Below are 144,179 nucleotides of genomic sequence, written 5' to 3'. Positions count from 1 at the left end.
AGAACCGCCAACAATAAATTAGTGGTACAATTATGATATATTTAATTGTTAGCAAATGATATACTCTAAACCCTAAGCCCTAAACCCTAACCCCTAAACACTAAATCCTAAACCCTAGTTTTATATATTGTTTCCTTGTCAGGTATACACAGTAGTGCTAGTAGTCATGTGTCACTCAAGATGGCAATGGGGAATTCCCCGTCGGGGATTAGGTTACCATCGCCGTCCCCGCGAGGCCCCGTCCCCGTCCCCGTAAACAATCGCAGGGGACGATCCTCTACCATCCCCGTCCCCGCGTGGGGAATTTATCCCCACGGGGTTTCCATCCCCGTTAGAAAAATGAAGTTGAGGACAAAAGCAGATCTACGACATCAAAATGGACGTCAATTGAGCGAAAAATAGATGTCAATCGAGAAAGATTTCAATATTTCTCATGTGCTGATTGCCAAGAAACATTACTAGCTTCCTTCTCACAAAATCTAAACAAAGAAAGCACAAATAAACAAGAACACATAAGTCTTCGGTGCGAAACTATCTTGAATAAAATTTCCACCCCAACAAGACTTCACGCCGCACTCAAGACATGTCGTGCATGTGACTCCAGCTCCAAGCATGTCACGTCAGATCCTTGAGCTCGAACATACATCTCTCAATCTGTGTTGGCATGCAGATGCTGCAGGAAGAAGTACTTTGTGGGGGTAGCGATTTGCAAGAGGAAGCGTGATGTGTGGCTTGGAGTCAGCAGATGTGCGAACGCGGGAGTGAGTGAGATGCGTCGCGTCACACGGAAGATAGAAGAAGTGTGGCGTGTTCCTCGGCTGCTCAGCTATCTTGGCGGCGGCGGCAGCCGGTGGGTGAGAATGGGGAAGGGAGTAGAAACTTGGCTTGGCTACTTAGGTTTTTCTTGTCTTTTATATGTGACTCTTCTACTGGGCTTTCCTGGGCCAGGAATGAGCGGGCTGCCTGCGAGCCTGTGAGTGCGCGCAAGCGGGGATGCGGGGAAACGGGTACGGGGATAGCACAACCGTACCCGCCCCTGCCAGACCCGACGGGGGACGTTTCTTCCCGATTTTATTCCCCGTGGGGATAAATTTCTCTCCATCCCCATCCCCTAATGGAGGAATTCCCCGCGGGGAATCGGGGATCGGGTCCCCATTGCCATCTTTATGTGTCACATATTTCTGCAGAAATGGCCGATCCGAGAGAACACAAAGAGGAAATGATGAACCTGATCTGCGGTCCCACTGAAGAAGTTTATCACGATGATCGCGAAGGCGGTGAGAACCCTAAGGGCATCGATGACTGCTCTCAGTATTTGGTCGACCCGAATGAGCAAGACAATGCTAGCCAGCAGGTGTGTAATATGACAGTCTCCTTTGTTTTTACAGATATAATTCGAAATAATATCTTGTATTAAATTGTCTTGTTTCTTTCTACATAGCCCTCTGGCTCGACGACAACCACGGGGACCAGCCGGAGAGTACGTGGCCCAAAGAAGCCTATGGAGGGCCGGTTAGTAATATGAGAATTCGAGGAAGCATCAGGCAAGCCACTTGGACCCCATTCAAGGGCCTTTGTCTACCACTTAGGGTACCTTGTCCTGGATAGGATCCCGATCAGTGTTCGTGAATGGAAGGAGAACCAGAAACACCTAGAAATCAGTTATGTCTCTAGACGTGACAAGGAGCTACTCTGGGGTGATGTCTTGCAACATTTCACACTGGAGACAAACGATGACCCCAATGTTCTAGGGCCCGAGATTGGTCTATGAAGAAGATGGCCCCAATGTTCCAGGGCTATAAGAAGCGTCTATATCAAGACTACATCAAGAAAAACATGACTCCAGATTTCAACTCTCCGAACTATGCGAAGCTACGGCCGTTTTGAGACGACTTTGTACGGTCCAAGATGTCCGAAGAGGCTCAGGAACAGGTGAGAAAGAACCAAGAGAATGCCCGACGCAAGACCTACCACCATACGATGGGATCAGGTGGCTACCAAACCGCCGTTCCTAAGTGGGAAAAGGCCGAAAAGAGTTAATCGACAGGGGGTTCGTGCCCGAATCCCTCGAGTGGCCTGAGCGCGCGAAGCACTGGTTTTTCGCTCATGGAGGCTCACTGGACCTTGAGACCAGAAAGGTCGTGTATGGGGAACGCATCCAAGCTGTTGCGGAAAGATTCCATCAAGCCCGCTCCATCGCTCAAATTGGAGAATGGCAGCCGAATAGAGATAAAGATGAGTAGACATTCGCCCTAGGGAACCCTAAGCACGGTGGACGGACAAAAGGCTATGACACCGTGTCGTGGGAACATGCCTTCCCTGCTGGTAGGGAAACTTATAGAAGCCGCCAGAAAAAGAAGGAAGAGGACAGGGAACATATACGCAGATTGGAGGAAGGACTCATAAAGACCCAAGAAGTGGCTCAACGGGCCCTTGAGCGGGAGCAAGCGCTGAAGTCCACAATGGATGAGAAAATCCAAAAGGCCATGGAGGAAGCTGTAACTTCCCGCCTCCAAAGCTTGTCACAGCCACCGGCCGCCAACATTAGCCCTTGCTCAGCTCATCTAAAGAGTAGTTGTGCTTCTACGGAGGCGCCTGCGAGGCAAGTTGATGACGTAGGGCTGCGATTCCCGGTGGATGACGTCACCGCTCTGTTGACGTCTTGTGAGCTCCATATTCCGGAGGGCGATGGCACAGTAAAGGTGGCTACCGGTGTCGTATCTCCTATCGACCCCACTAAGACACCAAGGATCCACTCTGTCCTAATACCAGCCGGATATGCTTGTGTCTCGGTGGATAGAGTGGTCAGATGCCGTGAAAATGTGCCTCTCGATATCGAAGGCGGTGATGGAGAGAAGACACTTGGTGAAGCGGAGAAGACATTCATATGTTGGAGAAAACGGTACATCATTATTCCTGGGGTGCCGCCGCCACAACCGAACCCTAGCAGGTGCGGATTATTGTGGACGCTACTGCTTTTTCTATAATTATGTTCTGTATCAAATTACATTGAGTCATGTATACATATACCTTATTTGTTTTTCTTCAAATCCAGGGCCTCCCCCCACCAAAGTCCGTCTGTCCATTCACCGCATGACCATAGTGCCGTGGGACACGACGACGACGACGTACAAGAGAAGGCCACATCCCCACCACCGGCCACCGCATCTCCTCCACGAACCAATCCAACGCCGCTCGCGGCCGAATCTCCTCCACAACAGCAAGCTCCACCTGCGCCGCTGCCTCCGCCAATGCCGACAACGGCCGCCGCCTCATCGGCACCGGCTGGTGCTGCATCGAGGAGGAAGAGGTCGTCCGCCGAGACACAGAGATCACTCCAACCACCTGCGGCAAAGAGGAAAGCTTTGAACACGAGGATCCCGAAGACGACCAAGCTTTCATATGAGAAGACCGATGAGGAAGTGCTTGCTGCAAGCAAAGCAGAAGTCAAAGCATTCTTTGAAACATGCTAAGCTAATAGAAAAGCAGAGCAAGAGCCGCCATACCTAATGTATCCTCGTTCAAAGCTACGTCAAGTGGTGCAGAAAATTACAGACGCGAACCGTGCTGCGAGTAAACAACCAGGGTCAACAATATCAGACTACGACCGTACTGTCCTAAAGAAAATCAAGGCAGACAAAAGAAAAGTCCAGCAAAAAGTTGCACAGCTCGGTGAACAAGCGCAACAATCAGTTCAGCCACTAGTGGTTGTGAATGTGTACGGTTCAAACGCCAACTTGCTGGCAATGACTATACCTCTAATGTGGACTTAGATGAACTCGGGAATTGGATGGAAGAAACTGAGCTGCCCCTAGAAGCACTTCTAGGGCGTACCGATGCGCCAATCCACGGAGGTGTCGATGACTATCAGAGTCGGTACATTTACAGCAGGAGTATGTGCCACCCTGAGAAGGTACGAGGACTTGGTACGCAAATATACAAGCTGCACGAGTACTACTTGAGAGTCAGCTCAAAACATAAGGAAGAAGAATTGATTGCCGTCCGAGTCCGCGACCGACACAACTTCCGTGGAGATGACGTCATATGGATAGATTTTAGTGAAGTACACCAACTTCTCCATATGAATTCTCTCGACAAATCTCTCATGAGCTGCTACTGTCTGTAAGTGATTCTTCCTTTTAATCATTAATCCCATTATAGCATATGTATGTATTCGTAATAACTACGCTCACGATGTGCAGACACATGACGAGAGAACAAAGATTGAAAAAAGACAATCGAACTGGTTTCATCGATCCATATGTCGTGTACAAGGACACTATCCATTGAATCTGAAGCCTAAGGAAATGGAGAAGAACCTCGGGAGGTTTATAACCAAAGACATACGGAGAAGATACTCTTCCCTTACAATATGGGGTAAGTGTTGTGTTATATCATGTCTTAGTTAATCCGGCATTAAGATATACATATATAAGTTGACTCTAAACAAATGCAGAGATCATTGGATACTCATTGAGATTAAGATCACGGAACAAAAAATACATATGTGGGACTCAATGAAAAAAGACCTGGCACTCTATCAAAACATAATAGACATGATCCAGAGGTAAGTATATATCATACTTTAAATATCGATGCGTGCTCCTTTACTTTATTATGCTAGCTATACCTAATCAACGACCGTCTTATTGGGCAGGGCTTGGGCTTAGCTACAACAAAAATATCGTACGGATCTGAATGTGTCACTTCCTCCTTCTGTTCTACACCCTTGGGTGCCCACACAGCCGTTTGGAACGAATCTATGTGATACTATGTTTGTGAATTTATGCGGTGCACCCTATTTAAACCTGCTCAAAGTGTTCTAAAAGTAAGTAACATGCATGTGTATACAGTAAATTCATATCTTATTTATTTGTTGGAACTAAATAGATTTTATGTATATTAATATCTTTTTTAACTAATGCAAATGGAAGGAGTAGAATATGAAAGATAAAGTGTTCGAGTACACATTACTCCTTGGAGTACAGGAGATGATCGCCGGATTTATCAACGATCATGTCATTCCGGAAGACGGCGAGTTCCACCTATACCCGCAGGGCTTCAAGCCCATTCCAAACAAGGACGAACACTTGTATGAGCTTTAAGTGGGTGGGTAAACATTATGTAATCATTAATCGGTAGCAGCACACTTGATTATTACTTGTACATAATATTATTATTGTAAATGTAATGTGTATGTACGTATGTGTATAGCTATATAATATATATAGATATATATATTATACGGATAATATATATATGTAGTTTCATACTTTATTTGTGTGCAAATGACGCTCTTGTATAGGTGCAACGTATACGGATAATAGCGGCGTATACGAATAAATTGGAGAACATATACAATTGAAAACCAAAATCAATAAAGAAATGAAAAGGAAAAAGAAAAAGAAAAAGAAAAAACCCTTTAGTCCCGGTTGGTAATACCAACCGGGACTAAAAGGGGTGGCCAGGGGTGGCGCCACGTCACTGCCTGGCGCCCCCTGTAGTCCCGGTTGGTATTACCAACCGGGACTAAATGTCTCCCGGGCCGTTGAGCCGGGACTAAAGGTGGAACTTTTAGTCCCGATCCTTTAGTCCCGGCTCGCCATCCGGGACTACAAGTGGTTTTCGAGCGGCCGGTCCTGTACTAGTGCTACTATGTAAGATGCGCAGTCATTCCAAGATGTTCTGGTGCATTGTGTTTAAAAGCGATCATTGCATGCGACCTTGTCTCTATTTGAGTCCTCAACCAATGCAAAAACGTCGCCTGATTGCAGTACGAGCACTTTGGCACAACATCACGGAGTTTGGATTAATTCCTTGATATCTGGAATCCAACTCCTGACACCTTAGAAAACGGCTCGGAGGGAGTATTGTTAATTTAGGAGGAATAGTTAGGAAAAAAAAAGACCTAGGTAGGCTGGTAGCGCTGCAATAGCGGTTACTATAGCGATAATATATGATCCAGGTACTAAGTAGAGTTGGTAACGCTACAATAGAGGTCACTATAGCGGTAGTGACCATATATCGCTACCGCTGCAAAGTAGCAGACCAAAGATAACATGTTGGAACTTAGTGGCCGCTATAGCATAGTATCCACAAATTGCAAGCCACTATTGCTATTGTTAGACTGCTATTTCACTATGCCGATGATTCAAGTGATGATATCAACAGTTTTAATGGTAATAAAAGTGTTAAGATTGTAATCTTGACGCTCATAGAACTTAATGATAATTTGTCTTCACATGCCTTCTTTATACCTTATTATTTCTTTATATGCTTCCATTTGATTTCATGTCATTAAATTTAATAATTAACTAAAAACTTATAATTATTAATGAAAATATGATATTAGTATTGACATATCCTAAAAAAGGATAAATTATTTTTAACGTCGTCTCGCTATTGGACACATATCGTTCATATACCACCTACTATGTGCGATCCAATACATATAGACACTAATCTCCTTCAAAAGCCGCTACCCGCTATTTATAGCTTGACTATGATTTTCTTATACATTGAATGCATGCGTATAGACACATACTCACAAATCCACGATAGATGCCCATGATTATTCTATGGGACCGTTTTTTTTTCATGTTTCCGACCCCTCCCATATATATATTGTTTTTCTCCTTAGTTTCTGTTTTCGTATTAGGCTTTGCTCCATAGCAACATATCATATACAACCCAGCTTCGTGTGCAACCTATGCAACCACCAATTGAGTCCACAGGATCTAGATCTAACGTCTAAGTTTTTTTTTATTTAAACCCCTCTACCTGTGGGTTTAAATCTAACGCATGTGTATCCAGATGGGAGGGTTTAAGTGAAAAAAAACCTCAGACGTTAGATCTAGATCCTGTGGTATTAATTAGTGGTTGCATAGGTTGCACACGAAACTGGATTGCACAGGATACGTTCTTGTTCCATACGTATCTATGCGATCCAATTTCTTTTTTTCTTTTGAACAATCATGTTTTTTCAACCTTGTTTCTTTTTTTAGAAACCCCGACCCATTTCTTTTTTGTTGTGAGTTGTGACATTGTTTCTTTTTATTCTCTGCTCGGTCCAATGAGTGTTCCGGATTAGTTTTTTCTATGCTCCTATGGTTTGTCATTTTTTCTCATAATCATTAAAAATAAATAATAAATACAGTATTATGAGCCTTTCAACCATTGACCTTTTCACCACCAAGTTGTTGAGGCAATTTTGATTAGAAACAAAACTTTTTTTATTTAAATCTGGATCAAAACTGAGATTATAAAATCACAAAACATAGAAGCTGCTTGGCATCACGAACAACCGGATCCTGGTTGGCTGCTGAATAGACAAACTTGATCCCTATTCCAATGTTGTCACCAACGTTGAACCGTGCAAGCTAGTGTTGCGAACAAAGAGGAAAAAGTGAGTGAAGGTGTGGTGCATGGTTGGGGAGAGAGAGAAGTGGGGTAGGGGGGAGTGAAAGATAATGGGTGGGCTAGATGAGCAGGAGAGATATTCTGTAGCTAGCTAGGGTTTGTGATATGAGCTAAGCCAATTTTCAATTTACTAAGTTGATGTTTTTATGAGACCCATCTCTAGAAATCTATTTTCAAAGGCAAAGCTTGATCTTGGACTTCTAGCGAGGCAGCAGAAATTAACAACCATCTCTAAAAATATATTCAGTTGTCTCAAAAAACAATTTTGAATTGTACTCCCCTTATTATTTTTTATCTATCGCTATGAGAAGTGTATTGGTCAAACTTTTTTAAATTTAACTAGGTCTGTAGAAAATATTAGAAAAATTTACATGTGTCTTTAAGTTTATTATAAAAATAGATTCAGCGCTCTATCTAAGAACTAATTATATATCATAAATATTAATTAATATTTTTTTGTATATATTTGGTTAAAGTTTAATGTTTGACTTTTTATGAAGTGGGAACGATGTATAAAAAGGGACCGAGGATGTATATACGAGATTATTCATCATTTTTATAGTGTACCAGATTGTTTGGCGCGCAACGATACGTGCATCACACTTACCAAAGCATCACATAGTCGTGCCTCTCCACTTATGCCACAGGATGGGTTATTTCCTTGCATTGTGTTTCCTCTTCAACTTATGCCACTGTGCTTCCTCGGATCTTTTCTTTGAAACAAACATCCTTTGCAGCCTAGAGACCAATGAAAAATGTCGCAATACTTTTGCTAGAACCTTCTTCCTCTCAGGATCTTTCCATCTTGATGCCCCACAAGCTGGACAACTATCCTTTTTTATTGTCCTTTCTAAATAGCACACAATTGTTGGGGCATACATGAATTGATTCATAACCAAGTCCCAACTCACGTAACATTTTCTTTGCTTCGTCATATGATTTTGGAATAGTATTGAACTGTGGGAAAGCTTCTGACAAGATCTTCATAAATGCAGAAAATGCTGAGTTAGTGATCCTATAGTATGACTTCACATGAAGCATCTTGATTACAAATGTGAACCTTGTAAAATTCATACAACCAGGATATAGCTCACGCTTGGCATCTTCAATCATTTGTTTGAAATGTGATGCAACACTCCCATTTCCATCTTCAGGTCTAGCCTCATTTCTATGCTGTTCAGACCTGACGAGTTCCCCTAACATCTCCTCAAGTCCACAATCATCATTATTGTGCTCAGGTACAAAAGAATCAACATTTGCATCCTCAACTACTGCTAGTTCCTCCAAAACATGAATATTTCTGTCCTCTCCATGATCTATCCACCTGGTATATGTGCTGGACATGCCATTGAGCAGTAGGTGCCTCTCCACTTCATCTTGCTCTAAAGATTTATAGTTCAGACAACTTTGACATGGGCACAAAATCTTCTCAGACTCAAAGAACCTCTCTTTGACAAAGTTCATAAAAGACCGGACACCACAAAAATACTGAGAGGTAAACAGAGCTCCATGAATCCAACGTCTGTCCATCTATATAAAAATTGCAGAAAATAAATAAATCAATCTAATCTAGAATTACAGCCACTATATTAACTAATAGAGTACAACAATAATTTAAACTGGGTATCCAAATCCATACTTATCGAAATCAGTTAAGGCAAGATCTCTAAAGGTGGGTGGTGATGGATCCCGGAGCCGCTGCTGCGGCTGCTCTTCCGTGTCCCCTTCACCGTGGCCACCGCGCCACCACTGACAGCAACTGGGACGACGGCACGAATAGGAGCAGCCGGCGCGGATAAGGACCACACGGCCCGCGCGGATAGCGGCGACTCGCGAGGAAAGGGGCGGGCTGTGCGTACTGGCCGGCGAGGAAAAGGGCGGCGTGCGGCCGGCGAGGACAAGGGCGGCGGGCGCCCGACACAGATAGGTTCACGGACGCGGTCGTGGTCTGGAGACCTGGACAGGGTCATGGTCCTCAAATAAACTAAAAGGACTACAATTTTTCTATAAATAAATGAATAGATCAATAATATACAAAAACAATTAAGTACCCCAGTGGTTAGGTGCTTGCAGGTCTGTGGTTCAATTCCCCACTACGTTGGCACATTTTACTCACTCCTGCCACTCACTAGGACACTAGGAACCATGTGGATGCTCACATCATCATGACACATTGGATGTTGGATCTATGACCTTCCAATGAGTCTGTCATGGATGAACAAAATGATTCGTGACATCCAGTTGTGACGATAATTTAACAGATCGTCATATATTCATCACCTTGGATTTGAACAGTCACGGATGTATAAATTTTATGATGATTTGTTAGAAGGTCACGATAAAATCGTCACGTATACCCAAATTTTTTATAGTGCGTGCATCACACTTACTAAAGCATCACATAGTCGTGCACCTGGTCAACCGGCGACTGAACCATAGTCATACATGTATACCCATGTGCCAATTCAAGCCAAATCGACAAGAAAGCAAGGTGCCTCATGAATGCCACGAAAGCGCAGCTGCCATGTCATCATGCCGGTAACATAGCTCGATCAGCACTATTTTGCTATTCTAGTAGCAAGTAGCAACCATACAAGGTAACATATATAGTAGGAAATTCTGGTGTGTAGTAGAGATCATTTGAAAGAAAAACTCACGTCTCAACTATTGCAGATTCTGGTTCACACTACTACATAAACGAACTTCCGTGACGTTGCTACTGTTCACTCTGTGGCGGACATTATTTTTGCCCGCTGCTATAAATCGTGCGATTTACCACAGCGGGCACTTTTAATTAACCGCGACGGACACTTTTGCCCGCTGCGGTAAATCGATTTACCACAGCGGGCATCATAATATGTCCGTCACGGAAAATATGCTCGCTGCGGTAAATCGATTTACCGCAGCGGACATCTTAGTATGTCTGTTTTCCGTAACGGACATATTAAGATGCCCGCTGCGGTAAATCGATTTACCGCAGCGGGCAACCTATCATGTCCGTCACAGTAAATTTGGAAACCCAAATATATAAGGTCTCTACCTGCTGCTGCTAGCGGTGATTATTCAATTTAGTGCCTCACGACCTGCTGCTGGCGGTGGTGGTGGCGGCCCCGCTGTTCCTGGGCGACGGCGGCGAGGCGCTGACGGAGGTCGTGGCGGAGCTGCTGAGCCCCGTGGGTCTGCTCCTCCTCCCCGTCTTCGGCAGGTTCCCCGACGCCGTCCACCGCGTGGGAGGCTCCCCCGTTGGCGTCGGCGCGTCGCCTTCATGCTCCTCCTCATCCTCGCCTTGCTCTACTACCACTCCTTGCTCTGTCCACCTCCTCGGGCGGCGCGGACGGAGCACGGCGGCACAGCGGCGCGGATGGAGCCCGGATCCACGGCGGGAAAGGCGCCAAGACATGGATCCCCCTTTGTGTCGACATGAGGTACGCCACTGCTCCTCCTCTTCCTCCCGTCTCCCTCTCTTTTTTCACTCATCTCACTGTTCTTCCTTTTCTCTTTCCAGATCCGGTGAAGGAGCCGCCACGAGCCAGATTTGAGAAGGTGGATTAGAGTAGATCCATGGACGACGACCGCGACAACCCTGGACCGGCGGCGCTAGGGTTTCCCTGGCGGCGACGGCAGTAACAGCCTGGATGGGCTCGTCGGGACCCTGGATGGGCTCGGCAGGCCTGTCTAGGTTTTTTTTTGTTTTTTTAAATCATTAACCGCGACGGGCAACATAAGGTGCCCGCTGCGGTTAATGGGATTAACCACAGCGGACACCTTATGTTGCCCGCTGCGGTAAATCCATTTTTCGTAGTGGGCACAGGCGCCCGCCACGGTGAGGCCACGATTAACCGTGACCTTTCATTCGTGGCGGACGCCAATGCCCGCTGCGGTAAACGTAAAGTGCCCGTCACGGTTAAACAGTTGTGTAGTAGTGTCAGAATACTTGAAAAAAAATGATGCTGGGTCATAGAACTTAAACAAAGAATATCTTGACTAGTGAAACACAAATGGGTATAGTACGATATGGTGAATATTGACCTATGAAAGAAAGCATTAGCACACCGTTACAATTGCTCGGATCATTTGCTCAACTGTCTGCACATTGCACTCAAACCACTATTAATAATCTTCATGATCCAGATGAGCTCTGGCTAGTTTCTTCAGAGCACTTACAATGCAGACTCTATCATAGAGTCTAAAGTTATTTATTACCTCGAACAATATGGATTTAGAGTCTAAATAAGACTTGGAGTCTTATTTTTTCTACCTCTTTCTTCAATAAATATGCTGCCACATCAGTAAAATACCATAAATAATATGTAATTAATTGTCTTAGACTCTGTGATAGAGTCTTGCATTGTGAGTGCCATCACCATAAAGCAGATCTCCAATCATACATAGAGTGTAAAGGAATGACTCATATATACCATTTGTATGGTTATGATAGTAACATTTTGGGCGAGAGAAGCCCAAGTATTGAATCTTGGAGGCATTAAAATGATAGGCAACCACTCGAAAACGCTGAGCCATAAAGACAACTTCCTTGAAAGGATGAAACCCAATAATATCAAGACCCCTGGTAATAGTATTCTTTGCCTTCAAGGTGATTAGCAGTAAATGTATCATCATTGTCGGAGTCCCACTCGTAGCTCTCCTGGATACTAGTCTTATCTTCTTCTACAGTCCAATATCCATCTTCTTCTACAGTCCAAGATCCATCTGGCTGTCTAGCATTGTGATGAGGGAGTGATGCTACATAATGAGCATAGTACCCAACCTCAACTTCATACTTCAGAACCCACTCCATCTGACCGCATGATTCATTGAGCGTCCAAATCTTTAGTTGACGATGATCATCATCAACTATTCCAAAGCATATATCCTTCTGTAATTTCCCCAAATATGGTTTGCCGTACTCAACATTTGTTGGCGCTACAATTATTTGATACTCACTATTTGAGAATGAAAGCCTGTAAAAAAATAAGGTAAAATTACCATAACTATATGATGCGCATTTGTTTGAATGATGTACTGATGTTAAATGCATCTACAACTATTTAAGTAGTATCAAATAACTGGCTACATTCTTGGGCCTAGCTGCAGCGTGACGAGACAGCCAAAGACATACTCTCTACGATAAGCAAGAAATTGGAAGTAATTGCTTTAGAGATTTCCAATAAATGATGGAAACATTTGTATTGTTTGAACTAGCGTCCTAGTCGATTTGTAGACTTTGGCTTTCTCTATTTATTTTCTCCAAACTTTGTAATAATTGGCTGTGTACATCCATGGATGTAGAGGCCGGATACTTTATATCCATTATCTAAAAAAATAACTAAAAATATGTAACTATAATATTTGTTGTACTGATGTTAAATGCACGTGAATATAAAATATTTTGGTACTAATTGTATGGTACCGAATGTACGATGTGGTTATGTACACATATGAAAGACATGAAAAGGGCATAGGTCTAACTTACATATAACTAAAAATAGGGAAAATTATATTTTTATTGTATTATATAGGATCTAAAAAAGGTATAATAAAAACTGAGTGGCACGTGCATTATTATTATCTTATTATATTATAGGAAGTATATGTATCTTTTCTATATCTTTTTTATTATTTAATTAATTTTTTCCTACCATGCCAAACTTATCTGCCAACAACAAACCAACCTATATCTATATCTATTCTATACTTATACCTAATACGTAATAATATTAATTAAATTATAGTGTTTCTACTGTCTTTCTCTCTTCCGCATGCCCGTACAAATTAGCATGGGCAAGAGTCTGATTTAAAGACAAGCATTTGCTTGGTCCTTTCCGCCTCACCACACATGTCTATATGAGTTAAAATTTCAAAGACATGGAGTCCCATCCCAAGATAAATTATAACTGATTATATTAAATAATCTTAGAGCAGCGCGCACGTAGCACTACGGAGTACAATTTCGGAATGAATTAAAACTCATGAGATGTCACTTGGAATGCATGACACAATATTTGAATTACAATTTTTTTTTTTTCGAGATCACGACTTCATGTGTTTTTCATTAAAAAGAAGAGCCGAAAGAAACGGCAGGTAACCGATACAATGAGTTCGCAAGTAATCCAAGGATTACCATTGAAACCCAGAACACAAACAAAAGCAAGAAACATGAGGGGGGATCCTCCACCTAACAACCCCAACAGCTAAGCCAAAAACAAGAAAAACAGCTCAACACCTAGGTAGCCAGCAGTGTTCGGAGCCGCAACAGAAAGGACAACTGACGGTCATGCATCCGTCCCCACCTCTTCAACCTCAACGACCAACCCAGCCGGAGACGCGTCCTCAGTGGCAAAGCGAACCAACCGAAGGCCAAGCATCCGTCTCCACTTCAGCAACCTCGACGACCAACCCAGCCGGAGACGCGTCCTCAGTGGCAAAGCAACCATCCGACGGTCAAGCATCCGTCCCCACCTCAGCAACCTCAACGACCCAACTGCCGGAGATGCATCCTTGGTGGCAAAGCAACGCACCTCGGCGGCAAAGCATCCGCCGGAAACACCTCGGTGGCAAAGCATCCACCGAAAAGAGCACAACTGCAGCTACAACAAACACTAGCCAGCAAACCTGAGTGGAGAGCAGCATGAAGCACGAAAAGGCTCGGCACGACGCCCGAGGGACCATGCGGGCAGCAGGCCACGCGTAAAAAGAACTTCGACGGCAACGTCTTCAAGAAGGGAAGCGACGCGGGGAGCGCCGCCGTTGCCGGCCCATACGGGCGAGGCGCCCTAGTTCCTTGCAACCATCAACCCCAGAAGGGACGAGCGCCGTCGGCCGAGGAGTGGTACGCAACGACATATGCCTCCAACGAGGAAAACGACGCCCCGAAGGTGTCGCCATAGTCGGCCAGAAGGCACGGCTTTCGCCTAGCGCCGCCCACTCGTGCACAGACCGCTCCAAAACGCCGACCACGCCGCCATGACGCCGAAGGCGAACCGCTCGAACAGCTGCCCACATCACCACGATGCAGGGAGCGCACGAGGCGAGCCGGCCGCCGTAGCCGTCCGCCGCCGAGCAGATGACCACCGCAGCCGTGGAGGGAGTGCCGAAGCCTTAGCAGCCGCCTCGAACGAGCCCAACCGTCCTGCGCCCCACCCCGACCACACCGGAGCCCAGATGGACGCCAGGCAGGCCGGCCAACGGAGAGAACGGGGAGGAGTCGCGCCAGATCAGAGGCCGGAGGCCCAGATCCGGCCGTCCCACAAGCCGCCGACGCCGGGGACAGGACGGGCAGGCCGGCCGACGGAGGAGAACGGTGGGGGTGGCAGCAGCAGCAGAAAAGGGGGGCCGGGGGCCCAGATCCGGCCGTCCCCCGGCCCAGGCCGCTGACGCCCACCACCACGGAGGCCACGCCGACGCCCCTCGGCGACGCGCGTCGCGGCCAGCGTCAGCGCGGGGAGACGGCCACCGCCGCAGACCCCAAGGCCGCCGGACGCGGACTCCAAGGCCGCCGGAGGGCAAGGGGGCCAGGGGCCCAGATCCGGCAGACCCCCGGCCCAGGCCACCGGCGCCCGCCCCGATGTAGACCTCGCCGCCGCGCGACAAGACGGCGCCGCCGCAGGCCCCTAGGCCATCTGGGGAGGGGGAAGAAGGGGAGGGGGGAGAGGAGCGTGGGGGAGGAGGGGGGGAGGGAGGAGCAGGTGCGGGCGGGCCGCCGCCGCCGCCAGGAGGGCGGCGACGGCGGCCGGAGCGTCGCGGCGGGGGTTGGGAGCCGGGGCGGGGGTTGCTCGCACACTAATGTTGATAAGCGACTTCTTTGCTTTGCTTGGCCTCTGGGTTGAATTACAATTCTCTAAACCCCAAATCATCCTAGTGACTGTCTAATAAAATAGACGTTCCGTTGCAATGCATATAAATTTTGTTTGCTAGTACGCTATAAGAACAAAATAATTGGCATCCCAACCGAGGTATATTATTGTACAGTAACATTTATATAAAGTAGACTTGAAAAAGATAGACAAAGCGCATCAATGAAGCTTCTAACAATAAAATAAAAGTACATAATAATAATGCTCCATGAATATTGTGCTGTCGACACTAAAACAACCTGAAAAAAAGGATATAAATGCATACATACCTTGTTACAAACGAACCATGACAATGCACATAGAGCGATCCATGATGGTAGTAGACGGCATATCGTCTACGTGGCCCATAAATCGTAGGTTCCTCTCGATCCAATCGCATTTTCTCGACTGTCCCTGCCGGCATGCCTTCCCGAACAAAAGCCCTCTCCTCCCAGTGTCCAGTCCTCGACGAGAATACGTGAAGCATCCATGGTGTTGGTTGGCCATTCCATCAAGCGCCATGGGTCGAGATCACGTTCCTGCAGGTCCTCATCCACAGACGGCGGCGATTGCTGAAACTCCTCGTCGTGGTACGACGTCTCTGTCTCTGCCCCACCACTCGATGTCGCAGAGGAGGAGGCCGTTGCAGTGGTCCATGACCGACCACCAGTCGCTGCCGGTCGTTGGGCAAGAAGCTGAGCATGCCATCTACTCTGGGGATCGTCGACGACGGGCAGGGACAGGCCAGGTGGTGCGGCCGGTCGTGGTCGACGTAGTTTAGGAAGACGCCTCGCACGGAGTGCGGTAGAAGATGCCGGAGCAGCAGCGCGCGGGCGTCCACGATGTCGCGCCACGCCTTGCAGACGCACCGAGCCACGGCGAGGCTCCGCGACGGCAAGCGGCGGAAGACGCCGGCGAGGGCGTCGTCCGGCAGTGCCGCGACTCCTGTCGCCATCTAATGGGTTCGTGGGTGGCGTGCGATGGGACGGCGCTAATTTGTTGCATGATGACGCATACCTGTGGATATAGTTTTCCAAACGAGCGGCCCAGCACGGCATGGCACAGGCACGGGCACGACAAGCACGGCGACACACCGTGCCGTGTCTGATAGTGCTAGCGTGCCGAAGCAACGGCCCATGCACGGTACTATCTGGCAACAGCCGTGCCGTGCCGTGCCACCAGGCACGATGGCACGCCAGTGCTCGTGCCAGCCCAGACATTAAACCAATTTGACAATTGACAAATGACAATACACACAAACAATAAGCAAATATTCATGATCTGATCCCAGAAGTAATAATTAAGGTATGTTAAAGCTAAATTGGATACGAAGACACAATATTTATTAACATCAAATGATTAAATTGGGAGCTTGTGTAATAGCTGCCTCATTAAAAATCTACCTAGGTAAAACTCATCTTTGTAAGATAAAACCCTAGGTAGGAAAAAAGTACAGCCAAGCTCCCTAATAGTTCAATGTTCTTATTCTTACATCATTCATCACAGTTTCACAGTCCAAAGTTGTCATATCACAGACCCAAAGCTCTAGCAGAAAGTAAATACTAAGGTAGATGAACTAGTGAACTAATCCTTCAAGCTTCAAGCTTCAAGCTCCCAAGTCCCAGCCTCTCGGGATCCCAGCTGTCCACCTGATTAAGAACAACACTGTTAGAACTAGTTAGCAACGGTAAAAGAAGAACAAAGAAGCACTAGTTAGCACTAAGCAATTACCTTGGCAGCTGACGGCTGGAGCACTAATCAAGATAGAGATTTTCAAATTCATCTTCAAGCTCCTTGTCCTCCACATTGTGTTGCAGCCTTTGCCTCTGCCAACTCCCAGTCCTTGATGCATGTTAGCCACTCCACCGTCTCCGACTTAAGCCTCCTCCACCGCTCTTCGATGATCCTGCCAATCATACTAAACATAGATTCTAAAGATATTGTAGAAACATGAACAGTTAAGATGTCTTTAGCCATAATGGACAGCACAGGATATGTCAGTTTGTGCTCATGCCACCATCTTAAGATGTCAAACTCATCATGCAGCTGCTTAACAGTGTCACAGTCCAAGTATGAGACAAGTTCAGAAGTATTAGCAGCAGCTGTAGAAGTAGCAGCATGCAGCAAAGCAGTAGCAGATGTATCTCTAGACAAATTAAGACTAGAATGGAGAAGTGAACTGCCCCCACCAGAGGAACTGGAATCATCATCATAGATTTCATCCCAAGCAAACTTTTTCTTACCAGAGAGGTTTTTAGGGACAGTCCTCCTCAACCTAACATCTCCAAACTTCTCCTCATACTTGTTATACACATCAGTGAGCCTAGCTCTAGTTCGAACCTGGTAAGCATTATAATCTGTGCTGGTAAGGTTCATCAACCTCCTAAGCACTTTTGCAAAACCTCTCATCTTAGCTCTAGCGTCTACGATGAATGCAAAAGAATACAACAAAGGTATGTCTCTCCAGTACTTATTATACTTATCTATCATAGGTTGAATCACAAGTCTGATGTGGCTATCATTAGCATAATGGTGCAAGTGTATAGCAATCCTAACAAGATAATGAATCATAAGAGGTGATGTAGGATAGTAAACACTAGACGATGCATCTGTAGCATCATAGAACAATTCAAGAAATTTCAAAACTTTTTCAGCAACAGCCCAATGTTCATCAGTAAGCAACAAACCATCTTAAGTTCTAGGATAATTAGCATGAATGAAAGTAGTGAAAGGCTCTTTATGAGGTAATAAATGCTTAAGCATCAAATATGTAGAGTTCCACCTTATGTCCATGTCCAATTGAAACTTTCTAGGCCTGAGGCCAGATGCAATGCACAATCTTTTATATGCAGCAATTCTCACATTAGATGAGTTCATGAAAGATATAGCAGTTCTAAATACTCCAATCAAAGGCTTAAGAACATTAAGTGCCTGTTTAACAATCAGATTAGTAATGTGACATGCACAGCGCTGATGCAAGAATAGAACTAATAGCACTATCATTCAATGCACTTTCATTTGGATCTTCTGGAGGAACCTGAATACCAAGATAATGAGACAGTATAGGTCTAAGATTAAGCATGGCAGAACAATTAGATGAAGCATTATCTAAAGTAACATAAAACACTTTTTGAAGCACACCATACTCAGAAAGAACAGATGCAACTCTGTCTGCAATGTTTTGTCCAGAATGCTTACAATCAATAAGAATAAGACCAAGCGCCCTCTTCTCTATTTGCCAATCAGGGTTAATGTAATGAGCAACAACACTAAGATAGTCTTCTTTAGCTTTTCCAGACCATATATCAGAGGTAAGGCACACACAGTTAACAGCATCAGAAGAAAGCAACTCTATCAGCTTAGCTTTTCTTTCAGTAAAGAGTTTGGCCAAGTCCCTAGTTGTGGTTTGTGTAGAGAGCAACAAACTTAGGGTTATGAGCATTTTTAATATATTCCCCAAATGCAGCATACTCACAAAAACTAATAGGAACATCTACTCTAGCAAGCAGTCGATAGAGTTCAGTACGAGCACGAGCAGGACAGTAATCCCAATTACGCATAGAACCATCAGGATTAAAAGAGATCTGAGACTGACTATAACCCCTAATTTTCTCATGCCTCTTAGGACATTTGTCTCTGTGACGACGAAGATGGCCAGTGCCTATAGCAGATCTACCAGCGTACTACGTATTGCAGTGGAGGCAGACAACGCCATACCTGATCTGCTTACCTTTGGGGCCAGGTTTGAAGAGCTTCTTGAAATCAAGCCAGACATCAGAAGTGGAGGGGCGTGATACCTAATAGTCCTGGTCCTGGTCGGCGTTGTTCTCACCTCCTTGTTCTTCATCTTCTCCATCAGCAAGGTTGACCGGATCCTCTGCTCTGCCTCCAGCTCTAGCTTCTGGACCGAAGAGCTCTTCCAATTCTTCGTCGCGCATGGCGTCGTCTTCTTCGGTTCCAGGGAGGTCGCGCATCCTCTCTTGCTCTTCATAAACAGCAGTAGCACTAGCTTCTTCAGAGACAGAGAGGGGCCTGGATGGCCCTAGCCTCGAGCGGCTATCAAAAACAAAAAAACGAAACAAAAAGAGAGATTAGCAGAAGAATGAAGGAATAGCAGAAGAAGAACAAGCTAGGACCTAGGGTTAGGGTTTAGAGTTTACCTCACCAACACCGATTGAGGTGGAGAAGTCTCGGCTGCGACTCCGAATTGCAACGGATCGGCAAATCTAGAGCGAGAAGAAGAATTCACAGATTTGGAGTGGAGAGAGACTGAGAGAGGAAGAAGAAGTCACGGGGTGGTCGGGACTCGCCGACTTAGGAGCTTACCTGGTCCTTCGGAGCTCCGACATCTGTGAGGCCCGGGCCCGTGCCTCTGCCGCTGCCGGCGGGTGAAACACAGCGGTGGGAGGGACGCCGGTGATCCGGCGTCGCATTGAGCCCTGGTTCTCCCCTCCATTCCCCTTCGCCATAGCTTACGAACGGAGAACCAGAGAGGCAGAGAGAGAGACTCAAAGAGGAGAGGAGAGAGGACGAGAAGACTCACGTCGCGGCGGCTGGGGTGAAATGAATTAGGGTTGGGGGATGAGAGGGGAGTGTGGCCGGCGACACCTTTTATATGGCCCTCCAACCGCCTTTGATCCAACGACTGTAGTTCGTTAGGGTTACAGATCGGACGGCTGGTATTACACGACCCGTGCCGCTAGCGGGCCAGGCTTCTTTCCGTGCCGTGCCTTGTGCCGGCCCATGGGCTGGATTCTCGGCCTAGGCACGGCCCATTGGCATGCCGTGCTAGGCACACGCACGGTGCAAGCGTGCCTGGGCCATGCTTGGACCGTGTTTTCTCGGGTCGTGCCCGTTCTGGCCCAGTGGGCCTGGCCCGTCTAGAAAACTATACCTGTGGATCCAAGTGAAAACTGATAGGCCAACCGTGGGCGTCAAGTTTGTACTACTATTTTCCCAATAAGGCCCTACTTTTATCTTGAAGTAATGCTGCCCCAGCCCAACAAAAAATATCAAAAATCAAAATTACAGTACTTGTGTGATCATTCTTAGCTTCAGTATAAAGTTACTGTTAGATGCACAACAGAGGATCGCATTTTTTGCTAAATTAATGTTTTACCCTTCGACTATCATGATACTGACTATATTTCTTCTCAGTGCGTTCTTTCTTTTTTTCGAGAGAAAGGGGATTATATTAAAATTTAGCATAGTACATCCCCCTAAATAACCTAAAATAAAGAACTACATAATATTCTATTTAAATTCTACCATTGTCTTGCTCTCCAAATGGCTTTCTCTCAAACGTCAGAACCAAATGTAGTCCTTATGCTGAATCTAACAACCAACCCCAAAATTTTAGACATATCACAAGATTCAACACTTCAACCAACCCAAACGCATCTGAATTGATAAAAAAATATCGTCAGTTGCATCGTCAGGTACAATATAGACTGTGGATACATCACCTCTAAACCTTGATTTACTCCCCGCGACCATTGATGAAGAGATTGATGACCTATACTATCCATCCTCGTTAGGAGCGGCCAAAAGCATCCCTTCCCTTGTAGAAAAATGCCATAAATTGGCTTTCTATCAATGAAATTCATCTGCAACGACAATCTCATCATGACAGTCACTAAAGTCATCGTAGGAAACAAGATCCTAACCAAAAATCATCTGATTTTGTCGAAATATTTTTTTGGACCGTTGACAACAAAAATTGACCATTTTGTGAAGTTATCAAAATATGGAACGGACACCAGCATTGCGTTCCTCTCATCAAGATGATCAAAAAACATATATGGAATGTCTAATTCGGAGTCCGGATGAAGAAGTTATGCCCTCGAGAAGATGCTCCGGAAGTTCTGACTCATGTCGGGAGTTCTAACTCACTTCAGGAGTTGCGACAAACGTCGGAAGTTCCAACCCGACTTCCGACTCGACTTCCGGTAGACCTAATAACTGTTTGGATCTGACCTTCGGGATTTCGATCCAAATTGTTCCAAACTGATGAGAAACTTGGAAAATAAGACTTGGAGAGGTTTTCTACTAGGATAAGACCATCCCTCCCTATATATATGAGAGGATCATGGCCGATTAAGTTTCCATCTATCCAATCGACATATAAATAAATCAATCTACTATTTTACCCCCTTTTCTCCTCTCCTCCAACCTCCATGCTATTCATCCATTGATCTGACGACCAAGGATAGCGCTCTAGGCTTGCTGGCCGACCTAGTGCAACCCGCCGACGTCTTTGCCTTGATGGGGTCTCTCCCGGACGAGAGCTTTGACGGTTTCTTTGCTAGTTTGCCTAAAAACTAGCCGGTTCTTCGTCATGCAAGTACACTGGTTATTCTTTGGTGGTTTTCTTGTAAACCTCTCTGTTCTTCACCGTGAAAGAGTGAGATCCTCGCTGCGTTCTTCGGTCCATAGCGGTCCGGGCGTCCAATGCCCTTTCTGGTGTGTGATTTAGACCACATCCGACGTCAACACACTTTTTGGCGACTCTGCTAGGGAATGTGAAGCGACAAATCAAGTTTCCATCTTCTAGCGACATGGGGAACGATGGTGCAGCAAGTGATGGGGGCGACAAGACGAAGGTCCCTCATGATGCTAACATGGTTTTCCCTCAGTCTATGGACGAGCTTCCCGATGAGTTGCGGTGGAAGCCGCAGGCCAAGCTCGATGCTAATATCTAGGCTTTCTTGGAGAGCTCCACCAAGGATTGGCGTGACAAGGTCACGCAGTTCTGAGATCCTACCTATGGTGATGATGCTACCGCTGCTACAACTACAGACACTAAGGTAAACCCTACCGATAAACCTAGATATGATGAAGATCCTTATCCCACACATGCCAATTATGCTACTATGATGAATGATCATAAGAAAGTAATTCATAATAATCTTTTTGCTGCAATAAATATGATCATGACTCGTTTTGATAAGTTAGAAGGGAAAACAACCGATGGCAATGCATCGGGTGTTGATTCTTCTTCTAAACAACCTGAATTTGGCATGCCTTTGAATTTTTATGAAAACCAGAATTTATATGCAGCAGCAAACAAAGGTAAATCGGCCTCTTCGGCCCTTGAAGCCGATAGGGCCGGTTTAGCTAGTAGTGCTCCATCTAATCAAATGGTTATCTATAATTAAAATTTCACCCAAAACACTTGAACTGATCAAAGGGCAATAGCAAGTCGAACTTTAGCGGGGCAAAATGTTCTCCCCAACCTGCCGAAGTCACCAAGTCAAATTCCTATTCTTGATGAAAGACCTAATGCACTTATTGCTCCTACTACCAAATTCAATGATTCTTTGAATCGGTTTAAGGAAGATTTGTCTAGATCACTTGAAGAAAGTTTAGGTGTTCAAATCAAGCCCAGTAGGACTACATACCGCAAGCCATATCCTTCACACTTTGATTTTATGAAAGCACCAGATGGGTGGAAGGTTCCTTATTTTAATAAATTTAGTGGTGATGATAGTAAATCTACCATGGAGCATATAAGCATGTTTCTTGCACAGTTGGGTGAAGCTAGTGCTTATGACTTTATGCAAGTTCGTAATTTTCGATTATCTCTTACTGGCATAGCTTTTGCATGGTTTACTACATTGCCATCTTGTTCTGTCGGTTCATGGGCTGAATTAGAAGAAAAAATTTCATAGTCATTTTTATACTGGTACCCAGGAGACTAGATTATCACATCTTGCATCAATTTGTCAAGGGCATGATGAGTCCGTTCTTGATTTTGTTAAATGATTCAGAGAGATTAAGAACCGATGTTTTCATTTAATGATTTCTGAAAGAGATTTAATTGACTTATGCTTTGTGTTGACAGTCGATAACGTCAATATTTATTAGAACTCTAGACACAAGGGAACACATGAAACTACATTAGTCTAGGGTTTAATCTGACAATTTCCATCAGTTTTGCATATTCCGTATTTTCTAGGGTTTATTTCATAGAGAGCTGAAAAGAGAGATTCTAGTCCATATTTACCACGAAATTCATCCGCGCCGGAAAACATTACGAGAAGACTCAGAAAGGGTCTAGAAGACACCCGAAGGAACGAGAGCCGCGGAGGAGGAAAGGTGGGGAGGGCCGGCCCCACCCTGGGGCCGGTCAGCGCCCTACTTTGCCTGATGCCCGCCGCCTTCTGGAGTCTTCCTCCCATGCATCCTTGGAAGCCAAGCAAAGTATCTCTTCATCGATTTTAAGTCGGTTTGATCCGACGGTGCACACAAGATGAAGACGCGGATCGCTGATGTGGCGGTTCCTTGCCCCCTACTCCACCTCGGCCTATATAATGACACCCAAGGCTCCCCCAAGAGGCATTCTACACCCCGATGCTTCATATTCTCTACATAATTAGGGTTAGGGTCCCTCTAGTTGTTCTAGTTCTAGTTCGTCTAGATCGAGTTCATCTAGATGTAGCAATTAGGATAGACTAGTTCTTCTAGATCTAGTCTTGTTTATAGATTAGAGAGATTAAGTAGAGGAGTAGAGATTCTGGAGGAGTTCTGGCCTGTTGGTGCTTCTTCGTGGTTGTATTCGTCTGGATTCAGTTCCCTCGCCCGAAGCTTTGTTCTGAGGTACTTTTGTACTTACCCTTCTGGTTTAAGCAAGCAACTTGTTCTTATTCATTCTTTGGTTCACAACATATATTGAGTGCTTTGATCTTGATCGTAACTTGGTTGAAGTAGTATTTCGTAGTGTAGGCATGGTGCCTAGGGGTTTACTTGTGAATGTCCCCTGATCAGCCGGACAGTGGTAGTTCGCGTAGGTGACAGCTGTGTTGATTCCTCTGTAGTCCACTTCCCGTTGATAGGATTGATAGGCTTATAGGTGCCTGATAGGGGATTACTCTGATTCTTCCTCTATTCGGGTTACTTGCCCAATAAGGCGGTATTATACAAAGTTTACTAGAGTTGGAACCAGAGTGCATTAGTTATTTCCTTTTTCTTGATATGATCTAGCCTAATTGTGGGGTTAAGTCTATATACTATGTCATCATCACAAATGTTCCCTATGGATTCAATATTTAAAACCTCCAGGTAAAATGTGATAATGGTATGATATTTGTGTGCTTGCGGATAATCCTACTTAAATCTGTTTAAATGGAGTGCAGTTAATTTATACCAACAAGCATTTTTGGCGTCGTTGCTGAGGAATGGTTTGCTGATTTTGACTTAGTTTAGCTTAATATTGTATTATACTTTTAACTTTTTTCTGTTTTTATCCTTAGAGGATGCTTTTAATTATATTGCTATTTATCTTTATGGCATGTGCAAAAGCTTAAAGCATAAATCTTATCATAATATCTATAAGCTATGCCCATGTCTACATAATATAATAAACCCTTCTCAAATATATCATGGGATCATTAATCCTGACCTTGGTTTGCTAGGCCCCATGTTTATTCAACATTTGGGTCTTACCAAGAGTTACAAGGAATCCCTTGATTTATCTTCTCGAGAGTTCTTTCTTATCTTTTAGAAAGCAAGAGTTTATCCTCAAAAGAGTTGCTCTGGCTATTTCTGAACTCCCCAAAAGAAGAAAAGTATTTATTATCCAAACTAAAAACAGAAGTCTTGATAGCTAAAATACAATCATTTCATTCCTAAGATTTAGCTATCAATCCTAAACCTTTAAAATTCCACTTCAATGATTTAGACTTCCAATTAGCTAAGATGCTCCTAAATCAATGCATATCAGATCTTTTTAAGATTATCTTGGAAAAAGCATCATCAACTTCCTTTCCTTCCTAAAAAGACATTGAGAAAAATTCAAGGATGGCATGCCAAGTGATGCCATAGAAGGAGAGCCAAGCCACTTAGAAATAAATTCTATCTTCTCCCCTTCTATGCCCATATTAAATGTCTTTGAACCCATCTCTAAACCCATCCTTGACCCCAATAAATCTTTTTATGCTCCTTCTACTAAGCTTCATAATGACCCTAGAAATCTATAAAGACATCCTAAGAATAGGAGTCATGAAAATTATAGGAATACCCAAGAAGAGCAACGATAATGGCAGGAATGTGTAGAACATACTAGAAATACATATGCTGTTGTCAAAGAATGGATGGAAGAAGATGAAGTTTTAGCACTAGCATCTAAACTTGGTCTAAATTCAAACGTTAAGCTTAAATCAATTTCTTTAATAAACATAACTCACCCAAGTTTTGAAGAAAGCTTTAGACGAGACCAACCTTAGGGACATCGATTCATGGGAAATTCTAGAAAATAAAATATCTAATAAATGTCATAGGCATGAAATAACAGAGGCAAACTTATTGCCTATAGACAACCATGAAGAGACACCCTTGGAGTTTGAAAAGGGAGATCATATTGTCGAGCATGTGAATTATTTCATTAAACACCCTATCAGACCCATGCTCATATGAGAAATCTCCTGGATCAATTAGTCTCTAATATTATCACACATGAGATCCTCAACCCCCTTATTCTACCTATTAATAAAATCATTTTGAGGGTGGTTGTAGACACATATGTTTACCATAAATATTGTAGATCTTGTTGTGGTGAATGATACACTTAGAGTAGTGTTGGAAGGAAAACCACTTCGCCAAACCACATCTTAAAGGTTTCCCAAGGACAAGCTTAGTGTCCTAAAATAAGCACTATTTAGACCATGACATGAGTGTTCTTCTACTGTGCTACCCTTGTTAATTGAGCATAGAATTATAATTATGAAAGTATTCCTTCGAGTATTCTTGTCACTAACCATCCAGGATTAGAGCAATAAGGTCAAAGGAGTAACAAATGCAAGGTATGTCCAACCAATCACTATGCAACATTGAATTACTTTCACCCAATCTTCATTTTTGGAAAAGTCAAGCTTGAGGGATATGCTTTCATAGATACATCTCTTGCAATGTTGCTATACTATCTTGGTTGTCCCTACTTTTAAGATATGCTCAATTTGCAGAACAATAATCATGCTCTTTCATCACTGTTTGAGTAAATATCTATAATGCTTTCATGTTACCTTTGTTTGCTATAGTATCCTTATGGTTTGGAGAATTTTCATACACCTTTTGAATTAGGCATGGTGCTTAGTTTAAACTGTTTTCTTGAGTCATAATTAGACGAGGTGTTTAGTTTGATTCTTGAACTAAGAGGTGTGTTGATTTTTACTTTCAAAGGCTTTTTGATTAAGCGTGGTGCTTAGGTTAAAATGCCTTCCTAAATCAAATTAGACGTAGTGTCTAGGTTGATTTTTGAGCCGATAGTATGTTGTAGTAGATATTGGAATATTTTATTAGACTCACCCCTGCAAGAAAACTTCCAAATTCAAATTAGGAAAGTCCTGAGATGTACTCACACTGGAGATGAAGAGATACAATAATTTTGCACAAGGAAGCTACAACTCACTCGTAGCCAAGAAGAAAGAAGGATTGATGAGAGAAGAGCATGCAACGTTCTGCACTCTCACCTCTGAGGTCGAGAAGGAAGGCCAACTCTCCTAGCTAGTCCAACCGAGTCCTTCCTCATCGCTTCACACACTGGTTTGCAATCTCTAAATTCACTATTGCTTTATTTCTATATGTTTGAATTTATTCATAATTCCTATATTTCAGATTTAAAACATAAGATGGGAAAATAAATTCAAATCCTTAGAAAAAAGTAATTGTGAATAATAAATGCGCTATGCTAAGTATGCTCAAGAAAATTCCTTTTTATAGCATAGAAAGTGACCCTTAGCTATGTTACAACAATGCCTTTGTCATTACTTATATATCCCTTTGGGTATGTGTTGTCCACTAATCTGTTGCAGGCATAATAATGACTGGAGTGAAAAGAGTCAACAGATTAAAGAGCAAAAGATGGCAAAAGAATGAATGCAACAAAGGAGACAATATGTCTATGAATAACTCAAGATGCTAGAGGAAGGACCACCAGTCATTTACCCTTCATCAGTTAGTGCCATCACGCTCTAATAATGAAGGTAATATTCTAAGGTAAGTGGTCACTCTCTTCTCTTGATCTGGTGTGCACATAAATTAAAACACAAGCATGTTAGAGTTACAACTTAAATTGATCAACTTAGTTAACTCAACATGATTTATCTTTTAAGATTGTTTATGACACCATCCTCTTAATCTCAGTCTTAACCAAACAAGTCAAAACATTATATTCAATCTTGAAAAGATGATAGTCATACTCATGGGAAAACTTATATAGAGATAGACAATCCTTCCATTAGTTAAGCAATTTCATTCTTTTCTTTCATGTGAACTTAAATGCAACATTAAACGCTTAATCTTTTGATCTTACCACTCATAAATAAATAAATCATGTAACACAACTTTATCTTGTTTAATGTGCCTAAGGATGGAGAAAAATAAATAAAAAAATAGATTTGGTTCTGTTAGTGTTTTTCCACCAGCAGAGCCCATGCACTTGATCTCTACCTTAGTTTTGCAAACAGGACAACACATCAAGCAAAGTTATTAATTCTACAAGTGAAAGTTCTATGAGCATGCACACTGAGCAAGATGTTGCCAGCTACCTTTAAAGCTCTACTTCAACGTGCTGGCCAAATCAAAGAACAAAGTTACATTACCATTGTAACACCTCCGTGTTAAGCCTGCATATTGTATATACTTAATTAACTTTAAACCTTCATTAAGCATGGCATAAGCATCATCAAGCATTACCCCTAAATGCATCATCTTTTTGTGTGTTGCATTTGTTTTAATTTAATTAATTGCTTGAGTATTGCTTGTTAACTAATTGTCTTGCAAACATTGGTCAAGTTTGGATCCATGTGCCTAGTCTTTCAAAATGATTTAACAAAAATTCATTGCAAAAGATCTGGGGCATTTTTTTTTGGAGCAACAGAAAATATAAAAAAAGGAATGAAATTCCTTTTATGCCCTAGATTCAGAATAAATTTGTAGTTCAAAAATTATTTAGATTTTGGAGTGGAGACCTAAATGAAAGTTGTTCAGTTTGAAATTCTCTACAACTTTTATTTTGGGCACTTTTCTTGAAAAAGCTTCTAAAGTTGCCAAATAATTGCATTTGAGTCGGATTCAAAAAAAATTCAAAAAAAAAGAGAAAAGAGACCCGCGCGAACCGGCAGGCCGAATTTGGCCCACACCGGCCCATCGCCCGCGTCCGCGTCCGTGCGCCCGCACGCGCCGCGCGCGTCGTGGCCGACCGGCCACAGGCTGGGAGCGCCACGCGCTCGCCGTCGCCTGGCCGCCGTGCCGCGTGGCCGGCGATGCCTGGCGAGCGGGCCCCTCCACGGCCGTCTACACCCGAATTGGGACGCGCCTCGTCCCATTTCACTCCCGCACTCGCTCGGCCACGCTTGCTCGCTCTCCCTCGCTCTCGCCGCGTCCGCAGCTGCAGCGCGCACCGCCACCGCGACGCCGCCGTCGCCGCTGTGCTCGGCCGCGCCCGCGCCCGCTCGAGCCTCGCCTGCGCACGCTCGAGCTTCGCCACCTCTTGCGCCACCCATCCGTTCGTTGTCCGCCGCTGCCATCGCCGGTAAGAAGGCCAATTTGGCCGATTCTTCCGCACCGCCATGGGCGGGACTCCGCGAGCTCGCGTGCCGCCGCGTCTCCGCCTCCCTGCTCCCTCTCTTTCTCTCTCCACTCGCGCACCGGGGCCGCTAGACCTCGAATCGAGGGTTCCCGCGCTCAATCGTAGCAATGCGCGCGCGTCGGCCACCGCGTAGTGCTCGTCGGAGCTCTTCCCCGCCGCCGTGCCGCCATGCACGCAGCCGAGAACCTCCAGCGCCCGACGCGCACACCAAACCGCAGGGCTCGGTCCGCCTCGGCCTGGCTAGGGAAGGGGGTCCCGGGCCGAGGGGCTCGGCCTGGCCGCAGCAACTGCCTGCTGGGCCGGCCCAGGCGCTAGGGTTTCAGCCCTTTTTCTTTTATTTGATTTTCAGAAAAATGTTTTGATCAAGTTTGATTTTGTATCTAGAGCAAATGGGGTCCAAATTTGATGAAATTTATTTTGATATACTTCTACTGAGTAGATCTGTCATGGAAAAATATGAGATGTATTTTGGTGAATATTTGCTGTGTAGATTTATTTAAATGCTTGAATAGCCGAAATCTGAGTAAATGCATGGTAAAAAGATTATTGCTCTGAAAAATGTGATTCTTGTTTTGATAGACTCTATAGTAATGTAGTTGCTGGAAAAAAAATAAATGGAATGCAGTTATTGTACAAAATATTGGAATATGATTTAATGACATTTTTGGGCTGATTCTTGTATGATTTTTAATAAATAAAATATGTGGAATTATGCCTTGATAATTTTTACTAACTTCTCTTGTGCTAAGTAGTATTAGGTAAAAATATGAAATCTGCTGTTTGCCACTTTTCACTGTACAAAGTTATTAAATGTGCTTGTCTGACCAGTAGCTTCATCTTTTTGTGTAGGCTGCTGTACTTAGCAAAATGTGATGAAAAACTTATCATGGCTCTGTTATAGCATAAAGTAGCTCCTGTAATTTTTGTAGAATTTTCTGAACTGTCTAGACAGAGGTCACAGTTCAAGCCTATTTATTCACATGAAATGATAAGTAATAGGATTAAAACGATTTAATGGTTTTATAGCCATTCTTGTGCATTTTCGATTATGGGATGCTTGCTGGTTCCTTGTTGAGCATCATAGCTGAAATGTGGTGCTGGTAATGAATAGTAGTTTTTCTCGTATTTTTGCGTTTGTGTGTGTGCCTAGCCACACCACTCTTCTTAGTGCACTTCTCTAAGTGTTTAGAGAAGAAGTATGCACTTACTCCGTAAATGAGTTAGGTTGTTAGTAGAAAAGAAATATGCACCTTTTCTGTCAAAAGATCTATTACTCATCTTCATTCATGATCATCGTACTTTGTGCATCCATGATACTTATGCACGTGCATTGCATCATACAGGTTCGCAGGAGGACCTCCCGTATTCGGAGATAGAGGAGAACCTTCAGGGGGAGCCCCAGCCGGAGGTCTCACAAGAAGAAAGCGAAGAGGAACTTCCGGAGTGCCCAGACCACCGCGCGTCTGACTTTGTGCAAGGCAAGCACCGGAGCATTTACTTACCTATGCTTTCTAACAGTCTAATTATGCTTTATGATTGTTGCATTAGGTATAGGAGTTGTGTGATACCGTTGTTGCATTATATCCTTGCTTTACCATTGATTATCCTACCTTGATATACCCTGCTAGTCTAGGGCGAGTTTATGCTTAGCCTGCTTAGACGGTAGAAGTCGGGTGATTTCCTATCATCCGCGAGATAGGTGGTTACTTATGATTGATGGAAAAGCTTATGTTGGATATCATCTGGTTAATGGCTATGGTTGATAAATGGAGACCGGACGGAGTCTTGTGGGGTTGTTGGACCATAGTGATTCCGTCTGTGTCGATTAAGGACCGTACCGTTGTTGTACCCCAAGTCATGTTGAACGCATGCCTCATGTTTAGCTGGCCTGATAAGTCGTCCCGACCGCGAAGCCCAACACTATCCGGGCCGGTTCTCGATCCGTTCGCACCGTATTGGAGATGGATGGGGGACCATGGGGGCGCGAAGAGTAAGTCCGAGGTCTAGCATGGCTGGCTAAGGCAGTCGGGCGGTCCCCGGGTACGGTGGTTCTATGCGAGTCCGCGTGCTTGTCTTCCAGGATACGTGCCATGGTGATCTGTAGCTCACTTTAGCGGGTGAGTGTGGTTTGCATAAGGAATACCCCTGAGCTCAGTAGTAATCGATTCGAATCGCCATCGTTCCTGGACAGTGAACACTTGACTTGAGCTGCACCATCGTAGTAATGATTATGGAATGTGGTTAATGATGATGATGGGATAAGCTGATGAATATGATTATGGATACTACTTGTTGCTCATCATAATTAATACTATAATAATGCTTAGTACAGGTGCTCACTTAGTATAAATAGGAATGATTAAGCTGAGCTATTAATTAAATGCTACTACTGCTTTTTCGCAAAAAGAGTCAAGCTAATCCCTGATAAAGCCAGTCATCCTCCTTGGAGTCTTTCTTTTGAAGTTAGTCGGGTAAGTCTAGTTGAGTACCTTCTCGTACTCAGGGTTTTTTCCCGCTTGTTGTTTGTGCAGACGGGCATACCTACCACGGGTATTGCGAGACCTGTCTTTTCCCAGTGGACTAGAAGACCTTGGGCAAGGTTAATCTTAATACCCTCTCCCAACTGCTTTTGATGGATGCACTCTGGACCGGCACTGTATAAATCTTAAAGGTGTGAGTTGGGTTGAGCTTTTAAAACTAATTTGTTTCCGCTATTTGGACTTGAGGAACTTGGTTTGTAATAACTTTATTTCCGCACTCTGATGTTGTTGAACTGTTTGCGAAATGTTGTAACATGCGAATGGTGACGCTAAACTTGTACGATCTTGGTTGATGATGTTTGGTTTGAAATCCTTTGAGATTTCCGGACTACCGGGTTTATAACGGCTTAAGTGTGACAATTGCTTGCTTAGCAAGTGTTGTTTCACTTATGTTTTTATAAATTGGTCGGTTCTGTGACAACCATCACTAGAGGTATGCAACCATCAAGACCTCCATCTCTCAAGATGAAGAGATACACAAGAGTGGAAGAAGAAGACTTGTCGGTAAAACTATAAATTTTATATTCTTGCCATAAGGTAATATGGTAGTTATCTAATCAATTAGTATTCCTGTTTACATTAATAATTTCACTTTAATATTTTCATATGCATAAATATAAAAAAATAATAAAATAAAATAAATCTTTATTACTCTTTTACTGCATCATAAACTATTAAAAGCCCCACAAGAATAAATTTATGGTAACCCTGTAGGAATATTTACTGTGGTGACATAAAGAATAATAATAATAATAATAGCTTCTGTATTTACTTTCTTGCATTATGAAAAGCCTAAGCCCCATAAGAATAAATATTCTCTGTGGAGGCATAAAAATACATAAAAATACAGTTATATATATATATATATATATCATGCATACATATTTAATTTCTACATAATTAAACTAGAAAATCCTAAAAAAAAGGGGAATCCTGCTAGAATCTGTCAATTCAAATCAACTCAAAGAACAATCAATCACGTGGCTGACCGCTAATCTATTATTAAAGTCGAGCCTCGAGTTTTGGTTTTTTTTTGGAGTAATTATGCAGCAACAACATTATGACAAGGAGAAAGTCTATTTGTGGCACCCACCTGGAGCGCTGCCCGTTAGCTCACTCTAAAGATCATCAACACCAATTATTGCAAACATCTAGCTTGGGGGAGGAGCATCCCTAGTTATCAGGTAATTATACCTAGGCGATTATCGAGTCTATTTTATATAGTTATAAAATACCAAAAATATATGAGCACATAAAGGTTCACAAAAGTATCATAAGAAAATATAAAAATACCAAAAAAATACATGGGTGCATGAAGGTTCATATCTTTAGAGTCTTTTGAGTCCAATAGAAATGAATAAAAACCAAACAAAATACTTATCTATATATTAAGGTGTAATCATAGAGTGTGTCTACAGTCAGTCTAGTTTAGAATCAAATAAAAATTAGAAAATATTAAAGTTTTGTCTTGGAGATGATGAATAGTTGCTCTACAGTAATTTCTTTCAAGTGATTAGTTTTTAACCATGAATTCTCCTGAGTTTTAGACATGACCACTTTAAGAGTTTACTCTGAACCTAAAATTTGTGGAGGCATATGTTTAAGTTGAGTCTAGGTAATTGATCGATATTATACATGAAGGTCTAAGCTGTTATTTATATTATTCCTAGCATTACTAAGTTCTAGAGATTTATTTTCAAAAACCCAAAATCTAACATGATGAGCTCTTGTATGATAAAGTTTAAATTCCTACCAAAGCCATATATGATACATTTAGAGTTAGGAAAACCTTTGCACATTCATACTGCTTGCTTTATATTGAGTTTAGTCAACCTTTGGAGTATACCTTATGAGAGTCTTGTCATGTTTTTAAAATTAAGATCACTTACTCACTCCACCCACATATGCATTACTCCTAATCCGGGATGTAAGCGCAGTCATTTCCACTTTCATCTAGATCCACCTTAAAAAATGTTTTCTCCGAGTAAACACCCAAAAATATACCCTATAGGACAGCCCCCATTTAATTGCTCTAAGTTCTTATCATTATCTCTCCAATTATTTATATTCAAAGGATGCATGTGGCTATGCAAAAGTATTTAAAAAAAGAAAAGGAAAAAAAGGGGAGTAAAAGATGGCAAGTGTCCCAGCAATTAAAACAATGGGTACATCGATGCCCGCCTCCTACAGTAATGAAAAAATAATGAGAAAGAGAGAATAAAGATAGCCCATGGTTTTCCTGTGAAAAGTTCTAAGGAGGGAGTAATTTTCAAAGAGCAAAAGTAGAAATAGGACTAGCCACTAAATACTATATAAACAACTATCCACCATATTCCATACACATACACATCTTGATTTGATTGTATGCCTCGTTTCTCTGTGGATCCATTGTTTGACTTTACAATATATGAAATGCAAGTATGCTCATCCTTGTTATTGCCACTCCTATAAGCTCCACTATATATACTCTTAGTTGTAGGAAGGCATAACCTCATTAATACCTTAGTGAGATCCATAAATACTATATAATAAGAGACTTGAGGGTGTCATACAATCATGCTCTGAGCTTTATTTCAAAAACTTGCAAAACTCCAGAATATTGGTACTGTGAAGAATTTGAGACATAGTGCTTCACTTGATTGTTCTATCTTTTGATTACTCAAGACTTATGCAAAAGCTGTAAAGCTCCATGGTTAAAGGTAAAATGGGTATGTTTGAAAGTTAGACCAGAGGAAAATTTATGTTTAAAAGCAAGTGTACTTAAAATAAATAAAGTATTGTAGCAAATCCTGATCCAAGTTTATTAATTAGGCTTGGGTTATTTGCCATGGGACTGGCAAAAGGTAAGCTTGGGGGAATTGTTTACGGTCGATAACATCAATATTTATTAGAACTTTAGACACAAGGGAACACATGAAAATACATTAGTCTAGGGTTTCAACTGACAATTTCCACGAGTTTTGCATATTCTGTATTTTTTAGGGTTTATTTCACAGAGAGCTAAAAAGAGGGATTCTAGTGCATATTTACCACGAAACTCATCCGCACCAGAAAACATCACGAGAAGACTCAGGAAGGGTCTAGAAGACACCCGAAGGAACGAGAGCCGCGGAGGAGGAAACATGGGGCCGGGCCGGCCGGCCAGCCCCACCCTGGGGTCGGTCGGCGCCCTACTTTGTTCGATGTCTGCCGCTTTCTGGAGTCTTCCTCCCACGCATCCTTGGAAGCCAAGCAAAGTATCCCTCCGTCGATTTTGATCTGACGGTGCACACAAGATGAAGACGTGGATCGCTGATGTGGCAGTTCCTTGCCCCCTACTCCACCTTGGCCTATATAATGACGCCCAAGACTCCCCCAAGAGGCATTCTACACCCCGGTGCTTCATATTCTCTACATAATTAGGGTTAGGGTCCCTCTAGTTGTACTAGTTCTAGTTCATCTAGATGTAGCAATTAGGAGAGACTAGTTCTTCTAGATCTAGTCTTGTTTAGAGATTAGAGAGATTAAGTAGAGGAGTAGAGATTCTGGAGGAGTTCTGGCCTGTCGGTGCTTCTTCGTGGTTGTATTCGTCTAGATTCAGTTCCCTCGCCCGGAGCTGCGTTCTGAGGTACTTTTGTACTTACCCTTCTGATTTAAGTAAGCAACTTATTCTTATTCATTCTTTGGCTCACAACTTATATTGAGTGCTTTGATCTTGATCTTAACTTGGTTGAAGTAGTATTTCATAGTGTAGGCGTGGTGCCTAGGCTAGGTTTACTTGTGAATGTCTCCTGATTAGTCGGATAGTGGTAGTTCGTGTAGGAGACAGCTCGTTGATTCCTCTATAGTCCACTTCCCGTTGATAGGATTGATAGGCTTATAGGTGCCTGGTAGGGGATTACTCTGATTCTTCCCCTATTCGGGTTACTTGCCTGATAAGACGGTATTATACAAAGTTTACAGGAGTCGAAACCAGAGTACATTAGTTATTTCCTTTTTCTTGATATGATCTAGCCTAATTTTAGGGTTAAGTCTATATACTATGTCATCATCACAACTGTTCCATGTGGATTCGATATTTAAAACCTCCGGGTAAAATGTGACATTGGTATGATATCTGTGCACTTGCGGATAATCCTACTTAAATCTATTTAAATAGAGTGCAGTTAATTTATACCAACACTTTGCTGGCTTACGTTCAAGGATTAGGGATAAACTTGAGCATTATAAATTTGTGAATGTTAACCAATTATTGCAAAGGGCCGTTTCAGCTGAATCGCGCCTTAAGGAGTCTCGTGATGCTTATAAATCTAATCGTCATAATGTGCATGTTATTGATGACGTTGCTGATTTTTCTAATGATGAGAATAGAGAAGTTTTCCCTACTAAAATTAAATGGCCAGCAGAGAATAAGATGGTTACTTGCCCATCTCTCAAACCGATTCATAAGAATCGGGGTGACGAGATAAAATTTACTTTTGGTTCTTCTAAATGTGACCGAATCTTTGATGAATTATTAAAATTCGATTATATTAGAATTAATTATACATTGCCTTTAGCTGTTGTGTTAAAGAGAAAAGCTTATTGTAAATTTCATAACTCTTTTTCTCATGCTACTAATGACAATCGGCCCTTAATGAGGGACAATTGAGTCTTTTTGACATGCAAGTTGATAATGTCCCTTTTCCAATGCATATAATTGAAGCAGGACCACCCGCTATTTTGATCTGTCTAGAGCAAGCCGATACAACTCAAGGCAAGAATGTGTTAATGGGCGAACCACGTGTAGCACCGAATGTTGAAATAAATTCGAGGCGCAATGTGGTGCTTGAGAAAGATGATCAAGGCAAGAACAAGTTGAAGGTTACCGCTGGATCGACGCAATAACTAAGAAGACAACAATGGTATGAAATAGTGGTAGCACAACAAAGGCTGGTTCGACCGACTGGAGCAGTTGGCCAGGCTAACTCCACACCATAGTAGAATCAATCAGCTCAGCTGACTCAAACACCTCAGCTAAGTCAGCTGAGCCGTCTGCCCTGGTCGGCTTAGCCGACTCTCTCAGTTCTTGCAGCTCTGGTTCCTTAGGTGTTCAGGTTCCATGCACATTCATTCCACGTAGGCCAAAGATTGGTACTTGGAAGACTAATGAGAAAAAGAACAATGGGGAGCTTGTGGTGAGACCACCATGTACTTTTGACAGACTTATGGCCAAGTATAAAAAAGATAAGGCCGATTCTGAAAATCGGCCATTAAAAAAGAGAATCTACTCTGCCCAAGTGAGAAGATGAGAAGACCAAGCAGTTGGTGGTCATGCAACCAGTAGCTCCAGCTCAGAGGGCTGCTCCACGCATGTCTCGTTGGGGTCCCTCGGTTCTACTTCCAGTCACACCACAGTGGGGTCCCTATGGAGTTTGGGTGCCATATCCTCTAATGGTGCCTATGCATAATGATAAGACCATACCAGGACAATCAACATTCAAGCATCCACTCAAGGTGAAAGCTAAACATAATTTCAAATCATTTAGGTTTCCACATTCAAGGCTACTACTTGGTTTATATGATTATAGATTCAAACACCTTGCTATCATGGAACAAGAAGATTGCGATGTTATCACAACATTACAAACCGATGTCCTAGCACAACTCTTTGGATCAGAAGAGTTAGAGTCGAGGACGACTCCTTTTCAAGAAGGGGAGGATGATATGACCATGCCAGCAAGCAAGATGTCACAAGCTCCAAGTCAAGCTACAACCACTCAAGTTTTACCTACACCGACACCAGCCCAAGTCATCGATGGACAGGTTACACGTAGTCGTGCAAAGAAGCTACAACAAGAGGTCCACGCGCTACTTTGTGACATTCATTTTCACATTAATGAGAATTATATACTACCTAAGTGTTCTACCTTGATTGTACTCAGGTATATAGAAGAAGAGAAGGATGAATCGGACCCTGAAGAACGAACCAGTGCAAGTCCTAGAAGACACGTCAAAAACGGACCAGTGGAAGTCAAAAACGGACCAGTGGAAGTCAAAAACGGACCAGTGCAAAGAAATCTTCATAACTTTTTAATTACAAAAGCTATGAAGGCCCATGAGGACTTGTTGGAAAGTTTGTCGAGTCTACTTTCCAATGAATCTAGTGGCGACCAGTTTTGATACTCCATATTGCCTGCAGACCAGAATTAGTACAGACTGCTCAGAAGGTCAACAGTTTGCTGTGACAGAATGTTGGTACAACTTGCCGTGCAAAACTGTAACAATCTACAATGTTTCAAGGTACATGGCATACATTTCTCGAAAGCTCTTCGAGTCTAGTTTCACACCCAAGAAACTGTTCGTCATTTGGACTTCCCAATAAAAAGTTATGGTCAGTTTATTGAAAACTGCTCTGGAGGCCAACAGTTACGCGAAGCCAGTTCGGGAATCCATTCCGAGGGGTCCTTTCACATTGCCTTCACCCAGAAACTCTATTTCATTTTCATACCTATCTAGGAGGGTTGTTCCTAGTATAAATATCCCCTACCTCTAAGCTATCAGCAACCTTTGATCATTTGATAAACTACATGATATTGCAGCCGCGCTGCTGAGTGCCTTAATCAACCTTTGTTCTTCCTTGTTCTTCATGGACTTGTGAAGTGAATCCTCTGGGTTTCCCTACTTCGTGCTCTACGGCTTCCGTTCGGCTGCGCCGTATTGTGTGGATTAGTTCCGGATTGTGGTTCTGCGGTCGTTCGGAGATCGAGTCGAAGTCTTCGTGGTTTCGGTGCCTCTCTCCCCGTCGCTTGGTCGCATCCAACCTTTGTCAGGTATAAAGCTATTTACCCGCTGTTCGCAGCAAGTTATCCTTGTTCTTTTGATCTACTGTCGTGAAGATCGGGCCACCCTCGTACCGATTCCATATCGGTAACCTATCACATAATCAACAAAGATGGGAAAAGCCTGCTGGTTCAGTTTCAAGACCCTCCGTCTTTAGCTGATTGAACAATGGTCAATTGAGCTTTAGCGGTGCCAATCAAAGCCAGGTTGTTCCATCTAAGACTATAGCTCCACAAGGCTCTAGTAAGTCACTACAACAAGTGTATGTGTTCCTAAGAAGATTAAAGTTCCTGTTGTTTCTTCATCAAGAGTTGGACGTCAATCAACTATCACAATTGGCTCTATGGAAGCTCCTGTCATTGGTCATGATGAGACGATTGCAATTGAAGAGATCCCAAAAAACAAGCAAGATAGGGCTTCTAAAGAAGTTGTTGGGATTGAGGAGATGAATTGCGCCAAAGGGAAATCCAAGTATCACCAACCCGTATGGTGCCCTCGTGGGTTGAATAAGACTCAATGGCATAAGTTGCCGCGTGCTAGGCATAAGCAACCGAAGAAGGAGATGCTTGCCAAGGAAGAGGGTGAAGGTCTCAACTCCAAACACGTAAAAATCCCTTCAGGAGGTTAGGTTGCTGCTATTGCTATTGCTCAATCAGTTCGACCGACTCCTGAGTCGGTTGAGCTGACTGCCCTTACTAATGCTGCTCTAGAAGCCCCAGAGTCGGCTAAGGCAACTTTAGAGTTGGCTAAGCCGACTTTCACTAGCACAGGTGCCTCTGAGGTGTCCTCTGATGATTTTGCTTCTACTATTGTTGCTCTAGTTGGCATCGAGGTTCTTGAGGTTCCTGATGAGGAGATGATTGACTATGAAGCCACCCTAGAAAGAGGGGAAGTCAATGTGGTTGTTTTGTCCGCCGATTAATACATCGTCGAGGATAATTCAGCTGCAGTGGTATTCAATTTCCTAGTACAAGATGCTACATTTAAGAAACCAGAACATCCTATCAATCATCTCAAGCCTTTGCATGTGAAGGGCCATATCAATGGCACGCTGGTTCATAACATGTTGGTGGACAATGGGGCAATTGTGAATGTTATGCCATATTCGCTTTACAAGAAGCTTGGTGGCACTGATGAGGAGCTGGTCAGGGCCAACATGACAATCACTGGTGTTGGTGGAGGTGCTCCTATTCCAGCCAGAGGGATTGCCAACATGAAGCTTACTACTGGAATCAAGACTCTAGCCACAACATTCTTCGTTGGAGATGTGCAAGGTAGCTACAACTTAATACTAGGGCGTGACTGGATTCATGCTAATTGTTGTGTACCATCTAGCTTGCACCAATTTCTCATCTAGTGGGTGGAGGATGTTGTTGAGATTGTGTATTCAAATTCATCGGCTGATGTAGCTACAACTGATGCTGCTATGCCCGAGGGGCATGATGGTATTAGTTGCTTGTCTGATAGAGATCTTTCTAACTTTGAGTTTATTAGTGTTACTAGACAAGGTGCTTTTATTCTGGTATCTTTGAAGCCAATTGACAATCAGCTCAATATTATCATGTAATTGTTTATCAATGGATACAAATATTGAATGGTTGAAACATCATGTTAATCAGTATCGAGCTACTAAGACCGATGTCTGTGAAGCGATTAATGACTTTGATGAGCTCGATAAGTTGGGCCAAGGATTTACGTTGGCCAACCCTTTAGAACAAGTTGACATTGGGGATGGTTCTGTCCCTCGGCCGACGTTTATAAATCAAAACTTGGAAGCCGATTACAAAGTTGATTTAATCGCGCTTCTTAAGGAGTATGTTGATTGTTTTGTTTGGAATTAAATAGAGATGCCTAGATTGAGCTGAGAGCTTGTTGAACATAGGCTCCCTATGAAGGATGGATTTAGGCCTTACAAGCAACACCCCCGCCGATTTAATTCCACAATTTATGATCAGGATAAGGAAGAGATTAATCGGCTCTTGCAAGCGGGGTTTATTCGACCATGCAGATATGCAGAGTGGGTCTCTAATATTGTGCCTGTTGAGAAGAAAGATTCTGGGAAGATCAGAGTTTGAATTGATTTTAGAGATCTAAATAGAGCTACTCCGAAAGATGAGTATCCTATGCCTATAGCCGATATGCTTATCAATGATGCTTTAGGACACTGGGTTATTAGCTTCCTTGATGGTAATGTCGATTATAATTAGATTTTCATGGCTAAAAAAGATATGTCAAAGATGGCTTTCATATGTCCTGGATTTGTTGGTCTCTTTGAGTGGGTTGTGATGACATTTGGGCTGATGAATGCAGGTGCTACTTATCAAAGAGCTATGAATTTAATTTTCCATGATCTAATTGGGGTGATTATGAAGGTATACATTGATGATATTGTTATTAAATCGTCAGCCTATAAATCTCATTTGGCTGATTTGCATCTTGCTTTTGAGAGGATGCGCCGCTATGGACTGAAGATGAATCACTCAAATGTGCTTTTGGAGTATCGGTTGGAAAATTCTTAGGTTTTATTATTCATGGTAAAGGCATAGAGATTGATCCCAAGAGGATAGAGAAAATCAAGGGAGTTTAGGCACCTACATGCAAGAAGGAGGTGAAAAAATTCTTGGGAAAGGTGAACTACTTGAGGAGATTCATTGCCAACTTGTCTGGGAAGATTATTCCTTTTACCCCCATATTGAAGGTGAAGGATGAATTTGAATTCACTTGGGGGGCAAAAATAACAAGAAGCATTTGAAAAGATAAAGGAATATCTGTCGACACCACCAGTTCTTTGTGCACCAAAAAGAGGAGTTCCTTTCAAATTATATATTGCTGCTGAAGATAAGATAATTGGGGCTGTTTTGACTCAAGAAGATGAAGGTAAAGAATATGTAGTTGCTTATCTTGGTCATCATCTTCTTGATCCTGAGATAAGGTATGCCCATATAGAGAAATTGTGCTTATCACTGTACTATGCTTGTTCTAAGATGAGACACTATCTTTTGTCTAGTACATGTGTTGTTGCTTGCCAGGCTGATGTGATAAAACACATGTTATATCGGCCAATTCTTTGTAGAAGGATAGGCAAATGGGCGTATGCACTAATTGAGTATGACTTGGCTTTTAAACCATTGAAAACTTTGAAAGGTCAAGTTCTTGCTGATTTTATTATTGAGCATGGTATTGATTTAAATGATGAGATCAATTACCTTACTTTTACTCCCTGGAAATTATACTTTGATGGATCGGTTTGCAAAGATGGCCAAGGTGTTGGTATTGTTCTTATTTCCCCTAGTGGTGCTGAATTTGAGATGTCAAACCGATTGAGTTTTCATTGCACTAATAATCAGACCAAATATAAAGCTTTGTTATTCGAACTGATTATGTTGCGGTCAATGGGAGTAAAGCATGTTGTGGCTTATGGTGATTCCTTGTTGGTAGTACAACAAGTTGCTGGTGAATTTCAATGTTTAGAAGGATCACTAAGAGCTTGTCTTAATGCTTGCCTTGACATCATTGGTTCTTTTGCCAAATTTCAAATTCGGCATATCTCAAGGCATGAAAATCAGAAGGCCAACATGCTAGCTCAACAAGCATCTGGCTATGATGTCGGTGGGCGTAATTTTCATGTTCAAGAAAAGCCGATGTATGAAAATTTAGAATTTTCCCATGTAGGCACAAACAAGTAGGCTAAGATGATTACTCCAGTTGGCTTAGCCGACTTTCCCTCTGCAGCAATCCAGTCAACTAAGCCGACTAGCCTAGTTGGCTCAACTGACTCGTTTATGGCCAACCTGACTAATCTGCCTGAGAAGCTATCAAATCTGCCTGACAAAACTTCTAGTGATGTTGGGGCCGATTTATGTAATTGGAGGACTCCCTTATTGACATATTTGAGTAATTCAAGTGCTAAAGTTGATAAGAGTGCTCAGCAGAGTGCTTTCAAATATGTGTTCCATAACAATGAATTATATCGGAGAACTGTTGAAGATTTGTTGTTGAAGTGCTTGGATTTTGATCAAGTAAGAGTGGCTATGGGAGAAGTCCATGAAGGTATTTTTGGTACACATCAATCGGCCCCTAAGATGAAGTGGTTATTGAGAAGGGCTACCTTTATTGGCCCACTATGATGGCCGATTGTTTTCGATACTACAAGGGTTTTGAAGAGTGCCAAAGGTTTGGAAATATTCAGCTTGTGTCTGCTGCTATGCATCATCCTATCATCAAGCCATGGCCTTTTCCTGGTTGGGGGCTAGACTTCATTAGCCAAATTCATCCCCCATCTTCCAAGGGACACCGTTTTGTTTTAGTTGCTATAGATTATTTCACTAAGTGGACCGAGGTAGTTCCTTTGAAGAATATAACACACAAGGAGGTTATTGAGTTCATTACTAAGCATATCATTCATAGATTTAGCATCCCTCAAACATTAACGACAGATCTAGGGACATCATTTATGTCCAAGGAGGTGAGGTAATTTGCCGAATTATATAAAATCAAATTTCTCAAATCATCTCCATACTATGCTCAAGCTAACGGCCAGGCTGAGTCTAGTAACAAGACTTTGATTAAGCTTATTAAAAAGAAGATTGAGGAAAATCCTAGAAGGTGGCATGAAGTTTGTCTGAAGCGCTATGAGCACATCACATTTCAAGGCATGGTGCCACAAAGGTTACTCCTTTTGAGTTAGTATATGGTCAAGAGACCGTGTCACCCGTCGAAGTAAAGTTGGAGGCATACAGGCTTGCTAAAAAAATGATTTGTCACTAGTTGTGTATCATGATCTAATGATGGATAATATCGACGAGGTGACTCATGTAAGATTGAAAGCTCTCAAGGAGATAGAAAAAGACAAAGCTCGAGTTGCTAAGGCATACAACAAAAAAAGTCAAGAGCAAATCCTTCCAAGTAGGAGAGTTAGTGTGGAAAACCATACTCCCTATTGGGTCGAAGAGTAATAAGTTTGGCAAGTGGTCACCAAATTGGGAAGGTCCTTATAAAGTAATCAAAGTCATACATGGTAATTCTTATATGCTAGAGACATTGCAAGGTGAATATCTCAAAGTAGCATTCAACAGGAGATACTTGAAAAAGTATCTTCCAAGTGTTTGGCAAGAAGCCTAAGTGCTTTCCAAACAATGGCTGATACATGTATCACCCTTAGAACAAAAATAGGCGATGTATACATCGCCCTTAGTCATTGAACAACCGATGAGATGGGTATTGTTGTTGTTTAGTTTTGTTTGCTTAAGTGTTTTCAGGTTCATGTATCATTCACTTGAAAATAGGGAGGCATATGTTGACAACCAAAATTGTTCATTTTGTGAAGTTGTCAAAATGTGGAATGGACTCTAGCATTGCGTTCCTCTCATCGAGACGATTAAAAAACATATATGGAACGTCTAATTTGGAGTCCGGATGAAGAAGTTATGCCCTTGAGAAGATGCTCCATTGTTGGAAGTTCCGACCCGAGTCGAGAGTTCCGACACACATCGGGAGTTCTGACTCACGTCGAGAGTTCTACCTCACGTCAGGAGTTCTGAGAAACATCAGAAGTTCTAACCCGACTTCTGACTCAACTTCCGGTAGACCTAATAATTGTCGGATCTTAGGACCTTCGGGATTCCCATCCGAACTGTTCCAAACTCGTGAGAAACTTGGAAAATAAGACTTGGAGAGGTTCCCTACTAGGATAAGACCGCCTCCCTCTATATATATGAGAGGATCATGGTCGATTGAGTTCCCATCTATCCAATCGACATACAAACAAATCAATCTACTCCTTTACCCCCTTTTCTCCTCTCCTCCAACCTCCATGTTGTTCATCCCATGATCTGACGACCAAGGATGGTGCCCTAGGCTTGCTGATCGACCTAGGGCAACCCGCTGACTTCCTTGCCGTGACGGGGTCCCTCCCGGGCGAGAGCTTCGACGGTTTCTTTGCTAGTTTGCCTGAAAACTAGCCGGTTCTTCGTCACGCGAGTACATTGGTTATCCTTTGGTGGTTTGCTTTTAAACCTCTCCGTTCTTCACCGCGAAAGAGTGAGATCCTCGTTGCTTTCTTCGGTCCATAGCGGCCCTGGCATCCAATGCCCTTTCTGGTGTGTGATTTGGACCACATCCGACGTCAATAGACTAAAACACTAAGGAACTAGATATGAAATCGTGGAAAAAAAGGATGTGTTCCCTCCCTTTCTTGTCCCCTGCAGATGCACCAGAGAGAAAAAAGGAGAGCAGCCCTTGGTGCGCTAGGGCGATAGTGGTAGCGAGCGAAGAGTTGTGGCAAGCGGCGTCTTGGTGGTGGCGGCGACTACATTAGGGAAATAGGAAGGTGCTATAAAGACACAAATAGATATGCTCAGTGTGTTTTTCCTTTCACTTGTCTTTAGATGTTTAGAAGCTTGTGAAGATTGTTGGTGCTGCCAAGCACCTACCCATAAAGCTTATGTTCTTCGGCGCCCGTAGCCAGCAAAGGACACATTGAGTGTGTAGCGTGGAGCGCCTATCACTTTCATGTCATGGAGAACAACAACAATAGCCATCGCATGATGGCTTCATGGCGCCAACAGGCTACTGCACTGCTAGAGCCACCAGAGGGCATGGTGCGTCAAATAAAGGGATGGCCTTGGAAGATGTGGATCTGACTCGTCACTGAGCATCTAGAAGCGGAGCAAAGCTTGGAGAAGAGAGGGAGGGGGAATGAAGGGTGAAGTGTGTTGTGGATGACTGTCTCGTTGAACGCCATCACTCGCCGGCGAGCGGCGGTGGTGACCGGATGGGTTGTTGCATGAAGGGACACCTTTTGGCGGCGTGGTCGGTCACCCCCAGTTGCCCAGAGAAGGCAATGCGGGGTCTCGCGGAGCGGACCATGAGGTTTGATTGAGGGCATCTTTCTATTGAAGACGGATATAGAGAAAAACAAGTTTAATTTATTTTTCGAACGTCCGAGACCTCCGACGCGGCCGAAGACCAAGCCAAAAGAATCCCGCCCGATGCCCCGACCAAAGGCACAAAATCATACTGGAAAGAAATACAAGTTTAATTTATAAATTGATCATACTGTTGTCTCACAACTGTTTCTTTATTACATGTAAAAATGACTGATTGGACTTTATAAAATTTTGAAATACAAAAAGATGTCTTAATTTGATTAATAACCTATTATGTCATTGAGATAATCAAATTTCACTATATAATGTGCTTTGTCCTTCAATTTAGTACTTCTTTTGGCAATGTTGTGAAATTTTCCATCATGATTTATCCCCGTATGATCATCTTATTATTACGTTGAAATTTTTTTTGGCTCCTGGGCAGCACACTGACACAGACCTAGTTTACACATATCACAGCAATCATCCATTTTATTCCGCCTATGAGCAGCAATCCACAGTAGTCCATGTCTCCATGATAGTGCAAGAATCCGGCAAATGCATGAGTTGATATTAGAGTGGATTGTTAAGTATCCAGCGGGTGAACATGGCAAAACACCTCTCCGGCTCATACTCCGGCGCCGTATGCCCACCACCCTGCAATTCCAATGCAAATCCATTCCAGTTGGTGACAAGATACCTGATTAACATAAAGATGACATCAACAAACCAAATGTGCATGCTCGAGAAAGTACTTTGATTGTCGCGAACGTCATGTTGTTGGAGTAACTTATCGTGAACCTGAACAAAGCAAGAACAGAGATGCATGAATAAAGAATCATCCGCGACGAACAGAGAGGAAAATTGAAGGTTTGCCAACAATCAGACAATAACTATCTAAGAGGCTGAAGAGGGCAGGAGGAAGACTGATTAAATACCCACCCGGCGGCTTGGCCACCGAGATGCCATGCCCTCCAGTCGTCGACGATGGGGAAGTTGAGCGACCTGACCCAGGCCTGGGTGCCCAGGTGTGGCACCAGCAGGTCATGGTCGCCGCTGCAACCAGCAAACCAACCCATAAAGCCATACATATGCCATTCAATTCAACATCCATGTCGTCAGGAGATCGACAGATTTATCAGAAAATTGCATGGATACCTGTATACCAGGGCGCGGTAGCCTCTGGACGTCAGGTTCCGGTGGTACTTGATGGAACTCTTGAGGTCTTTCGTGTAAGGCAGATCTCCATCGTGGCACCTCACCCACTCGTCCACTGTTCCCTGATCAGTAATCGGTTCTGGGTTACAATTGATTCTTCTCATTATTGCTGACAACAACGATGTTACTACTTACTAACACTGAACTGAAATGACGAAATCAACAATTGTACTCACCTTCTTGATCCCAAGAGCTTCTCGAGTGCGTTTATCGTTTGCCCAGAAATACGACAGGTAGTAGCGGTAAGTCTGCATATGTGTACGCGCAGAACACAGAGTGAATGGACGAAAGATATAAAGTTAGTTAGTTATATACAGATTAAGATTAGTCATTTTTAGTAGTATAGCATAGCACTGAGCAGAGGTGCTTTATCTGTGGATGTGGACTCACGAGGCAGCCAAATGGAGGACGAGCTGGCGGATGATTCAGCATCCCTCTTCCCATCTCCGCCCTCAAGATCCTTCTATTATCTGAGCCGTCCATTCTGCTCACAACATTTGGTGCAGGAGATGCGTAGACGCACCTGTCCAGTAAAATGTGGGCATGCTGAACTTCATCGATGAGCTGCATCAAGGCATTGTAACCATCAGTAAGTCAGGCACAAGCAACAACCATGTATAGCTTCTTCTTCTTCTTTTTTTGCGAAACCATGTATAGCCAAATTGAAGCTCACATACAACGTATTTGCAGGTACTAGCTACCACACATTTAGAAGAAGCTTACATTGTTGAAAGTATACAGAGCCTGAGCACACAGCGTATTTGCAGGATTAGTGTAGTCCTCTCCTTGGCAATGCCCCAATATCGTCTAAAGGCAAATAGTAGCAGAACATAGCGTTAGCGAAAGAATTGCAGATGGGAGTGGAAGAACTAAATGATCTTAGTTAGTACCTCATACAATTGAGCTGATATAATACCAACTCCATGAGCATAGGGCACTCTAGAAGTAGTATCAATACTTTCGCCTGTGGCTGCGTTACCAACCAGATAGCCCTAAGAGGATGTAGAACACGAAAGAACATGTATATCATCAGGCTAAGTCACCGACTAGAACAATTAATTGCATGGTATTTTCTTTGGCTATAGACTAACTAATATCCCCTATCAATATAACATCTTCTATTTTGGAGAAAATTGTATGATGGGCATACCTTCAGATTAGGAAAGGGCCTCCTTCCAGCCTCAATACCTGAAGAGGATCATCAGTGCACGAATCACCTCAAAGACCCACAACAATAGCCGTATATGATGGAGAATGGCAAACTGAACTGGTTGTTACTTTTCTATAGCAAACAGATCAATCAATACCTTCTGAAATCATCTGCCCAATGAATGGTACAATTTTCCCAGCATAGGAGTCTCCACCAATGTAGAAAGGATTCGCAAGGTACTCGGGATGATCATCGAACCACTGGGAACCAATGAAATATACATTAACAAACAGCATACATAAACATTAAAAGATTCCCAGCTAACTCCATACTAACGGGGTCTTTTAACCTCTTTAATCCTCTGTGATCCCTACCAAATTAACAAAGTCTAAGACTTGTTCAGCTAATGCACAACGCAAGGGAATTGGATATCCCCAATCCCCTTGGATTGGGTCCTCCTTCGATTCCCTTGAATTGGAAATTAACCGAACAAATGGGAAGCGATTTATTTAGCATGCACCTTGATTAAGAAGTCACGTAGCTGCTGTGTGGACGAGATGTCTCCGACATCGTATCCTTTAGGATCTCTGGAAAAGGAAAATCCAGCTCCAACTGGTGAATCGACAAAGAGGATATGTGACACCTGCATGCAGAGTGAGTGATTTAACAATCAACTGCTGCTACTCTCAGTTAGACTGAAACCTGAGCAAGTACCTAGCTAGCAACTGGAAGACATGTACTTGATTCACCACCAGCTATATACCCTGCTTAACCAGTTAAATACTTCTCAAGTTTTTGCTAACAGTTTTCATCAGTATCACCATTTGAAGAGTGCTTTCCATCTTTTATCACCGGACTAGTCAATATAAACACCTAGTCCATACCACTAACACAGACATGTAGTCATCATGTATCCGATGACCGATCCCATATTTTGATTTCACCGAGTAAGAATGCCACATGTATAGGATCAAATGATACAAATGTAATCGCAAAAAAAGATATAGAAATGTAGATAGTCAGATAAGACTTGATCCATATAATATTTGTTGTGAATATTTCTTTGATACTGAGTAGAAATAACAAGAAAACACGACAATTAGAATTAACTATTTAGTCTGACAATTTGTCTTTAAAATGAAGTCAAATATTTTGAACCACATTGAAATAATCTTTTCAAGAACTATTTGGATTAGAAATTGGCATGAATTTTAATAAAATCCTTTTAGTATTTTTAGTAAATCCAAAACTTTTAAATAAAAGTTCTGTTCATATGAAATTCTATATATTATTAAGATTTATTTTTATTTTCAAGTAATATCTTAGTTAATTAAAATTTTAAGTTTTATATATTTTAATTCATCAAAATATTTTTGAAGTAATTATAATTTTATATTATCCTTATTTTTATTTGTTGGAATAAAATAAGTTTAAATTTTAAAAAGAGTTCAAATCTAAAACTAATAATGATTTTAGAAAAAACAAGTAACTTTTGGTATTATAAAGATGTAACTCTATACTAAAATGGGCCAAAAACTAGTATGGGCCGCAATAAAATTGGGCTAAAAAACTGTTTGGATATCATATCTGACCAACTACATTTTATCCAATAAAAAATTGAGAAATTTAACAAATATGTGAAATAATTATAATATGCAGTAGTACATACAAACACTCTAAAAGCTCGTCTATAATTATAATTAAGCCCACTATTAGTACATGAATCATTTTCAGAGGTCGATGTTTTGTAAAGTCTCAGTCTTGTCAATTTAGGGGCCTAGAGCAAAGCGCGAAAGATAGGCAAATCATTCTTACCGAATAAGTTATACATCTTATCTTAAAAAAAATTCTAACATTTACTGGTGTAGAGTTCACAATAAAACTAGAAATTATTAATGAATGTATGTTTTCTTTTTTTTAAAAGAGGCAGAAGCTCTGCTGTCAATTAAGATGAAAGAAATTTACGAAAAATATTTCATACTAGATTAAATTCAACACTATAATAAAAATAAGTGCTAGTAAATTACCAAGTTGAGAACTAGAGAAAAATAATTATTTGCTGCCCTAGTACACCTAAATCCCTGATAAAAAAATCCTTGTATTCTAAAAAAAAGATTTGGGAAGCAAATTAAATCTTGATGTGAGACCCCTAGTACCGTGTCTCCCAGAGAACATAATGACAGAGAGTGGTCTGGGCAACACCGCTGCACTACGCAGTCTTTTGCTATGTTTTTTTAATCAACATTTTGTGATCTTATATTTCAGTCCCTAAATGATATCAAATGAAAAAAGTCAAGCTCTACAATTTTGATTATATGGTGTGACCATCAAGATAGTTTGAAAATTTTAAAAAATTAAATCTCACAAACTAAGAATTTTGAAACAAATATTAGAGACTTTAAATGTTTTTAAATAAAAAACTTATCAACTCCAAAGTTGTAGATTGTGTTGAGAAGTACAACTTTGATATAGATTATATCAATATCGAATGTCGTTTGAAATATCTAAACTTTAAATTTAGAAATGAGTAAAGTCCACCACCGATCTCTAAACTTGTATTGTCGTGTCATTCCGGTCCCTAAACTCGTAAATCGATCGTTTAGTACGTCCTCGGACTTGTTCGTCTATGCCATCTCGGTCCCTAAACTTGTCCAGTTGTGTCATCCCGATCTCTAAACTTAGAAATCACTCATTTAGGTCCTCAAATTTGTTCATTTGTATCATCCTAGTCCCTAAACTTGTTTTGAGTCTCATTTGGATCTAAAAATTCTATATCAAAAAATAATTTATAACTTTCTATATGAACTCGAATAAAGACAAACTTTATATCAAAGTTGTAGCCCTCAGTGCAATCTACAAATTTGTAGTTGAAAAGTTTTTTATTTGAAGTCATTTAGTATCACAAAATTTAAATTTAAAATTTTAAAATCTACAAACTTACAAAAATATTTTGGAATCCTAAATGATTTTAATTTTAAAACTTTTTAACTACAAAGTTGTAGATCGCATTGCTGGCTACAATTTTGATGCAAAGTTTATCTTCATCTGAATTCATATGAAAAAAGTTATGAGTTATTTTTTAATATAGTGTTTTTTTATTCATCCTGTTTTGACCCACATGAGACTTAGAAAACAAGTTCAGGGATCGAGATGATACAGCTGAACAAGTTTGAGGACTTATATGAGAGATTTCTAAGTTTAGGGACCATGATGATATAACTGAACAAGTTTAGGTATCTAAACGGTCGTTTTACAAGTTTAGGGACCAGAATGATACACCCGAACAAGTTTAGGGACCGGTGATGGACTTTATTCTTTAGAAATCTTATAACGTAAAATGAATATTTAGAAATCTGAATGACTTTAAATTAAAAAATTGTTGAGAACTACAATTTTTATGTAGACCGTGTCAACTGAAATTTCAAAGTCTGATAGCTTAAAACAATTTTTTGGTACTCTAAACAACTCCAAATAAAAAATTATCAACTACAAAGTTATATACCGCTTTGATCTCTACAATTCTAATATAAATTTTGTCTTCATTTGTATTCATATGAAAAAAGTCATAATTGTTTAGACAACTATTTTTAGAGGCGGAGCGTTAGAATGTCCGTTTGTGTTCATTGATTTCTAGAGGCAAAACTCCATCTTTGTTAATCGATTAAAAAAGACGTCCTACCGCTTCTCTTAATAGAGACAGACATCTTAGAATATCTGCCTCAAAAAATGATTAACAAAGATGGAGTTTTGCCTATAGCCCACCTAACTATTTATATAGGCGGCTCCACAAAATCACAAATGTCGGCCTATTAATTAGGACATGTCTTCTAAAATCCTTCCGTAATATTGAGTGAAGCTTCCCTACCACTATGCTGCAAAAGTCACATGTTATATTAACCATATAATGCTATCTATTCTCTATGAACTTAAAATATTTGAACTGAACATTTTCCCCTAACGATTTTAGTCAAGAAATTTCAACGACAAAGTTTTAGATTTCATCAAGCACTACAATTTTAAGATATGATGTGTCTCTATCCAAGGCTGGTGCTCGTATTTTCTATATGTATTTAGGATCAAATGTGTTATTCTTTCGATGGTACGCGATAAACCCTTAACAGTAAGATGTTTGAGATGATTTTGTAAACCTTAAGATATGCGTCTCAAATTTTCTAACGTATTTCATAGTATTATCTAGTAATGTTTTGTACTTCCTCCATCCTAAATTATAAATCATTCTAAGAATCTTAGAGAGTTAAAGTATCTCAAGTTTGACCAAAACTATAAAAAGAATTGTAAAGATTTATGTCATCAAATAGATATACTGCAAAAATATAATTAATAATAAATATTATTATCTTATTATATAATTTGGTAAAAATTAGGATGCTTTGACTCTCAAATTTTTTTGAAGTTACTTATAATTAGAATGGAGTACAATTCTATTATCTTGAGAATATTAATAAATATATATGACAAAAAATTGTAATACTATTCTCTTAACATAAATAAAAATCTTAAATTTATACTAGTAAAAAAATTGTTGACACATGTTAAGGGGGCCATTGCCCCTGCCAGCCCCCAGGCTCCGCCACTGTAACCTAGACACCTAGTCACTCAATCAATCATTTATTTAGGCCTTGTTTAGTTCACTCAAAAACTAAAAAGTTTTCAAGATTCCCTGTCATATCGAATCTTTCGGTACATGCATGAAGCATTAAATATAGACGAAAATAAAAACTAATTGCACAGTTTAACTGTAAATTGTGAGACGAATAATTTGATCCTAGTTAGTCCATGATTGGACAATATTTAACACAAACAAACGAAAGTACTACAATAGCGAAATCCAAAAAATTTTCAAATCTAAACAAGGCCTCGATATGAATGAAAAGCTAAGAGGTTGGACGGCGATGGACCACCAGAAATAGCTGAGTGGGTCTAGTAGTCGATAGAAAAAGCAAAAGGATAGGGTGACATATCGTTGCAACTAGGCCTTGTTTAGATCAAAATTTTTAGATTTTGACACTGTAGTATTTTTGTTTTTATTTGATAAATATTATCTAATCATAAAGTAACTAGTTTTAGAAAATCCGTCTTGTGATTTATAGATAAACTATATAATTAGTTTTGTTTGATTTATATTTAATGTATAAGATTCGATGTGACAGGAAATCTTGAAAAGTTTTTGGTTTTTTAGTGTAAACTAAACCAGGCCTTACTATGAGGTTCAGGATATGCATGTACGTCGACGTCACACGTGAAATAAATTAAGCTGTCGCTTAATGTGTGTCAAACAAAAGATGAGGAAAAAAAAATAGGGTTGCGTATCGTATATATCTTTCGGGAGAACTGTAGAAAGCCAAGAGAGATTTACCTTTGACCACGAGTTTTGGTTGTACCGCAGGCGCGGCAGCGTGCCGTTGTAGGGCTCCACGACGAATCTGATGGGACCTGCGAGAGAAAGAGAGAGGCCAGCATACTCAAAGTGCAAATCAAAATCGGTCACTGCAACTGCATGCATATGCATCATCCATATACATACCAATCTCGTAGGCGAGGCCGCTGAAGACGGAGCAGCGGTCGCCGCCGGTGAGCCAGAAGAGGAAAGGGGCGTCGCCGGACTCGGACTCGGACTCGGACCGGACGAAGTAGTAGAAGAGCTCGACGCCGGCGTCCTCGTCCACCTCCACGTACCTTTAAATTCAGTTTCCAGTTTCAGAGCAACCGCAATTAATTAATTAATTAAAATCCTATCAAATGTGCCGTGAGCTACCAGGACGATGAAGAAGAAGAAGAAGAACAACACTACTAGTAGAAGAAAGAACAAAGAAGGTAGGCACGCACCCTGTTTCGAGGTGGAAGGGGAGGTCGCCGTCGAAGCCAGGCAAGCTGGTGACCACGCGCCCGGCGGCGGAGGAGATGGAGGCGGCGAAGGCGGCGACCACCAGGAAGCAGAGGCATCCAAGCGGGTGCAGGAGGCGGCGTGGCCGTGCCGCCGTCGTCATCTGGTAGACGTACTTGCAGCTGAGTTACAGTTGCCGTCGCAGATGGGTGCAACGTACAACGATGGCTCGACTGGATGGACAAACTAGTAGCTATATTTGTAACGATGGCAACGACACCACAGCAGACAGAGCAACAAGAAAGAAAGAAAGAAAAAAATGGGTGTGTTCGTGTGGTTGGTGTGAGTGACAAAGACGGGAGGTGGACCGGCACCGCGCAACAGGGCGCCAGCCTTATTGTACTACTATACATTTTTTTAGGTAATAATAATAATAATAATAATAATAATAATAATAATAATAATAATAATAATAATAATAATAATAATAATAATAATAATAATAATAATAATAATAATAATCTCTCCTCCTTCTGTATTATATAGTAACAAATATGTTTGTTTGTTGTAACGAGAGAAAAAAAACTAACAGATATGCATAGAAAACAAGAATGAAAAATTCTACTCACTTGTTTCTAAATTATAAGATGGTTTGGCTTTTCTACGTACGTTAGAGCATCTTAGAAGTTTAGTATAGTTTATTTACTAAACTAATTAACTTAGCAAGTTAACAAGAAAAAATAGCTAGATTTTATCATTCTCCTACAGTTTTTTTTTAAAAATAACTTTTTAAAAACTAAAGTAGGGCCAACATTTAATTAATTTTGGATTTAATGTGGTGTTCAAAATAGCTGAGGTTGGATCTACTCGCGCGGCACCGCACCGACGCGTGCACCGATCGGATGCCAACCAGTTTGGATGGGCCAGCTGCCGTAGGACAGCCCGGGCGGCAAGGGTCTCTCAGGCAGCTCCATGCCGGCCTGGACGGCCAGGCGGTGAGCACACATGCATGCATCAGGCCATGCACACGTGAAATGCAGAGACCAATAAACACCGGCGGAGGGCAGGCACTGAAGGGCGGCAGCGATACAGCTCTCAAGTGCAGTGCAGATGTATCATGGAAACCGATTGGATGGGGAGTTGTTCAGTTCGCAAAAACTGTTGAAAGATGACACTGTAGCACTTTCGTTTTTATTTGACAAACATTGTCCGATTATGGAGTAACTAGACTTAAAAGATTCGTCTCGCGATTTATAGATGAACTGTGCAATTAGTTTGTGTTTTCATGTATATTTAATGCACCATGCATGTGTCGCAAGATTCGATATGACGGGGAATCTTGAAAATTTTTGGAAACTAAACAAGGCCCAACTTCTTCTCAACGACGCAAACTTACGAGAGTTAGACGTACGGATGCTTCATCTCTCTAGCTAGGAGGATTCCCCGCGCGTTGCTGCGGGTATGAAGGGGGAATATAAATATGACCTCACTGTAGTCTATTAAGTCATCTATATATAGTTTTAGTAGTCAGTTTTAAAAGAGGAAGAGAGGAGATCAAGTGATAGAATAATTGCTAGCAGTACGCATGCATGGTCATGTGTAGGTAGCTATATCCACTACCGAAACCATTTGTGAGTGGGCACTTAATTGCATGCAGCAGCAGAAGAAGTGGATGATGATGTGGCGCAAAGAGGTGCAAGAAAATTAGCTTAGTGGGGTTTATCTTTATAGGATATATAGATTAAGATCATGTTTGGTAAGGTTTTCATATATGGGTTTTAAGCCTCTTCATTTGAGTTTATCTACTGAATCTACTCATTGTCATTCAATAGTATTTTTCTCTCATATAATAAATCAGCAAATAGTATTTTTCTCTCATATAATAAATCAGCAAATAATATTTTTCAGACAAGTGAACAGACTTTAGTCTTTATCTTTAATTCGCCGGTATAGCGGAACCGTATATATGAGGGGTGGTTTGGGAGAGCATGTAAAAATCCAGCAATGGGAAATCGAGATGCATCAATGCCCGCCGTTCCAATCCAATAAAATAAAATTTTCTTTTGTCTTCAAATGTCGTGCGAAAGAATTCAAAGGAAATGGTTAAATTATTATTGGCTAGATTGAATCTTTTATAATTTTTTATGGGCATCGCCTTGATACGTTGCCACCCATAAAGTTGAAATGGACATTTGATGTTAAAATATTAGACAAATTCAGCAGCAATTTAATCTAGAAAATTAAAATGATAATTATATTGGTGACATCAAAAATGTGCTTGTGTGTTATATACATGAACGTCATGTAGACAAGACTAACCAACGAAAATCTAACACAAGACCTTGTTGGAAAGATGAGTATAGCATTGTACCCAGCGGCACCAGAGCCGGTTGCGCTAGTTGACATAGCACCTATCGGAGTAGTCGTCCCGCTCGATGCCGTGCAGGAGTGTTGCAGTGCAGATCAACCCGATGGCGTGCGTCGCCACCAGGAAGAAGAGGATGATGCGAGTAGTCGTGCCGGCAACAACACTCCCCAAAAACGTGATTGCCGCCCTTCACCCGTGCAGATGAAACCGAAGATGGCAAGCGTTCCGGAGGCTTACTCTTCCAGAACTTGTGCGCGCAAGTACCAAAACGGGGAAAGCTTTTGGGACAACAGAACTTTGGTTGTGTGTGCAAGCGGCTATCTCTCTCAAAGAATAGATGACCATGGTATATTTATATCATAGCCAGGGAAGATGAGCGGACGCAGGAAATCAAGAGACAATGCATGAGACGTCATGAAATAAACATTCAAGAGGAGAAACTCCCATCATTATGAACGGATAAACGCTCACAAGAGAAACTCATGCCATCGTAAATGAATAAATCCAGTAACTCATGTCATTAGAATTGGAAACTCCTGAAACTCCATTTTTCATCAGGTGTTAAAGAGAAGAAACTCCTGCTTTTACTCTTCTTAAGTGGCAAAATAAACATCACATATAATATGGTGTTAAACCATCACACGCACATTATTTATACAACCCTTAGAATTATTTGATATATTAAACATTTCATGGGTAAACCCACAATATATCTAACAATCCCCACCAAATTCTAGGGACACGTATTAAATAATATTAAGTCCACAGTTCTTTGATATACCAGAGTTTCGGTGGAGACTGTTAAGTTGAACATCCACCTAGAATAAGGGTTACACACATTCACAACTGAACAATGGACTATGCCTTGAATTGATAGTTTTGTGCGAAATGTGTTTGACCAAAACTCTTAACTGGTACTAGGCTGTAAGAAGCATCCCCTCTGTTTGAAGTATATAAGTCATACTTCCTAGCTTTTCATGAGCATCTAGAGATTACCCATATCTCATAGACTGTGACTAGCAGCCCTCATATAGGTGTGTTCTTTCTAGAATATTCTGTACACTACTACACAATGAGGCATTGGTCGATGGCCAAAATGGCCAAAAATCTCGGCCTTTTTGCGGCCCGAGGTTAAAGACCCCTTTAGCACCGGCCAGCGCCACGAGCCGAGGCAAAGCCTTTAGCACCGGTTTGGCACGCAAACCGGTGCTAAAGGGTCACTCTTTAGCACCGATTTTTGCCCTGAACCGGTGCTAAAGGTCCGGTTTATAGGCCGGATCCCTCCTCCTCTCTGCCCATTTGAAACCGAGAGCACCATTCACCATTGTTGTTCTTGGAGCTTCTTCTTCCTTGTTCTTCATTTTGTTCTTCATCTCCGACGCCCATCGTTGATCTTGTTCGACTCCGTCATCGTTTCTTCGTGTTTGGAGGTGACTAACTTTTGTCTTTCTTGTCTTTTTCATGTTGTTTTTGGCTTGTGATGTTCCCATTATTTTTAGCTCAAATCCACTTTGTTATTTTGAATCATTCACATAAATTAGTATCCATATATATATATATATATCATATTTTATGGTTGACCTAGTATTAATGTATTTTGCAAGAATGAATTATAGTATCTTTTTATGATCTTAGAAAGTAGGATAGTTCAAATTAATTGGTTTGTTAATATCACTTGATTTATTTTTATTACTACATAATGTCCATTGTATAATTTAGAAGATTTGTTGAAGTAACTAGACAAATAAAGGATATTATTAGGTTCTTCTTTAATCATACATGTTTACTAGTAAATGTGAAATTTATAATTGTTTAAAAATTGAGTATGGATAGTAGATGGCAACCGTGACCGGGTCTTCGGTCTCTCAACGGGTTCAAAAGCGATACCGGCCGGAACTCCCTCTCATTACTTGTGGCAAGTGTGGGCAGAAGATTGTGATGGAGTACAAAGTGTCGAAAGAGGGAGTAAACAAGGGTCGTATATTCTACAAGTGTCCGGATCGTAATGTGAGTTATTTCCAGACATTTGCTTATATATGTGCATATTTTTTTAAATGATATTAATTAAACTTTTGATTCTCTCTTTTAATTTCAGTGGGACGGTACCGGCGGATGTACAGGTTGGTACTGGGAGGAAGAATACATTGAACACATTAAGAAATCTTTTGCACAGGTGGTTGAGGCTGAAGGTGGTGAGGCAGTGAGCCGACTAAAGGAGTTCAATGATGTTGATCAAGCGAATGATCTATCTATTATAGTTTGGATCGGACGCGAACTAATTATGTTGTTTAAGTGCATTTTAGTTTTGGTTTTTTTAGTGCTGGTTGCGATTGTATTTGTTGTAGCCAAGCTTTCCTAAATTAATCAACTATGTATCTTAGACATGTTGTGCGATAAGATGAGAAACTATATGTGTGCATGGTTTTCATAATACATATGTTATATTTAATGCAGATGATAACACGTAATTGGATGTATAATGCCGATCGGCGCTCCAAAGAGTTCATTAATGGCGTGCACTATTTCTTAAGTGTGGCCGAGACAAATAAGAGGGACGGTTTCATGTGCCGTGTGCAAGAATTTAATGGACTATTCTAACTCAAGAACTCTTCATTCACACTTATTAAAGTCTAGTTTCGTACCAAACTATATTTGTTGGACCAAACATGGAGAAAGCGGGATTATAATGGATGAAGGTGAAGAAGAAAAAGAAGAATTGGACCATGCCAATATTATTGCTCAGTACGGTGGCTTCAATGATGTTGCAATGGGGGGAGATAATGAAGAAGAGGTAACGGTAGAAGATGATCGGGGCGATGATACTTTTGGTGATGCCATCCGTGATGCACAAAGAGAATGTGAAAGTGATAAAGAGAAAGCCAAGTTCGAGCGCATGCTAGAGGACCATAGGAAATCGCTATATCCCACCGCTGAAGAGGGGCAAAAAAGCTGGGTGCCACACTGAAATTGCTGCAATGGAAGACAAAGAATGGTACATCTGACAAGGCATTTGGGCAGTTATTGAAGATCATAAAAAAGATGCTTCTGAAAGGCAACGAATTGCCCACCACTACGTATGAAGCAAAACAGGTTGTCTACCCTTTGGGATTAGAAATCTAGAAGATACACGCATGTCCTAATGACTGCATCCTCTACCGTGGGGAGGAATACGAGAATTTGGATGCATGTCCAGTATGTAAGGCATCACGATATAAGATTAGACGAGATGATACTGGCGATGTTGAGGGTGAAGAACGTCATAGGAAGAAAATTCCTGCCAAGGTTATGTGGTATGCTCCTATAATACCACGATTAAAACGTCTGTTCTGAAATAAGGACAATGCAAAGATGTTGCGGTGGCATAAAGAAGACCGTAAGATAGACAATATGCTGAGACACCCTACCGATGGATCCCAGTGGAGAGCGATAGACAGAGAATTCCCAGATTTTGCAGATGATGCTAGAAACTTGCGGTTCGCCTTAAGTACAGATGGTATGAATCCTTTCGGTGAGCAGAGCAGTAGTCACAGCACTTGGCCAGTTGCTCTATGTATCTACAACCTTCCTCCATGGCTATGCATGAAGCGGAAGTTTATTATGATGCCGGTGTTTATCCAAGGACCGAAGCAACCTGGCAATGACATAGATGTCTACCTAAGGCCATTAGTTGAGGAACTTCAACTTTTATGGAGCAAACCAAGAGTTCGCGTGTGGGATGAGTACAAACAAGAGCACTTTGACCTGCGAGCATTGCTGTTTGTAACAATCAATGATTGGTCAGCTCTAAGTTATCTTTCAGCCCAGTCAAACAAGGGATATAATGCATGCACACATTGTTATGAAAACCTTGACTGTGTATTTTTGAAAAAATGTCGAAAGGTCGTGTACCTTGGCCACCATTGGTTTCTTCCTGTGAACCACCCAGTACGAAAGAAAGGCAAACATTTTAAAGGCAAGGCAGACCACCGGACCAAACCACTCAATCGAACCGGGGATGATGTATTCGAAATGGTCAAGGATATAAAAGTGGTATTTGGAAAGGGACAAGGCAGCGAACCTATTCCCAAGGATGCTAAGGGACACGTTCCCATGTGGAAGAAGAAATCCATATTTTGGGAGCTACCTTACTGGAATGTCCTAGAGGTTCGCAACGCGATCGACGTGATGCATCTGACAAAGAATCTTTGTGTCAACTTGCTCGGATTCATGGGTGTCTACGGGAAGTCTAAGGATTCACTTGAAGCACGACAAGACTTGCAGCGCATGAAAGAACGAGACAACCTGCATCCAGAAAAGATAGATGATGGACGTCATTACTTAAGCCCTGCTAGCTACACTCTGAGCAAAGAAGAGAAGGAAAGCATGTTTGAATGTCTTAGCAGCATCAAGGTCCCATCTGGATTCTCCTCCAATATCAAGGGAATAATTAATGTGCCAGAGAAGAAATTCCTGAACTTGAAGTCCCACGACTGTCACGTTCTAATGACGTAATTGCTGCCGGTGGTTTTAAGAGGAATTTTACCTCCACACGTACGTCTAGCCACCGTAAAGCTATGTGCATTCCTCAATGCAATTTCTCAGAAGGCAATCAATCCAGAGAAACTAGCTACTCTGCGAAATGATGTCGTTCAATGTCTCATCAGCTTTGAGTTGGTGTTCCCTCCATCCTTCTTCGATATCATGACACACCTCCTAGTTCATCTGATCAAAGAGATTCGTATTTTCGGTCCTGTGTTCCTACACAACATATTCCCCTCCGAGAGATTCATGGGTGTCCTAAAGAAATATGTCCATAGTCGTTCCCGGCCAGAAGGAAGCATTGCCAAGGGCTACGGAATAGAGGAGGTCATAGAGTTCTGTGTTGACTTTATTCCAGACCTTGACCCAATTGGCATTCCTGAATCTCGACACGAGGGTAGACTCAGCGGAAAGGGAACACTTGGGAAGAAAACATATATTGGTACGGGAGACGATTACTTCAATAAAGCACACTACACAGTTCTCCAGAACTCCTCATTGGTGGAACCATATGTTGAGGTACACAAAGATTTCCTACGGTCCCAGTGGCCCGGGAAGAATGAAGCTTGGATAATGCATCAGCACATGGAAACTTTTGGCGATTGGTTGCGCAAAAAATGTCAAGGTGATGAAAACATTGATGAGCAGCTTTATTTGTTGGCCAGACAACCATCATGACATGTCCTCACGTACAAAGGGTACGAGATAAATGGTAACACATTTTACACAGTTGGCCAAGATAAAAGGAGCACCAACCAAAATAGTGGTGTACGCGTGGATGCCACGGATCTAAATGGGAACAGACAAACATATTATGGACGCATAGAAGACATATGGGAACTAGTCTATGCAGCTAATTTTAAAGTTCCTTTGTTCCGGTGCCAATGGGTGAAGATGACCGTAGGTGGGGTAACAGTCGACAAGGAGTATGGGATGACAACCGTGGACCTTAACAATAGTGGGTTCAAAGACGAACCATTCATCCTTGCTGCAGACGTGAGTCAGGTGTTCTATGTCAATGATATGTCGACGAAACCAAAGAGAGGAAAAAATGATGACCACTCAATCATCAATGAGCCAAAGGGCCACATTGTCCTTTCTGGGAAAAGAAACATTGTCGGAATTGAGGACAAGTCAGACATGTCAGACGATTATGAAAGGGATGATCGAATTCCGCCCTTCATAGTCAACAAAGACCCAAGCATTCTGTTAAACAATGAGGATACTCCATGGTTCGGCAGGATCATAACCAAGGGTCATACGTCAAGAAGTTCACTGTTGTGTCGGCTTGACTATGTATGAAACTATATTTGAGAATTGTGAATTTTGATGAGTGTAACAAACTTTGTATTCATGACTTTTCTAATTGGGACCATCTAGAGTTCGGTCAAAGGGTGTTTTTGTAAAAACCAATGCTTTGACTTTGGTCAAACTTGATCAAATGGCCCATTTGATGACTTCAAATGAAAAAATTTTAACTACAAAGTTGTTATACATCATCAAGATCTACATTTTATATATTGTCCATTTTTTCATTTGGATAAATTTGAGCCAATCCTAATCACATTTCTATAAAATCCAAGACGGGTTTTGGTCAAACTTGGTCAAATGACAAACTAAATTACTTAAAATGAAAAATTTTTGAATACCAAGTTGTTAGATATCATCAAGATCTAAATTTTTTATATACCCAATTTTTCCATTTGAGAAAGTTTAAGTTAACAATACCCACCAATTCTTGAATCTCACACAAACTATATGAAACTATATGTGTCAATTGTGGATTTTCAACTACACCTTCCCAAAACTTTGTCAAATAAAAAAATGGTCTATATATGAAATGTAGATTTTGATGAGTGGAACAATATTGGTATTCATGACTTTTTCATTCGAGACCATCTAGGGTTCCGAAACCGCTGCGTGGCTATGAATTCTCTGAAAATTTAAAATTCAGCGTTTCAAACTTTTCCAAAAGAAAAGTTGACCATTAGACAAAATGTAGAACTTGATGAGTGTAACAAACTTTGTATTTATGACTTTTCCATTTGGGACAATCTAGGGTTTGGTCAAACGGTGTGTTCATCAAGATATATATTTTTATATGATAAATAGATTTTTTATTTGATGAAAACAATACCCTACTAGCATTCCGAGTAACAAATAACAAAAATAAAAAGTTTAACGTCAATATGATGTGAAAATAGATTTCCAGTTGATTGGATATAGTTTTTGTAAATTTGTTGGAATAATATATTTTTGCATTAACAAAATACTAAACATTTCTTACAAAATCATTGCAAATTAGAAAAATATAGTAAGATATTTAAGGTTAAATTTTTTTATGTGTACATCAAAAAAAATTATAATATATGTCACTGTTTAAAAAATATTATGCAAAATATTTAATTTATTATACAATTTATAATATAAACTGTATATATAAACAATTGAAAAACCCTAAACCAAAAAACAGGGCCTTTAGCACCGGCCCATAGTGGGAACCTGTGCTAAAGGGCTCTAAAAATTTCAGGAGCCCGCCCTAGCGCGCGTGGGTCCCTTTAGCACCGGTCTGTGGCTGGAACCGGTGCTAAAGGGACCGCCCCTATATAAGCCACAGGCGCCCTGGATCTGGGCAGTTGCCTTCGTCTTCATATTCGTTGAGCCGAGAGCTCCGCCGCCGCCATCAAGCGCCACCCGTTCGTCGCCCCAGCACCGCCGTTCGTCTCCAGCGCCACCGCCGCCATCACCAGCGCCGCCCGTTCGTCTCCCCAGCGCCGTCGTTCGTCTCCAGCGCCGCCGTAGCGGCTATCTCCACCAGCCGGCCGCCACTGGCCATCTCCTTCAACGAACTCCGACCGCCGCGATCCTACGTATATTCATCGATCTATATATATATATGTATGAATGCCAACAGTTTGTATATATAGACCAAAATTATATATATGAATTGTATCATTATTTTATACTAACAGTTTATATACTATTATTTTGTATTGTTATGTATATATATGCACTTATATTATTCTTGTATCATTTTGTAGTATTAATTTTTTTAGTATATTATTCTAGGTGCAAGTGTATTACTTGGTTTAAAACATATACTATTATTGTTTATACTACTATTCTAGTATTATTTTTTAGTATTATTTTTTAGTATATTATTCTAGTATATTACTTGGCTTAAAAGACTTTTTAGTATATTATTCTAGTATATTATGAATTGTAGTGTTTTGAATTGTTATGAAATATATTGTGCTAGTATATTATTCTAGTGTTATTGTCCGTATTATTTTATTTAGTATTATTTTTTAGTTTGGAGCACTCTAGCACTTATATAATTCTTGTATCATTTTGTAGTATTAATTTTTTAGTACATTATTCTAGGTGCAAGTGTATTACTTGGCTTAAAACATATACTATTATTGTTTATACTATTATTCTAGTATTATTTGCATGTATTATTTTTTAGTATATTATTCTAGTATATTACTTGGCTTAAAAGACTTTTTAGTATATTATTCTAGTATAATTTTTTAGTTTGGAGCACTCTAGCACTTATATTATTCTAGTGTATATATATATATATATATATATATACATATATGGTTGCAGACATAGAAATGGCCGACCGTCCTCACGATGATCCTGAATATATGGAAGATGCCATTCAAAATATGATCGACGACGGTAGTCAGTACTTTATTGATTACCACGAGATCATGCAAGGCAATCCGACTGAGCAACAAGAGGGCAATGCCCCTGAGCAACAAGAGGGCAATGCGCCTGAGCAACAACTTGTCGTGCAACAAGAAGAAAATACTGTCGATGTATGTAAATGTAAACATATATAATTAATGCATCTCTTACATTAGGTTTTAGACTTACTTGGTTATTAATTTAGTATTTTTGTTTCTATATCTACGTGTAGCCTTCTGGATCGACCTCTACAGGGAGAAGCGTACCTCCACGAGGGCCAAAGAAGCCGTTGGAGGGCCGCTATGTAATCTCTGAGTTTGAGATAGCTACAGGCAGACCACTTGGTGAAAATGCAAATAAATATGTTAGTCACTGTGGATATCTTGTGAGAGATCAAATACCGATTAGTGCTCGCGAATGGAGAGAGAAGCGAGGTGCTCCTGGGATCAGTTTTGTCTCTGATCGTGACAAGGAGTTAGTTTGGAAAGCCGTCACAGACGTTTTCACCTTCGACACCAACGATGAAGAGTTGAAGGTGCGAATTTATGACTGGACTATGAAGAAGATGGCAGTACTGTTCCAGAATTGGAAGAAGACTTTGTACAATAAATTTGTCAAGAAAAACGAGACTCCAAATTTCAACCTCAAGCAATTTGTAAAGCTGAGGGCCTTCTGGAATGACTTCGTGCAGTACAAAACATCAGAAGAGGGCGAGGAACGAGCCATTAGAAACAAAGAGAATGCAAGTAAAAAGACATACCATCATCATATGAGATCAGGTGGTTATAAGAGTGCTGTTCCCAAGTGGGACTGAATGGAACAGGAGATGCTTGCTAGGGGGGTTACACCCGAGACAATAGCAAAGAATTGGAGCGAGCGCTCCAAGCATTGGTTCTACGGTCATGGGGGAAGCGTGGACCCAGACACCAGGGCGCTAGTTTGGAGCCAAGAAATCTCTAGAGCACTAGAGAGACTAGTCCGTGCACAAGAGGCGGTTCAGTCTGGTGAGTTCAGGCCTAACAGGGAGAAGGATGAACTCACCTATGCGCTTGAAAATCCTGAGCACGGTGGGCGTACGAGAGGCTATGGGGCAGTTCCGTAGCTACAATCATTCCAAGCCGATCAAGATACCTACAAAAGCCGCCAGAGAAAGAAGGATGAGGAGGCAGAGCGGATCCGCCGCCTGGAAGCTTTTGTTCTGCAGTCAGAAGAGCGCGAGAAAGCTTGTGAAGAATGGATGCAGGCGGAGATTCAAAGGCAAGTGCAAGCAGCACTTAGTCAAATGACGAAAGGGCAAGGTACATCATAGCCTGAGGTCAACGTTAGCCCCCCAGGCCAGTTGAAAAGCAGCTGCGCATCCATGGAAGTACCAACCATTCAGGATGACACGAAGCTACACTTTCCCGTGGATGATGTCACAGAGGCTTTTACTACCTGTGAGCTGCATGTACCAGATGGGAATGCAACAAAAAAGGTGGCTATCGCTGTTGTCAACCCTATCGACCGAACGAGAACTCCAAGAATCCATAATCGACCAGTACCTGGTGGATATGCTAGCGTCTCAATTGATAGGGTTGAGAAAGGTTGTGGCAATGTGCCTCTAGACATAGAAGGGGGAGACGGAGAGAGGACCTTAGGTGAAGCTGAGAAGACATTTATTTGTTGGCACAAGCGCTTCATAATTATTCCTCAACATAGGTTTGTATGTGATTTTACTTATTATATTATTTATTATGTATTGAAATTAAAAAAAAAGTTTGCTCACAAAACTTGTAATTGTTTTCTTTGCAGGGACTCCTCCAACCTAAGTCCAGTTCTCTCCCCAGCGCATCATAGTGCTGCGGGCGGTGACAATGCTGGATCTCCTCCAACACCTGTGGCGGCCACACCGACCCCGCCACCGCCTCCACCACGGTCTCCACCTCCTCCACCGAGGTCTCCAACTCCTCCACCGCGTTCTCCAACACCAAAAAGATCGGCCCCACCACCTCCACCGCCTGCACCGCCTGCACCGCCCTCTCCAAAGAGTGCACGGTCGGTCCCCTCGCCTCCAAAGCGAGGTAGTCAGAAGCGGTCTACCCAAGAACGACCGAAGTCATCGGTCCCACCTCCAAAGAAGGCTGCCTCAGCAAAGAGAGCTAAGACACCAGAAAAATTATCTTATGAAAAGAGTGAAGAGGAGGTAATTGCTGCATCCAAAGCTGAGGTGAAACAATTTTTTGATAAATTGAAGGAGGATAGAAAAAAGCGGCTAAAACCAGAAAAGTCGTACTTCTATGTAAAGCCATCGGAACTGAGGTAGAAGGTGGCGGACCAGCAAAAGAAGCAACGCGAAGCTCAGAAAAAGCCAGCACTTTCGGACTATGAGCGGTCTCTGGTCAAGTCTTCACAGCCTAGAAAGAGAGTAGGAAAGGGGGTCCCACAGCTCGGAGAATTATCAAAACCGGTGCCCCCTTTGATTGTGCCAAATCAATACGGCTCAAATGAAGACTTGATGCCAAAGAAATCCTTAGCGTTGTCTGAGCTAGACTCGCTTGAGCGTTACTTTGGACAGAGCGGTTTAAATTTGGAAGAAATTGCCACCATTCTTGGATGCCAAACATTTGAAAAAGCTAAGGTAGTTGATCAATGGAGGGCAAGATATGAACTGGGCAGGAGTCTATTCGACCCTCAGCGTTTACATGAGCTCGGCATACAAATGTTTGCAATAAACAAATGGTGCATTGAGGCATCTAAAAGGGGAGAGAATTGGATTTCTGTTCGTATTAGACACATCACTACTTCCGTGGAGATGACCTCATATACGTGTAGTTCGAAGAATTGCACCAATTATGTCACCTTGACGCTCTCGACAAATCTCTTGTCAGCTGCTTTTGTCTGTAAGTATTTTTTTCTTTTTATTATACTTCTAACTTCTTTAATTACATGTATATAATCCTTACACACTTAGGATTTGTATGTATATATGCAGGCACCAAATGAGAGAGCTCAGAATGAGAAATGACAATAGTATTGGGTTCGTTGACCCTTATATTGTTTTCAAAGCTCCGCAGGCAGTGTGGACAGCAGCTCATGAGACAGAAGTCTGCACCAATCTTATGAGGTTCTTTGTGAACCAAAAAGAAAAACAAAAAATACTCTTCCCCTTCATTTTCGAGTGAGTTATATAGTTATTAAGTGCATACATATTTTATTTTAATAATTATTACTCGAGACAAGTTTTATATAGTTATATATAGGCCTGACTATATATATGTGTGTAAACAGCTTTCATTGGATACTCATGGTCATTGAAATTCCCAAGAACCAGTTGATAATCTTTGACTCAATGAGAAAACCACAAGAAAATTATCAACAAATGGTAAACATTATTCAAAGGTACGTAATGTCGATCTTAGCTAGAAGAATATCATAATATGACTCTGTAATTATTAGTTCACGATTCACAATGGCTGTGTGTAGGGTTTGGGAAAGATTTATTGACCGTGAACATCTCAGTGGATGTAAAGCGCCGCTTAACATAATACGTCCACAAGTAAGTTCTACTAGCTAGCAAACTTTAGCTAACTTTTAGCCTTCTTATTGTCGTGGTCGTGAATATTTTATATATATATCGGACAGTGGTGTTTAAGACAAGAAGGGGGGAACAATCTATGTGCATATTACGTGTGCAAATTCATGATGGCACAAGTCAATCAAACACCCACAGAGACGCTCAGAGTACGTTACATGTCTCTTTTCATTATCTCCTGAATTATATTGAATAACTTAGATAACTAATACCTTTTTATCGAGGGTATCAGTAAGGGGTATCCCAACTGATGTACATAATGAGATTACCCGTACGCAAGTCGAGGCCCCCAACTCGACGCTCTACCCAATCACTCGTATAATCATCGACGACCGCAGCCTCGAAGACGGAAAGGGCATCGAGCGAACCAGGAGGCGTCGAGCGCAAGGACGCCGCCCGTCGCCTGACACGCGCACGGGAACCAGGGCATTTAATGTGCCTGTCGCGTTCTCACCTAACACGCCAGTCACGGGAAGCGTGATAGGGAACAGGCACCCGTCCCGTCGTTCTCTTTTTAGCCTTCGCCACCAAATAGCCTAGAGCGTGTCAGGACGCGGGAAGCAGGGATGGAACGTCTAATCAGGACCCCCTCGAGGCGTCCAAGGTCAGCGCTCCGGACGGCAGGGTGTTACATGGCGTCCGACCCTCGACCAGACGTGTTTCCTTCTAGGGAAAGGGTTAGGCGTCGACTGACAACTCTGCAACCACCCCGACGTATCCGCCGCTATATCGTACAGGCATGCAACCAGTGAACCAGTCCAAGATGGCGTATAGAGCAGGATACCTGGGCATGCGTAATCATCATCAAGCTACCAGGACAGGATGGCTCGAGACCACGCCGGTACGGAGGCCTCGAGTAGGTCCGCGCGCCATGCCTCTATCGACCCCTACTCTGACGCCTATACTTGTACCCTAGGCTTCTCCTTGGAACTATAAAAGGGGAGCCCAGGAGCAAACACAGAACAACAACCACGCAACACTACACTCATACACAATAGAACTTCCACATTCCACCTCACTCCATACCACGCTTGTATTCACCCCTGTACAAGCACTTAGGTGCAAAATAATATAAACTCTCCCCCCGCTGGATGTAGGGCCTTCCCTTGCCTGAACCAGGATAAATCCTTGTGTTTTTTTGCATTACCATCTGGGAAAGGGAAGCACGCATACAAATTTACTCGTTGGTGTGACCCCCCGTGGGGAAAACACCGACAGTTGGCGCGCCAGGTAGGGGTCCTGCGTGTTTTTTTTCATCGATTTTCCATTCTTTTCCAGATGGCCACTCTTTCTTCACCAATCCCGAGACGTCCTCACCACTACGCCTCCCCACCCAAGAAGAGGCGTGGACAGCACCACCATCGCCCTTCTGCCTCACCGGCAGTCCGTGCCAGGCAGGAGACGGCACGAGAGCCGATAGCCCCGTGCACCACGGGCACGACGGCTCAGCACCGCGAGGATCGCACGACGACGGGAGGTTACGCGCCCCGCGCACTCTCCCCCACCGCCAGGCTACTTCCACATAGGTCGTTCGTCTCAAGAAGAGCCTTGCCGTTCGGTTTGGACAATGCCGCAGCATCGCTCGCCAGAGCGATATGCCCAAACGCCCAGACGTACGTGGAGAGACCAATGGTCCTCCCACGCGACCCTGGAGCATAGCGACCGATGTCCGAACTACCAGACTTCTCCTAGGTACGAGGCCTCCGCCGCTTAGGCCCTGGGCGGTACACGATTACCTCCCTCCGACAGCGACTGCTGGAGGAAGGACACGGATGTTTCTACGCCGCCGAGCCGGACTCCGGCTCGGAATCCGACACCCACGACCCTACCAGGGAGTGCTATCATATCGACAGGGCGGTAGAAACTACCGACAAAACGCAGGATGCTGTCGCTGGCGGTCGAGCCCCCGCAGCAAGGGAAGACCCCAGGACACGTGGGAACGACGGACAGGTCGACCCACCACCACAAGAAGACAGAGCCTCGCAACTTTCGCAGCTGCGAGAGCTCAAGGCTAAGATTGACGAGGATCGTGAGCGCCTTGTTCTGCTCGAGCAGATCCTTGAGCAGGACTTGCCTTACCTGCCTGGCGGAAGTGTCCGCAGAAGGGCTCGAGAGGTGCACCGACAAATTGTCGGAGACGCAGAGCCTGAGCAGCCCGTCAGCCGTTGCCCTCGAGCAGGCCAGAACGTTGTGGCGGCAACAATGCTGCTAAGAAACATGCCAGAACCGTCGAACTCCCAAGCTCGACGCATCTGAGACGAGGTGCAGACATTGCTCCAGGTGGCGGCAGTTCAGCAAGCTGAAAGCTCGGCTTCTCGGCTTCTCGGGGGCTTGTGGCCACCATGTTGCTCCTCGGACCCTCGTGGGGAATGCCTTCTGACAAGGCTTCTACTGGCCAACGGCCATAGCTGACGCCATCAAGCTCGTACACTCGTGCCATGGGTGCCAATTCTACGCCAAGCAGACACACCTGCTTGCCCACGCTCTCCAGATGATCCCTATCACATGGCCGTTTGCGGTATGGGGGCTCGACCTAGTAGGACCCCTACAAAAGGCAAAAGGGGGGTAAACCCACTTATTGGTGGCCATCGACAAATTCTCTAAATGGATCGAGGCTCGACCCATCACCAACATCCGCTCTGAGCAGGCCGTCCTTTTCTTCACCGACATCATCCACCGGTTTGGGATTCCCAACATCATCATCACCGACAACGGCACTCAGTTCACTGGCAAAAAGTTCTTGGACTTCTGCGATCAGCATCACATCCGTGTGAGCTGGTCTGCAGTGGCCCACCCTCGAACTAACGGCCAGGTCGAGCGTGCCAACGGCATGATTTTGCAGGGGCTCAAACCAAGGATTTACAATCTCTTGAGGAAATTCGACAAGAGATGGGTCGAGGAGCTTTCCTCGGTCCTATGGAGCTTAAGGACGACGCCAAGCAGGGCCACTAAATACACCCCATTCTTCATGGTCTATGGCTCTGAGGCTGTGCTCCCGACGGACCTTGAGTATGGGTCTCCTCGACTTAAAGCATACAACGAGCAATCAAATAAGGAGACTCAAGAAAATGCGGTCGACCAACTCGAGGAAGCTCGAGACATGGCCCTCTTCAACTCTGCCAGATACCAGCAGAAACTTCGACGCTACCACGATAAGCACGTGCGCAAGAGGGACTTGAATGTGGGCGACCTCGTCCTACGACGGCGGCAAAGCAATCAAGGACGCCACAAGCTGACCCCACCCTGGGAGGGCCCGTACGTGGTGGCCGAGGTCTTGAAGCCAGGGATGTACAAACTGGCGGACGAAAAAGGCGCGATCTTCACCAACGCATGGAACACCGAACAACTACGTCGATTCTACCCCTAGAATTCCAAAGCTTTATGTTCCCATGTACATCCTGTATCAAAGCCTTATGAATGAATGAATGCATAAATAAATGAGATCTTTCCCTCAAGTAACTTACTTGTTTTTACGGGTCAAAGCCTAGACGTTAGAAGGGAGTACCAACTATGACACGTCATATTTGATACTCCCTCAGGGGCTAGCAGGGGGATCCCCCCAAGCACCGGAAAAACTAAGCAATTTCTTCGTCCCTACTTAGTAAACCTGGCACGGTCGAGTAGTTGAGGCACCTCAAGCCCCTCAAGGGCCGAGAGAACAACGAGCCTGAGAACTCCTACGCCCCCGGGCTATGGAAACTCTACTCGCTTCCTCACCCTTGAGGCGATCGAGACCGCCTTAAACAAAAGACTAAACAAGGAATACGAACGTAGGCGTAAAAAGAAACAAAACAGCCTCGAGCGGAAAGACAGATAAACATTCACAAGATCTTTCGAGTCACTTAAAAGCACAATGTTACTTAAGATAAGCTAGAAAATGTTGTACAAGGGGCCCTAGCACCCAAAGTGGGCTCGCAGGCCTCAATCAGCGTCTCGACCCTCACCATCCTCACCCGCGCCTGAGCTAGTCTCAGGAGGCAGTACCTCTGGCTCAACAGCTTAGCCAACCTCTCTCCAGGAGCCTCCGCGTCGTCAATCAAGGCGTGGAGCCTCTCCTCGTTCTCTGCGTCAGTCTTGGAGATGTCGGTGACAAAGCCGTGGGACACCACCTCCATGTTGTAGGAGAAGCCTGAGCAGACTACCGCTATCGCCCGCTTCACTCCGACGTGGAGGGCGTCCCACACCCGGTCCCTCAGCGTAGCTCCAAGATAGCATAGCTGGTCGACGAGTGCATCGCCTCGAGCATCCTCCCTCGACTCGTCAGCAGGCTCGAGCTCCCAGGAGGCCGAGAGGTCGCTTATCGCAGTCCTTAGACGACCATTCAAAGCGACCTCCCCCTCGAGCTGGGTCTTGACGGAGCGGGCCTCGACTTGAGCAGCCAGTAGCTCATCCTTGAGCCCTGCAAGAATCAACATGAGTAGATTAGATAACACCAAAACACGCCTCAGAAAGAAATTCGATAATAGAAGACATACCACGGATGCTCTCCTCCAGAGCCGTGTTCTCGCCAACCAAACTAGTGTTGGCCCTCTCGACCTCCTTGCTGGAGCGCGCCAGCTCGGTGTTGGCAACACGCAAGTCCTCGATCGCCTTGCTGGCCTGCGCAATGGCTCCTTCCTTCTCCAGCAGCACCCTCTTCAGACGATCAACGTCGTCAGAGAGGCTGCGGGATCCAGCCCGCTCCGCCTCGAGGTCTTCGAGGGCCTTCTTCTTGGCTTCTTCCGCGGCGCCCCTAGCGATCTCGCCGTTCACGCACTCCACCTTTATCCTTTGGAAGGTTTCTTGGGCAGAGGCGAGTTCGGTCTGGAGAAGGCCCTTCTCCTTGTCAAGATCGGCGGCTGCGTTCTTGTAGGACAGAGCCTCGTCCCGGGCCTTGGACACGGCTTCCTCGACCGTCATGGCCCGCTCCCTCAGCAACATAGCCTCTTCCACAGCCCTCCTTGAGGCCTCTCGAGCCTCGTCCAGGGCAGCCTCCCTCTCCTTCTTCTCCTCCTTGAGCGCCAAGAGCTCTTTATAAGCCTTGAGGAGTTTCTCCTGCGACTCCAGGTGTTGGTCCTTGAGGATGGGAAGCTGCTTCCAGTCGCCTCTCATGGCGTAAATAAAGCTTGACTTGATGCGGGAAGTTTCTTTCAAGTCCTGCGAGCCAGTGATCGAGCAGTTAGGACACAAACCCGATGTTCTATAAGGATTAAGGATTGAGAAACACTTACGAAGTAGGCCGGTGCAAGCCCGTTGTTAACCACGTCAGACAGGAGCCCCACCGTGTGCTTCATCCATAGGCGAAGCTCCTCGACGTGCTCCCACTTCTCGGCCTCCTTCCGATCATCCAGAAATATGTTGGGCTCAGAAGGGTCGGTGGAAGCCCGGATGCGGATCCGGTCGGGGCACCAATTCTCCATCTCCTGGTCGGCCCGCACCTTGACGCCACGGATGAGCTCCTCGACCATCTCGAGAGACCCCCCGTGGCGCAGGAACAGGTCGACGAGAGAGGGGAACCGCCCATCATCATCCACTATCTTCCACGTTCCAGTCTCGCTGCCACCGCCTCCCGACGTCCCGGCCTCGTCTTCCTCGGAGGGGACACGCTCCTCCCACGGCCGACGCCCCCAGAGGAACCCCGGAGCGATTCCGTCCATACCGTAGATCGTCCTCCGGATCTCAGAATCGGGGTTGGCGGGAGTACGCATCATGCAGGCGAGCGCCACCACACCGTCCGCCCGCCTTGACTCTGCTGGGATCGCGGCAGGCGCCCCTGGACGGAGCCACGCCGGGGTCGGAGGGCCGAAAACTGGCAGACCTTCCTCCTGGTTCCCGGGCTCTTGCGGTGCCGGTAGTACCGGTTGGGGCGGACTGCGAGGAGGAGGCTCGAGTGGCTCCTCCGACGGCTGGCCCCCCTGCTGCTGCTCCTCCTGGAGTTCCTAAGGCTCCTGCTGGCGGTCCTACTCTAGTGACCCCTCGAGCTGGGAACCCTCTGGTGCCTGCACCTCCTCTCTTTCCTTCAGCGGCGGCCGTTGCTCCTCCTGTGGTTGCTGCCGTGTCTCCCGCTCACGCTCCTCCTCCTCCTTCTTCTTCTGTTGCTCGACGGAGTGGAGCCCGATAGGCCAAGGTGTCCGCCTCGCAGTGGCAGAGACCTCGACCTCCTCGTCCATGGGACGGGCGTCCATCGAAGGCCCGTCACCGCCAGATCCATCACTAATAGTGATAGGTTCCGCCTCGACCCCCGATCGAGGAGGCTCGGGAGCCCCCTCCTGCTCTTCGAGACGGGGCGCTTCAGCCTGCCTTGGCGACGACGGGGTGGACTCCACCGCAGATAGACGAGGTGGAGCGCCCTCGATGCCAGTCGATGGCCGAAGACCGGAGGGGCCTGCAAGTGCTCAATGACAAAGGTCAGTCGCCATAACAACCAACATGAAGCAAACATGCAGTTAAGAATAAGCTCCTAACCTGAATCCTTGGAGGCCGCTCCCACTTTGAGCCTTTTGGCCAACGAGGGTTGGGCCTGCTCGAGCGTCCGCTTCAACCTGAACGGGCACAAAAGAAGTCATCACACGTAGAGAACATAAAGAGATAAGAGGATGAGAATCACAGCGTCGAAAAGCTTACCCCACAGGGAGCATGGCCCGCCTGCCGGCGCCTCGAGCAGCAGGCCTCGAGCCGCCCCGCGTCGAGGCTCCAGGCCCCTCGCGGGCAGGCGCAGGCCTCGGTCCAGCATCTCCCGTCTGGTGAGCGCCAGGGCTCGCGCTCCTGCGGCCAGTCTCCCCCTTTTCGGAGGCCGCGGCACGGCCACGGGTCAACGGCCCCATCGCCTGGGGCTTAACCCGGCCACCCACCTTTGGTGCAGGGAGAGGTTGGGGATGCGGGGCGACCCGACTTGGCGCAGGCGTAGGGGGGGTGTCAGCACGGGATCGGTGAGATCCGCTTGGCACCTCCTTTGGCGCTCCCGTCCGTGGGGCGCCGACGTCGCCTCGAGGCGGACCCTCGAGGATCCGATCGAGACGAGACGCCATCCCCTCGGAGTCATCGCTGTCGTCGTCGCCGTCACCACCATCGTCCTCGTTGGGGGACTCTTCTTCAGGCTCCCCCTTTGCCTGGACTTCGCTCGACGCGCCTCTAACACTTGGCGATCGAGATTCCTCTTCTTTTCTTCTTTCTTTTTTGAGTCCTTTACGGACTTCTGCTTTTCAGCGGACTGGCGCCGCTTGTCACGGTCGACATCGTCCTCCTTTACTGGAGGCCTCGAGGACTGGACATCGATCTGTCCCTGCCAGAACAAAGGAAAGCTTAAAAAGGGATCGAAAGAAATCCAGGATCAAAGCCGTGTACGAGAAAAGAGCGTACCAGGTCGATCGAGGCCACATCAGGCCTCATGGGGAAGCCATTGATGTGCTCTGGCTTAAAGTCGCCAGCAATGGCCGCCCTGACCCGGGCCGCAACCTCATCGTCCGGCGGAGCCTCATTGGACATCCGGCACGCCTCGAGGTCCTGGGACTAGACGCCAGGACCCATATCGTCCATCCTCAGCGGTCGAGACATCAACGGGAGAACTCTCCGATGATGGACGGCCGAGAGGACAAGAGCGGCAGACAGGCCCTCCAAGCGCAGCTTCTTCAGGGCGTCGAGGAGGGGGTCGAGCCGCGACTGGTGAACTTGGACGACGTCGTACGTCTAGTTCTCTGGGCGCTCCATGATCAGGCGCCCAGTGTAGGCGGGTAGAAGATCGTCGTCGTTCCTCACGTAGAACCATTGGGAGTCCCATCCGGCGTGGTTCGTCGACAGTCCCACCAGGATATATGTAAGTGCAATCAAGCCTATTGTGGGTTTTGGCGTTGATGGCCACTGAATTAGGGAACTAATGAGATTTGCTGAGATGCCAAGCAGGGAATATAGCAAAGAGGTTGTTGAATACCATGGAGGATCCCCCAATTCTAAAGGATGGTTTTCCTAGCTCCAAAGGAGGTTTAATTCATTTTCGGTTTGAATTTGAGTATAGGAAAAGCCATACTATAAAGAGGGACTCCAAGTTTGTTGATCAAATTGTGAACTAAAGGCTCAAAAGCTCATCAACATCCTCAGACCCAAGCCTAGCCAGCATATCTTTCTCTGTACACTTTGGTGTTTTCAGGCTGGTTCAGGCAAGGGCAGCACTGCCGCCCTACCCTGTGACAGTTGGAGAGCTGGGTATAAATACCCATTTAGACCGTCTCAAACGGTAACCTGCTCGTCTTCCTCGCTCCCAACCGTTGCAAACTGACCAGAGCTCACCTCTCTCTCCCTCCATTGTTGCTCCTCAAGCCCCCAAGCCATTCCTTGATTCCAACCACCAAAACTTGAGGGAAAAGGCAGCAAACTTCGATTGGAGAGCAGATCCATTGATTCCCATCGTCAAAAAGAGCTTTTGGTTCATGTTTGGCCGGCAGCCTTGAGTTTGTTACTCTTGGAGCTTGCTCCTAGCCGGCTAGGCTTCGCCCTAGAGCTTGCCAACGTGTGTGGCAGCCAAGGGAAGGTTTGTAAGGTTACCCTTGCAGCTAATACATTCTTCACTCTTTGCAAGGGGTAAGATCCTTACTTTGAGAACGAGGAGAAGGTAAGCCTGTGTGGCTAAGCCGGTCCTAGTGTGGGCGCCTCAACAACGTGGAGTAGGCCAAGCCTTGTTGTGGCAACAGCTGAACCAGGGTAAAAATCGTGTGTCTTGTGTGCTTTCACTTGTGTATGAGTTTGTGTTAGGATTTGAGGCCGATCTACTTGGTGGAGAGGCTCCAGCACATTCTAGCCACATACTTGTGCTCTAACATCTTGCAGGAAGCTTGGAAATTTAGTCGATCTAAATTTCCCTGGGTAAAGTTTGAATAAATTCAGTTAAGCTTCTGTCTGTTTTTCTGTTGAGGCCGGCAGTGCCGCCCTGGGAGGGCCTCACTGCCGCCCTTGCCTGTGTGACTGATAAACTTTGCTGAAAAAGTTTGAACAGGCCTATTCACCCCCCCCCTCTAGGCCACTTCCTGTACGTCCAGAGATCCTACAAGTGGTATCAAAGCCAAGTTGCTTCGTATACGCTTCACCGCGTGAAGTATGGAAGTTGCGGGAAGCTCGGGGGCGAAGGATAAGTCCATTCCAGCTGCACAAGCTGAGGATGTGCTGGTTCAGAGTGATAGCAGTGAGCTATCACTCTCAACAGCCAGCAACTCCACCCTCAAGCCTGATGGTGCTATGACTACCGACCCCGAGAGAAGGCAAAGGAGGCAAGCAAGAAGAGAAGCAAAAGCAAAAAGAAAAGAAGATGAAAAGCTTGCTGCCAAGAAGAAGAGAAAAGAAGAAAGAAAAGCCAAAAGAGAAGAGCGAGCCAAAAGAAGGGCAGCAAAGAAAGAAGAAGAGAAGAAGAAGGAAAAGGAGGTGTATGATGCATCATCAAGTGAGCTATCATCTAGTACGGATGATGGTGATGATGATGAATCATATAACCGCTCCAAGAAGGACAAGAAGGGCAAATCAATGAAGGAGGACAACAGCAGCAAAAAGAAATACTCCGCTGTATCCTTTAACTATTCTTATTTGTCTAACCGAGACAAGAAGTGTCTTGTCAACGTGCCCGCTGGCAAGTTGCCTCATTTCGATGGGACCGACTTTGCTAAGTGGAAGCATTTGATGAGTCGCTATCTTGGAGCTCTTCACCCCGGTCTTTGGGATGTTGTTTGTGATGGATTTCAGGAACCTGCTTATCCAGAGAATCCAACAAATGAAGAAATGATTGTTGTCCACTTCAATAATCAAGCCACAAGCATTCTCCTTAGTGCTCTCAATGGAAATGAGTACAACCGAGTGATGAATGTGAATGTGGCCAAGCAAATTTGGGATACTTTGGTTTTAGCTCATGAAGGTGTTGACAAAGTGAGGAAGGCCAAAATTGATTTGATGATGGCCAAGCTCAATAGATTTGTGATTGTTGGTGATGAAGGGCCACAAGAAATGTTTGATAGGTTGATGGTGCTAGTTGGAAAAATTAGAGGCTATGGTGGTGACCTTGATGATCATAAAGTTGTGAAAGTAATATTGGAAGCATACTCACCAAGGAATGAGACCGTGGTCACTCTCATTAGAGACAAGAAGAATTTCGAGCACTTCACCCCAAGTGATGTGCTTGGAAGATTGTTGACATTTGACATGCAAAGAGAAGAGGCTAATGAGAGAAGAAAGCTTGGTGAGCTGCAAGCCAAGTTAGAAGGCATGAAGGTCAATGATATAGCACTCAAGGCAAAGCAATCAAACAAGCAAGGTGGCTGCAGCAAATCCAAGAGCAGCAAGCAAGTATCAACAAGTCAGCCCAAGAAAGCAAAGCAAGTTCAAGAATGTGATCCATCTTCATCCTCTAGTGATAGTGATGGTGATGATGGTGATTATGAGAAGATAGATGATATTGCCCTCTTCATAAGCAAGCATAGACGGGGGCCTGAAGCAACATGGATTCAAGTTCACTCCAAGGAAGTTCCAAAACAAGAAGAAGAGATTGTGCTTTAACTGTGGCAGCACCGAGCATCTTGTTGCAGAATGTCCAGAGGCAAAGAAAAAGAAGGAACAAAGACATGACAACAAGAGAAATTACAAGAGGGTTGGAGAAGCACACATCAGGCATGAATGGGACTCAACTCAAGAGACCTCAAGTGGAGATGAGAAGGTGGCCACCATGGCTGTCCTCAAGTCAACATCTTCACCAAGGCTCTTCGACAACATGACCGATGATGAGCAAGATGGCAGCCCCCACATTTGTCTTATGGCAAAGGGTGGGAAGGTACAAACTAAATCCAAATCTTCTCTAATCCCCAAAGAAATCTCGAGTAGTGAACTAAGTGACTCCTCTAGTGATGATGACTCTAGTGATGATGAATTTAATGAAATGACTAAAAAGTGTGATCATAAAACTAAAGTCTACATCTCTAGGCTAATGAAGGAAGTACTAGATCTCAATAATGAAATTGATTTATGAAACGACGACATCAAGGCGCAAGCTGAGAAAAATCTGGCTCAAATTAAAGAAATTGACTCATTGGAGAGTGAGGTGGCTGCACTAAAGAAAAGTATAAAGAAAGAAAAAGAAAGCCACACTCTCACAAAGAAGGAAGTAGATGCACTCAAGCAAAAGTATTATGGCTTAGATGAAAAGCATAAAGGACTTGAGCAACAATACAATCTTCTTTGGGAGAGTACCTCACAGTCCTCTAAGTCAAATGAGACTAGTACTCCCTCCACTAGTGAAAGTTGTGGAAAATGCAATAATCTTGACTTAAACATGTATTCCACTAATCTTGCAAACATGGAGGCTATGAAAAAGGAGATCACGAGGCTCACACATCTGTTGAACACCAAGTGTGAGAACAAGCCACAAGGTAAAGAAGTTCAGCAAAATAGGCCAAACTACAAGGATGGGAGAAATCCCAATGTCAAGGATGGACTTGGCCACACAAAAGGAGGAAAGACCAATGGAAGAAACCTGGTAAATGGCATTGAGTGTGTTAAGTTCACAAGCAAAGGTAAGGTTGGTGCAGAGCAGCCTGCACAGAAGGGGGCACAAAAGCAGCCCCGAGCCCACTGGCCAGCCAAGAGCGGCAGTGAGGCCCTGAAGGGCGGCAGTGCCGCCCTCCCCAGACAAGGGAAGGCTACCAACCTCAAACCTGAGCCTGTGAAAGCACAAAAGAAGTTATGCTAGCCTCAAGGGGAGTCCCAGCAACCCAGAAAGCAGAACAAGGGGACTCCAAAGAAAAGTTTCTATCAACCAAAGGCAAAGACACAAAGCCCAATTGTGAATACTTCCTTTGTGTTGAAAAATAACAACAAAGGAGAAGTGATTGCCAAATATGTTGGCAAGGGCAGAAATGTGTATCTTAACACTTCCATTTGGGTTCCTAAAATTTTTGTGACTAACTTGCAAGGCCCCAAGAAAGATTGGGGACCTAAACCAAGAAACTAAACTTGTTTTGCAGGCATACTCCTCCGGTGGGTCAAGTTGGGTGCTTGACAGCGGCTGTACAAATCATATGACCGGAGAGAAGAGTATGTTCTCAACATATTCCCCAACTACAAATTCAAAAGAATCTATCCTATTTGGTGATAACTCCAAGGGGGAAGTTGTCGGTCTTGGTAAGGTTGCTATCACAACAAATTCTTCCATTTCAAATGTCTTGCATGTGGATCCGTTGGGATACAACTTGTTATCAGTTTCACAATTGTGTGAGGCTGGTTACAATTGTCTCTTTACGGAGAAAGGTGTGGAAGTCTTTAAGAGGGAGGATTCCTCTATTGTCTTTACGGGTCGCTTGAAGGGCAAGCTTTACCTAGTTGACTTCAACAAAGGTAAGGCCAAGCTTGAGACTTGTTTAATGACAAAATCTAGCATGGGCTGGTTATGGCATCGCCGTCTAGCACATGTTGGCATGAGGAACTTGGCCAAACTCCAAAAGGACAACCACATCATTGGACTAACAAATGTTGAATTTGAGAAAGACAGGATATGTGGTGCTTGCCAAGCCGGGAAACAAGTAGGTGTACCACACCCACCAAAGAGTATCATGACGACCACTCAACCATTGGAGTTGATACATATGGACCTCTTTGGACCGGTCGCCTACCTAAGCATCGGGGGTAACAAATATGGATTAGTTATTGTTGATGATTATTCTCGCTTCACTTGGGTATTCTTTGTCTTTGAGAAATCTCAGGTACAAGAGAAAGTAAAGATCTTTGTGAGAAGAGCACAAAGAGAGTTTGGGGTGCCCATCAAGAAAATAAGAAGTGATAATGGCAGCGAGTTCAAAAACACCCAAGTTGAAGAATTTCTTGATGATGAAGGCATCAAGCATGAGTTTTCAACTCCATACACCCCGCAGCAAAATGGCGTAGTAGAGAGGAAGAATAGAACACTCATTGACATGGCAAGAACAATGCTTGATGAGTATAAGACTTCGGACCTATTTTGGTGCGAAGCAATCAACACCGCTTGCCATGCAATCAACCGCCTCTACCTACACAAGAAACTCAAGAAGACTTCATATGAGCTGCTAATCGGTAACAAACCAAAGGTGTCATACTTTAGAGTGTTTGGGTGCAAGTGTTTCATACTCAATAAAAGGCCCAAAACCTCTAAGTTTGCACCTAAAGTTGATGAAGGCATTCTTCTTGGTTATGGATCAAATGAGCATGCGTACCGCATCTACAACAAAACCTCTGGTAGTTGCGGTAGATGTCTCATTTGATGAGTCTAACGGCTCTCAAGTAGAGCATATTGATGAAAGTGTTGCAGGAAAGGAGGATCCACCATGTCGGGTAATCAAGCAATTGGCTCTTGGTGACATAAGGCCACAAGAAGAAAAAACCACTGCTCAGGAGGATCCCCAAGATGCTGCTGACAAGTCTTCCGCTGATGCACTCGATGCAAATGTGTCAGCCACACCTGCTGCTCAGCAACAGGGCGGCAGTGAGGCTGTCCAGGGCGGCAGTGCTGCCCCTCCCTCAGCAGCAGCAACTTCCTCAACACCTCAAGGGCTGGATCTTGCACCAGTTTTTGAGCTTGAAGCTGATGAAGAGTTAGATGAAGAACAAGACGGTGTTGAGCATCCAAGACTACGCCAAACAATTCAAAGAGATCATCCTGCCGACAACATCCTTGGAAGTCTTCGAAAGGGAGTGTTAACACGTTCACATTTAGCAAGTTTCTGTCAACATTTCTCTTTTGTGTCTTCCATTGAACCAGATAAGGTAGAGAAGGCGTTGGCGGATGAGGACTGGGTCTTGGCCATGCAAGAAGAGCTCAACAACTTTGAGAGAAACCAAGTGTGGACTCTCGTTGAAAGGCCCAATACCAATGTGATTGGCACCAAATGGGTCTTTCGCAACAAGCAGGATGAGAACGGCGTGGTGACAAGGAACAAGGCAAGATTGGTGGCTCAAGGTTACACTCAAGTAGAGGGCTTGGACTTTGAAGAGACCTTTGCTCCAGTGGCAAGACTTGAAGCAATTCGAATGCTTTTAGCCTTTGCTGTCCATCATGACTTCAAGCTGTTCCAAATGGATGTCAAGAGTGCATTCCTCAACGGCCCTATACAAGAGTTGGTGTATGTTGAGCAGCCACCAGGTTTTGAAGATCCCAAGTTTCCAAACCATGTCTATAAACTCCAAAAGGCGCTCTATGGGCTTAAGCAAGCACCAAGAGCATGGTATGAATGCCTTAAGGATTTCTTGCTCAAGAAAGGCTTTGAAATAGGCAAAGCTGATTCTACTCTTTTCACTCGTAAAATTGGCAATGATATATTTGTGTGCCAAATATATGTCGATGACATAATATTTGGTAGTACTAATCAAGTGTTTTGCGAGGAATTTAGTAGGATCATGACAAAGAGATTTGAGATGTCCATGATGGGTGAGCTGAAGTACTTCCTCGGGTTTCAAATCAAGCAATTGAAGGAAGGGACTTTCATAAGTCAAACCAAGTACACCCTTGATATGCTGAAGAAGTTTGACATGGAGAAAGCAAAGCCTATCAATACTCCCATGCCAACTAATGGACATCTTGATCTTGATGATAAAGGGAAGGCCGTGGACATCAAGGTATACCGCTCCATGATCGGCTCTTTACTTTATCTATGCGCATCTAGGCCTGATATTATGCTTAGTGTGTGCATGTGTGCTAGATTTCAAGCTAATCCGAAAGAATGCCACTTAGTGGCTGTTAAGAGAATCTTGAGATATTTAGTACACACTCCTAACCTTGGCTTGTGGTATCCTAAGGGCTCCAAGTTCAATCTACTTGGCTATTCCGATTCTGATTATGCCGGTTGCAAAGTAGATAGAAAAAGCACTTCGGGGACATGTCAATTCCTTGGACGGTCCTTAGTGTCTTGGAGTTCTAAAAAGCAAAATTGTGTAGCCCTTTCCACAGCTGAGGCCGAGTATATTGCAGCCGGTGCATGCTGTGCTCAATTACTTTGGATGAGGCAAACCCTTCGTGATTTCGGATGTCAATTCACCAAAATCCCACTTTTGTGTGACAATGAAAGTGCCATAAAACTTGCAAACAACCCAGTAAGCCACTCAAGAACCAAGCACATAGACGTCCGACATCACTTCTTGAGAGACCACGAAGCCAAAGGAGATATCGAAATTCGCCATGTGAGCACCGAAAAGCAACTAGCCGATATCTTCACTAAGCCTCTAGATGAGACAAGGTTTTGTGCTTTGCATAGTGAACTAAATATCTTGGATTCTCGTAACGTGGTTTGAACTCCAGCACACATCTTGTTTGATTAACTAGCATGCATAGGAGAAAATGCTTGAAAAGATTTAACTATGTCTTTCAAAACCTCTTAAAAATTTGTCTCAAATATCATGACTATAGTTTGATTGTTTCCTTGTGTCTAGTCATGGTGTTTGGGTTGTATGTGTTCATATCTAAAGCAATAAAGAAAAGTTATTTTCTTTTAATCCCTCTGCTGTCAAGGAGGGCGGTAGTGCCGCCCTTTAGGGCCGGCAGTGCCGCCCTTTAGGGCCGGCAGTGCCGCCCTAAGCGGTTCAGGCTAAAAACGCCTTGGACTGGATCTCACGGGCCCACTTTTTCTTTCCTTCTCTAGTCGTGCCCATGATCTCTCTCCCCTCTCCTCCTCATTGCGCCGCACCTCTCCCTCTCTGGCTCTCTCTCTCCCTCACGCACGGCTCCAGGGAAACTTCTCCCCATCGGCCACTTCTCTGCCGTGAGGAAGGAGGAAAGAGAAGGCCTCCTTGGTCTTCTCCAGTGGTGCATTGAGGTGTGCTGCTCCCTCTCCAAGGAGGGGCATTCTTCTCTCATCCCCTCAATCCAAGGAAGCAAAGCAAGGTGAAACCCTAACCTATCCCGATCTATGCAATGTCTACTTTTTGGGCAAAAATTTCAGTTTCTAAGGGATGGATGATGAATTAGGAAGAGATTTAGTGGATGTATTTAAATGGATTTGGTTTCCCTCGACATATTGAAAGATGCCCTCCGGCAGTGCCGGAGCTTAAGGTGCAGTGCCGGCCTTGGCAACTGCCTCTCTGCAGTTTCAATACGTTGAAGGGAAGGTGAATCGATTAAAGTTCGTAGATTAAATCTATCCTAGTTGTTTGTCCATCCTCTTTAAGCTCATGCTCATCTAGACTTAGTCTGCTTATGAACTGTCTTAGAGATTGTATGATGGATAGTGGTGCACATGTGTGTAAGTTGAATAAGTGATGAAGTGTAGAGTAGGGACTGCAGAAACTCTGCAGGGCGGCAGTGCCGCCCTCACCTGACCAGTTTGATTAGGGGGAGTTTCCACATTTCATATTCTACACATCTCACTTGATCAATTAACTCTACATATGCTCTACTATATGCCAGATATACAGTTTCTGATTTGGTTCAGTTTTGGCATAGATGGACCGAGGAAAGAGGAAAATATCCACCAAGCAACAAGTTCGAAGAGGCAGGGGGAGAGGCAGCAGCTCTGGAGTTTTCTTTGGAGATGATAGAGCAGCAAGGCAGCAGTATATTCAGCAAGAAGAAATGAGGCAACAGGGAGGTTTCACCATCTCTCCTAGATGTTGTCCTAGCACTCCCCTATACATTATAGAGTTTGATGATAGCTACATGAGGGATAGCACTGATGAGTTTGAACTCAAGGCACCAAATGACACAGTGTATCATCCCTTAGTCAATTATGCAGCAAGCTGGAAAGCTGTGGAGGAAGCTAGAGAGATGGATCCCTATGCCCACAGAAAGATAAGTGGTGTCGATTATCGTTTCTGGAATGTTTTTCATTCAAATTTCTATGCCACTGCTATTCTACCAGCTAGAAGGGGTAAGATTTGTGAGATGCATTTCATTAATTTTGATGCTATGCAAACAAAAGAGGAGCCTGATTTTGATGCTGCAATTAAAGTATGTGATAAGTTTGAGCTGTCCACTCTCATGTCCTTTAAATATGACTGGAATAGAGAGATACTTGCCCAGTTTCATGCTACCTACTTCTGGAACAGAGACAATGATGAAGTGCATTGGATGACAGATGGCACACATTATAGGATTGATTTCATCACCTTCTGCAGGATATTGGGTTTTGGAAATGACCATAGAGCCTACTCTCGAATTCACAATGAGAGAAGGTTTGAGCCACATGAGGTGAGTTTTATGTGGGAGGATCCAACCCAAGTGAACAACAGGAGGACTGGGTTGAAGAGTTTCTATTATGTGATGAACAACCTTATCAAAATGACACTCAACCCAAAAGACAATGCCACTGATCTAAATGGCCACATTACTAATGTGCTGTCCAGATTTCCAGAAGGGGATAAATTTAATATCCCAAGGTTCATATGGGTAGAACTGGCATATGCTATGGATGATGGGAGGAGGTCACTTCCTTATGCTCCTTATCTGATGTTTATGATTGAGAGAGTGACTGGAGTCAAATATCCTAAGGATTGTAGCCACACTGTGTATAACATCAAGAAAACCAAAGGTGGTAAAACAGCCCCACCTCCTGCAGTAGAGAGCTCATACCATAGTGAGGGAGGCCACAGTGTGCCACAGAGGAGAGATGGAAGGAAGAAGAAGCGCTTTCAGAAGTTGGCAGAATGGGTGAAGGCTATTTTTGGCACTTGCTCTTACATGGCACAGAATCAGTATGATGACATGATGGAGAGCAGGCATGCAATAAATGCAACTAGAGAGGTTCAGGGTCTACCTCCTCTTCCACCCGTGGCTCCACCTCCTCAGTTTCCAGACCTTCCTCACCTATCTGGCACGGAGTCTGATGAAGAACATGGCAGCTATGATGAGCACCAGGGATATGATGATGATCCAGATCTTCAGGAGACACTAGGCAGTGTCTATCGGCAGCTTAGGGATGAGTCTAGACAGCGGCGGGCTAGCACTTCAGCGGCTGCTCCTCGACATTCCACGCGTGCCTCTCGCTTCACAGCTACTACTCATAGGGCTGGTCGTGCCGTGGTTTCCAGTGACGATGATGACGATGATGAGTGAGTTGTTCTCTCTTCTTTCTCTCTTCTTTTCTCTTTTTGGTACTTGATGCCAAACGGGGAGAAAATTAGAGAAATTAGAGGGGTCAATTCTTTTCGACTGGACTTCGTTACTGCAGCTGCAGATCTTCATGTTCAGATCCGATGAGAGTGTTAGTTGTTAGTTGTGAGCTGAGTGCTTCTTCAAAAACTTTTTTAAGTTGTAATAATGCTACTTACTTGTCTCTATTAGCTTCGGATGTGAACATGTACTTGTGAACTCCTTGTCAGGCTTAATTATTAGTTTAAATTCTGTTGGTTAACCTGTTTGTGTGGTGTAATGTTTTTTGAAATTTCTGTCAGCTTGCTGGTGTATCAAGGGCGGCAGTGCCGCCCTACCAGGGCGGCAGTGAGGCTCTCCACTACAGCAGCATGCTGTCCTGCTTGTATAAACTGTCATATGCATACATGGTTATCTTGTGACACAGTTTGTTGCACCCTAGAGAAGTCATGGACATAGGGGGAGGTCCTCCATCACTTGCTAAATGTATGAAGCTTGAATTTCATGTCAAGTTTGAGTATTCAAAACTCCAATCATACATTTAGGAGGAGCTCCTATGCCCATGACCATTTAATTCTCAGTTATGATTATTATCTTTTGTAAGCTCTAATTTGGTTGTCATCAATCACCAAAAAGGGGGAGATTGTAAGTGCAGTCAAGCCTATTGTGGGTTTTAGCGTTGATGACCACTAAATAAGGGAACTAATGAGATTTGATGAGATGACAAGCAGGGAATATAGCAAAGAGGTTGTTGAATACCATGGAGGATCCCCCAATTCTAAAGGATGGTTTTCCTAGCTCCAAAGGAGGTTTAATTCGTTTTCGGTTTGAATTTGAGTATAGGAAAAGCCGTACTATAAAGAGGGACTCCAAGTTTGTTGATCAAATTGTGAACCAAAGGCTCAAAAGCTCATCAACATCCTCAGACCCAAGCCTAGCCAGCATATCTTTCTCTGTACACTTTGGTGTTTTCAGGCTGGTTCAGGCAAGGGCGGCACTGCCGCCCTACCCTGTGACAGTTGGAGAGCTAGGTATAAATACCCATTCAGACCATCTCAAACGGTAACCTGCTCGTCTTCCTTGCTCCCAACCGTTGCAAACTGACCAGAGCTCACCTCTCTCTCCCTCCATTGTTGCTCCTCAAGCCCCCAAGCCATTCCTTGATTCCAACCATCAAAACTTGAGGGAAAAGGCAGAAAACTTCGATTGGAGAGCAGATCCATTGATTCCCAGCGTCAAAAAGAGCTTTTGGTTCACGTTTGGCTGGCAGCCTTGAGTTTGTTACTCTTGGAGCTTGCTCCTAGCCGGCTAGGCGTCGCCCTAGAGCTTGCCAACGTGTGTGGCAGCCAAGGGAAGGTTTGTAAGGTTACCCTTGCAGCTAATACATTCTTCACTCTTTGCAAGGGGTAAGATCCTTGCTTTGAGAACAAGGAGAAGGTAAGCCTGTGTGGCTAAGCCGGTCCTAGTGTGGGCGCCTCAACAACGTGGAGTAGGCCAAGCCTTGTTGTGGCAACAGCTGAACCACGGTAAAAATCGTGTGTCTTGTGTGCTTTCACTTGTGTATGAGTTTGTGTTAGGATTTGAGGCCGATCTACTTGGTGGGGAGGCTCCAGCACATTCTAGCCACATACTTGTGCTCTAACATCTTGCAGGAAGCTTGGAAATTTAGTCGATCTAAATTTCTCTGGGTAAAGTTTGAATCAATTCAGTTAAGCTTCTGTCTGTTTTTCTGTTGAGGCCGGCAGTGCCGCCCTGGGAGGGCCTCACTGCCGCCCTTGCCTGTGTGACTGATAAACTTTGCTGAAAAAGTTTGAACAGGCCTATTCACCCCCCTCTAGGCCACTTCCTATACGTCCAGAGATCCTACAATATACTCGCGCGGCCTCTCCTTCTTCCCCGTCTTCAGCACGAGGTTAAGGCACCCCGCTCGTACAGGCTTCCTCACGCCGGTGGTCCCGGTGGGGGCGTTGAAGAGCTCGCCTCTGTAGAGGTGGAGCCACAGCTCCCAGTGGGGCATCATCCCCAAATAGCCCTCACACACCGCGGCAAAGACCGCCGCGACGGTGATGGCATTTGGGGAGAAGTGCTGGAGCTCCACCCCGTAATGGTGGCAGAGCGCCCGCATGAAGCGGCTCGGAGGGGTGCCCAGGCCGTGGCGGTGGAACTTGGCGAATGAAACCACGTAGCCCTTGGGTGGCCTGGGCTCCCTATGGTCCACCGGCGGTGCGATCCACTCCGGCGACGACAGCGATGTACGGTGGCGCAGGAGTCCCTCCCTCTCGAGCTCTAGCAGCCGGCGCTCCGTCATCGACGACGGGCGCCAGTCGTCGGCGGCGACAAGTCTCACAGGCATCTTGGGCAGAAAGGAGGACGGATTCGCTACCGCTCGAGGGAGTGCTCGAACGCGAGATGGCAAGAAGGCTAAGATGGCGAGAGGGCTAAGGCAGGAATGAAGGTAGAAGGTGGAAGGGAGAACGGCAACCGGGCCACGGGATGTTTATAGACGGCAGCCACCAACGGGCAGATCCGATAAACACGGTAACTCCAACCCCCACATAAATGCGCCACCTAACGTTCTTTTCCCTCCTCACAGGCCGGGCGCTCCGAATTCTGCGCCAACGCTGTGCCGCAACGGCTCCTGCCTAAAAAGGCGCGCCCAACGGGCAGAAAGGCGAACCGCCACGGCCACTTCCTTCCCTGGTAAGCCAAGGTACGCACCCACAAAAGTCTTGAGAGGTCGCAGGCTGGCCCGCCGGAAGGGTTCGACAGCCGATCTCGAGCGCCAGAGTCAGGGATGCCCAGTGAGTGGTCGAAAATCGAGGTCCCCCTCGAGAACTCGCTGGGGATGTCCGAGGTAGGGTCAAGACAGTCGAGAGGAATCCCCCCGAAGGGAGGCATCGAGCCACTGGACTCTATCGAACGAGCCCAGCATCCCCGACCACGTTGACCACGCTTTGTGAGAACGCCTCCGGGCTACAGCTGACCCCCTCGAAAGGGGCACAGGTTCTCACTTGGACTGCCCGTTAAGAGCTCAATCTGGGGTGGATCACGCTCGCTCTATCGAGAGTACGTCGAAACCCCCGCGCAAAACGAGCCAATCAGAACCTTCCACCACTGGTGTCGACAGCGTTTCTGCAAATTAGGCGATATACCCCTCGAAGGAGTCAAAAACTCCTCCAAGGGCTCGGGGGCTACCCCCGTGGGGTCGCTCGCGCGCCCCCACGGAAATCCGACCACGAAAATACAGCCTCCACTCGAGCGCCAGCGCTCAAATGGACACTCGGGGGCTACTGTCGAGGGTATCAGTAAGGGGTATCCCAACTGATGTACATAATGAGATTGCCCGTACACAAGTCGAGGCCCCCCAACTCGACGCTCTACCCAATCACGCGTATAATCATCGACGACCGTAGCCTCGAAGACGGAAAGGGCGTCGAGCGAACCAGGAGGCATCGAGCGCAAGGACGCCGCCCGCCACCTGACGCGCGCACGGGAACCAGGGCATTTAATGCGCCTGTCGCGTTCTCACCTAACACGCTAGTCACGGGAAGCGTGATAGGGAACAGGCACCCGTCCTGTCGTTCTCTTTGCAGCCTTCCCCACCAAACAGCCCAGAGCGTGTCAGGACGCGGAAAGCAGGGATGGAACGTCTAATCAGGACCCCCTTGAGGCGTCCAAGGTCAGCGCTCCGGACGGCAGGGTGTTACATGGCGTCCGACCCTCGACCAGACGTGTTTCCTTCTAGGGGAAGGGTTGGGCGTCGACTGACAACTCTGCAACTACCCCGACGTATCCGCCGCTATATCGTACAGGCATGCAACCGGTGAACCAGTCCAAGACGGCGTACAGAGCAGGATACCTGGGCACGCGTAATCATCATCAAGCTACCAGGACGGAACAGCTCGAGACCACGCCGGTACGGAGGCCTCGAGTAGGTCTGCGCGCCATGCCTCTATCGACCCCTACTCTGACGCCTATACTTGTACCCTAGGCTTCTCCTTCGAACTATAAAAGGGGAGCCCGGGAGCAAACACAGAACAACAACCACGCAACACTACACTCATACGCAGTAGAACTTCCACATTCCACCTCACTCTATACCACGCTTGTATTCACCCCTGTACAAGCACTTAGGCGCAAAATAATACAAACTCTCCCCCCCCCGCTGGACGTAGGGCCTTCCCTTGCCCGAACCAGGATAAATCCTTGTGTCTTTTTGCATCACCATCTGGGAAAGGGAAGCACGCATACAAATTTACTCGTTGGTGCGACCCCCCGTGGGGAAAACACCGACACTTTTTTATTTATTTCAAATTAAAGACGGAATGGTTGAGGGAAAAGGTCATACAAAAAGACCGAATCAAAGCTATCCAAGAGACGATAGCAGAATTTCTCCGCGAGCAAGTGATCAATCCAAACGGCGAGTTTCACTTCAACGACAACGAAACTCTTATTCCAAACAACGATGATCATTTGTATCGTTTGTAGACATTGGGAGAAAAAACTCTATGTATATATGTGTTACGAATTTTGTACATATAAAACTATATATATATAAAGCTTTTTACATATCTATTTAATTTTTGATGTGGCCTATTCATTTTATTATAGGCAAAGCTTAATTATTAAGCTAAGCCTATAATTTTAATTTATATATGCTTAATATGCATGTAATATAAATATATTATTGTATCAGCAAAAACATGCATGAAAAAACCTATTATTATTATATAAAAACAATAAACAGAACTGAAGAAGTGAACCAAAAAAAAAAGAAACCCTTTAACACCGGTTGGTAATACCAACCGGTGTTAAAGGGTCTTGCAACGTGGCAGCCCTGGTGTTAAAGGGGGGCTTTAACCCCGGTTCCCCGAACCGGGACTAAAGGGTGGGCCTTTAGTCCCGGAAGGGCAGCACCGGCTCGGGAACTGGGGCAATATGCCCTTCCTAACCGGTGCTAATGCCCGAACGTGTGCTAGTGGTAGGACAACATCCCTCACTCAGATCACATTAAGGAATTAACCAACCTTCCTTACAGTACTGGAGAAACGGTGCATCTCCAACAAGTTAGACTTTAGTATAAGGGGTTTCTCCCTCAGTCAACCACTAGCTTGTTTCGCCATCCTACTTCACGGGATCTCCGATCACATAGGATAGGTTACCACTATGGTATGACTCAAGTGGGTCTCAAGCCCAACTCCCTTGATGCACCTTCTATCACATTGTGTGACAGACCCTTAGTGAATTGATCTACTAGATTCTTAGATGTATGGACATAGTCCAATGAAATTACTCCAGAGTTTCTCAATTTTCTGACAGATTTTATCTGCCTTTTCACATGCCTTGTGGACTTTATGTTATCCTTAGAACTGTTAACTTTAATTACCACAGTTTGATTATCACAGTTCATAGAAATAGCCGGTATAGGTTTCTCTACCACCGGTAAATGCATCAGGAGTTCACGAAGCCACTCGGCCTCGGCGCCAGCGGTATCTAATGCTGTGAGTTCTGCTTCCATTGTAGACTTCGTTAAGATAGTCTGCTTGCAAGACTTCTAGGAGACAGCACCACCTCCAAGCAAGAACGCATATCCGCTCGTGGCGTACAACTCATCAGCATCAGATATCCAGTTAGCATCACTATAGCCCTCTAGTACCCTCGGGTACCCAGTAAAGTGAATGCCATAACTTATTGAACCCTTCAGGTAGCGCAACACTCTTTCAAGTGCATGCCAATGTGTATCTCCCGGATTTGAAACAAACTGGCTAAGTTTACTCACAGCAAACGAGATATCAGGCCTTGTTGCGCTAGCCAAGTACATAAGAGAGCCAATTATCTGTGAGTACCTTAATTGATCTTGTGCTATTCTGCAATTTTTCCTTAATAGCATACTTGGGTCATAGGGAGTTGGCGAAGGCATGCATTCACTGTAACCAAAATGGTTCAGCACCTTTTCAACATAGTGGGACTGCACAAGAGTTACCCCACCATTTCCTTCTCTGAGTAGCTTAATGTTAAGAATAACATCAACCTCATCCAAGTCTTTCATCTCAAAGTTATTAGATAAAAAATCTTTCACTTCTTTGATCACATTGAAATTATTTCCAAAAATTAATATATCATCCACATACAAGCACAAAATCATAGTATCTCCCCCACCATACTGATAATAGACACATTTATCAGCTTCATTTACAATAAAACCAGCTAATGTTAAAGTTTTATCAAATTTCTCATGTTATTTCTTAGGGGCTTGTTTTAGGCCGTACAGGGATTTTAGGCCGTACAGGCTGATCCATGTAGATCTCTTCCTCAAGCTCTCCATTCAAGAAAGTTGTCTCAACATTCATCTGATGGACGAGAAGACCATGTGAGGCAGCCAAGGACAACAACACGTGTATGGTCGTTAGACGGACAACGGAAGAGTAAATATCAAAATAATCTTCTCCTTCCTTTTGAGTATAGTCTTTAGCCACTAGCCTTGCTTTGTACTTCTCAATAGTACCATCAGGCCTTAATTTCTTTTTGAATACACATTTGCACCCCACAAGTTTACATCAGGACGATTAACCACTTCCCAAGTCCCATTAGACATAATAGAATCCATCTCACTTTGAATAGCTTTTTTTCATAAATCAACATCAAGTGATGAATATGCCTCAGCAATGGTTGTGGGAGTGTCATCCACAAGGTATATAATATAGTATTCACCAAAGGATTTTGCAACCCTTTGTCTTTTACTCTTTTGAGTCACTATATTATTATCTTTCTCAGGATTTTCATCATGGGTTTCTTCATCAGCATGTATTATCGGTTCAAGTGTCTCAGGCAGAAAAATAGAATCATGACTAGAAGTGCTAGGTGTATTCTTCATGGGAAATTCATTCTCAAAAAATGTTGCATCTCTAGATTCCATAATTGTACCAACAATCACATCAGGAACACTAGAGTTTATTATTAAAAATCTATAACTCACACTATGAATGTCATAACCAAGAAAGACACAATTAACAGTTTTTCAAGCTTTCGCTTTTTGTTTATTGGCACATTCACCTTTGCCAAACAACCCCAGGTTTGTAGGTAAGAAAGATTTAATCTCTTCTTCTCTCATTCCTCAAATGGTATACTCTCTTTGTTCTTTGTGGGTTCCCTATTCAGGACATGACAAGCTGTCAATATAGCCTCACCCCACCATTCTTTAGATAGTCCCGTTGTCTCTAACATGGCGTTAAGCAAATCAGTTAGAGTACGGTTCTTTCTCTCTGCAATCCCATTGGACTATGGTGAGTATGGTGGCGTCCTCTCATGAATAATTCCATGCACCGTGCAAAACTCAGAAAATTCATTTGAGAAATATTCTCCCCCACGATCGGACCTTAAATGTTTAATTTTTCTTTCAAGTTGATTTTCTACCTCAGCTTTATAGATCTTAAAATAATGCAACACTTCATCTTTTGTTTTTAATAAATACACATAGCAAAATCTAGTACAATCATCTATAAAAGTTAAGAAATATCTCTTGCCACCTTTAGTCAACTCTCCATTCATCTCACACACATCAGAATGAATGAGATTTAGCTGTGCCAACTCCCTCGCCGCAGCAGCCTTATGAGGCTTGCGAGGTTGTTTTGCTTCAACACAAGCATGGCACTTACAACTTTTTATCACATCAAATTTCGGAATTAAATTTAAACGAGTCATGCTATCAAAATTAATATGACATAAACATGAATGCCAAATATTAATATCAACATCATGGCTCACATGATTCACAGAATTAAAACAAGTGTCTGTCAAAGACAAGCGGAACAAGCCTCCGCTCTCATAGCCTTTTCACATGGCTTTACCGTTTGTAGCGGCATATAGACATCTACTATGGAGTCTCCTAGCACGCTCAAAATTGTTGCCTTAAACACAGTATCAGCTTGTTCCCAAGCACGCTCCTCCTCTTGAGTATGCGGCCCAGCTGATCTATGTTCAGCGACAAAATAGCAGTGCATAGCAGTCAACCATAATATACACTTTGCCCGCCACCTCTTATAGTGAGTGCCCTCAAAAATATTTGGTTTCAGCATACTCGCGAAGCCAACTCATGAAAGTTGCCTATCATGTTTTTGGATTGTTAAAATATTAGACAAATTCAGCAGCAATTTCATCTAGAAAATTAACATGATAATTATATTGGTGACATCGAAAATGTGCTTGTGTGTTCTATACATGAACCTCATGTAGACAAGACTAACCAGCACAAATCTAACACAAGACCTTGTTGGAAAGAAGAGTATAGCATTATACCCAGCGGCACCAGAGCCGGTTGCACTAGTTGACATAGCGCCTATCGGAGTAGTCGTCCTGCTCGATACCGTGCAAGAGTGTTGCAGTGCCGATCAACCCGATGGCGTGCGTCGCCACCAGGAAGAAGAGGATGATGCGAGTAGTCGTGGCACCAATGACACTCCCAAAAAACGTGATTGCCGTCCTTCACCCGTGCAGATGAACCCGAAGATGGCAAGCGTTTCGGAGGCCTACTTATCCAGAACTTGTGCGCGCAAGTATCAGAACGGGGAGAGCTTTTGGGACAGCAGAACTTTGACTTTGGTTGTGTGTGCAAGCGTCTATCTCTCTCAAAGAATAGATGACCATGGATATTTATATCATAGCCAGGGAAGATAAGCGGACGCAGAAAATCAAGAGACAGTGCATGAGACGCCATAAAATAAACATTCAAGAGGAGAAACTCTCATCATCATAAACGAATAAACGCTCACAAAAGAAACTCATGCCATCATGAATGAATAAATCCAATAACTCATGTCATTAGAATTGGAAACTCCTGAAACTCCCATCTTAATCAGGTGTTAAAGAAAAGAAACTCCTGCTTTTACTCTTCTTAAGTGGCAAAATAAACATCACATATAATATGGTGTTAAATCATCACATGCACATTATTTATACAACTCTTAGAATTATTTGATATATTAAATATTTCATGGGTAAACCCACAGTATATCTAAAATTTGATACCCTGTGGTGCTCTTATTATTATTATTATTATTATTATTATTATTATTATTATTATTATTATTATTATTATTATTATTATTATTATTATTATTATTATTATTATTATTATTATTATTTATATATATATCTACAACTAAAAATTATGGAAAAGACCCATCTAGCACACCCATGGTGAAGCCACAACTCCCATCCCTTTTAGCCATGATAGGCTATCCCATCAACCTAGGCCCCACTCACCCATGCATGCAAAATTGTTTTAGCGAATTTAAAAAAGTCATAACTTTTAAACCGAAGATATAAATTAAATTCCGACTGCACCATTAAATTTCTCATAACAAATCCTTCAAAACAAGATCACACAAAGATATATTTAGATAAAATTTTATTAATTAATATTTATCTCTACAATTAAAAATTATGGAGAGGACACATCCACAACTTTAATCCCTTTGGTGGTCTTCTTTACTGCGCGATGACACGTTATTCCATCAACCTAGGCCCCACTCACCTATGCATGCAAAATTGTTTTAGCGAATTAAAAAAAGTCATAACTCCTAAACTAGAGATATAAATTAAATTCTGATTGCACCATTAAATTTTTTATAACAAATTCTTCAAAACAAGATCACACATGGATATATTTAGATAAAATTTTATTAATGAATATTTATCTTATAAAGATAAAATATTTTCTTTTATTAAGTAGAAACAATATTCTATGTTCAGTCTTTGTAAAAAAATATTATCGATTTAGAAGAATAGTATTTTGGTTTTAGGTTTATGAAACTGATATTACAATATACATAAAAATACATAAATACATGACATAGATAAAAATAATAAAAAAAATCTAGAGTAAAAAGCATAAGAAAAAAATACAAAAATGGAGAAAAATTTCAAATAATGTTAAAGGGTTACTTTTTAAATATCGTAAATATATTTATAGAACATTAACATCACTAAATACATCATAGAACATCATTAAATATAATATAGAACATCACATCTATTATAGATTACATGTATACTAAGTGAACACCGTAAGAAACATCATAGAACATCACATATATATTACGTAAACATGACATAACACAATATAGAACACTAAATATATACTACATAAATATCACATATATATAGAAAATAAAAATAAAAAATAAAATTACTAAAAAAATATAAAAACAAACATAATTAACAAATGGTAAAAAGTGCATAGATTAAATAAAATTAATGAATAATTTAATTAAGGATAAAAATAAGATTAAAAGGAAATAAAATATAAAATAAGAATGAAGAAACATAGAAAATCTGAAAAGAAAAAAAAGAAAAACAAATAGAAGCAAGGAAGAACAATAAAAATGAAACCAAAAGAAAAAGAAAATAAAAGGTAAAATTAAAACAAGAAAAGAATAAGGAAAGGACAGAAAATAAAATAAAATCGAAAAACAAAAACAAAAAAGAAATGAAAAAGGAAGAATATAGACAGAAAAAATAAAATAACAATGAAGAAACATAGAGTATGTGGATTTTAAAACCCGTAACAACGTACGGGCATTAACCTAGTGTGTGTGTGTGTATATATATATATATATATATATATATATATATATATATATATATATATATATGAGCATGTTTGTTGGTCTAACAGAAAAATACTGTTGAATGGCTGGTAGATTCGACAGATAAGTTCAAGCGAACAGGGTCGATGATGTCAGCCCTTGTTTAGTTTTTAAAAATTTCCAAGATTCTCCATCATATTAAATCTTTGGACGTATTCATGGAGCACTAAATATAGACGAAAACAAAACTAATTGTACAGTTTGCCTGTAATTTGCGAGATGAATCTTTTGAACTTAATTAATCTATGATTAGACAATAATTATCAAATACATATGAAAGTGTTACACTAGGTAAACAAAAAAATTCGCAAATTTAACAAGGCTTGATATATAGAGCAAGGAATCGAGTGCTCGTCCATCAAATCCGCCTACACATTCCCTGTAGCGTTGCATGTCGTGGTTTGCAGCCGGCCAGCAACTGGATTTTTTTTAATACAGTTTTGTATATGGATATTAAAAACATGTATGAATTCTTCCAAAAGTAGTAAGATATCAAACGACTTCTATAATCATTTATAAAACGACTTAAGATGAAATCGTGCACCAGTAAAACGATTTTCTTTGATAAAAGTCGTTCTGAATGAATAAAGCGCTCTTCGCAGGTAAAAGAAATTCTAAGCACGCATAGCTATTTTTGAGTGCTTTTTAGTCGATTCAGAACAAAGGACTAGGACCTCTGAAGATTTTAAAATCTTTCTGATAGACGTTAAATATTAAGCAAAATAAATTTGTTTATATCTGAAATAAACTTTTTTTGCTGCTTTAACAGTTTTGAAATCAAAATTCATTTTCACCCGTGTATTACCTAAAGTTGTTCTTTTTCCAAAGGAATCAATTTTGGAACTTGTTCCAGTAGTAGAAGATGAATTCAAGTCCTCCACTTAAGATGAGTCTTCATATTTTTTTTATATTAAAATCTAACAGTATTATTCTTGTTATGGTAGGTAACGTCCCTAGTAAGACATTTGTACTAACAAGATCTACCAGTTTAATCTTCTGGAGATGCTCGGAGAGATAATAAGGATGAGTAAACATTTGTACATGTACTATAAATCGTAAGACACATAGATGATATCGCACCACTTTTGGATTCTGCAACTTTTATTATACACATGCATCAAAAGAACATATATATAATTATGTGTGATCTATTCTAATACGTCTTACAGTCAAACTCTATATTGTACCAGTACATTCGTTGATGACACTAGTAGAAAAGAGTACAACGCCGACGCCTCTTTTTTATACTACAGGCGGTTGTAGTTATCACGCACCTGTGGTGTAAAAAGGGCGGTGTTAGAACTACGAACCGTCAAGCGGTTTTTCTAACTGAACCACCTGTAGAAATCATGCATTTCTACAGGCGGTTGTCCTAAGGAACCGCCACTAAAAATCATATTTCTACAGGCGGTTTTCCTAACAAAACCGCATGTAGAAATCATGTATTTCTACAAGCGGTTCTCCTAAGAAACTGCCTGTAAAAATAATTTGAAATTTAATTTTTTGAGTTTTTCAAATGACCTTGTTTGAACAAACTGTCAAAATAAAAGTTGTAGATCTCGAAAAGTTATGAAACTTTGTAGTTGATAATTTTTTCATTTGACATCATCTTGTCTTCGAAAACTACGTTTGGATTTCTTAAATTTGAAATTCAAATTTTGTAAATGACCTCGGATGGAAAAACTTCCAATATAAAAGTTGTAGATCTTAAAAAGTTATGAAACTTTGTAGTTGACAACTTTTCTATTGGAATCCGTTTAGGGCCTCAAATAATCAATTTATGCTCGGTTTGTGATAATATGTGGGGAACTAAACTCTAATATAGACAAGTGAGTGATAGGTGGAGTGGTAGAAGAGGCTACGCGCAAGGCAAGGTCTCAGGTTTGAATCCCACTGGCCGCAAAGCACTCGATTTTATGCGAAAAAAAGCGCGACTTCCCTGTATTAATATCTTTTTTTCCTATTTTTAAAAACCGATTTCGTATTTTCTAGAAAAATATTTCCACATGCGGTTCTTAGTTACCGCCTGTAGAAATATTTCATTTCTACTGGCCTCCAGCGCAGGCGGTGCTGAAAAACGCCAGTAGAAATGGGTTTTTAGCCGCCTGTACAGTATGCGTCTGTACTAGTGTGAGTACGGATCATAAATTCAGATCACATACGAGATTGTACACCATTAGGATTGTTAGACCAGTCTTAGTGGGAGTTTCAAGTGAGTTTCATTTGTATAAAATAAGTTGCCACATAGTCATTTTAATGATATGACAGTGTATTTAAAAAGAGAGAAAAAATAAGTTTCATCAGACTCTCTTGGCACAATTGCCAACTATCTATGAGTTATGAAATTAAATACCTATGAAAATCTAGAATGAAGCTTTGCATTGAGAGTGAGTGTTTCATTCAAGTTTTATTATATTGATAATAATGCTATGAAACTATGCACTGAGACCAACCTTATAATATTAGTAAAAACCTTTAAAACTCTTATACACAGAGGAGTGAAATGATAAACAAACCGAGAGAGAGTATGATAGACCAAAATATAAAAACTTTAATATATATTAAACTAGCAAAAGATGCTCGAATGTTAAAGGGGATATATAATTTGTTGTATAGTGATTGAGCCAATGATAATGAGCTAGCTATTTTTTTGTTTGATTTAATTAGATGAATGTTCGTGCAATAAAAGATAAATTCTGTATAAGAAATAACAAAATATTGACTTAAATAGCTATCGTGTGCATTTCTTATGCAAATAGTCTTAAGTGGTCAGGTCATGACAAGAGTACAGTGATGTTGACAAAAGTTTTGTAGTTCCATACTTAAAACGTGAACGAAGAAAGTGAATAATAAAGAGGAGAGAAGGACGGATGGACAAAGGAGAAAGTGAGAGCTACAAGAAAATATAACAGCATTTTAAACTACTTTAAATGTCTCTAAATGGCACTTATAAGGCTAGTCTCAATGCATGTTTCATGCGAGTGTGATGCACATTAAATAGGGTGCCACATAAGCAAAATTGCTGACTTGACAGGGTTATTAAATAAAGGAGTTTCATCAGATGAGAGAGGAGTTTCATCTCTATGAAACTCATGTGGCTCAGTAACCTAGTTTATAGACTTGGTAACTGTGTCATGAAACTACTAAGGCCAGTCTCAATGGGGTTTCATAGAGGATTTCATGCACATGAAATAAGGTGCCACATCAGATTTTTGCATGAAACTGGGAGGAGAGAGAAGGATACGTTTCATCCCGGTGAAACCTTTTGAGCGCGGTTTCCAAAAGTTTGGAAACAGCGACCAAACAAAATTGAGACTGGTTTTCGCGTTTCATCCAGCGTGGTCGTGATTCTCCATCATCCATCGTCGTGATTCTCCTCTAGGGGCAAGATCCCGTCGCGACTCGCGAGCTTCTCCACCATCCATCGCGAGCTCCTCCGGCGTAGGGGCAAGCAGATCCGTCACCACCAGGCTGGCGCAAGTCGGCCACGCGGGCAAGCGTGAGCTCCGCCATGCCGCAGGCACGAGCTCCGTCGCAGGCGGGCGCGAGCTTCACCGCGAGTGGGCGCGAGCCGCCATGCCGCCGGGCGCGACCTCCGCCGTCGCGAGTCCACCGCTCGGTCACGAGATGCCCCGTCGCGAGTCCACCGCGCCGTCCTGAGTCCGCCACGCCACGAGCTCCGCCATGGGCGGGCATGAGTCGGCTGCGCGGGCAAGCGCGAGCTCCGCCATGCCGCAGGCGCGAGCTCCGTCGCGGGTGGGCGCGAGCTACACCGCGAGTGGGCGCGAGCCGCCATGCCACCGGCCGCGACCTCCGCCGTCGCAAGTCCACGGCTCGATCACGAGATGCCCCGTCGCGAGTCCACCACGACGTCCTGAGTCTGGCACACCGCGAGCTCCGCCGTGGGCAGGCGCGAGTCGGCTGCGCGGGCGGGCGTGAGCTCTGGCACGCAGCGTGTACGAGCTCTACCGTGGGCGAGCGCAAGCCGCCATGCCATGGGATCCTTCGGCCGCCGGGCACGTGGCTTTGCCGGTCGTGGTGGAGAACATCCTGTCGGGCACGGTGGTGGGCAAGAGAGAAGATGAGACTCTGGTGGGACCAAAAAAAGCTAAAATAATATATGAAACTTGCAATCAAATTTTGCATTGAGAGAGATCCTCATTTCAATTGTTAGGTTTCATATCTTGGAAACTGGGAGATGAAATTGTGCACTGAGACTGGCCTAACTAGTTTTTCAATAACTTTGTCACTCATCCTTTGAAACTAATACGATAAACATTGATTGCACATTAATTGACCTCACTAAAGTCAGTTTTAATGGAAGTTTCATATGAGTTTCATTTGCATTAAATAGATTGTTACATAGGCTTTTTTTATGACATGGCGGTGTATTTAAGGAGAGAGAAGAAATGAGTTTCATGAAACTCTCTTGGCACGATTACCAACGCTCTATGAGTCTTGGAATTAAATGCCTATGAAACTATGAAATGAAACTCTTCATTGATAGTGGGTGTTTTATCTAAGTTTCATTTCATTTGACATGACATGGCAGTCTTGGAAACAACGTCATAAAACTTCCCACTTAGACTGACCTTATTAAATAGGCTGCCACATAGGTATTTTGGATGACATGGCTGTGTATTTAAGAAGAAAGAGAAGAAATGAGTTTTGGTACGATTATCGACTAACCATGGAATGAAACTCTCCATTAAGAGTGGGTGTTTCATCTAAGTTTTATTTTATTTCACATGACATGAGAACCTTAGAAACAACGCTATGAAACTCTCCACTAAGACTGACCTAAGATTGCTGCTGCAAAACACACATTAGTGACAATGATTATGTCGTCATTAATCGTTAAAATCGAATTCGAGGCTGGATGCTTTGGGACACGTTTCCATCTGCTACAATGCTGCTCGAAACTCATGTATGAATGCTTATGCGGAGTAGAAGGTACAGTAGGTACGTAGTACATCCGTTTTATTCCCATGTATATCCAGTTTCACCACTGATGGAGTATTTATTATCAGCATCAAGGATTTTGAGAGAGGATTATTAGAGTGGCCGGTTGAGCACCCAGCGGCTGAACATGGCGAAACACCTCTCCGGCTCGTACTCAGGTGCTGTATGTCCGCCGCCCTGCAACAATAATCCCAATAAAGTGAATGTATATGTAAATGATTGGGCGTGGACGCTAGCTCTGTCTACGTACCTTGATCGTCGCGAATGTCATGTTGTTTGAGTAACTGATTGTGAATCTGCAAATTAATCAAGAAAAGGATGGGATGAATGACGAATGAATAATGGACGACAAATCCAGTACAATTCAGTACAGATCTGCAAATTAACATATGAGCTGACTGCCCACCCACCCAGCTGACTGCCCACCAAGATGCCAGGCCCTCCAGTCGTCGACGATGGGGAAGTTGAGAGATCTGACCCAGGCCTGGGTGCCCAGGTGTGGCACCATCAGGTCATGGTCGCCGCTGCAACCAACCATATTATTCATGACCAAACTCATATATATATATATATATATATATATATATATATATATATATATATATATATATATATATATATATATATATATATATATATATATATATATATATATATATATATATATATATATATATATATATATATATATATATATATGTATGTACGGCATTCGTTTCTATGCATGTCATGAAACCGATTTATTTACCTGAATACGAGGGCGCGGTAGCCTCTGGAGGTCAGGTTCCAGTGGTACTTGACGACACTCTTGAGGTCGCGCTCGTAAGGCAGCTCTGCTTCATCGTCGCATCTGACCCACTCATCCACGGTACCCTGAACATCAATTCGGTTAAATTTGGCTGCTCAGTTCTAAATTCTAATAAGTAATTTCTCTTATACTATTATTGCTGTTGTTGTCACACACAGACACACTCACAGTCACACTTAATTAGCAAAGTAAAGAATTCGAATGAAATTAATTAACCAACGGGAATGGCATGCATCCTAGCTAGGGAAATGTATGTAGCTCACCTCCTTGATCCCAAGAGCATCTCGGGTGCGTCTGTCGTTTGCCCAGAAATACGACAGGGAGTAGGAGTAACTCTGCACATGTAATGTAAGTAATAAAATCAATTAACGACATGATATAAATAGCAAGGCGGCATCCCTAGCTAATGGGCTAATCCATTACAGAGTACTGTACTGATGATCTGAGCACACAGGATATATATGTAATTATGTGTGCAGATGTTTATGTGCAGAAGCTGACTTACAAAGCAACTAAACGGAGTACGAGCCGGTGGATGAAATAGCTTGCGCACTCTACTCTCCTCCCGTAGGATCTTCATCTTCCTGCTGCCATCATCTGAGGCTGAGCCACCGTCGTCCATCCTGATGTAGTCTCCATTCGGTACAGGAGGAGACGACGCGACAACGCATTGGTCCAGCAGAACATGGGCTTTCTGAACTTGAGAGATGAGCTACAAGTAGAAAGGCAGTGCAGGGAGCCATGGATTCAGAACCGACGGGCAACAAAATCGACTGAATTTTCGCGTTCATAATTCATATGTATGTATGTTCGTTCCATCTCATATATATAAAGTATGTATAGAAACTCGCAGTCACCTTATATTAAAAGAATAAACATTCAAGTGCATAAGTAAATATCAAGTGTTCTTACATCATTGAAGGTATTCAGAGCCTGACCACACAACTCATTTGCAGGATTGGAGTAGTCTTCTCCTTGGCAATGCCCGGATATCGTCTGCATACATACGTACATTCAAAAGAACACCGCATTAAAAAAAAAGCATGGTCAGAGCGGCGCCCCACTCAAACAATGATACAAAGTGTATGCAGATATATTGCTATAATGCAGATCTAGATGAGCATATATAATTACCTCATACAGCTGATGTGATATAATTCCAAAGCCGTGAGCATGAGGCACTCTAGAGCCAAAATCAATACGTTCCTCTGTGGACGGGTTGCCCACTAGATAGCCCTAACATCAAGAAGATGGATTAGCAAATGGTATATAAGACCATCCGGCTTCATTCCCACACTGGAGGTATATAAGACCATTCAAATCAGAGGTTTATTTGCTAGAGTAATATACCTTGAGATTAGGTTCGGACTTCATTCCTGCTTCAACACCTGAACAATTACAGTGGAGGTAATTAATGTATGAACAATTCCAGAGACCAAATTGTCTATCATATATATAGCAATGCAATATACCTTCTGAAATCATCTGTGCAAGGAATGGTACAGTTTTTCCAGCGTATGATTCTCCACCGATGTAGAAAGGATTTGCAAGGTAGTCCGGATGCTCGTTGAACCACTTGACGCCGATCAAGCAAACATTCAGCACAGGCATTAATTGAGACTCATTATTACTTAAGGCAGTCCCAATGCTAATAAAAACTAAATATAGTTTCTATACTTATTAATTTTCATAGACACTATATAGAAATCATGATCCCAACATGCATTCTCTCTCCATTCGCTACCAATCACATCTCTTCATGTCTTGGTTCTCGTGTAGATATGGTTCTAACTCAGAGCCAGTTTATATGATTTTTGCTCTCTCTCTCTTCAATAACTATCTTGTCATATCAGCAAATGCTTATATAATTAATATCCCTAGAAACTATAGTGGTTCTTGTATTGGGAGTGCCCTTAATGTGCATAAGGGCACTCACAATGCAGACTCTATCATAGAGTCTAAAATTATTTATTACCTCGAATAATGTGGACTTAGAGTCTAAATAAGACTTGGAGTCTTATTTTTTCTACTTCTTTCTTCAATAAATATGTTGCCACATCAGCAAAATACCATAAATAATATGTAATTAATTGTCTTAGACTCTGTGATAGAGTCTTGCATTATGAGTGCCCAGTCTCAATGGTGTTTCATCAGAGTTTTATGGACATTAAATATGTTGACGTGGCAGTGTAAAAATGAAGAAATAGGTGATAAGAGTTTTTTTTGAGAGAGAGAGTTTCGTGAGAATGAAACTCTTCTACACTGTTTAAAAATATGGATGAGTTAGAAACTGGGTCATGAAACCGGCATTAAGGATAACCTAATTACCGGTGCCATGAAACGTATACTATGCATAGGCTGCAGAGGTAATTGAGGAAGGGTTTTGTATGGTACCTTGTTGAGGAACTTATGCAACTGCATGGAGGATGATATGTCTCCAACATAGTAGCCTTTGGGATCTTTGGAGAAGGAAAACCCAGCCCCAACTGGCGAATCAACAAAAAGAATATGTGCCACCTGTGTGCAGATTGATAACCATCAACTTATTTATGCTATTCATGCTAGTCAAAAAAATTTAAGTTTAACTATATTTGTAGAAAATATTAGCAATATTTGTATCTTCAAATAAATTTATTATAAAAATAGATTCAACGATCTATCTAATTATACTAAATATATACTATAAGTATTAATATTTTCTTATATAAATTTGATCAAAGTTCAGTACTTCCTCTGTCCACGAAAGAATAAATTTCTAAAGTTGTTTAAACTTTGACTGAATTTTTTTAAAAAAATGCTAAAATTTATGGTACCAAACTAGTATCGTTAGAATATATTTTTATAAAATACTTATTTTATGTCATAGATATTGATGCTTTTTTCTATAAAGTTAGTCAAACTTAAAAAAGTTTAACTCACGAATTCTAAGAATTAATTATTTCAGAGACAGAGGGATATAATTAACTTTTTGGGAAATGAGAATGACAGTAAAAAAAGATGGAGTAGTAGCTTGTAGCATGGAAAACATGTTGACTTGATGATTGAACTATTAGCCAATGTTTGTATAACTTCGAAAGAATATCAATAAATACTTTGGATTTAGAATCGAATTTGACAAAGATGCTGCAATGATGAACTCTACATTAACATGAATATATCCTAGTGATAAGTTAAACTGGTGGTCTTTGTGTCCTCAACGTTTTTCTTCCTTGTATTGTTTCAGGGTTTTAGAAGTGGGGTGTAAGATATAATAAACATGTAAAATTGCTCATAGAAAAGGAGATGAGATATACAGGTGGCCAAATGCACTAGAGGTACTATACAGACGGTTCGCAACCCCTTTCTACAGGCGGATTGACGAACCGCCTGCGCTGTTGGCCTGTGGAAATAAACTTTTCCACAGGCGGGTAACTGAGAACCGCATGTAGAAATCCATTTCTACAAGCGGTTCAATTATGTCACCCGCCTGTAGAAATCTTTTTATAGAAAATACAAAATCGACTTTTAAAAATAGAAAACAAAGATTTTAATTACAGGGAGGGCCCACTAACTACTCGCTCGCCCGTCGAAGTCGCAAGTCGCGCTTTTGCTTCGCGGCCGGTGAGATTCGAACCTAAGACCTTACCCTTGCGTGTAACCTCCTCTACCACTCCACATATGTTATGTTTATATTAGAGTTTAGTTCCCCACATATTATCCTAAACCGAGCATATATTGATTATTTGAGGCCCTAAACGGATTCCAATGGAAAAGTTGTCAACTACAAAGTTTCATAACTTTTCAAGACCTACAACTTTTATATTGGTAGTTTCTCCATCTAAGGTCATTTATAAAATTTGAATTTTAAATTTGAGAAATCCAAACGTAGTTTTCAACGACAAGATGATTTCAATTGAAAAAATTATCAACTACAAAGTTTCATAACTTTTCGAGATCTACAACTTTCATTTTGATGGTTTTTTCAAACGAGGTCATTTGAAAAACTCAAAAAAATTCAATTTCAAATTATTTCTATTGGCGGATTTCTTAAGAAACCGCCTGTAGAAATATGATTTTTACTGGTGGTTTCTTAGGAGAACCGCCTGTAGAAATACACGGTTTTGTTAGGAAAACCGTCTGTGAAAATTGATTTTCATAGGCGGTTTTTAAGTTGGATCTACCAATTTATTTTTACAGACGTTCTTTAATTGAAACCGTCTATAAAAATTAAATTCCACCGCCAGCGTAGAGCTTCTTTGTACTAGTGATGGGCTGTGAGACCATTCAGCAGCCCTAGTCCTGAGAAGCATGGAATTAGCATGATCTTGTCCGACGACCATACTGCTAGTGTTAGCCTAACCCGATGCATAATGTCTGGCTCCCTGGCCCATAGTGTGTAATTAAGATGCCTGAACCTTCCTAGCCATTGGATGGCCTCGAAGCCTTCCATGAATATTGGATGTAACCGATTGAAAGCACTAGGTAGAAAATAAACCTCATCCACCTCCTTACTCTCTCATTCTCTCCTCCCTCCTCTCACTTCATAGGTTGCACCCTCCTCTAGACTGTTCCCCAAAAGTTTGAAGCCACACTGCAATGTTACCATCCTTCATTATTGGTTGTACGTCTATATCCTTCTTGCAATGCCTCCGAAATGTAATCGTATTTATTACTTTTTCATATCTCCGTACTAATATCTAGTAGTAGAAAAACATCATGCGAAAACATTTGAGTAATAGAGAAATAGCGGTACAACTTTTATATATATCAATGTAACAAACTCTTTCAGAAAATATTGATGACCAAAATGTCACAGTTGTAGCACATAATTAATTATAGAAAGTGATATAGAACAAAAACTGCTGCAGTAAGCCAATCGTTTTGTTTTGAGAATAAGATAGGGAAAATATTTCTATATATAGGAGTCTGTTTGGAACGTAGGAATACAAAACAAAGGAATAAAAAATACACAACGGGAACCGAGCGAAAAGTAGAAAAATATAGGATTTCAATACATAGGAATAAATTTCGGGGTCTTTGGATTGTAGGAAAACATAAATGTCTACATGTGCCAAAAAAGCAAAGTTCCATGCTTCAAAACTTGAGAAAACATTGCTGGAAGATTTGACTAGCATGAAAACCTAGGCAACACCAAAAATAAGGGACAGAGGGTGAGTATATAGTACTATAGTTTGGTAGATGTTATAGATAACCAGTGAGACAGGTACTTATAGTGTTAATTACATTATTAGTGGTAGAAGAGATCGAGAAGACACAGAGGTACTATACAGGCGGTTCGTAACCCCTTTTTATAGGCGGTTTGGCGAACCGCCTGTGTTTGATGGCCTGTGGAAATAAATTTTTCCACAGGCGGGTAACTGAGAACCGCCTGTGGAAATACATTTGTACAGGCGGTTCAGTTATGCCAACCGCCTGTAGAAATCTTTATCTACCCGCCTGTGGAAATGCATCTGTACAGGCGGTTCAGTTATGCCAACCGCCTGTAGAAATCTTTTTCTACCCGCCTGTGGAAATACATTTTTACAGGCGGTTCAGTTATGTCAACCGCCTGTAGAAATCTTTTTCCAGAAAATATGAAATCGGTTTTTAAAAATAGGAAAAAAAAAGATTTTAATACAGAAAGTCGCGCATTTTTTCGCGTAAAATCGCGTGCTACGCGGTCGGTGGGATTCGGACCTGAGACCTCGCCCTCGCGCGTACCCTCCTCTACCACTCCACCTATCACTCAGTTGTGTTTGGATTAGAGTTGAGTTCCCCACATACTATCATAAACCAAGCATAAATTGATTATTTGATGCCCTAAACGGATTCAAATGAAAAAGTCGTCAACTACAAAGTTTTACAACTTTTTAAGATCTACAACTTTTATATTGGTAGTTCCTTCATCCGAGGTCATTTACAAAATTTGAATTTCAAATTTGAGAAATTTAAACGTAGTTTTCAATGACAAGATGATTTCAAATGGAAAAATTATCAACTACAAAGTTTTATAACTTTTCAAGATCTACAACTTTCATTTTGACAGTTTTTTCAAACGAGGTCATTTGAAAAGCTCACAAAATTCAAGTTCAAATGTATTTCTACAGGCGGATTTCTTAAGAAACCGCCACATATTTCTACATACGGTTTCTTAAGAAATCCATTTATAGAAATATATGATTTCTACAGGCGGTTGGGTAAGCCAATTTTTTCCACGGCGTCCTTTAATTAAAACCGCCTGTAAAATTATGTTCCACCACAGCCCGTTTTGTAAAAAAAATCAAAATGACCACACAATAACAATGATCACTTCACCAGCATAATGCCACAATCAATTTTTTACAACTCTCAACTTCTCAGATTCACAATCTCAATCTTAGATCATAGAAATGATATCAAAAGACATGTAACATTAAAAATGAGTTGTTTGAGCAATGCTTGCGGAGGTGGCACCGGGCCGTTGTCGTGCCGACCCCTAAAACTCGGGCCGGGCCATGCCAGCCCGCGGGCTCAGAGGTCAGCCCAAGCACGATATGCACCACCGGGCCAGGCCCGCAAGTTACCGGGTCGGGCCGTGCTCAGGCCGGGCCAAAATGTCGTGCCTTGGGCCGGGCTGTCGTGCCTCAAGCTGCATGGCTTTCTATATTTATATCCTTCTTGCACTACCTCCGAAATGAAATCATATTTATTACTTTTTCATATCTTCGAACTAATATCTATAGTAGAAAAAAAATCATGTGAGAACATTTGAGAAACAGAGAGATAGCTGTATAACTTTTATATATGTTAATGTAACAAACTCTTTCAGAAAATATTGATGACCAAAATGTCATAGTTGTAGCACATAATTAACTAGAAAGTGATATATAGAACAAAACTACTACAATAAGCCAACCGTTTTGTTTTGAGAATAAGACAGGGAAAAAATTTCTATATATGTAGGAGCCTATTTGGAATGTAGGAATGCAAAATAAAGGAATGAAAAAAATATACAACAAGAATAGAGCAAAAAGTAGAAAAGTATAGGATTTCAATACATAGGAATAAATTTCGGGGTCTTTGGATTGTAGGAAAACATAAATGTCTACATGTGCCAAAAAAAAAGCAAAGTTCCATGCTTCAAAACTTGAGAAAACATTGCAGGAAGATTTGACTAGCATGAAAACCTAGGCAACACCAAAAATAAGGGACAGAGGGGGAGTATATAGTACTGTAGTTTGGTAGATGTTATAGATAACCAGTGAGACAGGTACTTATAGTGTTAATTAGATTATTAGTGGTAGAAGAGAGAGGAAGATCGAGAAGACAGAAGAGGGTAGGAGGATGGATGGTGACCTTTGTCCACGAGTTTCTCGAGTCGTAGCGCAGGCGCGGTAAGGTGCCGTCGTAGGGCTCCACGACGAACCTGATGGGACCTGCAGGCCGGGCAGGCGCGCATCCCTTATGATATCATGTCCTCGTCACGTCACGTGTTTGGCTTGCACACAGATAAATGGAAGTGAAACTTGCGTACCAATCTCGTAGGCGAGGCCGCTCAAGGCGGAGCAGCGTTGGCCGCCGGTGAGCCAGAGGAGGAGAGGGGCGTCGCCGGCGGACTCGGACTCGGACTGGACGAAGTAGTAGAAGAGCTCCGCGCCGGCGTCCTCGTCCACCTCCACGTACCTTTCATTTACCGCGCAATATATAATTTGAGTTTCAGAGCAGCAGTTAACGCCACGTACGTACGTACCCTGTTTCGAGGTGGAAGGGGAGGCGGCCCTCGAAGCCCGGGAGGGTGGTGACCACCCGCCCCTGCCCGGAGCCAGCAGAGCCGGAGGCGGCGGCGACGACGAGCAGGAAGCAGCTGAGGCGGCAAGGCATCATCGTCCTCATCAGCGCCCTGACACGCCTCGGCAGTGCGGCGGCTACTGCAGCTGCAGCGGGCCGACGACGACCCCCAGCTTCCGCTTCCCCTCCGTGTTTCCTTTCACTGGAACGCAACGCACGCGAGTGACCCAACGACGATGCGACGAGGACGGACGACGAGACGGTGGGTTTGTTGGTGCAACTGTGCAAGGACAAGAACCGATCGAGAGATGCCATCAATGCTCCAGTGCAATGCAACCGAGCGTCGTCCGTCGTGTCCCAGCAACGTGCTTGCCTACAACTAGCTCGGTCCGAGTCGGAGAGGTGCTAGCTAGGACTGACAGTGCCACGTACTGCTGCTGGGAAAGGACATGCATGGGGGCTTTCGTCGGTCCTCAGTTCGATCTGTATACTACCCTCCTCCTCCCTTTCTCTTTGCTTGCCAATTCTGACCGTGGCATGAAATGAAGCCTAAGATAGGTAAACCAATCTGTGTGTTGTCTGAAGTGACCAAAATGCTCCTAGCTTAAAGTTCTGCCTATGTAAGCGCATTGCAGAAATTTCTGAAATGAGTAACAGTGGGTAAGGTGGACCCTATTAAGGGAAAAATTGGAAATGAAATCTTAGAAAGCGATATGTAGCAGCAATTCATTAGAAAAATGATGGAGGTTGGTACTAGGGATGAAAACGGATCGGATACAGACGGATATCACTGATATCATATTTGTTTTCATATTTCTGGTCGGATTTGGATTCGAATACGGATAATGTCAATCATGTCGGATAAGATATGATTGGATGTCGACATCATAAATATACGATTTAAGTATTTGGATACGGATACGGTATCGGATGTTAAACATTCGGAGATACAGACAGATCTAAACCTCTCTAAACGAATTTGGTCTCGAATACGGTACCGTACCGTTTTCATCCCTAGTTAGTAGTACGCTAGTCCGAAACACAACAAAACAGAAAGGTGGTGTTGAATGCTACTCGATCTTGGCGTCAGAGCGTCCATCGTCTCTCTAAACGAATTTGGTTTCGAATACGGTCGGAAAAATATCCATACTGTTTTCATCCCTACTTAGTTCATTCCTACTTAGTAGTACGCTAGTCCGAAACACAACAAAACAGAAAGGTGGTGTTGAATGCTACTCGATCTTGGCGTCAGAGCGTCCATCGTCTCTCTAAACGAATTTGGTTTCGAATACGGTCGGAAAAATATCCATACTGTTTTCATCCCTACTTAGTTCATCCCTACTTAGTAGTACGCTAGTCCGAAACACAACAAAACAGAAAGGTGGTGTTGAATGCTACTCGATCTTGGCGTCAGAGCGTCCATCGCCAACAAGTGCAGTTGGCTGTTGGCCTCTCTCACCTCTGGCGTCAGTGCTGAGTGCTGCTGACACGGTTGCACACTCGTGCTCCACCAGCACACAACACCAGGTTCTCGCTTCTCGGCGGACAGCCCGTGATGCCCTTGCTCTCCTCAAGGTGTTTTTCCTTGTTTTTTCACTTCTAGTGTGCTTGTTTGCGTTTTTAGCGGACAGCTCTCCTATCAATTCGTTTTTTCTAAAATAAAAAACTTACTGTTCTAACAGAGTAGTGGCAAAACATCTAACTATCAGTTTATTAGAGGTTATAATACTCATTCGTTATAATAGTCTATTTTCTAAAAATATTAATTGCATTCATTATCCATAGTGGCAAGACCAGCTCATGTCGTTTATTGAACCAAGAGGTCATAACATTTTACCTGAAATGCCTCTTCAATTGATCTTCAGACCACAGGGCCAAGTTTAGGTTAACCCATTCCCAAACGTGGTACCCTCAAAACTAGAGATGAAAACGGATCAGATACGGACGGATATCACTGATATCATATTTGTTTTCATATTTTTGGTCGGATTCGGATTCGAATACGGATAATATCAACCATGTCGGATAAGATATGATTTGATGTCGACATCACAAATATACGATTTAAGTATTCGGATACGGATACGGTATCGGATGTTGAATATTCGGACTCGAATACGGACAGATCTAAACCCCTCTAAACGAATTCGATCTCGAATACGGTCGGAAATATCCGTACCGTTTTCATCCCTACTCAAAACTAAAACATGTAGCTATAATTTCAGAGGTGACAAGACGAACCTCAAACTTAAACATGTAACCATAATTTCGAAAGGGACAAGACAAACCAAGGCAAGCTACGCACGCTTCATGGCCGAGGCGACCAAGACAATCTAGGTTCACTTGAACGCCTTTGAAACAGAGCAGGTCACCCCACATCGCCAAAGAAGACATCTCTCCTGGACAAGTCTTGATGCCAATTCGCCGAATCATAAACTTCAAAACTAGGATGAATTTTTTGTTGATTTTCGTCCAGGTCAAACCTGTCTTAATTCCAGTAGCGGATATGCATGAATTCACTGAATAACACAACATCACAAAGTTTTAACATCTATCATCACAGCTTCCCCATGCTGAAGAACACGCTTCACGCACACACCAAAAAGGCCAAGTTGATTCAGAGTAATTATTTTGAACAGAAAAACGTGTACAAATATGAAACGTGTTAATTGAATGAATGAATACGTGACGTTACAGTGATCAAGTACACATTGTGTATCGATAATTGGTGCAAGGAAATGGAAGGTTATTTCCCACTGACCACAGGGATTGGTGGTAATTGGACATTAAGTGGAACATGTATGTATCATGACTCATTAGTCATGACACGATTTTCCACTCCAAATCTCACTCACCAAACAAAGGACATGAATTCCCTATACAGCTCCCATACTTAATTCCCTCCACAAGCCAAACAATAGAATGAGACTAAACATTTCCCAAGTGATTAAGTGAATACCCTTTAGCAATTCCAACTAGCCTTCTCATGCCCCTTTCCATCTGTTGCCAGGTCATAAATGAGGACAGCTAGCATCAGTTATGTCGAACGGTTCCATGAATGCGTGAATCCCCATAGCTGTACAAAATAAATGTCAATCAACCAAGCCAACAATATAAGGCATGCCAAATCAAGTAAGTACAGAGACAAAAATGCGTGAGCTATTTTTGTATGCATGGTTCTAAAATGCGTGAGATATTATGGTATGCATGGTTCTAAATCCCCACTGCTATAATAGCGGGCAGCTATATCTTTTTGATAGTGTCTAGATGCGTGATTCCAAAATAGCTCACTATATCTTTTTCATAGTGTCCACGGCTACAATATCGTCAATTATTCCGCTATTATCATCATTAGCGCTTAGTGTTAATCCTAACTGAGACAAGTACTCATTCTTTACTCCATATGACTGCCAATAATTGATGTAATGAATCATTAAACAATTATTATTGAATTGTTGAATGTCGATTGAATATAAACATTGATATAGCCATGAGTATGATGATTGATTTAATGACCGTTAAGTAATTGACAGAGACACATTCCCCTAGTGCCCTATAATGTAGTTAGTATTTCTGTTCATGAAATCTTCTTAGTTACATCTTTCTGTGCATCATTAATTAATAATTTTATGTTTTATATTTAAGGGTTTTTTTATTCACGCCATCACAATTTTTCAAGTTTGGAGATACACTATTAAAATTCATCTATTTGGAGAAATTCCGTCCCTCTATCATCCCTGCCATTTTCTACGCCTCCGACATATGTGGCCCACTTTCAGACATGTATATGCATACAGAAATACATATGGACCCGTACAAGAGCACAGCGGAGAGGCACAGCGGCGGTACTCGCCCGCAGCGGCGTGCGAGGCGAAGCAGCCTGCTGCATGAGGCACTGACAGCGACTCAAAGATGATGGCCAGCCAGCCGCTGCACACCCGAAGTCGGTCAGTTTGGCGCGGACGAGCAGCCATTGCCGATTACCATGTTCCTGGCCTTGACATCCCGTGCACGAGCGACAGGCCATGGAGATATGCCAGCCTGCGTGCCACCTCCCCGGCATAGGCACCCATGTTGCGCTCCGCGAGGCGGCCCCCACTCCTGGCGACCTCGTCAGCGAGCAACCCGCCGAGCGCGAACTCAAGGAAGAGCTAGTAATCGCCTTTCGCTGCGTTGCAGGAGCCGAGGCAGGGCATGATGTGCGGCCAGGAGAGGCCCTGGAGGATGCGACCGTTGCAATGCAGCTACACTGTGGCCCCGGCAGAGCACACTGACTTGACTGCCAGCAACTCGCCCGAGGCCTCATCGAAGGCCAGGCACACCATGGCGCTTGACGCGCTGAAAGCCCTAGTTTGGTTTTGGATAATTGATGAAACCTAGGGACTAATCCTAATGCTAAGTGTGTAGACCATGTAAGGATGGTCCCATGTGAAGTGGTGGAGCCTAGAGGATCATAATAATGGTAGTGATGACCACAAGTTGATCAAGTGCTCAACTTGGAAGAGAAGAAAGAGAAAAACAAAAAAAATCCTACAGAGATCAAGGCAAAGGTATAAATAGGATTAGTTTTGGTGATAAAGACACCATAAAGGGTCTGATCATATTTAGGATAGATAGTCATACTATAAAAAGGAAAATTCTTTGGCTAAGTAGTTTATCAAGTGTCACTAGGTGTCATTGTTCATGTGCATGCATTTAAAGCCTAGTGTGCTAACATAACCCTTAAAAATATTTGTGAAAATAAGCTAACACACGTGCACAAGGTGATACACTTGGTGGTTACACTTTTGAGCAAGGGTTGAAGAGATAGAAAAGAGTTAGACTCCCTTCTGCTGAGCTTGTGAGGCAGGATTCGGCAAAGTCATGGGAGTATTTCTCACTCACCGGACGCTAGTGCCGAGAGCATCGGACGCACGGGTTGCATCCGTGGCGAGCATGGAGGCTTTGTACTTAGGGTTTAGTACCGAACACAGGGACCTGCGTGTAAGGTCACTTTCTAGGATCGTCTGCAGACCGGACGCATGGCAGGCGAGTCCGGTCAGTGCTGACGTACGCTGATGCAAGGCTAGGTGTAGTGCTCTTGAGGACCAGGCGTTGGTGTGAGTCCGGTCACTAGTCACCAACGCGTCTGATGGTGAAAATCGCGGTTTATAACCTCTCTGAGTAGCGACCGGACCCTAAGGTCCAGCGTCCGGTCATTTATTGAAGCGAGTCCACTGAGAACTTAACCATTGAGATCTAACGCACGACGTCAAAAACACAGTGACACGTGGCACATATCCGAGCACCAGATGTTTGGGTCTGCGTCCGGTCGATTGGACTGGAGCATTCAATGGCCCTGAGTTTTGTGAGAATAGAGAGCTAACAGCTCTATTCTTTTGGAGGCTTATGAATAGTGTTTTAGCCAGCTTAAGGCTCAGTCTCTTGGCACTTTGACATACTTAACAACCTTGTGAGGCTAAGCAAACACGCTCATCTCCTTCATGAATTCACCATCTTTGTGAGATTAAGAGTGATTCCAAGTGCATTTGCATGAGTGATTGCATCTAGTGGCACATGGAAATCGTTGTAGCTATGGAGTTCTTGTTACTCTTGGTGGTTGCCACCACGTAGACGGTTTAGGCCTTGTTTAGTTCAACCCGAAATCCAAAAAGTTTTCAAGATTCTCCATCACATCGAATCTTGCGGCACATGCATGAATCATTAAATATAGACGAAAATAAAAACTAATTACACAGTTTGATTTGTCTGTAAATCGCGAGACGAATCTTTTGATCTTAGTTAGTTCATGATTAGACAATATTTGTCAAATAAAAACAAAAATGTTACAGTAGCTAAATCCGAATTTTTTTCGGAACTAAACAAGGCCTTAGAGCAGCGGTAGAGGTCCGACACGTGTTGGTGATTGTTCGTGCTTGGCTCCGATGATCTTATGAGGGATTCTTGTGCCTTCCCCAGCGGAGCGTCAAAAGCAACTCTAGTGAATTGCTCGTGTCATTGAGCTACCTCACTTGTAAGTAGGTTCTTGCGGTGTCCTACCTGAGGATGAGGTTCGTGCAACACTTCTTAGCCGTCAAACCACTAAGTGTTGGTCAATACAACGGGGACTAGCGTGCCGACAAGCACATGAACCTCGAGAAAAAAATCGTTGTCTCAATTGTGATCGATTGACATTCTCCCGGTGATTGATTGGTTCATATCTTGGTGATTGATTCATCCCCTTACACGTCGGTATAAAGATCACATTCTTTCCCTTTATATTCCCGCAAAGTAGAATAATTAGTTTTAGTTGCTAGCTTTGCCTTATATAACTTAGTTCACTAGTATACCTTATAGTGACATAGCTCGTGTGCCCAATGATCTAACTAACTAGAATTGTTGGGATAGGTGGCTTGCAAACCCTCAATTAGAGCTAGAGCAAAAGGCTTCGCTTTGTCATTTAATAACTCTTTGCTCTAGTAAGTTTGTAGAAATTTTATAGGCTACACACACCCCCTCTAGCCATATTAGGACCATTCACGCGCCACGACCGAGCATGCGCACACACGTGAGCTGCTTCGTTGTCATCACCATGGTTGAAACTCGGTCTGCTTACATCTCCCGATGTGGAGTCTGAGAGGAACTGCAGGAAGAAGCGAACCTGCAGATGGGAATTGTGATGGCGTGTGGTGTATTTGTGTGCCTGGCATGACGGACCATGGGTTGGTTGGGCATGCTCCCGAACACGTCACACACGGCGACGTAGTTGCTCAGCATGCCGAGCCTACGCATGTCGTCGACCATGCTGCACTGCAGGTCCCGGCCACGCCACCACCATTCTCATGCGGGAGCAATGCACCCGTGGCAATCCGCTTCTTGCCGGACTTGACATCGGTGATATAGGCGTTGAAGCAGTCAACGTCGTGCTTGAGGAAGAGATACTTGTAGTTCTTCATGGCCACGGAGGCGACGCGGATGTACACGATGGACTCCCACACACGCGCTGAGATGACCTTGGGAAGCTTGAGCACACGGCGGAACGGCACGAGCGGCGCCCTACAGAGCTGCTCACGTGCGCGATACGTGTAGTGCTCATCAACAAGGTCCGTGGCGAGCTCGGGCACAAAACCGTTAGGGAAGAGGCGCCGCACGACGGCCTCACAGAGCTGAAGCGGTGGTTGGTCCGTTGCGCCGCCATGGACGCGACTGCGAGTCCCCAGTCGCGCTCGAGGCTGGCCACAACACACTACGCCTCACGCGTTGTACGCATCCACACACATCCTTGTACGTGTCCATGTACGTAATACGTGTCCAATAGTGAGCCATGTACACAGGAAGTGTAGAAAATGGCATGGATGACTAGGAGATAGAATTGTAATGGCAGTTCTCCAAATAGACAAATTATAATGGCATATTTCCAAACTTGAAAAATTGTAATGGCGTGAATCCAAAAAACCATATATTAAAACCCTAAATGAAATAGTTTCTGCTGTATCCCGCTATAGCCTTTTATAATAACTAATATGAAGCTGCCACTAAATGGCTTTGCCTGTTATTTAAAACCTTGTCTATATGTAATAACTGAAAAAAAAATCCTTACCTCCACATTCTTTAGTTCAAACTCTGGACTATGTGCCAAGCATGAGTTTCCAAATGTCTCACATGATCCACTGCTTCCATGTAACCTAGTCAAATAAAATTTAGATACATACAGATACTTCTCGCACAGAGCAAAAGTCCATGCCAGCATAAGACAACTTACAGATCTTCATCAACACACAATGCGAAGCTTCCACCACCTCCAAATGCTAAAGCATCATTCAAGCACAAATAATAGAATCTGTTTGCACCTGGATATGCTTCCAAATAAGCTCATTGAACCAATATTTTTTATATATATTATTCTAGTATCGGAAACGGGTGCAAGCATATACAAAAGTACAGAACTGAAAGTTCATTAGGAAATTCCACATTATTTTCACACACTATGAAGTTGTGTTTGTAAAACTTCCATACGCACACATTATCCAGTATGTCTCATCAGATTGCCTCATTATCTTGAAGGTGTGTTAGCATGCATTTAAAGTTTTGTTTGGTTGGGAGACACCCAGAGCTGGGATGGTCCTGTCTCAGTTTCTAGAGATGGGACAATCCCGTTTGGTGTTTCGTTGAGGGAGGATGATATTGTTTCGTTTTTTGTTTGGTTTGGAGAAACTAAAACTGGGATCAGACACTTGACTTGGGGGCCACCCGTCCAGTCTCTTTTCATTTTTTTACCCTTTCTTCTTCCTCTCCCATCTTCCTTTCATACGCACGCGAAGACGAGCGCTTCCAGCACGCAGCCTCACCGACCTCACCATCCTCCCAAATCCCAATCTCCCTCAACAGCCTTGCCGTCCTCCCATACCTGCGCCCCTGCACCTCCACACAAGTGGTTAGCATCCACGGCAGGGCCAGGCAGGAGCCCGGGCAGCGGGACTAGGGTGCAGAGCTCTCCTGCATGACCGCTTGCGGTGGGGCCAGGGGCGGACCTCGCCTGTACAACACACGGCAGCGCCTGAACCTCGCTGGCCAGCCTCCCCCGCTTCACCTGCGCTTTGCCGTACGCGGGCAGAAGCCCATGTCCCAGGTAGGCCGAACAAATCCTTTGAAAATTTAGGGATGAGGTGGCCCTAGATCTTCAAGGAATATTCTCATGAAGGATGACTCTAGCCCTGGTTGTCTCCGAACCAAATGCTAGGACAAGGTGGGATATCCCACCTGGGACCATCCCATCGCTGGAACCAAATACTAGTCTTCATGCACCACTAACTAGTGGCTCAAATAAATTGATAACGTTTAGGTACTGTCTAGGTTAAAATTAATTGTAACAGAGATAACGGCAAATAGCTGCTCACTAGATACTCATTCATACATTGGTTAGAAATGTCTAGGTTCACAAAATACCGTTGTGAACACTTGTATAAATTTTACTTACCCGTTGGTCTGAAAAGTCTAGGTTCACCATGTATCGTTGTGAACACAAACGTCTGGTTTGTTCCCTGGTCAATAAGGAAAAGAATGATAATTACTGGAAAATAGCAATTTTCATGCACATGCAGCATGACTTGTACTTATTATGCGTAAGTATAACGTGCAATTTATCTAGGGCTTACCTGATATTTCCTTTTCTCTGTTGGCCGCAGAGGACTGTTCAATAAGCCACCAAACACAGCCCCTTGCATATCTCCGACAATCTAATCAAATAAAGAGGGGGAAATATTCAGAACAATGGCCAATCTCTAGAAAAAGGAACATGAATTTCACCCTGAAGTATGGCACAAGTCTGATCATGCCAACACCTTAAAATTGTAAGTGCTAGTAGATAGTTGGACATACCAATAGGCATGGACCCTGAATATTCTCACTTCTACGAAGAAGTGTTCTTAGAGATATCCCATGCTTCCAGGTGCTGCACTTCAGTTGTTAAAAAACAAGAAAGAATTAAAAGTGCGCAGACAAACATTAAACAGCATATTTTCACAGAAAAAAAAACTATAAAAAAAACTGAAAGAGTGACAGTGTGACTAATACTTTACCTATATAGCAATACCCAGTGGCACCCCTTCAAGGTCCCAGGGAGAGAAGATTGAAAGAATGCAAATAGTTTTGGAGACACAAACATAGACTTTTCAGTCAGATAACGAAGAGTGCCCGCACAATCTGAAGTCGATGTTTCCTCATTTCCATTTGAGTTATTTATGGACCTGTATGACTGAAGGACCTGGTCGCTACCGAAATTCCCATTCCTTTCATCTCTCTCACTTTCAGACCCAGACTCCTCACTCAATTCCAGGGGAGGATCTTTCCATGTTAAATTACTCCCTCTCCATTTCTTAGGAAGTGATTCAGGAGGTAATGGTCTCAAAGTCTCAGAACAAGGTGAATTCTGCTCATGCCCCAAGTTTGAGGTTGGTAGGAGGGAAAATACATACGAAGATAATGATGATGTCTTGGGGGGAATAAAAGGTTCTGCTGGGAAAGATTTTGCCTGAAAAAAATACTGGTTACTATATAATAATATCAAAAAACACAAAACAAAAGATGTGCTATAAAATAAAAGAGATTACAGACCAGTAGTTAATGAAGAATATAGCAACATCCTTAAACTAAATATCTAAGTAACAAATGAACCCCGTAACCTGGGTTAAATCCAGTCCCTCCACAACTATCGAATGAGCAAAGCAAGTAGAATCTGGCCCTCACTGATCATTGTTGAATCAAGGCTGGATGGTATTTTGGATTGACAAATCATTTGATTTAGTATGGAAAATGCAATGTTCTACACAACTGCTGAGCAATGGTAATTGCAAAAAACTATATCATTTGACTATTTCGAATAGCATAAATAGACTTTTTTCCCTTTCCTCAGAAAAATCATTAGTTTTACTGTTCAAGAATGGTGTAAACATAGGGGCACACAACACTCACTTCCCCCCATTCGTGTCCATAGAGGAGGTACTCTGGCCATGTATAAACTTTATGAAGCAGCAAGCATGCTAATTCAAGGGTAGAGTAATAAATGTACTTTAATTTGTAAAACGGACTTAATCTGGACAGATAAGTAATGCTTCAAGGAAACAAAACGAGATATCAGCATGGACGGCCAACATTGTGAGCTTTGTATATTTAACAGCCATGTGCAATATTGTGAAAGAAACCTTTCAGGCATTTAAATACAAATATACAATCAAAGTTTGAAGGGCCTGAGTTTGGGATCATGTGTAGATGTTCTCTCACTGGACACAGCAATTTGGAAAGATTTATCTGGATGACTCAACAAAAGAAAAGGTACTCTAGCCATGTGCCGTGTAAGTTTTGTGAAGCACATCTGCATATGTAACTCGGAGAAGGGTAGACTAACAAATGTACTCTAATTTGTCAAAGAGGATCTGAAGCGACATGGATTAGTAAGTCTAATTTCAACGTGGTTACCCTGCATGGTGAATTACATCAATAATTAAAACGAAGACAAGACAATGCCAATGCGCATCAATGCAATTCCAATAGTAAAAGGAGATTAGGTGTTAAACGGAAGGCATTATCTCCACACTGCTGTGTTAGCAATATTTTGCAAGTGCACATCCAAATCTGTGTAGGCACGCAGGCGGCGATGGCAGCTAAGCCACATCTCTAATGCATGACAATGCAACCTCCTAGCCCGGCCAAAGCCTACATGCGCAGTTGCCCACTGCCCACAGGACCAGGATTAGGCACCAATTAAGCTGAAGGATGGGAAGACTGCAGCAATCCATCGAAATAGACACTGAACCGGACAAAAACCGATGCTTAGCTTATCCCAGGAGGCCACTCCAGTGTCCCATTCCGTCCAGGAAACCCAATTCTCCAAATCCGAATCTAACAAGGCCAGCTGGACAAGGAAACAATCACCTAAACAACAGGTAACGAGCTCCGTCATACGAAACCACGCGACTCGTGGAGGAAGAAAAAACGATCTTTTGGCTCATCTCCAAGATCCCACCCACCTTCCGGCGGGATCCCAAGTCCCCCTGTACCAACCACCGAATCGACAGGCACCCACAGACAATGCTAATCCGAGCAGCGCGGGAGGTCCGGGAGAGAGAGAGAGAGAGAGAGAGAGAGAGAGAGAGAGAGAGAGAGAGAGAGGCAGATCTCACCTGCGGTGGCGCGACGGCGGCCTGTGCCGGGGAGGGGGAGACAGGGGAGTCGGCGAGGAGGCGAGCGAGGCGGTCCGCCACCTTCTCCTTCCACGCCAGCATCGCCCCGCCTCGCCCTCACCTCGCCGTTGCCCCCCACCGCGCAAGGTGGTGGCAGGAGGTGGAGGTGGCGGTGTCGGTGGTGGCGGAGAGGAAGCGAGAGCGCGCGGACGGGAGGAGAAAGGGAAAGGGAAAGGGAAAGGGAAGAAGTTTCGTTCAAGCTTGGTTGATGGCACACGCCGCACGCGTGGAAGGCGGTGGAACAGGTTAGGCCCGGCGCCGGCAGTCGGCACGACCTCACGCCACGCGGTTCACGACACGGCACCACCGCCCCCGCACGGCCAAGCCATTGGGTGGGTCGGTGTGATCCATGGGACACGTCAAACGGCGGTCAGCTCGGTCGGTGAATGATCCATCGAGCACCGACGAACCCCTTTTTTTTTTCCAAACGGTTACATGAAATTTGTGGCGGAGCGTGGGCTGCGTGTGTATTCCAGCTATAGGATAATAGCAGCTATAGGATAATATCACGTACGTGTACGAAAGAATTTCTATATATATATATATATATATATATATATATATATATATATATATATATATATATATATATATATATATATATATCGCGTTTCTTTTATACGCGCGTATAGTTACTATATATATATATAAATTAACATATTATATATATAACTATTATTCTATAGATGGCTATAAAATAACATATTCTATAGCCATTTTGAGTTACGATAATAACTATGTTAATTTATAAGATTATAGTAACTTCTTACTAAGTGGTTTGCTATAACGTTACAATAAATAATCTCATATGTTATAGTAACTCAACTATCGTAAATATGTATACATTTTATCGTAAATTAGTAATAAAATTATTATAAATAAAAATAGCTACAGAATAACTTATTATATATATATATGGTACTACATGCACGCTTGACCAAAAGAAAAATGGAGAGAGATAAAGTCATGTCATGCATGTATTAAAGTCTCTTAGGGACCACTTGCTATTGACCAATTTGAGAGCATGTAAAGGAGCGCTTATTACTTGGTCTACTACCGCTTGCAGTCAGTGTCTGAGTGGAAGGCGAAAAGTTTTGTGCATGTGTTGCTGGTACTATGTCTCAGTTGAAAGGAAAGGCGTGAGAGAGCAGTGCGTGAGTCTAGTCTGGTCCCATGCCTATGTTGCTACCTGCTGTGGCAAACGGTACTATTATTGCCCGTTGGAGAGCTGGCTGGCCAAGTGATGTTAGGCCGAGCGCTCCCTTTTGTAACGTTCTCTGGCTCTGCAACACAGATCAAAATACGCTCCTATTCTTCTTCCTCTAGAGAAAAGAGAACTCAAGCTCTCCTCTTCCATCTCTCCAAGTGCTAATCCTAGGAGAGAATTTTTGAGAGGCTTTCGTGATTGATCCAGTGAGCTTGTGAGCATCTCCTCCCTGTCCTCTCCCTCTCATAACTTGTGGCTCATTAAAAGGTCCAAATGGCTAGAGGGGTGGTGAATAGCCTATTTAAAATTCTACAAACTTTACTAAACAAGTGAGTTAGTAAAATAAGTGGCGAAGCTATTCTAGCACTAGCACAACTAAGCTATGCAAGCCACCTATACGAGTCTAGCAAGAAGACTAAACACTAAAACACAACAACTAGAGAAGGCTACACAAAAACTCTTGTTGGCACCGTTTTTGGACACGTACCCAGAATCGGTAGAGTATGGATCGGCAAGGAAAGGCAATAGTGGTTGGTCTGCAGGAAAGTTGCTGATAAGGGTGGTTGCCGATGAGGAGATAGCTGGATATGGTTGAGTCCATAGGTGGTGATGTGTTTATGCCGATGGCCAGTATTGATCGTTGCCGATGGGGGGTCTGCCGATGACGTGGAAGGAAGACTTGGAGGTTGCTAATTGGTCCATGGTGGTGTTCTAGCTTATCGCGGCAGGATAGTTTTATGTTTTCCTTAGTTATTTAAATCGTTTTGTACACGGATTCTGTTTAAATTTGGAATTCGAATTCTAGTCGTGTCTGGTTGTAGCTCCTTGAGCAGGGTATAAATGCAGACCCTAGGGCCTTGTAATCGAGACATCTCAATCAATCAAACACAAGTTTTCACTCATATTCCAGCATCTACTTTTTCGACGACTTCGTCATATTTTCCTTTTCATTACGAGTTCTTAGGAGTTCGTCGACTTAGGCTCGGCGTATTCTCAAGTTCCGCGTGAATACCTCTTGGCCGTGGCATCCGGGCGCATCGCTGTTGTCGGGACCAAAGTATTCGAGTTATCACCTTTGCCGATAGTAAGGTCAAATCGGCTGGCACGCCTTAACGTTTAAATCGGGTATTAGCCCTTTTGTGTTTGCAGATCAGCTTTTGCATCAACACATCTTTTGGCACGCCCAGTGGGACAAGATTCAAATCAACATGTCGACTACTAGTTTGATCAGGAGAACGTCATCCCCGTGACGGAAGCCAATCTCAAGGATGAGCAGAAGCAAGCTATTGCTAAAGCCATCGAGGATTACAAGCAACAATGCCTGAGATCCTTCAGCATGAACAGGAGTGGCGAAGTAATCCAGAAGGATGCACTGCCGATGCCTCGGCAGGTTACTTTTGAAGCCAATCCTGGTAAACTTCAAGAGTTGGTCGATAGTTCTATCAACCGTGCCTTGATCAACCAAGCTGGTGTGCTGTCCAATACGGTTTTCAATGTCGTGGCTAGAACTTTTAAGGAAGGACAATTGCCACCAGATTATATGGGCCCCTCTCATCATCAGCCAGGGTCACCGGTGGTCACAGCTCCATCGGCTGCTACAGCCGATGCGGGTACACAGACTACCGTTCCTCCAAGCACGTTGGGAGTCACTAATGCACAATCTACGCCGATGACTACTAGTCCACCAACTTCAGACGAGCAGATTAAGCTCACTACAGATCTATTAGCATCAGCAATGTCAGGACCAGTCCCTCCTCCTAACTGGTGGGGTTTTGGTATGCCCCCGGAATACTTGAAGACACCTGGCACATCTCAGACAACTGATTTGAGAGGCAAGGCTCCTATGGCATCGGCACCTCCAAATATGCCGATGAATCAGAGTCCCCAGTATACTACAACCACCACTGCGAGACCTTACACTGGGAACTCTCAAGCTCCAATTTTTCAGATGCCTAACGCATCGGCAGACTCGATGCTGATGCAACAGAGACTTATGACTCAGCCAGGGTATGTCAATTCAATGATGATGCCCAATTACCAGTCATCGGCAGGACCTATGCCGATGAACGCTAATAGTGGATGGCTTGGGCAGCAAGTCTTTCCGCAAACGCTCCAACAGAATCATCAGGCTATAGGGTTCCAGCAAGGCCAGATCTACCTTGGGTTCCATAATCAGGGACCACCCAACCAGCTAATAAATCTTGGACAACAAATCGGCAGACAGCAGATCGGTGCACAGCAGTTTGGTGGTCAGCAGGTGGGTGGCCAAATGATTAACCCAATGTTCCATACAGATCGTGCGCCGCACAGACACGTGGAAGCTTACTAGCAGGTACTGGATCTGCAACCGCCTCATCGGCAAGATGCCGATGCTTATTGGGCCGATAAGATTGCTGAAGTGATGAGAGACCAATTTGGGATAAAACCCAAAGTTAACACTTACTCTTATCGGACACCGTATCCTCCCGCATATGATTTGATCCCGCTTGCAAATCGGTACAAGGTACCGGATTTTACTAAGTTTTCTGGACAGGATGACACATCAACCATGGAACACGTCAACCGGTTCATCATCCAATGTGGAGAAGCTACTAACAGGGATGAGTTAAGGGTTCGCTTATTTTTGTCATCATTATCTGGATCGGCTTTTACTTGGTTTATATCGTTACCTCCCAACTCAGTGGTTACTTGGCCGATCTGGAGAAGCAATTCTACAAATACTTCTTTTGTGGTGTCCATGAGAAGAAGATCACCGATTTGGTCAAATTAAGGCAACGTAATGATGAATCGGTTAAAAGTTTTGTGTAGAGGATCCGGGAGGTCAAGAACAAATGCTATAGCCTGGTTCTGGATGATCGGCAGCTAGCCGATCTGGCTTTCCAGGGTTTATTGCCGCACATAAGGGACAAGTATGCATCTCAGGAGTCTAAAAGCTTAAGTCATTTGGTGCAGAGAATTTCTGATCAAGATATCAAGCCTTTCGAGCCCAAGAGAGCATGGAATAAAAAGGTATCATTTGTGGATGAAGCTGCAAGCTCGGACTCTGATGAAGAACCAGTCATCGGCTTGGCTGAATGGGTGAAAAACAAAAAGCCGATGTCTTGTCCTTTCGGACATAAAGAGCCAGAGAAATTCGCGTTCGACATCACTAAGGCCGATAGGATATTTGACTTTCTACTTCAAGAGGGTCAAATCAAATTATCACCCAATCATGTGATCCCGTCGGCTGAGGAATTGAAAAGGATGAAATATTGTAAGTGGCATAATGCAACTTCTCACGACACTAATGAGTGTAAAGTTTTTAGACAGCAGCTGCAATCGGCTATAGAATTTGGGAGGATCAAATTTGACAGCTCCAAAACTCAAAAGCCGATGAAGATTGATCAACATCCTTTCCCAACAAACATGCTGGATGCTAAGGGAAAGGCCAAAGTCTTGACGTCAGAAGCAGCTGAAAGAAGTGCATCGGTAGATCCCCAGCATCAGGTCACTACTGCCGATGCAAAAGGAAAAGGCTTAATCCAGGAGGGGACTAATTCAGGCAGGCCTCCCCGATCTGGTATCGTGATAACTCACAGAAGGCCTCGGGAAACTTGGCAACAACGTGAGGATCGGTATCGGCGCCAGTAGGAGAATTATCGTCGGGAAGAAGAGAGACGCCGACAAGAGTGGAATCGGCATAGGGATCACTGGAATTGTCCGTTCTTCATCCATTGCTGGGAGGAAAATATCAAGCTTCCTACTGTCAGAGATTGTCCCGAGTGTAATGGTTATGATCGGTATGACAGATCTGATCGACGCTACCATGACGACGATCGGCGGTTTAATGGGCCGATTAGGGGGAGAGCATCCGTTCACAATCGGCTGGGAGGCAGGCTCAATGTGCACGGCAGGCTCGACGATCGTGTTCGATAATTTCCCAGGAACCAGGAAGAACTTGAAGAGATGGCTAATGCACGGGTTCCCGATGAGTTCATGCTCTGCAGGGACGCCAATACTTATTGGATAGAGTCAAGAGAATATCATCGCCCATCGGTAAGGCAACAGCAACTCCCTCCATGGTGTCCAGAGGGGTTGACCAGGACACAGAAGAGAAGACTGCAGCGCGAAAGGCGAGAGGAGTTAAGCAAGGGTGAGAACTCTGGTCAATTTGGGGATCAGCAGTCAGATCCTAAGGGGAAAGGGCCATCGGCAGACGTCAACATGGTATTTATGTTGCCGATGGAATTCCTGGCACCGTCTAGTGATGATGAGCTGGAGTTTTCCAACCAAATAGCTCAGTTGGCTCTGGATCCAATGACAGCCATATTTGAAAAGCCTGCCGATGATGAAAGGCAGCATCTTAAGGCTCTGTTTGTCAAAGGAAGGGTTGATGGTCAGCCAATGACCAAGATTTTAATTGATGGTGGAGCTGCTATCAATATCATGCCATACGCAGTGTATCGGAAGATTGGGAAAGGAGATCAAGATTTGACCAAGACCGATATGATGCTCAAAGATTTTGAAGGGAACGTGTCTCCAGTTAAAGGGGCAATATGCGTTGAGTTGACCATCGGCAGCAAAACCTTGCCGACGACCTTCTTCGTGATCAGTGGAAAGGGTGCTTATAACTTACTGTTGGGAAGAGATTGGATTCATGCCAATTGTTACATCCCATCTACGATGCACCAATGCTTGGTTCAGTGGGTAGGTGACAAGATTGAAATTGTCCTGGGGGATTCTTCTTATGTTATTGCATCAGCAGAGGCAGACACCTACGAAAGAACTAGGTGTATTTCAGGAGAAGTCTGGGAAAAAGATTTTCTCAAGGTTGCCGATTATGAAATTCCACCGATCCAAGCAGTCGGTTCCGATAAAGGTTTTTAATGGATAGGTTCGCCGATGATGGAAAGTTAGGCCAGGGGTTCACATCGGCCGATGATTTGGTAAGTAGATATCGGTAGTGGTGATAAGCCTAGATCTACTTTTATTAGTTCTAAGTTAGATTCTGAGTGTAAGCAACAGTTGACCGATTTATTAAAGGAATATAAAGATTGCTTTGCTTGGGATTATACTGAGATGCCTGGTTTGGACCGATCAATTGTTGAACATCGGTTGCCTATCAAGTCTGGATTTCGGCCGCATCAGCAGCCAGCTCACCGATGTAATCCTAATATTCTTCCTGATATTAAGGCTGAGATAACCAAACTGATTGAAGCTAAATTTATTCGGCAATGTCGGTATGCCGAGTGGATTTCCAATGTGGTTCCAGTCTACAAGAAAAATGGGAAGCTTTGGGTCTGCATTGATTTCAGGAATCTTAATAAAGCTACACCGATGGATGGTTACCCAATGCCAGTTGCCGATCTGCTAGTTGATGCTACAGCTGGGCATCGGATTATCAGCTTTATGGATGGCAATACAGGATACAATCAAATATTCATGGCTGAGGAAGATATTCCAAAGACTGCATTTAGATGTCCTGGTCATGTTGGGTTGTTTGAATGGATAGTCATGACCTTTGGCTTGAAGAATGCTGGTGCTACTTATCAGAGGGCCATGAATTTTATATTTCATGAATTCATCGGCGAGTTGGTGGAGATTTATATTGATGATGTGGTGGTTAAGTCTGAAGACTTCGTAAAGCATCTTGCCGATCTACGAAAGGTGTTGGAATGCACAAGGAAGCATGGTTTGAAAATGAATCCCAATAAGTGTGCATTTGGTGTATCGGCAGGACAGTTTCTTGGTTTCATGGTGCATCAAAGGGGGATTGAAATTAGTCGAAGATCTATTGATGCCATCAACAAAATAGTTGCCCCTACCAACAAGACTGAGCTCCAGTCCTTGATCGGCAAGGCCGATCAAGAATTTGTTTGGGGGAAAGAACAACAATTGGCTCTGGATGAAATCAAGAATTATTTAGTGAGTCCTCCGGTTCTAATTCCACCTCAGCAAGGGAAGCCTTTCAGATTGTATTTGTCTACCGATGGGACGGTCATCGGTTCAGCTTTAATTCAAGAATTTGAAGGGAAAGAGCGTGTAATTTATTACTTAAGCAGGAGGTTGATCGATGCTGAGACTAGGTATTCAGCTATTGAGAAGCTGTGTTTATGCTTGTACTTCTCCTGTATCAAGTTGAGACATTATTTGTTATCGGCCGAATGCACTGTCATATGCAAAGATGATGTGGTCCGATACATGTTGTCTATGCCGATCATGAGTGGCAGGATCGGTAAGTGGATTTTGGCGCTATTGGAATTTGACTTGCGTTATGAATCGGCTAAGGCGGTTAAGGGGCAGATTATGGCCGATTTTGTAACGCAACATTGCGTTATAGTGGGGGCTTTGGAAATTGTACCTTGGACGCTCTTCTTTGATGGATCCACATGTGACCGGGGGGCAGGAATCGGCATAGTATTAATTTCCCCTCGAGGGAGGAAGTATGAGTTCTCCTTGCCGATTGTTGCCACGTCCACAAATAATCAAGCTGAGTATCGAGCTTTGATAAAGGGTCTGAAATTACTAAGGGAAGTTCATGCTGACGCCGTGGAGATCTTCGGGGATTCTATGCTGGTTATAAATCAATTGGCTGGAAGCTATGAATGCCGAAGTGAAGTCCTCATAACTTATTACGAAAGGAGTATGCAACTGTTAAAGGAATTCAAGGGTTTCCGATTAGAGCATGTTCCTTGATTGCATAATGAAGAGGCCAATCGGTTAGCTCAGCATGCCTCGGGATATCAGCCTATGATTAATGCAACATCGGCAATCGGTGCCGATGATTGGAGGAAAGAAATCATTGATTATTTGAAGGATCCATCTAGGAAAGTTGAGAGACGGGTTCGGTTTCAAGCCACCAAGTATGTGCTCCTCGAAGATGAATTATATTATCGAACTATTGATGGGATTCTTCTCCGATGCTTAGGTGATGAAGAAGCTAAGAGTTTGATGGGAGAAATCCATGAAGGGGTATGTGGAGCACATGAGTCGGCTTTTAAGATGAAGTGGATGATTAGGAGAAATGGGTATTATTGGCCGACTATACTTGAGGATTGCTTTAAGTATTTCAAAGGATGTCAAGGCTGTCAAAAGTTTGGCAATATTCAAAGGGCGCCTGCATCGGCTATGAATCCTATTATAAAGCCCTGGCCGTTCCAAGGGTGGGCTATTGATTTGATCGGCCAGATTTATCCACCATCCAGCAAGGGGCATAAGTTCATCTTGGTTGCCACCGATTATTTCACTAAGTGGGTTGAAGCTATTCCTTTGAAGAAAGTTACATCGGCCAATATGATTGATTTTGTGAAGGAACACATCATTTACCGATTTGGAATTCCTCAAACGATTACTACCGACCAGGGCACCATGTTCACATCAGGGGAGTTTGATGAATTTGCAATCGGTATGGGAATTATAGTATTGAATTCTTCTCCTTACTACGCTCAAGCTAATGGGCAGGCTGAGGCATCTAATAAAGGGATTATCAAGCTTATGAAACGAAAGATTGAGGAAAATCCTAGGAGGTGGCATACATTGTTAAGCGAAGCTCTATGGTCATATCGGATGGCTTGTCATGGATCTACCAAGGTTTCACCTTATCAGTTGGTATATGGGCATGATGCAGTGTTGCCTTGGGAAGTTAAGACTGGGTCTAGGCGGCTATCTTTTCAGGATCAGTTGACTGCTGATGACTATGTTACTTTGATGACAGACGAGTTGGATGATCTGGCAGGGTATCGGCTAAGGGCTTTGATGAGTATAGAAGAGAATAAAAAGAGAGTTGCTAGATGGTACGATAAGAAAGTAAAGGCTAAGGAGTTTGCCGATGGAGACTTGGTATGGAAGTTGATCTTGCCGATCGGGACTAAAAGTTCAAAATTTGGGAAGTGGTCTCCCAATTGGGAGGGTCCCTATCGGATAAGTCGATCGGCTCCTAGTAATGCCTATATTTTAGAAACTCTCGAAGGAGTTGAATTTTCCAGAGCATTGAATGGCAAATATCTGAAGAAATATTACCCAAGTATATGGGTCGATGCATAAAAGTTTAAATGCCGATAACACTCCTATCGGCTGGATCAAAATGTGTCTAGGGCCGGACTTAATGTTTTAAAAGATGCCGATAACAGTCCTATCGGCTAGACTAAATGTTAGAAAGTTTGGAAAGCAAAGAGAAGCAGGTATATTGCCGATGATGGGTTCACATGTTCAGCAACGCTTGGATCGCTGATATAGCACGCAGGCGGATCTGGTTGGCTGCTTCTATCTCTTGGATGTCTTCATCGGCAGAGCCCTCCACTGGCTTCAATTTCTTCTTCAACTGCAGCGCTTTGCGGCCATGGACATTTCGCTCTTGCTCAAGGAGTTGGATCGCCTCGGGCAGCTGGTTTTCCTCTTGTCGAGCTTGGGACAGGGCTTCTTCCACTTGCTTAAGTTCTGCCAGCAGGGCTTCCCTTTTTGCTGATAGATCGGAGATCTTGTGCTTTAGTGCATCTCCCGAGGACTTCAAGGTGCCGATGTTCTTATGCTTTTCATCAGTAAGAAGCTTTTCTTTCATCATCTCCTCAGAAAGCTGAGTCTGAGCGGCTCTATTGGCAAGACGTTGGGCAGCCCTCTGGTACTGCAGTTGACGGCTCTCCAAATGTGCTGCTTGGAAGAGAACTTCTCAGGGTCTTGAATAGAACCTTAGCCGGATCAGAATCATCGACTAGTTGGGCTGTGTCTTGGTGAAGGAGAGCCGATAGTTCTTCCAGCTTTGCCCTGACCTCTGCCGATGTGATCCCAACTGTCCGAGAAGAGCTTGCTTCTTCGCCTTCATCTTCAGAGATGTCAATGGCGAAAGAGAACAAACTATCGGGAGAGTCCTGCTCCTAGAAAGGAAAGAAAATGAGTTATTCTACGGTCAAGTATTGATAAAAGATACAGACAAGGATTGGATAACTTACTTGTTTTGGGGCGATTTCTTGCCTCTGACTGGAAGATGCCGATGGAACCACAGGTTGATCGGCTAGAGGTGCCGATGGAACTATGTCAGCTGAAAGAATAACGGAAATAATTATAAGACGGAAGAAATGAGTTCATCGGTAATGATTTCATAAGAAGTGTGTTACCTTGAGGAGGTGCAGTGCTTGTCTGGATCGAGGAAACTACCGATGATATGATTGATCCTGCTGGATCGGTAGTCTGCTCGCCCATATCAGCCAATATGTCTTCTGGCTGAGGTGCTTCTGGTTGGGGCTCTTCTAGTCGGGGTTCTTCCATTTGAGGTGCTTCTTGCGGCTGAGGGGAAGATGGTACTTGCTGTGTCTGTGTTTCTGGAGAAGAGGGAGAAGACTCTACTGGAATTGGAGATACCGGGGGAGGAGGAGGTGTTGCTACTCTTTGGCGCTTTGCTTGCGCTCTGGTACTCTTGGCACCTTTTCTCTTCGGCTGACTAGACTGGGGGGCATCGGCACTGTTGCTTCTGGTCCTTGCCGATGCGCTGGTGTTCTAGTACAGAAAGGGAGATTCATAAGTACAAGTGCAACAGATATAAGAGTGAGATCGGTATAAAAAGTTTGAAGATGTACCTTGAACGCCTGTGCCAAGGTAGAGGCAGCTACCGATGGAGATATCTGAGTTCTCCTGGTGATGACTTTTTTGAGGCGTACACCTCGATGCATGATGGCGGCCAGAGTAGGAGTGTTGTTGCCGATTGAAGAGATAGGACCAGATGGGAACAGATCGATCGGCTTGCCACTCCTGCTGACCGATGGAGGAGTGTCCTCGACCTGCAACATAACACAAAAAGTGAGTTACCGATGAAAATAAGAATAAAAAGATTAAAACATCGGTTTAGAGATACTTACGGTGTCATCGGGGACCTTGTATTGGGGATCAATCATCCCACGGTATGTAAGAGCCGATCTGCAGAACAAATGCTCCTTCCATTCTGCCCACCATTGTTTGTACGACTGAGTGATGAAGGCGGCTGGGACCCACTCTGATAAATCTGCATTTGTATCGATACTTGATGGCAGTTGAGCTACTCGAATCCATTCAAGGAGGTTAGTGATGGTTTCCCTGGGTTTTATTACATCGGCATAACAGAGTGCAATCGGCAACTGGCCGAAAGCTAATTGACGAGCTAGTGCCGATGGATTGTAGAACTCATAAGTTTGATTGGAGGTTTTCCCACTGCCAAAAAAGGTTACTGGTATAGCTCTGGGAGTGATCAATGCCATCATTACTTCATGATCCTTGTTGAGAGCATCGTTGAATGGATGGAAGACCAAAGGAAACATGGTGTCTGGATCATCATAAGGCAACCATGCTCGCTGCTCCCTGGTTAAGCCTTCATATAGGGTTTGGAAGAATCAGCTGATTTGGTCTGCATTGCCTCCTGTGCCGGGCAGAACTATGATAGCCTCGCCAAAGTTTAGGGGAGGGCGTGTTGCCGATTCTTCTTCATCCAACTCATGGCCCTCGGTTATATCTCTGGGGAAACGCTGCGTGAAGAGATCAAACTCGAGGCGCTTGTGCATGTGGAGGCTAAGCCACATGTTGATAAACCACCAGGGACCCCCTAAGTTGCCGATGGACTGGCCGAGCAGGAGTTTCTTGGTTACTTGGTGGAGGAGGTGGTAGGCTGCGCCGAGCAAGTATCAGCCGAGGTTGGTCCTGCCGATCGACCACAAAATACAAACTTGTCCAACCACATGTTCAAGAAGCTGGTCTGTTCCTTTATGTTAACAGGACCTGTTCGTTTGTATTTTTGGATGTACCCTGACCAACCGCCGATGGAGCGAGTTTCTACCTTAGCACTGGGTTTGGCATCGAAAAAGTGGGTGCTATCGACAGAAGATACATCTAAACCAGTGAGCATAACTACATCGGCAAGTGTTGGGGAAGCAGGGCCATGGCCAAACATAAAGGCATTGAGTGTATCTGATCAAAAATACGATGCAGCTATCAGCAGTGACTCATTCCTATGCATATTGGCAATGGACAGCCTGATGCATTGGTCCAATTTTCTCTCACCCCATTGGACTTCATTAGAGTGGCTAACTCTCAAAAACCAATCCTTCCATCCCACGGTAGGACTAGGCTAGGAACGAAAAGTGTCCTTCCACAGATCCAAAGAAAAGTTCTCGGCTCTAAAAGGGATCCTGTTGTTTTCTGCATTAATAAGGTCGGTGGGATCTGGATTTCCTAACGGACCAAGACACTAGAGATGTGGCTGGTCGGTAGGGATGACGATGTTATTGGACAGAGCCTAATGGTTTTGAAGGTAAAAGAACAAAGAAAGAAGAAGAAAAATGTTCAGTAAAATAAATCGTCGAACAGAGATACGGTAAAAGCACAAGAGATGGGATGAAGGACTGACCTCAGGAACGGTGAAGTTGATGGCCATTTCCTCACCAAAAGGGGATGACCGAAGGCTTCAAGGTTGGTGAAGAAGGGGCTTGTTGGAGTTCTTGGAGATCTCAAACAACACCACCGCCAGAAAAGGTGGGGTTGGAACTGTGGGGTGATGCGATGGAGAAGGAGTACCCGAGAAGGAACTATTTATAGGACCAAATGGGCAAGGGTAAATCTGGCTTATCACTCCGCCGTATCCAGGAAATCCGAGGGTGCCTAGGAAGATATGGTTACTGTTCGCACGGTAATCAAGTGATTGTGCAGGTGATTTGACAGGAAGCGGTCGTGATCCAGAGACACTTTACTGTGCGGGATTTCCTGGTCGATCCATCGGCAGCACCTTGCAACGGCAATATTGCTGATGGGCGGATAGAGTGAGAATATCCGTTTGAGAGGATAAGATTGTTTATTGAACAGGACATCCTGGCCAGTCCATCGGTGGGTCTCTGTAACGGTAACATCGCTGACGGGCGATTAAAGTGGGGATGTATGTTTGGGCAGTTGAAGATTTCGAGGAATCTGCAGAGGAATCAAACCAAGGTTGTTTAGATTAAGGTTGTCGGTTACCAAATTGGGGAGATTAATTGTGGAAAGGCATCATTACTGCAGAGAATTTCGGAGCATTGATGATTTCATACTCCGAAATTGGGGGGCATGTGTTGGCACCGTTTTTGGACACGTACCCAGGATCGGTAGAGTATGGATCGGCAAGGAAAGGCAATAGTGGTTGGTCTGCAGGAAAGTTGCTGATAAGGGTGGTTGCCGATGAGGAGATAGCTGGATATGGTTGAGTCCATATGTGGTGATGTGTTTATGCTGATGGCCAGTATTGATCGTTGCCGATGGGGGGTCTGCCGATGACGTGGAAGGAAGACTTGGAGGTTGCTAATTGGTCCATGGTGGTGTTCTAGCTTATCGCGGTAGGATAGTTTTATGTTTTCCTTAGTTATTTAAATCATTTTATACACGGATTCTATTTAAATTTGGAATTCGAATTTTAGTCGTGTCTGGTTGTAGCTCCTTGAGCAGGGTATAAATGTAGACCCTAGGGCCTTGTAATCGAGACATCTCAATCAATCAAACACAAGTTTTCACTCATATTCCAGCATCTACTTTTTCGATGACTTCGTCATATTTTCCTTTTCATTACGAGTTCTTAGGAGTTCATCGACTTAGGCTCGGCGTATTCTCAAGTTCCGCATGAATACCTCTTGGCCGTGGCATCCGGGCACATCGCTGTTGTCGGGACCAAAGTATTCGAGTTATCACCTTTGCCGATAGTAAGGTCAAATCGGCTGGCACGCCTTAACGTTTAAATCGGGTATTAGCCCTTTGTGTTTGCAGATCAGCTTTTGCATCAACAACTCTATACTAGCAAGAACTAAGCTACACAAGCTAAACGAACAAGGTAGGCAAGTATGTAAAGAGAGAAGAGTGATTGTTATACCGACGTTGTAGAGATGAGATATATCCAATCAATCACATACACAATCACAAGAGAGACCTCAGCAAGAGATGACACAAGATTTTTTTACTGAGGTTCACTTGCTTCCCGGCAAGCTACTCCTCATTGTGGCGATACACCCACTTGATGGATCACGAGCAAATTGGCAATCCAAAGCCAAACCCTCAGCGGGTGCCGCACATCCACTCACAAGATGGGGATCCTCCAAGCCACGAGCAATCCACTAGAGTAGCCAATTGCGATCTCCCGCGGGGAAGGCTCAAGAACCCCTCACAAGTCACTTGGTGAGGCTCAAAATAATCTCCAATCACGAGCTCAATACCACCGCTGCTCCAAGCCGTCTAGGGCGTCGAGAAACACCCAAGAGTAACAAGAAATCCACAGCAAACTCAAGAATCAAATGCCACTAAATGCAACTCTAAAAGCAATGCACTTGAATCTCACTCAATCTCACTAGGATTGGCAATCAAGCAAGGAGATGAGTGGAGGGAGTGTTCTCTAGCTCAAAGTATGCCTCAAGTATTCAAATGTGCAAGAGTATTCCCCCAAAGCCGGCCACCAACTAGTTATAAGCCTCCTCAAAGAACTAGCTGTTGGTCACTATTATTGTGCTGCAGTCGACCACACCGGACGCGTCCTAGTTCACACCGTACGCGTCCGGTGTCCTTGACCATACAAAACTAGCCGTTAGGTTCAACACTGTCACAGCAACGGACTCTCGCTTTTTATCGCATCGGACGGTCTCGAGTGGGACCGAACGAAAACTCAGAGAGCAGTGCAAAACGTCGCAGCAACGAACGCCGCACCGGACTCAAGCACCGGACGCAAGCTTAGAGAGCTTCTCCGAGAAAGCGTCCTCTCCGGACGAAGCACACCGGACTCCAGGTGAAAACTGTTTCCGATTCCGGTGCCTCAACTCGGACACGTCCGACCTCATACCGGACGCGTCCGGCCTGTACGTGCTATACGAAACGATCTCCAACTACTTCCCTTGCTTCCATGTGCCAACACCAAAGTGTCACAACACTTGTGCAAGTGTGTTAGCATTTTCACAAATATTTTTATCAAGGATTCAAGTTAGCACCTTACTAGATCCTAATGCATATGCTCAAGATGTGGACCTAGTAGCACTTGATTCGAGAGATGACCGTGATTTCCCCTCTTGATAGTCGGCTACCTCTCCTAAACCCGATCAAATACTTCTCTACTCAACTTAGACCGGCAAAAGCAAAACCCTATGTTTATACCTTTGCCTTGTTTACTTTCTCCCTTGTCTATCATCATGATCTCCACATCATGCTTCATCTCTTTGTAATCATGTGGCCACCTTTCCATGCCACCATGCACCTTCATCACATGTGTTGCTATGCCTAACTCAAATCACTTAATCACAAGGCATTAGCAACTTGGTGTCATTAATTACCAAAACCAAACTTGGGCTTTCACTCATCTAAGAGAGGATTGAGGGAAACCCTAGGTGCAATTGAAATTGCATATTCTTGTGGCACTAGGTGATTATTGAAATTGTGGATTTCTTATTACTCTTTGTGATTGTCGTCACCTAGATGGTTGTGGATTTGTTGATTGGTGAGAAGATAAGTGATGATGATGTATCCCATCGGTTCTTGATGTGCTTACCTCTAAAATTTGAGACACTAATATTAATTATTATAAGAGGAGGAATGAAAGAACTTACCCCTAACCAAGTACTAGGTGATATCATGACACAAGAGACATACCGTGTGGAAAGAGAAAGGGTTGACCAAGATGAGAAGAAGGATGAAGACAAGAAAAAGAAAAGTGTAGCTTTCAAGGCTAGTTCATCCAAGAGCAAGAACAAAGCAAAGAAAGAAGAATCAAGTGAAGATGAGGTAGTTAGTGATATTGATGATGAAGCACTAGCTCTCTTTGTGCGTAAGTTTGGCAAATTCATGAAGAAGAAGGGCTATGGGGCAAGAAAAATAAGAGATCAAAATAAGAGCAAAGAATATGTGAGAAGATGCTGCAAATGCAAGAGCAAGGATCACATTGCAGTGGAGTGTCCCTACAATAGTGACAATGATGAGGATGGAAAGAAGAAGGAAAAAAAGTAAAGAAGGAGAAGAAAATGACATTCCAAAAGAAGAAGGGTGGGGCTATGTGGTGACTTAGGATAGTGATGCTTCTTCGGATAATGATGATTCTAGTGATGATGACAAAAAATCCAAGAAGAAGGCACTTGTAAGCATCACCATCAACAACAAGGCTTCTCTCTTCGACACTCCTTCGACATGCCTCATGGCTAAACCCACTAAGGTAAAACATGATGAAAGTGATGATGATTATGGAAGTGATGGTCGTAGGAGTGATGATGATGAATAGTCAAAGGAGGAACTCATGTACATGTTGGAGAATGCCCACACATGTCTTGAGATGAAGAGAAAGAAGTGTAAAGAGTTGCGAAAAGAGATTAAAGCTCTCAAGCAATCCTTTAATGACCTCCAAGTGTCTCATGAGAGTCTAAAGGAAGATCATGAGGAGCTTGGCAATGCTCACTCTAAGCTTGAAAAGGCTCACTCCTCTCTCCTCGAGCAAGCAAAGAAAGAGAAAGTTATTGTGACTTGTGATAAGGGGCTCTACATGTGATTTAATTAATGAATCTTTCATTGAGCCTAGTATTATTGCTTCCACTAACTCTTCTTGTAGCACTTCTACTTCGACCTCATCTACTAGTGATGGTTTCGCTTGTGATGCCACATTAATAAATGAGAATGAGACTGTTGACGGTCCTTAATGCTCACATTTAACCATCAACTAATCATAGAAAAGGATCCAAATGCAACCAACACCTAGACTTAGGGTTTTATCTGACAGAATTCCACGAGTTTTGGTGTTTGTCTATTTCTGCAGGGGGTTATCAGGAAATATGGAAGAAAGGCCCACACGTCGAGTTTACATAGAGATATTAACGTGCCGCGCAATTTTCTACCATCTAGAAGACTCCAGAAGCCACGGGAACGAACGGGAGGCCAATCGGGCTCGGAGGCAGGGCGCCCGCCCAACTCTCTTGGGCGCCCGCCCAGCTATAGTGTCCAATTCGGACCCGTTTCGCGTATTATGCTCCACCGACCTAAAGGATCAAGGAAAACCGTGCGATCAATGTCGGTTTGATCCGACGGCCCAGATTCACTTGAAGGGACTATAAAACCAGACCCCCTGGCCCCTGGAGATCATACCTCTTCTACAGAATCAAAGTTAGGGTTTCAATTCTTCATCCAAGTAGAGAGGATCCCTCTAGTTCTTCTAGTTCTACCTCTAGTTCATCTAGATCTAGTTCTAGTTCATCTAGTTCTAGTTCTAGTTCCTCTAGTTCTAGTTCTAGTTAGTTCTAGTTGTAATCTAGAAAATAGGGAGAGAGAAGAGGAGAGCGGAGGAGGAGCCGGATCTGTCGGATCTTCCTCAACATTGTACTTTTGCAGCAACTGGTTCGTCCTTCATCGTTCTCCAGGTTCTTCAATTCATAATTCCTGAGTTCTTTAATTACTTTTATTTACATTCAAGTTATTTATTGGATTCCCACTTGCATCAAGTGCTCTAGTCTTTATAACGCTAGAGTAGTAATTAATAGATTAGACGTGGTGTTTAGTCTTGCGATTACCTGGAATTGCACCCAATCCTGCGGATTGTTGTGGTAGCCTTAGGGTAGTGACAGCCCTAACGGTCGACGTATTCCACCACGTTCGGATCGGTGTTTGTAGGACCGTAGTCAGACCTTCCTAGCCCCCTTCTCATCTCTTTCTGTGGTTAGTGCTCTGATGTCCCGAAATAGATAATATTGAAGTAATTCTTGATTCTTAGATCAACTAGAGAACTCTCAGGAAACTTCCTCTCTTCCCACCAAAAATAATCATATAGTTATCCTTGGGCGATCTTGGATCTTAATTAGTACACTCACGTTCTCTGTGGAAAATCGATACTCTGGAATACTCCCGGGTGAAAGCTACATCGGTATCCGTGCGCTTGCGGATTTTTCTGTTTGCGTTTAAAATACCCAACAAGCTTTCTGGCGCCGTTGCCGGGGAACGGTAGCTGTGCTAGTTTCGAACCAAGTCGTCCGTGTATCCTTTTTCTTTTCCTTTTATACCACACTCACCTTATCATTTTCACCACACCACATGGATTTCACTCCAAGCATTAATGAGCATGGAATTTATTTCATAGCCATTTCATTTACTCCATGCTCATAGCAACATCTTCCCAATCCATTGGTCTCTCGAACATCACAACATTCGAGATCTCCAACCCCCTCATCCTTCTTATTTATAAAAACTTTAAAAGGGCGGTTGTCGATGCATATGTCTATAATAAATTTTGCAGATCTCGTTGAGTTGATCTTGATATAGGTCAGCGTTGGAGGGGAAACCACTTCACTGACATAAACTGATGGTTTCCCAAGGACAAGCTTAGTGTCCTAAAACAAGCGCTGATCAGATCATAACATGAGCTTTTAATTATTTGCAACATTACCTTGTGTGTTGAGCATATAAGGATAATTGTAAAAATATTCCTTCGGGTATTCTTGTCACTAACCTTTCCAGGATTGGAGCAAGAAGATCGGATGAATGACAAGAACAAGGTATGTACAACCAATCATCATACAACATTGAATTAAATTCATCCAAACTTGAATTTTGCAAAATTCAAGCTTGGGGGAATACTTTACATAAAAACATCCTTTGCCATGTTGCTATGTTGGTTGTCCCTACCTTTGAGACATGCTCAATTTTGTTAAATACTAATCACACTACTTCATCCCCACTTGAGTAGATCTCTATAAATGCTCTCATGCTACCTTTATTTGCTTTAGTATATGTCTAGGTTTGGAGTAGTTTCATTTATCTCTTAATTAAGCATGGTGCTTAGTTTAGGGCTGATGATCTTACTTCCAAAGGAGTTTAAATTAAGCATGATGCTTAGGTTAAAATTCCCTCCTAAATCAAATTAGACATGGTGTCTAGGTTGATCTTTGAGCCGATAGTATGCTATAGTAGATATTGGATATTTTGTTGGACTAACCCCTGTAGGAAAACTTTCAATATCGACCTAGGAAGTCCTGAGATAAACTCACATTGGAGACAAAGAGAGAGACACATGAAGTTTAACAATTTGCACGAGGAAGGCATAGCTCACAAGTGATGATCCATGGAGGGTGCCACAAACACGATGCACAACCGCTAAGAGAGAAAAGCTTCCACAAGGTGATACTGTACCATCACTCTTCGAGTAAGGTAACATCTTAAGGTACTTGACTATCACTTTTATAAGTTTCTCCTTGGTTCTAGCGTTCACATGAATAAACAGACAAACATGTATGATTTACAACTTTAGATTAATCAACCCAATCGATTCAACATGTTTAGTCTTTCCACCTTTGTGATCCCACAATCCTAATCATATGAGCTAAAATGTTGCACACTCAATCTTTGGAAAATGATAGTCATGTAAAGAAAAAAAACATTTACTTAGATAGATTATCTCTCCATAAGGTTGAGTGATCTGATCTGACAAATGTTTTAAATGTTACACTCATGGTCTTATTATCCATCAACTTTGTCTTGCTCACTATGCTTAAGGTTAGAGAGAACAAATACACTTTTGGTTCTGTTGGTGTTTTCCACCAACAGGGCCCATGCACTTGATCTCTGCCTTGTCTCCATGAGCAGGTACACTTGGAGCAAAATATGAAGGACTTTTACAACTCCCAGACTCCACCAAGTGAAGAACCTAGATCTACGAGCACAAACACACTGGAGATACTGGACACTCAGGCAATCACTGCCCTGAGATGCTTGAGGACACAACTACTGGAGTAACCCCATTGTGGAAGTAATTACTGACCTTCTGCCGGTCAAGAGAGACAATCCAGGACGCCCCGTCATCCCGATCTCCATCGGCATGGTGGACTTCCTAGAAGCACTCTGTGACTTTGGCTCCAGCATCAACATTATGCTCAGGCTTGCAGATTAGACACTAAGTTCCCTAAAAGGGAATATTGAAGAACCTCTGCGTCTGAGTTGGTACCTTGTACGCCCCAGCAGACTTCGTGGTGATAGAGACTGGTACTGATGAGAGGGCACCTATCATCCTAGGGAGACCATTCCTGAACACCTCGGGAGCTATCATCTACGCTAGTGCTGCTAAGATCAGTTTCTACATCAAGGGAAGGAAGGAGACGTTTTCCTTCGAGAACATGATTACACAAATCTCAGAGCAATCCAGACATGAACCAAGGAAGAGGACCAACAGGAGGAACAGAAACAAGCAAATGTGGACCGAGTCAGCTAAGATGGTCACTACAGTTCAAGGAGGTCAAGATCGTCGACTTAAGTCACCGTTCCTGACCAAAAAGGATGACCCAGTCACCTATCAGCTCCTGTTCAGAACCATGCCCCTACAACCAAAATACATTCAGCTCTAGATGATTTTAAGGTTATTGACATGGGAGAAGACAAGTACGATCCACCCATCATCCTTACAAGACAGTTCCTCAGCACCGTTAAAGCAATCATCTACATTGGAACCAGAGAAGTCCACATGCATTTTTCCTCTGAGAAGGTACACCACTATTTTACTGACCCTAACTATATAGTTGAAGACTTTAAGCAGGTCAGGACAAAAAGGAGACGACACAACCGCAACCAGAGGAGGCAAATCATCAAGGACGGACGGGTAGACTACGAAGGAGAAGTGGTAATGTCTGAAGACATACGACTTGAACAAAACTGTCCTGAGGAGACCGTAGCACCGAGTTAGGTGTAGAGAGAAGATAGTTATACACGAAGAGCAGACGCCGCCGGAACCACCGACTACGCCATCCAGCGAATCCCAGGATGACTCCGGAAACGGAGAGTCCCGTTTGGAGGACTTAAAAACACCGAACGCCTTGCCAAGAGGTAAACTTGGTAGTTATCCTTTTTCCCTTTCAATTATTTAAAACAGTTTGCTTAGTTAATCAGGTTCATATCATCTTAAATAGAAAATAAAAATGTTAAAAATAGTAAGCCTCATGTGAGTATGCTCATGGCATAAAACCCCTAAGTACATTCACTATGGTGGCGTAAAAATAAATATATATTCCTGTCCTATAAAAATGAAATTATAAAAATAGATTTATGATCCAATATTTATTGAGGAGGCTCAACATGATAAAGGCTAAGAGATTTTATGCTAACATTTAACCAGTTCCACAAAGCTTTGTTGTCTATTTGAGCTCCACAGAATTCAAGGATCAAAGAAGACTAGCAGACGGAGGACATCCTAATCACTGTCAGGGTCCTGCCGACATTCAAATACACCTCCGCCACCTGCTAGCTACATCAAAAGGAATTATGTCAAAATCCAGCTTGGGGGAGAGCACCCCCATTTATCCAGCTAAGTGTTCTACTCATGTTTATACTTTACTCAAATAATAAAAAGATGCATAATCATAATAACCCAAATAAAGATTTTGTGCTTATATATATCTTTGCTTAGTTTGCTAAATAAATAAATAAATAAAGTTTGCTGTGAACCCTCATGATAAGCTCTGACATGGAAATGATGAATAGTTGCTCTACCATGACTAGTTCTCAAAATTGAAATCTCTCTCAAGTTTAGGCATAACTGTTATTAATTAAGTTTTGCTCTAAACCTGAACTTGTGGGGAGAGTACTTGATCTGAAGTCTAAGTCGTTAACGGATACGATATGGGATGGTTGAGCTGCTGTTTATCTGTTCCTAGAGATGCTAGAATTCTGGAGAATTTTATCTTTGAAAATCTTTAAAATGTTGCATGATGAGTTCCTGTATGATGAGTGTTTAAATTCCTACCACAGCCATATATACATGCTTGCTAGACTTTGAGCCACACATTTACTTTTTACTGCTTATGAGCATTGAGTGTGGTCAAGCTGTGTAGACCCTTAGGAGCTTGTCATGTGGTTAAATCAAGATTCACTTGCACATTCACTCATACATGCTGCTTCTACTCAGGAAGTACCATCCACATATATCCATTTCCATCTCCAGAACCACCCAAAAATATTCTACTCCTAAACTGGGAGAGAATAGCCAAAAACATTTCTGTTTTTCCCCTGTGAAATAAATGCTCAAGTTATCTTGGTTACTACCACTTGCTACATTATTTCAAGAGATGAGTGCTCTAAAAAAATAGAAAAAAAGAGAAAAAAAAAGATACGAGGAAATAAAAAGGGGCAAGTGCCCGGAACCTCGAAAGAAAAGAAAAAGTGAGACGAGAGGTAAAAATGGACAAGTGTCCGACAGTAGAATTAGGGGTACAAGATACCCACTTGAGAGAAAAGAAAAAAATATAGAGCATCTCATTCTCCTCAAAAAGTTTCAAAAGAGCAAGAAAGGTATGTACCCCCTCAAAAGAGCAAAAGTAGAATTAGACTTTCACCATTACTTTCACCATTATCACCATTCATTCGCCACACATGCACATCTTGATTTGACTTATTGACTTGTTCTTCTGGATCCATGGTTTGACTATGCAATAAATGTCTTGTAAGTATGTATTAGCTGTCTCCCACCTATGAGCTCCAGATATCAAAAGCCTTATTAGAGTAGGGTGAGAGAGAAGGCAATGTCACTATGCCTCATATCAAAAATACCACATACTTTGAGAGAAGGCATACACCTTTACTGCCTTAGTAAGGATCCAGAAATACCACAAAAGAGAGACTAGAGAGAGTCATACAAGGAATCTCTGAGTTTTATTTGAAAATCTGCAAAAACTCTAGAGCTATAG

At 43.2% G+C, this 144,179-nt stretch overlaps 2 protein-coding genes and 1 pseudogene across 5 annotated transcripts; all 3 read right to left on the bottom strand.

The window, feature by feature from the left end:
* LOC110433148 lies at positions 15,463 to 16,304 on the bottom strand (annotated as a pseudogene).
* On the bottom strand, positions 45,294 to 110,250 carry LOC8059737 (serine carboxypeptidase-like 7). Of its 3 annotated transcripts, none has more exons than XM_021453807.1 (14): positions 109,586 to 109,953; positions 52,957 to 53,108; positions 52,789 to 52,865; positions 47,932 to 48,054; positions 47,569 to 47,671; positions 47,412 to 47,449; positions 47,152 to 47,253; positions 46,985 to 47,068; positions 46,652 to 46,825; positions 46,438 to 46,509; positions 46,202 to 46,323; positions 45,986 to 46,099; positions 45,799 to 45,844; positions 45,294 to 45,700 (listed from the first exon to the last, which is right to left on the bottom strand). In XM_021453807.1, exons 1-14 carry the CDS (start codon positions 109,936 to 109,938, stop codon positions 45,617 to 45,619), a joined length of 1,644 nt encoding a protein of 547 aa, XP_021309482.1. In that variant the 5' UTR covers positions 109,939 to 109,953; the 3' UTR covers positions 45,294 to 45,616. The 3 variants fall into 3 exon arrangements, with proteins under 3 accessions (XP_021309482.1, XP_002459781.1, XP_021309481.1); XM_002459736.2 differs by lacking the exon at positions 109,586 to 109,953 and adding an exon at positions 53,259 to 53,572; XM_021453806.1 differs by lacking the exons at positions 45,294 to 45,700; positions 45,799 to 45,844; positions 45,986 to 46,099; ... (8 more) ...; positions 52,789 to 52,865; positions 52,957 to 53,108 and adding exons at positions 101,034 to 101,246; positions 101,320 to 101,365; positions 101,480 to 101,593; ... (8 more) ...; positions 109,192 to 109,271; positions 109,370 to 109,518 and having other exon boundaries at positions 109,586 to 110,250.
* LOC110432878 (TLD domain-containing protein 2) lies at positions 112,240 to 121,608 on the bottom strand. 2 transcript variants are annotated; one of them, XM_021453959.1, is made up of 8 exons: positions 121,281 to 121,608; positions 119,181 to 119,632; positions 118,981 to 119,053; positions 118,758 to 118,838; positions 118,580 to 118,643; positions 117,365 to 117,452; positions 117,203 to 117,272; positions 112,240 to 112,699 (listed from the first exon to the last, which is right to left on the bottom strand). In XM_021453959.1, the coding sequence occupies exons 1-8, from the start codon at positions 121,380 to 121,382 to the stop codon at positions 112,661 to 112,663; spliced, it is 969 nt and encodes a 322-aa protein (XP_021309634.1). In that variant the 5' UTR covers positions 121,383 to 121,608; the 3' UTR covers positions 112,240 to 112,660. The 2 variants fall into 2 exon arrangements, with proteins under 2 accessions (XP_021309634.1, XP_021309633.1); XM_021453958.1 differs by having other exon boundaries at positions 117,203 to 117,287; positions 121,281 to 121,601.

The sequence above is a fragment of the Sorghum bicolor genome, chromosome 2, assembly GCF_000003195.3.
Source record: "Sorghum bicolor cultivar BTx623 chromosome 2, Sorghum_bicolor_NCBIv3, whole genome shotgun sequence".
Lineage (NCBI taxonomy): Eukaryota > Viridiplantae > Streptophyta > Magnoliopsida > Poales > Poaceae > Sorghum > Sorghum bicolor.
This window is presented reverse-complemented; position numbering and strand designations above follow the sequence as displayed.

What these genes read in the sequence shown, in the direction of transcription:
- LOC8059737 (XM_021453806.1), bottom strand. Translation starts at nt 109,938, where the DNA reads ATGGCATCTCTCGATCGGTTCTTGTCCTTGCACAGTTGCACCAACAAA. An exon ending in CCCTTCCACCTCGAAACAGG is followed by an intron (nt 109,519 to 109,585) that starts GTACGTACGTAC and finishes GGTAAATGAAAG; the next exon opens with GTACGTGGAGGTGGACGAGG. An exon ending in TACCGCGCCCTCGTATTCAG is followed by an intron (nt 101,594 to 101,817) that starts GTAAATAAATCG and finishes GGTTGGTTGCAG; the next exon opens with CGGCGACCATGACCTGATGG.
- LOC110432878 (XM_021453958.1), bottom strand. Translation starts at nt 121,382, where the DNA reads ATGCTGGCGTGGAAGGAGAAGGTGGCGGACCGCCTCGCTCGCCTCCTC. An exon ending in CCGCCGTCGCGCCACCGCAG is followed by an intron (nt 119,633 to 121,280) that starts GTGAGATCTGCC and finishes TATTTTTTTCAG; the next exon opens with GCAAAATCTTTCCCAGCAGA. An exon ending in CAGAGAAAAGGAAATATCAG is followed by an intron (nt 118,644 to 118,757) that starts GTAAGCCCTAGA and finishes CTTATTGACCAG; the next exon opens with GGAACAAACCAGACGTTTGT.